At 43.1% G+C, this 144179-nt stretch overlaps 1 protein-coding gene across 1 annotated transcript; it reads left to right on the top strand.

Annotated features, from left to right (window-relative positions):
• The first annotated feature begins 77065 nt into the window (after positions 1-77065).
• LOC126259513 (uncharacterized) lies at positions 77066-139702 on the top strand. The gene is made up of 6 exons (XM_049956367.1): positions 77066-77218; positions 106584-106692; positions 107036-107206; positions 126639-126844; positions 135288-135434; positions 139271-139702. The coding sequence occupies exons 1-6, from the start codon at positions 77066-77068 to the stop codon at positions 139358-139360; spliced, it is 876 nt and encodes a 291-aa protein (XP_049812324.1). The 3' UTR covers positions 139361-139702.
• The last annotated feature ends 4477 nt before the right edge of the window (positions 139703-144179 follow it).

The raw sequence follows: 144179 nt of genomic DNA, 5'->3' as shown, positions 1-144179 counted from the left end.
AGACCCAAGGCTGCTTGTGACAGTAACATGCAGTAGTTGGCCCGATTGGTTTTTCTTCTTTAACATCTAGCCGATTACGTCCACCCATATAGTTCATTTTCGTTCAGTATTATTTTGTATCGTAGGCAATCAGGTATTGACAGAGTATTATACTCAGTAGTAGGGGATGCGTCATATGTTCGCATTTGAGCATCAGGTTTTATAAAGTACGTGTTTGTGAGAAGGAAATGACTATGTACAGTGGTAAGGACGGTATGGATTTGACTTGAGTACTGTGATAGCAGAGGGAAGAGTATGTCCAGTCGTAAGGAATGTAGAAATTTTTCCATTTCCAGAGCCACTGCCAACAGCAGGGTGTATTTCCGATACTTCGCTCATTGTCAAATGCCAATCAATTGAGACCGCGAACTTAAAATTTAATTGTAAGTATAATGATAAAAGATGTATGTGACCGTCTTTCTAGAATGATCACATGTATGCATGGCCTGTGGTGGTAATGATTCAGGTTTCACGTCAATGGCAGCAGCCGTCCGAATGCAGAGGCCTGTTGGAATGTGTCTGAGTTAACTTTGCAGTCCTCTGGACGACTGAATACCGAACTAATACTTAGTGTGTGTGGGGCGGCTTTCATGATCAAGTGGAAATTTCAGAAGATGGCGTGTTTGTGTTGGACCTTTATTAACTCCCATGTAAATTGTTCGGTTGACTGGTTCTGCACACTTAGAGCCTTTATTTACTTGAGAGAAGGTCGATTGTGGTGTATGGAAGACTCGTTTGCCTGTTCTCTAGACACGGGAAGACCTTAGTTGGCTTGTAAATTATAGGGCTGATTTGGGATCTGTTACATCACCTACATCGGTATTCGAGAATCTAAATAACTGTTGCCACTATTTGTTTCTAGTTACTCAGTGGTTTACATCACGCTGCACATCGCTAAAGTCTGGGGTTGTAGACAAATAATTTCAAGTCTATATGATGGGAATTATGTTGCGCTAGCAATCGGTAGGATGCTGTCTAGTGCTTGATACTAAGAAGTACCGAGAAAATGGTCTTGAAAATGTTCTTGTAATCCTCGAGTCTGATGATGTGTGTAGAAAAAAGCCAGCAAGCAAGGATGCAGGAGCAGTAACGCGTTTGTTCCGACGCTACACGAGTGCACATTAGCACACGTTAGTACACTTTTATGCACGCTAATGTGTATGACACTCTCCCCTTGAAATATACCACTTCCAGTTCATTCTATCGTGTAGCCGTTGTGGTTCAATATTCAAACTCCTGTCCCCAGTGGGAGAACAGTTTAGTTGAGTAAGAGTCTTTGCTCATTTGACGATATTTTTGGTCCTTTGTGAGGTCTAGTTGTTCATCTACATCTACATCTACATGACTACTCTGCAATTCACATTTAAGTGCTTGGCAGAGGGTTCATCGAACCACAATCATACTATCTCTCTACCATTCCACTCCCGAACAGCGCGCGGGAAAACGAGCACCTAAACCTTTCTGTTCGATCTCTGATTTCTCTTATTTTATTTTGATGACCATTCCTACCTATGTACGTTGGGCTCAACAAAATATTTTCGCATTCGGAAGAGAAAGTTGGTGACTGAAATTTCGTAAATAGATCTTGCCGCGACGAAAAACGTCTTTGCTGTAAAGACTTCCATCCCAATTCGCGTATCATATCTGCCACACTCTCTCCCCTATTACGTGATAATACAAAACGAGCTGCCCTTTTTTGCACCCTTTCGATGTCCTCCGTCAGTCCCACCTGGTAAAGATCCCACACCGCGCAGCAATATTCTAACAGAGGACGAACGAGTGTAGTGTAAGCTGTCTCTTTAGTGGATTTGTTGCATCTTCTAAGTGTCTGCCAATGAAACGCAACCTTTGGCTCGCCTTCCCCACAATATTATCTATGTGGTCTTTCCAACTGAAGTTGTTCGTAATTTTAACACCCAGGTGCTTAGTTGAATTGACAGCCTCGAGAATTGTACTATTTATCGAGTAATCGAATTCCAACGGATTTCTTTTGGAACTCGTGTGGATCACCTCACACTTTTCGTTATTTAGCGTCAACTGCCACCTGCCACACCATACAGCAATCTTTTCTAAATCGCTTTGCATCTGATACTGGTCTTCGGATGACCTTACTAGACGGTAAATTACAGCATCATCTGCGAACAACCTAAGAGAACTGCCCAGATTGTCACCCAGGTCATTTATATAGATCAGGAACAGCAGAGGTCCCAGGACGCTTCCCTGGGAACACCTGATATCACTTCAGTTTTACTCGATGATTTGCCGTCTATTACTACGAACTGCGACCTTCCTGACAGGAAATCACGAATCCAGTCGCACAACTGAGACGATACCCCATAGGCCCGCAGCTTGACTAGAAGTCGCCTGTGAGGAACGGTGTCAAAAGCTTTCCGGAAATCTAGCAATACGGAATCAACTTGAGATCCCCTGTCGATAGCGGCCATTACTTCGTGCGAATAAAGAGCTAGCTGCGTTGCACAAGAACGATGTTTTCTGAAACCATGCTGATTACGTATCAATAGATCGTTCCCTTCGAGGTGATAGATAATGTTTGAATACAGTATATGCTCCAAAACCCTACTGCAAACCGACGTCAATGATATAGTTCTGTAGTTAGATGGATTACTCCTACTACCCTTCTTAAACACTGGTGCGACCTGCGCAATTTTCCAATCTGTAGGTACAGATCTATCGGTGAGCGAGCGGTTGTATATGATTGCTAAGTAGGGAGCTATTGTATCAGCGTAATCTGAAAGGAACCTAATCGGTATACAATCTGGATGGAGATGTCGCTTTCCTAGGACTGGGGAGCATGGTGAGATGTAGCCAAAGTGAGTGTATGCACACGATAATTTTTCGGGTGCTCTACAGATATAAAAGATAACTGCACCGTTTGTGTAAAATGTGTATATATTGTATTTTGTATATATTGTATTGTGGCTGACGTTGTGTAAAATGTGTATATATTGCACTGTAAAGTGAATATAGTTTATGTTATGGCATGACTAGAGAGGACAAGTGTGTCCAATGATAAGAGTCTGTCTGTATTTGACGACATGTATGATAGTTTGTGTGATTTAATTGTCAGTGCAATATGACGATCTGTGTAAAATAACCCCTGAAAGCCTGGTCTGCAGAAGGAAAAAAAATGGCGGACAGTGTTTCGATATCGGCGGTATCAGTAATTCGGCAGGTAAATTCGATAACAGCCAATCACAATGCTCGATTCATTCAAATCGTTTGTGCTGGGATATAGGAGACTCTACATAGCGGAGGGAACGTTTGCGTACGTTGGAAGCATAAGGGTAACACATGATGGACTGGGTACTACGTTAGGCCCGCGAGGAAGACTGCATTCGGCGCTATTTTCGTAAACAGTTTCTGTTAGGATAAGAATTTTGGTGCATGCAAGTTGATACATTTGGAAAGCAAGAGATACCTATTTCTGGGACAATATACAATTCCGGAGGGGTCGACTTGCGTTTTATATTTTTAAAAGGCAATGTGATGTAAGAATAACATTGGGAACGTTTTAGATGGCGAGTCGCGACGCGAACGTTTCACACTGAGGTGTCAGTGAGACTGGGGCGGGCACGCATCTCGTATGTTCCGTTAGGGGGAGACCAGGCTGTGCTGTTCTAGTGTCAGTGGTAAAGGCAAGTGGTGCCCTGAGGTGTCTCGCATATGGAATCTGTGCCTTGGAGTTCTGTGACGTCGGTATAAAACAGTAAATGCACACTCGAAAGTAGAAGCAGCTTTCACCTGCGTCCGGTAGTGGCTCGCGCCTGTGCTCCCGCCCTATCACATCGGCCACATCGACCACACGTGCGTGTGGCTCAGTTTGTAAATTGCGCGCTCTGTAAATAAGTCTTTGCTTCCGTCCGACCGCGTCATCATCGGCGCCTAGGTGATCACGTATTGCGATAGGAATTTCTCTGGTGCCACGTATAAAAAGGGATGTGGCCGCCTCATGCCTGAGGGCACCTATGTTTGGACTGCCAGCTGACGGCCGCGCCACTTCGTTGGGATTGTCTGTGCACTCTACTGGACAGGGGTTGGCGGACGGTGCTCGCGCGCGTTGATTGCATTATTTTGCGAGCATCTCTGTATGCTGTGCTATGCGTTATTTGGATAGGTTACGAGTACTGAGCGTGTCTGCACATGCCCGTGCTGTATTATTTAGGAGGAGTCTGCAAGTGTGTAATGAAGTCGATTGGGAAAATTAGGAGTTGTTTGCCTGTGTGGAGGGCATTATTTAGAAGTAGTTAACAGGTCTGTGGGCTGTGTGAGGTGGCCTCAAGCATGTCTTTTGTATCAGTGTGATAAATAAAATGTTCTAAAATATTTTCCCCCTACAGACAACCATCTGGGGTTCTATGACATAGGATCACATGCCTAATGCAGTAGCCAATAAGAGTGCAGCATTCTAGGCGTGGGGTTGGTGCTTCGTCATGAATGAATGAACATTGCGCTCCTAGTGGGAAAAAGTGAAAATTCTCATTCCATAATTGAATATCGAAATGGTACATTCATTTATGTACTATAATTAAGATTGAATTGGAATTAAGTACTTAGGTATTTGATACATTAGGTGTGCTATATAGGTGTCACATGTGTTCAGTTACAAGCGTTAGGGTATTTGCAGAAGACTATCTGTGGTGCGAGTATCAAAATGCTGGCTGGAGGCTGTGAGGTGATCAGTCGCGCTCTCGCTGGCCGTACACGTGCCGCGTATCGCGCAATAAACGTCTGAGAGAGAGCAGACGATCTTCGATTATGTAGTGGGATCGTGCAGTGTCTGTGTCCTAGAGCACATGGAGTACAAAATGTATGCACCAATCTTGAGTAACAGTACTTGCGTCATCACCTGACGTCACGGTAGTGCCCTCTGGCGGCGACAAAATATACTAAGTGAGTTGGGGTCTGGACCTCATGGTGAACACACTGGGTGCCGCCATCTTTGATTACGGTACTTGCGTCAACACCTGACGTCATGAGAGCGCCCTCTGCTGGTGGCGATGTGTACAGAGGCAGTTGCGCTCTGGACCCAGTGGCGAACACATCTGCATGAAATTGGTTAAATAAAAAAGACAAGTCTTTTTTTTCCCACGAATCATTAGGAGGAGCTGGCGAGTGTGCTTTCTTTCTCACCATTTTTTTACCTTAGCAGCGAAAGTGCCAAAATTCAAAGTTGACACCAGTTCATAGGAGGAATTTGCGGTCGGTTGACTTAAATTAGTGGAGGAAGTCCAAGTGGCCTATATTCCCGCCATTTCCTTTGCTTATTATAGACAACGGTGCTGTGATGCATTATCCTGTTGGAATTTGAACTTCCCACCATTTTTCTCGCGGAGATGATGGTCGGGTGACTGAGGTTAGTGGAGGTAGTCCAAGTGAGCTATCTTCCCACGATTTACCTTGCTTATTAGAGATAACTGGGGTGTGATGTATTATGCCATTGAATTTTAATTCTAATAACCAACAGTTGGAGTTTGAACTTCTGACCGTTTTTTCTGGGGGCACTTTCCTGCCAAAATTCAAACTTTCCGCCAAAATTCTCCACCTTGAATGACATCATCGCCGCCATCTTGGATGACGTCATGCACTGTTGCCAAGTCTACATGACGCCATCTTGGATGTCGTTATCGCCACCATGTTGGATACATCTGGCCACAATGCAGAGTAGAATCGTACTCGCTTTGTCCCATGGACCTTGCCAATGGTGGGAAAGCTTGCGTGCCTCAGTGATATAGATAGCTGTACGGTAGGTGCAACCTCAATGGAGAGTATCTTTTGAGGGGTCAGACAAACGTGTGGTTCCTGAAGAGGGGCAGCAGCATTTTCAGTGGTTGCAGGGGCAACAGTCTGACTGATCTGGCCTTGTAACACTAACCAAAACGGCCTTCCTGTGCTGGTACTGCGAACGGCTGAAAGCAAGGGGAAACTACAGCTGAGGGCATGCAGCTTTACTGTATGGTTAAATGATGATGGCGTCCTCTTGGGTAAAATATTCCGGAGGTAAAATAGTCCCCCATTCGGATCTCCGGGCGGGGACTACTCCAGAGGACGTCGTTATCAGGAGAAAGAAAACTGGCGTTCTACAGATCGGAGTGTGGAATGTCAGATCCCTTAATTGGGCAGGTAGGTTAGAAAATTTAAAAAGGGAAATGGATAGGCTAAAGTTAGATATAGGGGGAATTAGTGAAGTTCGGTGGCAAGAGGAACAAGATTTTTGGTCAGGTGAATAAAGGTTTATTAATACAAAATCAAATAGGGGTAATGCAGGAGTAGGTTTAATAATGAAGAGGAAAATAGCAAGCTACTACAAACAGCATAGTGAACGCATTATTGTAGGCAAGGTACACACGAAGCCCACGCCTACCACAGTAGTACAAGTTTATATGCCAACTAGCTCCACAGATCATGAAGAGTTTGATGAAATGTATGATGAAATAAAAGAAATTATTCAGATAGTGAAGGGAGGCGAAAATTGAATAGAGAAGGAAATGTAGTAGGTGAATATGGAATGGGAGTGAAAGAGGAAGTGCCTGGCAGAATTTTGAACAGAGCGTAAAAGAAGGCTGTATACATGGAAGAAGCCTGGAGATACTGGAAGGTCTCAGATAGATTGTATAATGGTAAGACAGAGATTCAGGAACCAGGTTATAAATTGTGAGACATTACAGGGGCAGATGTGGACTCTGACCACAATCTATTGGTTATGGATTAAAACTAAAGAAACTATAAAAGGGGGGAATTTAAGGAATGGGACCTGGATAAACTGACTAATCCAGAGGTTGTACAATAGACAGGTACAATTGACAGGAATGGGGGAAAGACATACAGTAGAAGAAGAATTGGAAGCTTTGAGAGATGAAAAAGTGAAGGTAGCAGAGGATGAAGTAGGTAAAAAGACCAGGGCTAACAGAAATCCTTGGGTAACAGAAGAGATATTGAATTTAATTGATGAAAGGATGAAATATAAAAATGCAGTAAATGAAGCAGGCAAAAAGGAATACAAACGTGTAAAAATGAGATCGACAGAAAGTGCAAAATAGCTAAGCAGGAATGGCTAGAGGACAAATGTAAGGATGTAGAGGCGCATATCGTTAGGGGTAAGATAGATACTGCCTACAGGAAAATTAGACTTTTGGAGAAAAGATAACCACTTGTATGAATATCAAGAGCTCAAATGGAAACCCAGTTCTAAGCAAAGAAGGGAAAGCAGAAAGGTGGAAGAAGTATATAGAGGGTCTATACAAGGGCGATGATCTTGAGGACAATGTTATACAAATGGAAGAGAATGTAGATGAAGATGAAATAGGAGATATGATACCGCGTGAAGAGTCAGAGCACTGAAAGACTTAAGTCGAAACAAGGCCCCGGGAGTAGACAACATTCCATTAGAACTATTGACAGCCTTTGGAGAGCCAGGCGTAACAAAACTCTACCATCTAGTGAGCAAGATGTATGAGACAGGCGAAATACCCTCAGACTTCAAGAAGAATATAATAATTCCAATCCCAAAGAAAGCAGGTGTTGAAAGATGTGAAAATTACCAAACTATCAGTTTGATTCGCCACGGCTGCAAAATACTAACACGAGTTCTTTAGAGACGAATGGAAAAACTGGTAGAAGCTGACGTCGGGGAAGATCAGTTTGGATTACGTAGAAATGTTGGAACACGTGAGGCAATACAGACCCTACGACTTATCTTAGAAAATTAAGGAAAGACAAACCTACGCTTCTAGCATTTGTAGACTTACAGAAAGCTTTTGACAGTGTTGACTGGAATACTCTCTTTCAAATTCTGACGGTGGCAGGGGTAAAATACAGGGAGCGAAAGGCTATTTACAACTTGTACAGAAAGCAGATGGCAGTTACAAGAGTCGAGGGGCATGAAAGGGAAGCAGTGGTTGGGAAGGGAGTGAGACAGGGTTGTAGCCTATCCCCGATTTTATTCAAACTGTATACTGAGTGTTGTGACTTAGCAAGACAGCCAAGTCACAACGAGAGGAAGCCGAAAGGCACGCGTTAAGCTCACGCAGGTTGGCGTGAGGTCTGGAACAGTTAAAAGGAAATGAGAACTTAGAAAATGGACGCAGTTGCTGTAATACTTAACTTTAATCCACATTTGTAGAACATCGCTCTTGATGATACATGCTTCACAATATTTATTATCAAAGCTATGGCGCCTTGCTAGGTCGTAGCCAATGATTTAGCTGAAGGCTATGCTAACTATCGTCTCGGCAAATGAGAGCGTATTTGTCAGTGTGGCTTCGCTAGCAAAGTCTGCTGTACAATTGGGGCGAGTGCTAGTACGTCTCTCTGGACCTGCCGTGTGGCGGAGCTCGGTCTGCGATCACTGACAGTGGCGACACGCGGGTCCGACGTTTACTAATGGACCGCGGCCGATTTAAAGGCTACCACCTAGCAAGTGTGGTGTCTGGCGGTGACACCACACTGAGCAAGCAGTAAATGAAACAAAAGAAAATTTCGGAGTAGGAATTAAAATCCATGGAGAAGGAATAAAAACTTTGAGGACCTGGAAGAGCAGAAATGGACAGTGTCTTGAAAGGAGGATATAAGATGAACATCAACAAAAGCAAAACGAGGATAATGGAATGTTGTCGAATTAAATCGGGTGAGGCTGCGAGAATTAGATTAGGAAATGAGACACTTAAAGTAGTCATTGAGTTTTGCTATTTGGGGATTAAAATAACTGATGATGGTCGAAGTAGAGAGGATATAAAATGTAGACTGGCAATGGCAGGGAAAGTGTTTCTGAAGAAGAGAAATTTTTTAACATCGAGTATAGAGTTAAGTGTCAGGAAGTCGTTTTGAAAGTATTTGTATGGAGTGTAGCCATGTATGGAAGTGAAACATGGACGATAAATAGTTTGGACAAGAAGAGAATAGAAGCTTTCGAAATGTGGTGCTACAGAAGAATGCTGAAGATTAGATGGGTCGATCACATAACTAATGAGGAGGTACTGAATAGAATTGGGGAGGAGTTTGTGGCACAACTTGACAAGAAGAAGGGACCGGTTGGTAGGAGATGTTTAGAGGCATCAATGGATCACAAATTTAGCATTGGAGGGCAGTGTGGAGGGTAAAAATCGTAGAGGGAGACCAAGAGATGAATACACTTAACAGATTCAGAAGGATGTAGGTTGCAGTAGGTACTGGGAGATGAAGAAACTCGCACAGGATGGAGTAACACGGAGAGTTGCATCAAACCAGTCTCTGGACTGAAGACCACAACAACAATATTGTCCCAATACTATCGTCACTGCCGTCATTCCGTCATACAGCTGATGGTTCTCCATACCCTGAACTGCGAGTACATTCCATGTATGTCAAGCTTGAGAGGCTCACACGGGCGCAGGATACTTTTTTTTTCTGCGTCCTAGCAACCACTTGTGGCGGCCATATTCCAGTGAGGCAAGAAACGGAGTTGAGGGGGCGGAGGAGACGTGGCCGGCACACCTCGGCAGCAGCAGTTGAGGCAGGGCAGAGGCCGCTGCCACCAAACTGGCCCCCGGTGCGGCACTTACCGACCGCTCTCTCTGGCTCGTGCAGCCGCAGCCTCCATCTTCCTACCAGGCATAACCATCCTGTCTTCGTTACCTGGAACTGGTCGCCACACGCACAAGCAGCACTTCTCATTCGCCGAGAACAGTTTCGTTACCTGCATCACCAGTATTTTATACAGAATATTATCAATTATTGGCACAACCATCTTTAACTGTATTGCCAACAAGCCATTTTATTAATGGAATTAATATCCGTTTCATACTTCGAATGACTCTAGGTTCATAGGGAGAAGTATGTCCTCGTAACACGTGCAATGAATCAAATCAGCAGCAGTGAGGGAGAAATATGAAAACTACCCTAGTGCAACTTCCGATGAATCGAAATACTCTGCTTGTTGCCGTTAGTGGTCGTAACCTGCCGTCTTCCGGAGGATCGACGGGCGAATGAGTCATCGCACAACTCGGCTGCAGACACAAGCTGCGCGCAATGAGCAGGGCCACACTGGCTAGAGACAGCCACACAACGTAAACAGCAAAGAGTCTTAACAAATAAGATACGCTTTCTTACATACGTAATTACGAAAAGTTCTCAGAACCGCCTTCGCTGCACGAAATGAGTTTGTGCACAGGGGGCAGAAACCAAAAGCACTTAAAAATTATACCGTTAAGGATTAGTTAGATGCTAAACTTTATTGGAGCTTTACGCCGGCCTCCGATGTTGTTCATGCGTGTGGGTGTCAGGATGGTTGGGAACCGCTGGTGCGCAAAGCAGCATTATGTTGTCCACTACAGTGAGTCATGAGCACATCATCACCGGTACTAGCGCTTATTTTCTTCTGGTTTACCGTTTCCCTTGCTTCCTCGCCGTGTTCTCATTATCTCCCGAGCTCGATGGGCGAATCGTCACTCTGAAGCCGAAAGTGTCTACGAGGTGCCAGATAACGGAAAATGGAAGTAAACATTTCCCGGAGTTGTGGACCAGACTTTGCCCGTTTATCTCCATCAGTTATCTGCACGGACCTTGCGTGTCTGCGGGCTATCGATTGCGGCTGATAACTCAAATATGGATCGCGGGCTCGCGTCACGTCAGCGTTTCCTGCGCCCGTTGTTTCCTCCGCGCACCGTCACGCCAGAAACGAACCAGCTGCAACGTCGCGCGAATCGTGCCAGACGCGCGCCACTGCACAGCTCTGCTAGTACTCACAACCATTCACGACCCCGTTTCGTTTACTTTCGCGTTTTTACGAAACAAGTCTCCACTGTTAACAGATACGATCCAGTCATAATTGGCAATCGTGCCGACTCAGCCGACGTAGTCCTCTAATCTGAAATAGGCACCACTCATTTGAGCTAACAACAAACGAATAGACGGCGGAAGTGATGAAGAAAACTAGAAATAATATGTCGACGTGCTAAACAGTAGTAGAAGTGGCAGATTTCTCCCTTGTGGGAAGCGTGTGTGCACAACGGAGTGAGACATCTGAAGCAGGAACGAACGCTTCCGTACCACCAGCACGGCAATTACGTTGCGTAGTGTGAGCAACATATTTGCTGTTTTTGCATGAATAAATGATTCCATCGCATCATAGATGTAAGGTTTCCTTTGCGTGGTTCATTTCGCTTCTCTACGTTCTGCAGTGTGCTGCGTTCTTTATTACTAAAACGCTTTGCAACTTCTAAGTATGAATGGGAACTGGATATAATCTAGGATATCTCTGGGAGTTAAGCCAGGACGCAAATTTCAGATACTCGTTGTGACTTGGCTCATTTTGAAGGTATGGAACTCGAAATTATAATGAAAAATATAGAACGTGAAAGAAGCAGAACTCGAAAAGATCTCTACCGATTTCCTTACAATTTTTACACGATGCTGTAATAAGCATTTGACGGACATGGAGTACACATTTTTACTAACAACAAAGTGGAGGTTTTCTCTTAAAACCAACAGCAACAAAGAAAACGCTGTGCTGTAAAAATGTGCGGTTTCGTTTTCTTTCTCGCAGTCGGATTTAACTATGATAGCAGGGCATTCAAACCATTAGACAAATTGTTTCTCCCATATGTATTCTCTCTCTCTACAATTTTAAACAAAATTTCATACAAAAATGGTTCAAATGGCTCTGAGCACTATGGGACTCAACATCTATGGTCATCAGTCCCCTAGAACTTAGAACTACTTAAACCTAAATAACCTAAGGACATCACACAATACCCAGTCATCGCGAGGCAGAGAAAATCCCTGACCCCGCCGGGAATCGAACCCAGAAAATTTCATACACAGTTACATTCTTTTTGTTTTCTTCCTCGCAGTCGGTCTTAACAGAAAGACATGGATAATAAGAAAGTTGCATTCAATTTAAGCTATGGGAACTAGAATCCACAACTGAATAGCGAGGTCGTAAATACTATGACTTTATTACTTCAATTAACACCGAAAATCAAGGGCTGAATACTATGGAGCGAAAACAGAGAGGTATTACAAAAAATGGTTCAAATGGCTCTAAGCACTATGGCACTTAACATCTGAAGTCATCAGTTCCCTGGACTCAGATACTCGTTGTGGCTTGGCTCATTTTGAAGGTATGGAACTCGGAATTATAATGAAAAATATAGAACTCGAAAAGATCTCTACCGATCTCCTTACAATTTTTACACGATGCTGTAATAAGCGGCTCTGGAACCGCGCAACCGCAACGGTTGCAGTTTCGAATCCTGCCTCGGGCATGGATCTGTGTGTTGTCCTAAGGTTAGTTTAAATAGTTCTAAGTTAGTTTAAGTACTAAGTCTACGTGACTGATGACCTCAGACGTTAAGTCCCATAGTGATCAGGGCCATTTTTGAACACTTTTAAGGACGATACACGTAAATACCGATTTCATGACCAATCTTTTACCGATTTATAAGACGACGCGCCGAGGTATGGGTTTCGCTGCTGCTTACAGGAAACCTGGCTTTAAATGTTTAGTAACTAATTCCGCCAACAAATGACAGTTTTTAGGAGATTCGTTAGAATTTTAACTATTTTCTCCCGAGATTGCGCAAAATACTTCCTTTTACAATAACATGCACTTAAATAGGAATTTATAGGTGTAGACACCAACACTACAGTGCATGACTTGCGAGCACACCAACATACGAGACTATTTGAAGTTTTTAGACCATTCGTTAAAATTCTATGGATTTTCTCCGCAAAATGGCACTTTTTTCTGTAAGATGAATCACAACAACAAATGCGCAGCAGGCCAACATTTCGCTTAAAGTGAACTTCTCGCTTGCACTTTTAGTCAGTGACGTAACTATCGACTTCCCTAACACTACATGATTATGCTAGAAAATTCTTTTTTATTCCAGTGTCTGATTACAAATGAATTCTTTAGACGATGACCGGTTTCAGTCTGTAATGGATCTTTTTTACACCATGTCCTAAAGTGATACGGCCATAATGGCATCGCCAGAACATATAAATATAATCAGCATGGCATCGTCACATAGATGTAAAATATTGTGTAGAATATACCACATCGTCCACTATGTCCAATATGCTGATTAAATTTGTGTTTCGGCGGTGCCATTATGGCCGTATCACTTTAGGACAAGGTTTTAAAAAAGATGGTCATTACAGACTGAAACCGGTCATCGTCTAAATAATTTATTTGTGATCAAAGACTGGAATAATAAAGCATTTTACAGTATTGGATCGCTGTTTGTACACGCGATTATGTCGCAGTTGGTGAGATTATGCTAGGCTTGTCGAAAAATGATACCTGGAACACTTCTACAGAGAAAGGTGTATGTTCCACTAGCAAAACCCTCACTACACTTCCAAAGTGAGCACACTGATTCCTTCCTACCCCGAGCCAGACTGTGTCTTCGCTGCACCGGAGTGCATCTGGGCATGAGAGATCTCGGCCAAGGGCTGCCCCTGAATAAAGTACCTGCACCACCCCCCCTCCCCCCTCCTTTCCGAAAGGCGTATGGACCGAGGGGCAGAGCGGCATGCAACCAAAGACCTGTCTCCCCCGGCTGCTGCCACTGCTGCTGGACGGATCATGGACAGAAAGACTCAGCTTAACAGAGCTACTCCGAGTATTTACATCCGTTTGAGCGATGTGCAATCTGATCAGAACCATCCGGACACTAACCAACGAACGTTAATACGAGAGACATTTACCGACAGAATCGCACGCTATATAAAAAAAAGCCAAGTATTGCAGCCTAATACTCTCTAGTAATCAACAGTAACAGTTCTGTACTGCCAGTGGCATTGCAGTAGCGCACATCTTACACCATAAAAGCGTGTTGGTATACCACTGACGTCGAATACAACATCAGCTGTAGATGACACAAAGCCTGTATACGTTTCCAAAGGTATATAATCCCATATGTTTTACGAAATTCACGTTCAATCGCGGTCTGACAGTACCAGTATTAACTTTCCCTCATTCTGACAGAATGTGTTCCAGTTATGATCCAATTACGGCAGATGGCCCTCCCTTCGTGTCAGTTCCATGATCACAGCGATCATGTGTTCACTGTGTCATTCCTAGAACTCGTGACACATATCTGTTCTTCTTATGTAGTTGGAAGCATTCGTGATTTGAGCAGGGAAAAAATGTTTGTCTGTCGGTCATAATTTTTGGGTTGCACAGTAATTCAACAACTTCACCTCTTTGCTGGAAACTGCTTCAGGCTATTTGTCCATTATGTATAATGTATGCATCATTTAGAGACTTTAAATATGAACCTTCTTTCATTGCTCATACATTCATTTGCTCGTTTCTGGCTGGTGGAAACAGTGTATGTCTGTCGATTTTCTTTCTTTCCTTTTTTTTGTGCTGCAGAACAGTGTTATAACTTTACTCAAAGAACTTATCCACGAGTCAGCAGTGTAAATGAGATTCCATATTTCTAGATTTCGAGAAAGCATTTGACATGATGCCCCACTGCAAACTGTTGACGAAGGGTCTGAGATGTGAAATACGTAGGTTCACAGATGTGTGAGTGGCTCGAAGACTTGTTAGGCTTTAGAGCCCAGTATGTTATTCTCTACGGCGAGAGTATCGTCAGGAGTGCCATATGGGAGAGTGGTAGGACCGCTACTACTGTCTCGATTTGGCGGACGGGTTGGCCAGCAATCTGCGGTTGTCGGCTGATGATGCTGTCGACGGTGTCGAAGCTGAGTGGCTGTAGAAGGATACAAGATGACCTAGACAAAATGTCTAGTTGGTATAATGAATGGCAGCAAACCCGTAACGTTCGGATGCAGTGCCATGGTTGACAGTCATGTTTAAATATGCTAAATATGCTAAAAATGCGACGGTAGTTACGCAAATGTTTTTACGCTTTATTAATAGGTACTACAATCAATACGTTGTAGCAGAAGTCCACGAAAATTTCGGTGGTCTCCATTACATGAGAGAGCGCGAGTAACGGATGGTAACAAAAACAAAGTACAATACGAGCAATATACTTTCAGTGCATTTAAATCGAGCAGTTCACACACGGATTCGCAAGCACTAACAAATAAACCTGGGTCCACAGGAAACCAATTTCTGTTTCACATGAAATAAAAGATGTGTAATCATTTACCCCATCCGATATTACGGATGAGAGCAAGCAGAACAGAAGCAACATTTTACGTTGCAATTCAAAGAGTGCAATAGAATATACTTTCCACTTCATAATAACCACACGGTCGAAACTGCAATATTTGATTTTACAGATAAATACACTTTACCACCAGACTACCAGTCCCACCCATTAAGTATAAATCAAAAGTATTATTGTCTAGTACTCGTATCTGGAAAAGCAAAATACTGAGTTCCGCGCCATATTTCTCGTATTCAAAGTCCACTGCTACACCAGTTGGAAAGCTGCTGTAGTTCTGTTTCCTCGGGCTTCTGGTGTTTTGGTGCTCCGTGTACGCTCTGTAAGCAGCGCACGCCGGGAAAAATATCTGGAGGCATGAATGTTGTGTGTTACATACTGAATTTGAATTTGGAGTGACATCTCATAGCAATGACGGGAGCACATCGTGACATGTTTACAGCTGTAGTCCGATTAAAACTACTGGATGGTTGACATCTGTCACTTGTCACTTCAGTGTTACTACATCCACCGTTACGCCTACGCACGGCGGGTCACTTCACAAGTGTATAATGAAGAGCAATGTTGGAAGCGGACGCCGCGAGGTAGGACGAAAATGGGGGATGCGCAGTGGACAACTGGTTTTAAGACGACGCGTTTTGTAGCCTCGAATATAAGTTACTGTCATGACCTACCCACCAGCTCGTGATGTTCAACGTATCCGAGAAAACGTCGACTTTAACAACAGTAAATTTTCATTGCAAGCAGGTGGTTATTAAAATTTCATCAGATGAAGACATTCTGAGAGGTGTCGAAACCTAGATCAATGTATTAACAATTGTTTGCAATCGATTGGCTGATTTGTTTCTCCGTTGAGGCAGCTATAATATTGTGCAGCTGTTATACCGATGGCTCCTAGACCTCAGCGCGTTCGACCTGCACCCTTTGAGACTGAGGTCCGTTGTCTTTCCCTGAGACCCTAAAAAAACGCCCAGTCCACGTCTGACAGACCCCGCTACCCGACAGGGAAATAGTTAGCCTTAGCAAATTTTTAAATATCTCTATTTTGACATGCTTATCAAGTATTTTGATGATTTATTTTGGCTTCATGGAGGAAGATAAGGCATGACGTAGTCGTTTGTTTGCTGAGCTTTTTGAAGATGATGATTCGCAACAGGATCCCATTTGACAAGCAGCTTGAAAGTCTCAACGAAAATTTCACAGTTATCATATCGACAAAGATGTTGAGAGTGGCTACGCAAGAATATAGGTTGTCTGGCCAAGTACAATACACAAGTAAGAAATGTTGTTACCACTGATTTCCTTTTCTCAAATAACTTATGCTGTTCTAATTGGGCAGCATTACCGATTTTGAAATTTTCTGTAGTCGCATGTCAAGCCCTTCCACTTTTTAAAGGCTTCGACATGGAAGAGAAACTTCCATGATCTAATACTCCGGGGCGACGATTTTTCCTTGTTTTAGAATCATCTGGCTGTACAAAAGAACTTCTTCCTGTGTTTTGCATGCAAAGAGAATCGTATATATGGCATTTCACAGGAGAATACAACAACCATGTCTTTAAAACGCTCGAGCCATGATCTAACTTCACGTAAAACGAATCTTTGAAAATGATCTGCCAATATTACGAGGATCACCACGCGGCTGCTGTGGTCGCTGGTTCAAATCCTGCCTCGGGCATGGGTGTGTGTGATGTCCTGAGGTTAGTTAGGTTTAAGTAGTTCTAAGTTCTAGGGGACTGACCTCAGATGTTAAGTCCCATAGTGCTTAGAGACATTTGAACCATTTATTACGAGGGTAATCCCAAAAGCAAGGTCTCCTATTTTTCTATAAGTACATAGACCTGTTTATTTCTACAATGGTTTACATCAGTTTACAGCTTGAACATTTAGCTATTTTTCGACACAATCACCATACCTGTCGATGCATTTTTGTTGACGCTGTGGCAGTTTTTGTATGCCCATGTCATACTAGCTCGCCGCCATGCTGTTCAGAAAGTTATGAACCTCTTCTTTCACCTCGTCGTGGGAGCTGAATCGCTTTCCGGCCAAATGTTCTTTTAACCTAGGGAATATGTTCCACTGAAACTGTTGCAGGAGAGCAACGGTTTGCCGAGCGATGTGTGGGTGAGCGTTGTCATGGAGAATGTGTACGCCCTTGCTCAACATTCCTCTTCTCCGGTTCTGAATTGCCCGTTTGAGTTTTTTCAGAGTCTCACAGTACCTGTCAGCGTTAATTGTGGTCCTAGTGGGCATAAAGTCGACCAAAAATACCCCTTTCCGATCCCAAAAAACGGTTGCAATGAATTTACCGGCAGACTATGTTTGTTTGAATTTCGGCGGCTTTGGTGAAGAATGATGCCGCCACTGGCGTTAGTGTTGCTTGGTCTCAGGTGTGAAGTGGTGTGCCCAGGTTTCGTCACCCGTGACAATTGAGTCTAGAAAGTTGTCCTGTTCGGCTGCAAGGCGGTGAAGAAATGCGCGGGAACCATCAACTCGTTGCCGCATGTGATCCTCAGTCAGCATGCGTGGCACCCATCTCGTGCACACCTTCCGGTAGTTCAATGGTTCCGTTACAATTCTGTGAGCGGTGCTTCGGGAAACCTCAGGAACCAACGTGCAGAGATCATCCAGGGTGACCCGCCGATCTTCACGCATGCTTCGTTCAACATTCAACACTGTCTCCTCAGAAAATGACTGTTTCCCGCTCCTATGTTCGTCGTGAATTTCGGTCCGACCAGCTGCAAACTCTCTACACCACTTACGAACGTTTTTGACATCCATGCACGACTCACCGTACAATTCCGTCAATTGGCGATGGATTTCAATCGGCGCAGTGCCCTTTGCATTCAAAATCCGAATAACTGCGCGCAATTCGCACTTGGCGGTAACATCCAACGGGAGCTCCATTCTCAACGGCTGCCAAGCGGACTGAGAGCCTCAGCGCGGCGTGCGCAGGTTTACACACAGCGCGTGAAGCACTCTTCATAACAGTGTGACCAACTGCCACATAAACAGAGTTCTGTACTTACAAAAAAATAGGAAGCCTTACTTTTGGGATTACCCTCGTATCTGTTGAAGAAGAGTTGCATCTTTATCTGTAGTACACACGATCCTCTCAACAAGTTCATTTTTCAGAGTCTCATATTTTTTAACACCAATGAAAACCTTCAAATGCTTCAACATGATGACAACTTTTTCCATGATCTAATACTCTGGGGTGACGTTTTTTTCTTGTTTTGTACAACAGAACTTCTTCCTGTGTTTTGCATGCACGGTCAACTGTATACATATGACATTTCAGTCTGCTCTGAGCGATTTTCTACGCAGGTCGTGAAGCATTTTTGTCAAATTTCTTTCTGTTTTTACTGTAGACGGTGAACAGCGAACGGACTCTGGATTATGTGAAAATGTACATTCTGTTATACTTAGACACGTGGTGCTGTCCGTCGCGTTTACAATAAATCTGTCGTCACTTGTGCCTAGTGCAGCAAGCAGTTCCTGTTGTCTTTTTCGTCTTTTCCTGAATTCGACACCAGCTTCCTTCCTTACAAATTTTGCAAAATGTGAAATAAGTGTAAAAAATGTGTAATTATAAAGCAGTAATAAACACATCTAATAGTAGTATAGAGCTTTTAGCTGATATAGTCGCTCTATTGGAGACCCTAAGGCAACCGAAGCTACAGTAGGTACAGTGGGTGACAGGTCGGGAATGGAATTGCAGCCAAGACAGGCCCGCGGAATACGTCTTGTGTCTGGTCAAAAGTCTCTGTATTCACACTGACACAGGTTATTCCTTCAGGTTATTTATTTTCCCAGTCTACATTAAATTACAGTTTTTTTGTCTCTTAACAGATGCTTCACAGACAACTACAAAAATGTAGTCCAATATTTCCAAAAACATAAATTATGCTCAGGGTAACTCAGACACCCCTCACAGTTACGCAATGGTTAACACTGTTTCTCAGGGAAGCTCGCTGAAGCTGTTTTGGGAACAGAAGCACTTCTACTGCCAAGCTTCGGTAAAGAAAAAAGCGCTGTTGACACAGTTAAAAAACAAAGTTATCAATTAAACTTTATTATGCACCGTTCTATAATACAGAGATATTATTTATACGTTCGCTGTATCTAAAGGCTACCTTTGTCTGACCTTTTCTTCCGCCCTGATGTAAGCTACCGCGTAGAACAGAAGAACAACAATGGAGTTCTGCAGCACTTGTTGCGAGCTTACATCAGGAGCGAAAGCGGGCCACTTCAACCAGTCGGTGGTTCCTGCCTTTTCATGAGGGAGGACGACCTCCATACCACGGCGGAATAAGTAAAGTAATAGTTGTTAGAAAAGCACTAACACAGGATATCAGTTTTTACGCGGACACTATGCGAGCCCTCTAATATCGTATTTTATTGTATGACGGAAATTTTACCTTACAGTTTTTCAGCCCCACTAAAATTTTGCTCCCGGGCATCCGCCCACTGCCCCCCCCCCCATCCCCCTACCCTCTACGTTAGGTCACTGATTGACACTCACTGTCACAGGTGTTCGGCGTGGGCTCTTTATGGCAGACTTCCGGGCCATGCCACGCGAAGAATCGTTTCCACAATAGGTTTTATTCAAAGAAAGCAGACAACTGAAAGCTGAATCATCTGATTGGCTGCTGAAAGAACGTATTGTATGCAAACGAAGTAAAGTTGCTGATGTACTTTTTCGAAAAACACTTTACTTGAAACATAAGAACTAAAACGCTACATATTTTGGACTCGCACGCTCTTCCTCTAGGCCGTTGTTCTGAAACGATTGCAATCAGTAGGATGTCACTAGGGCGACTTGCATGCCACTAACCCGTTTTTAAACCGGAAAAGGGGCAGGTGAAGTACAACGTGGAATCCGAGCCACATTTCGTTTCTGGCGAATCTCCACATAATTCAGAGGTGACTATTGTGTTAAAAGGCAGAGTGAAAAAATCCCAGGCGGGATTCCAGCCTGCAGACTTAAGATTGCCGACCGAACGCTCTACCACTACACCGCCAAACCAGATGCGAATGCGGCCAACGCACTGCTGCTGTATCGAGTTATTGCCGCTGTTCGGTAGGTGGCAGACGCATCGTCTTCACCACTTAAATTCTAACATTTTGTACGAAATGTTTATAAATTCTGTACAGAAACCTTCATCATGATCAGTGTACGCATTACTGAAAACCGGATCAAATTCTGAGCAGCAGTTCCTGAGATTGTCTTGTGCACAAAGCAGCGTAGAAAGGAAGCGGTTCATCAGTATGATATTTCTGTTGTGTCTTTGTTAAAATGTCCAGCTCTAGGCCAATATACATCTTCGGCGGAACTCGAAAGAGTTGCGTCCTTCAAGAATTGTTGCATAGAATTGTTGAAGAGTTAGGAATTGCAGCAGATGCAGCAGAAGCCACAACCAGCGGCCCAGCAACAATGCCAGTGACAGTTCCAGGTCGAATTCCAGCACCGCCAGCAGGTTCCAGCAGCCCAGCAGTGGCGCCAGCAGCAGCAGCATCAGCAAAAGCTGACACGGTCTGGCCCATCGCCATCCCCAGTGGCAGATCTTCCCCTTGCAGCCACTCTCCCGTCGGCATCAGTAGAGTGGGGCTTCGGCCCTGGCCAGAGTCCTCATCTTCATCTTCGTCTTCTCCATCGTGTGTGATTCGTCGTCATCATCCTCTTTCTGCTCCCATTTTCTGTTTCTCCAATTCTTTCTTCCCCCTCTTCATGACTACCCCCACCACCACTGCAACTACCACAGCCATCGACTATACCTATCCATCGGCCGCTGCCACCACGATTACATGGTGTGCCCAGTCACCCCCCCCCCCCAATTCCATCCCCCCGCTTCTCACTCTTCCATCCCCTCCTCCCTCTTCACACACCCCCTTATCCACTCCCAATCCATTCTCTCCACTTCCCCATGCTGTTCTGTCCACTACTGCGGCCCCCACCAGGGTGGTCACCCGAAGAGCCATGACACACACCACCGGCATGCCAACGCCGGGACCTGCCGCCTCTCACCATCTCCCAGTTGCACCTGTCCCCCAAGCCTCCTCTCACTCTTCCGCTGCTGTTAAACGCCCCAGTGGCACCCCCGCCTCTTCAACTCCTAACAAAACCCAGCCTCTTCCACTTCCCCCCCCCCTCCCAGATGCCGTGGACGTCTCCCCACCTGCCTCTTCTGCTCCCCCTCTCCACTGCCCCCTCCTCTCCCTCCCATAAATACCTCCTGTCGATTCTAAACCCTTCCCTCCGTGAGGCCCAGAACCTCACCCTGATTTTAAACAGACACTTCCTGGGAGCCCCTATCTCTCTCTCCTCACTCCTCGTAGAAACTTCGTCCTTATCACCTCCCCTAGCCCCACCCCAGCCATACCTTCTCCTCCTACATGATTGCCGCCAACCTCAAAATCCATAGTCGTTCTGCCACCCAGCTACGGCGGTGGCATCGGTTCCTCACCACCCTCCAAGGTGACCTTAGTCTTCAGCAAGGTCCTGGAATCCATCCTCACCTAACGCATCCAATAGCGCCTCCACCACCACCTCCTCCTTCCCTCTACCCAATGTGGCTTTGGACCATCCTTCTCTGCCAATGACCATCTCCTTCACCTCACTCACCTCCTCTCCAAACAACTAAATTCCTGAATAAAAATCTCTCGGTGTACATGCTACGTCAGTTCAGGATAAAACTCCAAGCTTTCGACGACTACCTCCTGAATTGACGCGGCATGTACACCGAGAGAGTTTTATTCAAGAAATACGTCGCAAAAGACTTCATAGCCAACTAACTTCCTGTCGCTCCACCACTTTCTTTCGACCTTGAGTGTGTCTATGACCATGTATGGTATTCCAGTCTCCTGTTCAAGCTCCAATTAACCACGTCTGTCTGAGCGCCTCCTTCCTTTCTCACCATCCTTACTATGTCACTATCCATAACAGGGATTCCTACACTTCCCATCCCTTTGCTGGTGTGCCCCAAGGTTCCGTCTTCTCCCCTCTTCTCTACCTTCTATTATGGCGGACATGCTGCCGCCTTCACCTGCCATCCACCTTCTCCAATACGCCAATGACACTGCTTTCCTTGCGCTCACCCCCACCCTGCAACGCTCCCAGCACCTTCTCCAATCCCATCTTGACCAGTTCACCACTTGCTGTAACCAGTGGCTGCTCAAAGTCAATCCTTCCAAAACCCAGGCAAAACCACCTCATTCTTCCACCTCGTCGATTTTTATCTCACCATCTATGGTTGTCCTATTAACCTCATCCCCACCCTCAAGTATCTTGGTGTCACCCTTGATCGTCGCCTTTCCTGGACCCCCCATCTCTGGATGATCCAAGCCTAGCACATTCCTGACTGCCTCCTCAAACTACTCTCTGGCCCCACATGGGGTCTGGACTCCTCCACCATCCTCACAACTTATAAATCCCTCATCTGACCCATTCTCTGTTATGCCCATCCCACTTGGATCTCCACCCCTCCTACCTTCTACAAGTCCCTACAAATCCTGGAATGCCATGCGCTCCACCTCACCAGTCGCATCCGCCTCTCATCCCCCACACCATTCCTTTCCCCCACCTCCTCCTCTTAGATATGGATCCTTTACACCTCCCGTAAACCTAATCCCCCTCACCCACTTGTCTCTCCCATCCTCTCCCAACCCTGTCTGCTGCCACACCTGTACTACTGCATCCCACCCACTTTCTATCTTACCACACTCCATATCCTTGCACAAGGTGGCTTCCACCAACTCCCCTTCCCTGATGATACTCTCTACCCCTCCAACCAGCTTTGATCCTCCCCTTCCTCCTCCCGTGTTTTTCCCCCAGGGCTCCCTCTTTTCCCCTCTCTCCATCCTCACTTCCTCCCCTCCCTCTCTTCCTCTCCTCCCCCCTTCCCAGGCTTCCATACCCCCCCATACCCTCTCCTCTCATCCTCCCTTCTTCTCTCCCACTGGCATCCTCCACCCCTCCCTCCTATCCCTCCCTATGGCAGGCCCTCCACTTTTTCGTGCAAACAGTATGTTTCGTCGCCACTGTGCTAGTGTTTCTCTTCCCATGAGTTCATCAGTGTCTCTCCTTCAGTGCTCTTACGTTCACGTGTGCAGCTCTGCGTCTCCGTTTGTGTATAGTGCTGAACTTTTTTATACAATCAGTGCGTCCGTGAACGCCTTCCTTTATTTTACTATGTATGTCCCCTGTTTTTATCCTCCATGTGTGTTTGGTTTTATGTCTTCCTTTTTAATGTATGTTTTTCTATGGCCGAAGAGCGGCGTAGATAGGCCGCTGCCGGCCTACCTTTATGTGAAGGTTTGAAAATAACAATAAAGGAAAAAGTAGGTCAATATATGCATATGAAGGGTATCAGGCACACTGGTTGCTGTTTTTAAGCTTTCCACGCAAGTACATGTACAGATTCCAACTGTTCTCGGGACATTTGGTAACATGAGTGAATATGTAGGTAAGTAGGGTACTTTAAACGTTTGCGGATGATATGGATATTCATACATCACGTTACTTAATTGCCACCATGAAGGAGAGCACAGCATCTACGTAGGATATAACTGCCTGAAAGCGACCTTTGTTTATCGTTACAACGCTTCCGCGTGTGTATGAACAGACGGCGTGCAGAATCGCCGTTTGAGGGCGTCTTGGTGCTACTTCCTATTTGAGCCGGGAACTTGGGTTAAAAAGTTTTTAATTTAGCCCAGACCAATGGCTATTTGCATAGTCATTCCAATATCTCCCGTACCGTAGCTATGTTACAGCATATTAAGCAAAATTTGAACGATGAGCCCGAAATTTGTTGTTACGTGAACTGAATACACTGAAACGGTTTAAAGTGACTGAAATAAACAAAAATAAGCATTCTTACAATAAAACTGAAAACTCGCACATTTTTGTGAGGTTTGTTTTTCTTTTTTTCTTTTTTTTTTTTACCCTCGCCACTTCTGTGATCCAAACTTGTGCGAATCGGCTCGCATTTTGCAGTGAAAGGCACTGAGGACTTTGCAACCTGTGTGCTTCTGGAGGAATGTGGATGATACATTTTTCGTCTGGGCAAACGGGTGTGATGCTCTCAACAGATTTTTGGACCATTTCAATTGTCTTGACCCCAGCGTTAAATTTACTATGGATGTGAATGTGACGGGATACTTCCATTCTTGGACGTTATGGTTTACAAAAAAACCAGATGGTACTCTGGGACACGGTGTTCGTCGAAAGACGACGCATACAGATCGGCATCTGCATTCTAAGAGCTGTCGTTCAACACACCAACGCAACGGCGTCCCCTACGTGTCTGGTACGCAGAGCTTACACGGAAACTTTAACCCAATAGCTTGCGCATGAATGCCTGTTTTTAAGGAAAATAGGTACTCTGGGAAGCTGATTCGTCAGAGTACGGAGTTTGGACCATCACCGGAGGTGCATGAAGAGCAGTACAGATCGGTGGCCTTTATTGCTTATGCTCGGTTCAGATGGCTCTGAGCACTATGGGACTTAACATCTGAGGTCATCAGTCCCCTAGAACGTAGAACTACTTGAACCTAACTAACCTAAGGACATCACATACATCCATGCCCGAGGCAGGATTCAAACCTGCGACCGTAGCGGTCGCGCGGTTCCACACTGAAGCGCCTAGAACCGCTCTGCCACATAGGCCGGCCCCTTATGCTGGGGGGGGGGGGGAGGGGGGGGAGTATCGTTTAAGCCTGGAAGAATTTTAAGGCGTTTTACCATTAAGAATCTGTTCCGTCCACCTTCCAAGATTAGGGCACTACTCGGCTCCGTGAAAGATGATTTGAGGCCTAGGAAGTCAGGTATACACAAAATTCCGTGTCAATGTGGAAAGGCTTACATCGGTCTTTCGATTCGCACAGTTCTTGACAGTTGTGTGGAACATCGCCGTAATACGAGGCTACAACACTGGAAAAATCGGCGGTAGCAGAACATTGCTTAAACGAGGGACACGGTATGAAATTTGGCGAAACTATGTTAGTTGCCAACACTTCCGGTTTTTGGAACAGTGTCTATGAAGAAGCTATTGAAATTATGTTGGTCCATAGTTTAATTAATAGAGACAACGCGTTTTCCCTCAGCAGAACGTGGAATCCTGCACTATCCCGCATCAAAACAGAATGTTCTCCGGTGCGGCCAGTCCGAGTGTGAAAACCGCCTCTGAGTGCGACGTATGGTTAGCGCCGGTGCTCCAATAAGGGCGGCGCCCGCTGCCCAGTCTCAGAGGGCAGCAACTGTGAGGGGCGGCGCATGCGCCGTGTACTGTACGGAGGCCCATATAAGACGTCGATTTGCAGCCTGGCGTACGTTCTCAGCGGGACTCATCAACAGAAGCAGCGTTCTCCTGAAGACGGCGAACAGATGGATCGCAGAAATATCAAATAGAGTTGATTTTGGGATCCGGGAGCAAACCCGAGAGACTTTCAAGGCTTATTATGCCGGGAAAGCCTACGAAGTCACAAGATGTATGCTTTTCAATAATGTATTATTTGTTGAGCGAATCGTTTAGCTTGTGGTACAATAAGCTTTTAGGTAAGTTTATCTATGTAAAACGGTCGAATCGTTAAGTTATCTACTTACCATAAATTATTTTCATACATTACTATTATTAATTTTGCACAGTTATAAATATTTCGTTAGTTATCGTTTTTATATTTACTGTTATTTTGTGCACTGTGTTAAGTATATACAGTAATTTTTCATATTTTTCTGTATACTCTGTCATGCGTATGTGAATAATATTTATGTATGAAATAAAAAGCAAAAAAACAATAAAAAATCAAACAAAATTTAAATCATTAGAAATGTTAAACCAAATAGCAAATAATGTAAATAACAAAAGGTAAGAAATATGAAAAATTAAGCAAAAAACGTCTTGCGGGAGTATGGGTTTGACGTGTTGGTGAGATTTGTGTGCTTCGAGGAGAGAGTAGATTATACCGGACAGGTCCAATCATGCCACGCAGATGACCGAAGAGAAATCAAACAAACGATGCCCAACTCAAGTGAGTGGTCCGAAGGACAATAAAACCCCTATACCGTAACACTCGTTGCCAAAGACAACAAAAATCTGCATCGGTTGCAAGCTACGGCGATCTAATGTCAAGATTATGACAGAGTGAAAGTTGGGAACCACAATGAATAAGGCTCCTACCGTAGCATAAAGAAGGCGAATATGTCCTGGGCAGAGGTAGGGATTTAAGAGAAGGGAACTAGCTTCGACTTAGCTGGCAACTTCAAAGACATTTAAATCAAAACGTCCAGTAGACGCGCTTTTTACCTAACACTACCTCTCGAGCATAGTGACGTCTCTTAGCTGCAAGGTGTTGGCTCATCCGCATCTTGCAATTTACAGGCAAAAGCCCCTGATCCTGAGCTCGACGTCCAGTAGTTTCGCCAGCCATAGTAAAGAATATATAACATCATATGGCTGAGTAGTATTCATGTAACAGCTATGAAAGTGTTTCTGAGGGGACAAAATATCTGACGTTGGATTTGTTCCTGGGAGGCGCTAAAACAATTCTTTTGATTCATGGGTGGGGGGGGGGAGTTGATTTTTTCCCCCTAGAGGACCCTTTCAGTCCCAAACCCAACCCATGCTACGTGTATGGTGAACGGTGTAAGAACAAACAGACACAAATTTATGTGCTCCTAGAGCGTGGGATGCATTTGCAGTAGTAAGTATCCAGAGTGGGTGTGCGCCTATAATAGGAAGTATCCCAGAGTGTGGATGCTTGTATCCTAAACTTTAATGACATGTTCTGTCATATATCTCGATATGACAAATATCATGATAGATTACATGACGGTATGTGTCATGTTATACGACATTACGTAATGAATCATGTTACTCTAGGTGCATGACACAATGCATTACGTTACATGGCATGGGTAAAAAAAATGCAAGTGTGTCAAGACATTTTCATTTAAATGTCTTTGAAGGTGCCAGATACGATAAGTCGGAAAGCTAGTTCTTTTGTATCCCTAACGCTGCCCAGAACATATTCGCATTTTTGTGCTATGTGAAATGGGACTGTCCTATGCACCATGTCGATAATTATGAAGTTTTGGGCATAAGTGTGATTGGAGTTGCGAATTTTATAAATGTACTCAACTTCTGTGGTATAGATATAACCATATTCTTTGTAAAACTGTGTTTCAGACCAGAGATGTTGGTCAGAGTTAGTCATAGAGTAGCAATGTGTGTCGGACAATCTGCCAATGTACTTGGGTTAAAATGAAGGGAAGCTGGCCTGTCGTGCAGTGGAGGCAGCATTATTTAAAAACGATTTTGTAATAATAAGATGAGATCACTTAAGAGAATCGTTCAAACATGCCGTCGTCTGACCATCTCACATTCCCGTATGGATGACATAGTAACAAGCATCCCTGGCGTAGAGAAGCAACTGAAAGAGTTGAAAACAAATAAGTCGCACGATCTGCATGGAATCCCAATTCGGTTTTACAAAGAGTACTCCACGTGAAACTTCCTGGTAGATTAAAACTGTGTACCGGACCGAGACACGAACTCGGGACCTTTGTCTTTCGCGGGTAAGTGCTCTACCAACTGAGCTACCCAAGCACGACTCACGCCGCGTCCTCACAGCTTTACTTCCGCCAGTATCTCGTCTCCCACCTTCCAAACTTCACAGAAACTCTCCTGTGAACCTTGCAGAACTAGCACTCCTGGAAGAAAGGATATTGCGGAGACATGGCTTAGCCACAGCCTGGGGGTTGCAGAGTGAAAATCTCATTCTGGAATACTCCACGTCATTGGCCCCTTGCTTACGTTGCATTTATTGCGAATCTCTGGACCAGCGCCAAGTGACAAGAGACTAGAAAAAAGCGCAGGTGACTCCTGTATATAAGAAGGGTAAAGGAATGGTTCAGCAAAATAAAAGATTAATATCCTTAACATCGGTTTGCGGCAAAATTCTAGAGCATATCGAATATAATAAATTTGCTAGAGACCGAAAAACTCATGTCCACGAATCTGCTCGTGCGAATCCCAGCTTGCTCTTTTCTCACAATGTATACTGCTACCTATGGATGAAGGGCAACAGGCTGATTCCATATTCCCGGATTTCCCAAAAGCATTGGACACCGTGCGGAATAGGCTCCCAGACATGGGACAGGCTCGGAGATTTCCTCAGTGATAGAACCCAGTATGTTGTCCTCGACGGCGAGTGTTTATTGGAGACAGGGCAACATCAGGAGTGCCCAAGGATGTGCGATACGACAGTTGCTATTTTCTGTATACGTAAACGATCTCGCAGACAGGTTGAGTGGCAATCTGCTGATGATGCTGTGGTGCACAGGAAGGTGTCGAAGTTGAGTGACTTCAGATTGATACAAGGTGACCTAGACAAAATTTCCAGTTGGTGTGATGGGTCACAGCTGCCTCTTAACGTAGAAAAATGTAATTTAATGCGAATGAACAGGAAAAACAAGCCCACGGTGCTGAGATACAGCATTACCCGTGTCCTGGTTGACACAGTAACGTCGTTTAAATACCTGGTCGTAACAATGTGAAGAGATATGAAATGGGACGAGCATGTGAGGATTGTGTTAGGGAAGGCGGATGGTCGACTTCGGTCTATAGGCAGAATTTTAGGAAAGTGTGGTTCATCCGTAAAGGACATCGCATATAGGACACTAGCGCGACCTGTTCTTGAGTACTGCTCTAGTGTTAGGGAGCCGCATTAAGTCAGATTCAAAGAAAACATCGAAGCAATTCAGAGGCGAGCTGCTACATTTGACGCCAGTAAGTAACCCCGTGGTCTAGGGAAGCGGGCACCGAAGCTCAGCGTGTTCGGTCAGAGGGTTAGCTGCCCTCTGTAACAAAAAGAACTGAGTGAATGGATCGACGACGAACTTGAACAAGCGTCATGGGAGGTCCACCCCTAACACGTGCAACGAACAAAATGAGACCAACAAAAAAAGGGGGGGGGGGAGGGGTAGCATCTTTCTTTAGAAATCAAAAAGCCGTCGGTTCCGGGTTCGAAATCTGCCAATGCTTAAATTTTGATTAATAATCGGCATTGGTGGCGGAAGACTTCCGGCATAAGAAGCCACCCTCATTCTGCCAACGGCCTTGTCAAAGAGGGCGGAGGAGCGGATAGAGGTTCAGGGCACTCGCTTGTCCTTGGCGTGGGATACTGTCCCTAAAGGTGGAAGAATCAGCTATGAACAGTGGCGTGAGAATACAGAAGGAAATGGAAAGCACTCCATTAAATAATGTGTATCCACGGGACATGACGCCCGTAAATATAGACGTGTCATGATGGTCTCTCCATTGGCAAAAGATTCTGGAGTAATCCTCCATTCGGATCTCCGGGAGGTGACTGCCAAGGGAAAGACACATGAGAAAAAGAATGAATAACCAACGAAAGGATAACGTTCTACGAGCCGGCGACTCGGCACGTGGAACGCCAGAAGCTTGAACGAGGTAGGGAAGCTGGAAACTCGGATGAGGGAAATGCAAAGGCTCAGTCTAGATATACTAGTGGTCAGTGAAGTGGAATGGAAAGAAGATAACGATACGTGGTCAGATGAATACAGGGTAAAATCAACAGCAGCAGGAAATGGTGTAACGGGAGTAGGATTCGTTACGAATAAGAAGGTAGGGCAGAGAATGTCTTACTGTGAATAGGTCAGTGACAGAGTTGTTCTTATCAGAATCGACAACAAACCAACAACTATAGTTCACGTATAGATGCCGCCGTCGCAAGCTGAATATGAAGAGATAGAGGAATAATACGAGGATACTGAAAGGGTAATACACGTAACCCTTTACGAAAATCAAATAGTCATGGGGGCTGAAATGCAATTTTACGGGAAGAAGTAGGAAAAATGGCTACAGGAGAATAAGGGCGTCACACAAGGAATGAGAGAGGAGAAAGACTAAGTCATTTACATACCCAGGAGCAGACATAGACTTAGATCACAATGTAGTAGTGGTGAAGAGTAGGCTGAAGTCTGAGAGATTAGTCAGAAAGAACCAACACACAAAGAAGTGGGATAAGGAAGTGCTAACGAATAACGAGATACGCTTGAAGTTGTCTAAGGCTATAGATACAGCAAGAAGGAATAGCTGAGCAGGCAGCACAGTTAATAAGAACAGACATCTCTAAAAAGGGCACTCACAGAAGTTGGAAGGGAAAACATAGGTACAAAGAACGTAACTACGAAGAAACCATGGGAACAGAAGAAATACTGCAGTTGCCCCATGAAAGAAGGAAGTACAAATATGTTCTGGGAAATTCAGGAATACAAAAATACAAGTCACTGAGGAATGAATTAAACAGCAAGTTCAGTGAATCTGAGACGAAATGGCTGCATGAAAAATATGACGAAATCGAAAAAGAAACGATCGTCGGAAGGACTGACAGCATCTAGGAAAGACAAAACAACATTCGGTGAAATTAAAAGCAAGGGTGGTAACATGAGTGTAACGGGAATTCTACTGTTAAATGCAGAGGAGAGAGCGGATAAGTGGAAAGAGTACATTGAAGGCCTCTTTGAGTGGGAAGATTTGTCCGGTATGATAGAAGAAGAAACAAGAGTCGATTTAGAAGAGATAGGGGATCCAGTATTAGAATCGGAATTTAAAAGAGCTTTGGAGTACATGAGGTCAAATAACGCAGAAGGGATAGATAATATTCCATCAGAATTTCTAAAATCATTGGTAGAAGTGTTAATAAAACAATTAATCACTTTGGGGTACAGAATGTATGAGTCTGGTGACATATCTTCCACACAATTCCGAAGGCTGCAAAAGCTGACAAGTGCGAGAATTATAGCAAAATCAGTTTAAAAGCTCATGCATCCAAGTTTCTGACAAGAGTAATATACAGAAGAATGGAAAATAAAATTGAGGACGTGTTAGATGACGATTTGTTTGGCTTTCGAAAAGGTAAAAGCAGCATAGAGGAGATTCTGACGTTGTGGTTGATAATGGTAGGAGGACTAAACAAAAATCACAAGACATGTTCATAGGATTTTTTTACCTGGAAAAGCGTTCGATAACGTCTAATGGTGAAAGATTTTCAAAATTATGAAAAAATTGGGTGAGCTGTAGGGAGAGACGGGTAATATACAATATGTAGAAGAGGTAAGAGGCAATGATAAGAGTGGATGACCAAGAAAGAAGTGCTGGGATTAAAAAGGGGGTAAGAGAGGGATGCAGTGTTTCACCGCTAATGTTCAATCTGTACATCGAAAAAGCTGTGACTGAAATAAAAGAAAGGTTCAGAAAGGGGATTAAAATTCAAGATGAAAGAATATCAATGGTAAGATTCGCTGATGACATTGCTGTCCTGAGTGAAGGTGAATGGAATGCACAGTGTAATGAGTACGGAATATGGAACGAGGGTAAATCGAAGAAAGTCTAAAGTAATGAGAAGTAGCAGAAATGAGAATAGCGAGAAACTTAACATCAGAACTGGTGGTCACGAAGTAGCTGGGTTTAAAGAATTCTGCTACCTAGACAGCAAAAAAACCAATGACGGACGTATCAAGGAGGACATCAAAAGCAGACTAGTACCAGCAAAACGGGCATTCCTGGTCAAGATAAGTCTAATAGTACCAAACAGAGGTCTTAATGTGAGGAAGAAATTTCTGAGAATGTACGCATGGAGCACAGCATTACATGGTAGTGAAACATGGACGGTGGGGAAACTGGAACAGACGAGAATCGAGGCATATGAGATGTGGTGCTACAGACGAATGTTGAAGATTAGGTGGACTGATAAGGTAAGGAATGAGGAGGTTCTACGCAGAATCGGAGAGCAAAGGAATATTTGGAGAACACTGACAAGGAAATAGGACAGGATGGCTTGGTTCAAATGGCTCTGAGCACTATGGGACTCAACTTCTGAGGTCATTAGTCCCCTAGAACTTAGAACTACTTAAACCTAAGTAACCTAAGGACATCACACACATCCATGCCAGAGGCAGGATTCGAACCTGCGACCGTAGCAGTCTCGCAGTTCCAGGCTGTAGCGCCTAGAACCGCACTGCCACTCCGGCCGGCTGGGACAGGATGATAGGATACTGTTAAGACCTCAGCGAATTTGTACTAGACGGTGCTGTAGAGAGCAGAAACTGCAGAGGTAGGCAGAGAGTGGGATACATTTAGCAAGTAATTGAGGACGTAGGTTGCAAGTGCTATTCTGAGATGAAGAAGTTGGCACAGGAGAGGAATTGATGGCGGGCAGCATCAAACCAGTCTGAAGGTTTGATCAGTATGCAAGTCGTATATAGAGTCATTTTTCCTTCCCTTTAAATGCAAGCGGAAGAGGCAGGGAAACGACTAGTTGGGGTACAGGATACCCTCCGCCACGCACCGTACGGTGGCTTGCGGAGTATGTATGCAGATGCAGATTATATTAATGGAAGAATGGTATAAGCGAACTTTTAAGGTAATTCAGTTTTTTTTACATTAGTACCTGTGTAGCTTCTGTTTGTTAGAACATTGCGTATGGCTGAAGTTTAGGAATGTACGGTGTTGTCTTATAGTTGGAACAAGTATCGAGGAAGGCATTTGTACAGAGGAGAGTTATTAAGAAATATTCTTCCTAACGTGTCTAGGTGTCAGAACTTTATGTACAGGTGTATTGTTGTCATGGCTTAATAAAGCGTAGTTAAATTTGGAATCTTTATTCTCATCTATCAGGCGTTAAGATTATTTCTCCCTGTTCAGTTTAGTTTCCTGGCTGTTTGCACACTCGAAATGCACACTGAGAAGCATATTACGAAAACTGGTAAGATACTATCTTGCACTGCACATCGAAAGTACGGCGAAGGAAATTTGATTGTTCACAGTCACACAATTATTGTTAATAGCAACAAGTTCGCGTCCACTGTAAAGGCACAGCGACTGTCAGAGTATATTTGTGAAAACAATATCGTATTAGATCAGATGCTTAATACCTGTAGAAGATTTCACTAAAGTGCTATGTTGTGAATTTTCAAGCAGTTTTATCAGAAGGTCGGATGCATTAATGTTTATGTTCATTTGCTGTGTAATTACAATAACAATGGCGGTAAAGTGATTGTTTGCAAGACTAAAAATAAAGGTTAGCAGTATTTAGGACTAGCATTTTAATCTGAGTGAGTTTGTTTTGCAGTCAGATGACATATATAAATTTCACTGAACACGGTTTACTTTCTCGGAGCCGAATTGTTTGATGTACCGGCTGCTCTGAATTTCGCATCGTGTAGCGTTGCCCTGCACTGAGATTTACATGTTTCGATATCAAAATAAGTTTTACCCATTACTCAGATACCAGTTTGACACTTACGAACACGAGTTTAAAAATAGGAAAAAAACTTTGTTATGGTAGGAGCATTTTTCATTGTGATAAAAGTGTTTAGGAACTTGGGTGCGCACAGCAGCCTCCGGTGTGTCGGCTCCGCCCGGCAGTGAGAGAGTGGCAGCGGCCGGGCGAGGCGGCGGCGGCTGGTGCGCCGTGCAGCTGCCTGCAAAGGGGCCGGCGGGGGGGGGGGGGGGGGGGGGGCTCTGCACAGTGCCGCAGTGTGCCACCCGCCGGTATCGCGTGGAAAAATGCTCAAGTTGAATCGGACGGACTTACGCAATTCTGCGTCTCGACATAACGAGTTCCATGCTGTGCGAATCCTGGTTGTCGGCTGATTTCCATTTTTATAAACAAGGACTGCACAAACACTTTAAATTATACCGCTGCTACGATTACAAGGAATGTGCAGACCGGAGCTGCCGGCACAGTCAACACGTGTAGCAAGCACGCTTCGTCTGGAGCTTAGCTGGACCCGGGGTAACGACCACTTCATTACAGCCACTCAGTTAAACTGATTGGGACTAAATGTACTCCACAGTTACAATTGTCATGACATCAGCATGATCGAACCTAATCTTTAAACTTGTCCTACACAGTATTTGTATTTAAATGCCTAAGATTTTCTACGCTAAATTATTATGCATTTCCATTGTGACAGACTTAAGTAAATAGGATCTAATTCAAATTTGGTGTGTGCTACATACAAATCAAGAGCACTACGTAAAGGTGCGGGAAAGTGAACTCTGTTTTTTTTTTTTTTTTTTTTTGTGTAACGCTGTAGTGCATACTAAATATTTACTCGTATTTTCTAATTTTAAAAGCTGTGCATAATGGCACTGCATACTGTTTTCATTAATACGAGTATGTCTGGAGACGGTCTGTTTCGTGTGGCAGGGTCGAGTAGACAGTTGCTGTGGTGAGTCTGGGTTTCTTTCGGCAGGAGTTGGACTTAGTCTCATCGTTTCAGCACCTTGAAATTTTACGATTGATACAATTCTGAGCAGCGTGTGGGGCCTTATGCATTTAGACTCTCTTGTCGGGTTAAAAAAAAAGTGGTTCAAATGGCTCTGACCACTACGGGACTTAACATCTGAGGTCATCAGTCCCCTAGAACTTAGAACTACTTAAACCTAACTAACCTAAGGACATCACACACATCCATGCCCGAGGCAGGATTCGAACCTGTGACTGTATCGATCGCGTGGTTCCAGACTGAAGCGCCTAGAACCGCTCGATCACTCCAGCCGGCTTCTTGTTGCATGTTGTATGTTTCCGCAGCTGGAGGTAACCTTATGAAAGTTCTGTGGGTGTGTGGGTTTTATTCTGTCAAGATGCGCAATGGCCTGGTCCAACAAGTACCCTTGGCTCCTGCAAGAAACAATATCCCCATCACACTACTACAGACGTCAGACAGACGCTCCTAATGTACCAACAAGAACTCCTTGAAAAAAATTCAGCCACAATTATCTTCTGGAGTCGTCCGCTGTAAGGCAAAGACACAAAAATATTCTATATTCTTACATAACTAGTGGAATACTTAGTTACGGCAGTATTGCTAGTTACTGTAAGAAAAACATTAAACGAACGGAAAATATTATTTATTGCAAAAAATTCTGAGAAATCAATTGAATCTTTTTCTTATATAAAAAATTAATAAATGTCGGGTTCTTTTTGGAACAGTAGATTACCTCTTGTGGACAGGAATGCTATTATTTTACAAAGCCTGGAAAGGTCCTTCTCTCCCCTTTCTTTAAGAATGTTATTTACTCGGCAGAATGGCTGAGAGCCGCGCCTACACAACTTGAATAACTTTTCTAGATATGGTCAAGGCTGTCACGTGAGAAATGTAATGTAGTCTACTGTTATGGAGGACAGATGGGGCTCGCATACGCTGTAGTGCACAATACCGCAAGCTGCGACGACTGCTGCCTGCATCGCTCGCTGCCGACAAGTAACACAACTATCTCTTTGTATCTGGATTGACCTTCACCAATCAAACTCCCCCTACACCTTGATGAAGTCAAGGACTCCTATCCACCCCTAGTCTAACTATTGGCGTGGTACGCCGGTCAGATAACCAGTCCACCGCGATGCCACTCAATACTTGCTCGCAAGCATTTAACTAGTTCTCTGTTCGTGTTCACACCGCACAATAAGTGTGGTGGCCAACACAGTGAACAACGCTTAATCATGAACGATTCAATATAGAGTGTCATTCCGATTCGCTAACGACGGAGGTGCTCTCCCAGTGAAGTACTGCGGAGAGACTTTGTTTCTCACTCTTCGCATACACGTACGAGCGCATCCGCGCTCGTTATGTGTTCCCACTCCAAGAGTAACAATGGAATGGCCCCTTTTTCTGGAAAAGTTGCAAGGGTATATCATTCACTGCCTTCCCTCACTCCTCTGACACTTTGCATCAGAAATATTCCACCAATCAGCAACGCTCTTTTAAACGGGAGAATGACGTTTCATTTGAGTCGACCAATGCGGAAATCTGTAGCATCTCCATGAGGTGTATACTGTCCTGCTATGAGAACTCTGTAACTACGCAGTCGGTCCGTGAAAAAATGCATCTTCTGGGCACTCCCACACAATGTAGCGGAATATGCTTTTATGTCGAACACAGGGGTCGTTATCCCTTTGCTCTGGTTCAAAAATGGTTCAAATGGCTCTGAGCACTATGGGACTAAACTTCTGAGGTCATCAGTCCCCTAGAACTTAGAACTACTTAAACCTAACTAACCTAACGACATGACACACATCCATGCCCGAGGCAGGATTCGAACCTGCGACCGCTGCGGTCGCGCGGTTCCAGACTGCAGCACCTAGAACCGCTCGGCCACCCCAGCTGGCCTTTGCTCTGGCAAAAGCTGTCTTCTCTCTGGGCAGTGACATTGGCCGAAGTAGGTATGTTGTTGACGCAGCCCTCTGAAGGGACAGTCTTCCCAGCGGGCCGGTTTCTTCTTTAGAACGAAAATTCCTGTGGCCGTCATGCTGTGTATGCCAGCCTCGCCTTTTGTCGACCTCGGTGCACACTTGTGATTTACTTATTAGATTTGCATATAGCTTACATGAATTCATACCAAACTGACTCTACCTTACCGAGTTTGGGTTCGAATGAAGTGTCTTGATGTGCTGAGTACGATTGTGAGGACGGATATGTAAGAAATGAAGATCAGGAGACCTCGCCACCTTACAAAGTGTCAGTCCATTTTGTGGTAAATTTTAGCTAATAGAACGCAGTACTACTGACGAACTTTGATATCTATGGCAGATTACCCCAATCGGCATAGGGACAAGTACCGAGAACATACTGAGTAGTACCGCAATACAGCACATCCCGATTGCACAAGGTCCTCGACCGACCTGCCTTTGTCGTGTCCCTCGCAGACATTCCATACTGCCGTGGAGATTCTCTACTCGGGGATGTCGGTAACGTTTAAGTCCCCATGCGTTAATCCTTAGTCGGGAGCTGGATTTGGCACTACGTCAGCTGATCTAACTGGGGAATCTTTACTGCAACTACATACGAACTTGACCTTCTTACCGTTGCTGTGGAAAGCTACACGCATTTTTTGACTTTTGATTGGAGTGTGGGGTATTTATTTTCGTGTTGTGAATAAATAGCATACACTTTGCAACATAACTTCGCCACTTTGGCGATTGTAATTGTACTATTTTGTTTCCATTGATAATTATTCATTTTATTTAACTAATTCTATTATTAATTAATTATTGTAAGATAAGTTATACCCCATGTGAGTAATGGAAGCCTGGGTAACAAAACTTATTCTAGATAGCTGGTGCTGTTGTCGTAGCATATGTACAGCCGTAGATGGGCATCCCCATAAAAGAAAAGCCAAACCTTTGTTGTCAAGCCCCAGTTCCCATCGCGTCCCCCCCTCCCTCCAATACATCAGAAAACCATTTGTACTATGTGATGTGAGGAAGAGGGGGATCAGCTTCTAACACCTCTTCCTGGCAGCTGTTGATTTTGCACGTGACCGAGACTTTGACTACTTTTGACGCAGGTGTATGGATGCCGTCTGGAATTATGCCTACAGAATCAGAAGGATGTGTGAGGCTTACCTCACCACTCTCTCTCTCCATCTCGACACCAGATCCCACTTACCTAGAAAAGAGAGGAAAAAATAAATCAGTAAAACATCTCGATACAAACACGGTTAGACATAAATTAGTGTAATTTTTCGCACAGTTGACATTTTAGCAAAAATAACAACCAGCGTTCGCAAACGGGTTGCTGGCTTGTATACAGGAACTAATCGTATGCATGTGCCAGAGGGAGCTAGATAAATCAGTGATGTAGAGGCAGTCTCGCACATAGTCAGATGGGATAAAGAAGTTGTCACGGTCAGATGATTGCGTTACGATTACAGACAGCTGCCTTGTTCTTGAACGAAGGCGGAGAAGTGAGTAGGATAGTAGTGAGAGTGCGGGACGACCTCGGTCTTGAGTGTCAGGTAACAGTGATAAGCATGCCTGGTGCAAGGTAACTCCCTCAGACTGCCTTGTGCTCCCACTCACTCTCCCCTGGGGAGCAACTGGGACCTGATGAAGGTCACCCTGAGCAATCCCCTCTTTCCCCCTCCTCCCCGGCCCCTTCTCTCCTCCTCTCTGGACCAATGACAGTCAAGCATCCTCTCCACATCTTCGTCTTTCATAACTGGGACACTGCAACTGAGCAGCAGGGGGAGAGGTTGCAGGCTATTTTTAATAACAAACTACATTGAGTCACGTCACCCAAGGCCTATTTGTTCATAACAGTTGAATATTACGTTATTCCAGGCACAAGCAGACACCACACTCAAGCAGATATTTTTGAAAGTACGCTCATTTTTTAATATTTTTCGCAGTTTTAACCGTTTTACTCAATTATGAAAGTTGAGTGTTAAAGTCACGTCAGTATCGTCACGTAGTGTCGCAGCGTGACGTCGAGTGATAACGATGCTACGTCGTGTCGCAGCGTGGTGTCGAGTCACGATGTCGTGTTTACATTGCATCTCATCGCCGACGTGATACTCGCGAAGCAATCACGACGTAGCATGGGTACCGATTTATTTACCAGCGCCAAGCAATCATTCCATTACTAGTGTGTGTGTGTGTGTGTGTGTGTGTGTCTGTATGTGCGTATGACGTCATAACGTATATGTTAGAAAGTAACACATTGACAGCTCAAGGTCACACCCACTCCCCCCATAGCTTTGTTCACGGACGTGGTGAGCTCCAGCTGGGTGCCCTCTCCTCCAGAGCCATGTCGTGTGTTCACGTCTGGTTTCGGTCTTCCGTGGAACGAAGCACCGACCGGAGTTTGCAGGATTAAGGGCCTGCGTGCAGTTCTTCTCTGGTCGATGCGCGTCAGGCGCTAAAAAACATTCGAAAACGATCTAAAATCGCTGTATCGAACGTAATGAAGATTTTTTTACTGATCTGGAAAACAGTGAAGAAGCCGGGAATAATATAAAACTTGCAAAAGTTTGTAAAATAAGTACAAAATCTTGTGGTATTTCCGAGTAGATACTATTACGTGTTATCAGTGCACCAATATCGGCAGGATCTCTAGATGTGAGTACGTGTTTTGATTCTCCAGAAAAGGGATATAAATGAAATCGGAAATTACGGACCGTGGCCATTTTGACAAAAAGTGAGTAGAACTGTGTTTCGAAACTATGACAGGGGAAGTATCCGATGACTAAAAATCACAGTGAGTCCTCCGCGAAAAAAATAATTATTCTGACCTCCGTTTCCTGTGTTTGATCCAGATAGTATAAAGATGGATAAAACTTTTTAATGTAATGCTGAGACGCTGAGGTAGCATGAATGAAGTCTTGTGTAAAATGCATTTACTGTGTGTTGAGAACAACAGCCTTGTAGTATGCTTCCATAAAACTTGCGTTTCACAAAAACACACGTAAAAATATATTTTGGTCGACTTCACCGGTAATATTGACCTGAACATACCTGCAGTTACTTTTGTCTGGCGCATATCAGCTCTTTGGGTGATGGGTTTAGTGACGAATGGACAGTAAGAAATAATTTCAGGAGGCAGGAAGTATCCTCGGTTATATTAAGGCGAGCCGTCCAACTAAAATCCTGTGGCGTTATTCAAGCACTCGCTAGCTGTCGCGCATGGAATATCTCATAAATAAAATGCGTTCATACGTCACACGGTACAGTAACGTTCTCTCAGATGTTACCACAATTAATTTCATAGTTTTCCTGCCAACTTTCTCTCTCGAAGTTTCTACAAGATCCAACAGAACGCAAATTCATCAGCTGCGGCATTTATCGTTGCATAGACGGAACAGTTTCACACTTCCTACCACTTTATTTTTTATCTCGGAGTGCTTTCATGTTTTCACGATAAAATATGCATCACATGCATTTATAAACTTTGACAATGTTCATACACTATTTTTAGTCGAAATACAAGAGACATTCTGTGTTTCTCCACTGGTTGGAGTAAAAACAAATATATATATTCCGAGAGAAAATCCTTCCAATGAAAACAGTGGAAATTAACGCGACAAGAAATTTTGAATATATATATATATATATATATATATATATATATATATATATATATATATATATATATATATATATATATTCAAGAATATAAAATTTCTTGTCGCGTTAACAAGAACGCGACAAGAAATTTTGAATATATATATATATATATATATATATATATATATATATATATATATATATATATATATATATATATATATATTCAAGAATATAAAATTTCTTGTCGCGTTAATTTCCACTGTTTTCATTGGAAGGATTTTCTTCTCGAAAGCCTGGACTAAAAGTAGACGTCTAATATTTTGTTCTAAATTTTTACTAACGTAAAAGTCACCTGTAACTGGCATGCTGCAAGAGGCTGAGATGATGTTGATGTGCCTATTTTTGTGACGGCCGTCATAGGAATAATGGCGTCCAGCAGATTCTATAAGCACTACCTATTTCCAGCCAAATATATTGAATCTATAAGAAATACAAGACCGCAGCAGATAAGCCCCTGCCAACCAAACATCAGATTGTAGAGTGTCTGACGTGATGCTTCCAAGCAAAGATGGTGTGTGTGTGTTGCACAGCGCTACAGAAATAATCACCTAGAAATAGTTTCGACCAGTAACGGCATCCACCCTTGCGAAAGGCATGTCGTCTGCGTGATAGCACACCCTTCGAACTCAGATCGTTGGGGTGTAGAAGCGAACACCACCTTAGGAAAGAGCGAGAGAAGACACAGATATAGGTTCAATCATCTCCGGCGTGGTGTCTGACACTGCCTCTGTTGCAGTTCTGGCCGAGGGATCTCCCGCCCGCGGTAATGACGGCAAACAGGTTCAAACATGTCGGTGTAAATGCCAAAAAGTGGGAATCCCTCCCCCCTCCATCCTCCTCTGTATTCGCTGGATAGTGCCGGTACGGTACGGAACTCCTCGAGCGGTCGCGGCCGTCAGAAAATCCTAGGTCGCAAGCGAGTGAGCTCGACATATCTACTCAACAGTACTCCAGATCACCTCCCCAGGCACTGTAGAGTAAGTTGCACAATTGTGAGTGTAATCCTCTCTGGTCTGATAGGTGGCACAAAAGCCGACAGTTGCTCAGGAAGAGGGCGTACACCCAGCCAAACCAGTCGTAACTCGCTCACCATAGGAAATCTGCGGATGCCTTCGCGGGCAAACGCTGCTAACAGTGTAAATGCCAAGCACGTCCCCCGCTTCCACCGTTTCTCTCTGGATCAATCAGAAACACCCTTCACCTCCCGCCCTAGCCATCATGCATTTAAAACTAGCATCCATTTAAAACTAACGTGCTTGATACCACTTTACGTCAGACTATATTCCCAGGTGGAAGGAAGACACGTAATTTTAGTCCCCCTTAAACACCCCAACAACCACCACCACACGTAATTATAATCACGATATATTAACGAAATAAGCCCTCCATTGATATAAGTAAAAGCGACATTAACTACATAAAAATCGCTTTTAACGTAATTTCGACTGATCCATGGAGTTACAAAGACACAGGCAGGACAGGTAGCACATTGCAGTTTGTGGCGAAGCTCTAAGACTCGTAAATAGATATGAAAATAATCCGAAGTATATGAAGGAAGGAAGGAAGGAAGGAAGGAAGGAAGGAAGGCTGGATTTAAAGTCCCGTCGACATCGAGGTCATTAGAGAAGTAGCAAATGCTCGGGTGGTGTCGAGGATGCCGAAGGGAATCGGCGTGCCCTTTCAAGGATACCACCCTCGCATTTGCCTGGAGTGACCCGATGCGGGTTTGAACCGCCGTCCTCCCGAATCACACAAACGAGACTGATCGTCTGCCACAGCACAGCAAAAATAAATTCTTCGTACATACAAAGCCATAGGTTCACAATCCTATCGTGCTATATTATGAAATATACGACCTCAGAGATCGAGCACCGTCTGTCGAAAAGGATATTGTCCAATGACCAGTTAACCTGCAACCAATGTCATTCAAATTGTGAACAACAAAAAAATGCTTCAAATGGCTCTGAGCACTATGGGACTTAACTTCTACGGTCATCAGTCCCCTAGAACTTAGAACTACTTAAACCTAACTAACCTAAGGACGCCACACAACACCCAGTCATCACGAGGCAGAGAAAATCCCTGACCCCGCCGGGAATCGAACCCGGGAACCCGGGAACCCGGGCGCGGGAAGCGAGAACGCTACCGCACGACCACGAGCTGCGGACTGCGAAAGAACATGCTCCGCTTCTAGCAGTAACTTATCGTAGATCGCTTGAGCAAGGAATAGTACCTAACGACTGGGAAAAAGTGCAGGTTATTCCCGTTTTTAATAAAGGCCGTAAAACAGATTCACACAATTATGTATCTATATAGTTGACGTCAATCTGTTGTGGAATTATGTAACATATTTTATGCTCAAGAATTATGACGTTTTTGGGAAATGAACTTCACCTCTGCAAAAATCAACGTGGATCTCGCAAACAGAGATCCTGCGAAACTCAGCTCGCTCTGTTCCTTCATGACGTCCACAGCGCAGTGGACAACGACTCTCAGATTGATGCGGTGTTCCTTGTTTTCAGTGAGGCATTTGACACCGACTTACTTAGCCGTTTAATGAAAAAAAAAATACGAGCTTACGGAATATTGGAGCAGACATGCTACTGGATTCAAGACTTTCTTGCAGATAGAATTCAACACGTCGCTCTTAACGGAACTAAATTGACAAATGTAAAGGTAATATTCGGAGTACCACAGGCAAGTGTGACAGGACCTGTAAGTAGGCTGTTTAGGGGTTTACGTTGGTAGCGCCACATAGTACTCTGTATGAAAATCGCTGACTACGCTGTATGCAGTCTGTGGCTGGTTGGACTCATTGTTGGAATATTCGCTTGTGTAGTGTTGGGAAGTTCGATATGAACAGCGCGTAGCGTTGGGCAGTTGGAGGTGAGCCGGCAGCAGTGGTGTCAGAGTTCTGAGCGGACGATCTGGACGTGTGTCCGTCAGAAAAAGGAAATTTGTTTAATTGGATGTCACAAAATTATATACATATATATTACGACATTTGAACACTATTAAGGTAAATACATTGTTTGTTCTCTATCAGAATCTTCATTTGCTAACTATGCCCATCAGTAGTTAGTGCCTTCAGTAGTTAGAACCTTCAATATAGTTGGCAGTATTGGCGAGCGCTGTGTTGCTGTAGTTCGAGTAACGAAGATTTTTGTGAAGTAAGTGATTCATGACAGGAATAGGTTATTGTTAGTCAGGGCCATTCTTTTGTAGGGTCTATTGAAAGTCAGATTGCGTTGCGCTAAAACATATTGTGTGTCAGTTTAGTGATGATCACAATAAGTAAAGAGAGAACTGTCTGAGTACGTTGAGTTTTGCTCAGCTGTTTTTCAAACGTTGAAGTTTACACGCACAGCTATTCATAATTTTTCTAAAGGGACGTTTCAGACCTTTGCTGTTTACAATATACGTATGTAAATGATCTTGTATAAAGCGTGGGATGCTCTTTAAGGCTGTTTGCAGATGATACAGTTGTCCATACCAGAGTACCATACCAAAGTAGCAACGCCAGAAAAATGGCTCTGAGCACTATGGGACTCAACTGCTGAGGTCATTAGTCCCCTAGAACTTAGAACTACTTAAACCTAACTAACCTAAGGACATCACAAACATCCATGCCCGAGGCAGGATTCGAACCTGCGACCGTAGCGGTCTTGCGGTTCCAGACTGCAGCGCCTTTAACCGCACGGCCACTTCGGCCGGCTCAGCAACGCCAGAAGATAGTAAGGATTTGCACTACAACCTGCAAGGAATTGATGATTGATGCAGGGTCTGGCAGTTGACCCTGAATGTGAATAAATGTAACATATTGCGCATACATAGGAAAAGAAATCCACTACTGTACTGCCGTAAAATACCTAGGCGTAACTACCCAGAGCGACCTTAAGTGGAATGACCATATAATGCAGATAGTGGGAAAATCAGACACCAGACAGATCCATCGGAAGAATCTTAAGGAGATGTAACTCATGCATGAAAGAAGCGGCTTATAAGGCACTTGTTCGCCAGATTCTTGAGTATTGTTCATCCATCTGGGATCCCTATCAGGTACGACTGATAAAGGAGATAGAGGAGATGGAACGAAGAGCGGCGCGTATCGTCACGGGATCGTTTAATTGATGAGAGAGCGTTACGGAGACGCTAAACAAACTCCACAGGCAGACGTTACAAGAGTGGCGTTGTGCATCACGGAGAGATTTACTATTGACATTTCGGGGCAGCGCTTTCCAGGAGGAATCGGACAACATATTACTTCGCCCCAGATACATCCCGCGTATTGCCACTATTTACGAGTGGAACGGGGTTGGAGGGATCAGGTAGTGGTACCGAAAGTACCCTTGCCACACGCCATTAGGTGACTTGCGGAGTATGATGTAGATGTAGATGACTGCTGGGAAAAAGCGCTGCACACACCTGCTGATACAAGAATCAGTACCACGTTTATGACGATACTAAGTACACCTCTTGAGGGGCGCTGGCACGGCAGACGTCGACAAAGGGCAGCAAACAAAAGACACAGTGCTAGAACCGGTACCAACAACTTCAGCCAGAACGCCGATGACGATTGTACGGCACTGATGACCGGGAGCCACAGCTGGCGATGTTTGGCTGCCGAGCTGCAGATCTCTTCAGTTGGCGCCACGCTGGGCGACGATGAGGAAATGATGATAGGGACAACTTAACAGCCAGTCTCCCAGAGGAGAGAATCGCCGACCCGGCAGGGAATCGATACGTGACCCGCTGCATGGCAGTGAGACGCGCTCACTGCTGAGCTGAGGGAGTGGAGACTCAACATGCCAGTACTACGTGATCTTAGGTCGGACTAAGCTCTTTTCGCGAAAAACACCAGTACATTTTGCATCACATAAGAGAAATTAGAGATCGATAGACATATTTATTTCCAGCACTGTTTTTTATAAGTGGCAAAAAGTGCCATACGGTGTTTGTGTGAGACTTGGGCAGAGAGACGTCATCTTCGTATCCTCTTATAACCAATAAGCTGCCTAAAGTTCGGATAAACATCTAAAAAACATAATCTACATCTACATCCATACTCCGCAAGCCACCTGACGGTGTATTTGTTCGGAATTAATGTATGCGAACACTGGACTCACAGTAAAATAGTTAAAAAAAAAGGCTCTGAGCACTATGGGACTTAACATCTGTGGTCATCAGTCCCCTAGAACTTAGAACTACTTAAACCTAACTAACATAAGGACATCACACACATCCATGCCCGAGGCAGGATTCGAACCTGCGACCGTAGCGGTCACGCGGTTCCAGACTGAAGCGCCTTGAACCGCACGGCCACACCGGCTGGCAGTAAACTAGTCTTCCATGTAAATAGTTCATGCGATTATTATAGGTTACATTCATTAAACCAACCTGCTCAAGGTCTCTATCGGCCAAATCTCGTTTTTTGTCGTAACACATCACGAAAATCCTAAACATGATAAGTGTGTTATAAATAATGATTCATAGATTAGTCGTCAATACTTCATTATAACACCACACTGACATTGGCACAGGGTAATGGACCCGTGACATCTCTGGAAAGACAAAGCTACTGCCAGCCATAACTGTGAGTGCATAATAATACAGCTAATACAGCTAGTTTCCTACTCTCGGGTCTACAGGAAGTGACATGGAGGCAGCAACTCCGATTCCACCAACAGACTAGCTACAAAACAGCTGCTAATATCTCTTTTTTGTATAATCTATTTCCACATTAAATCAATAGGCTTGCTGCGCATGGTTTTGCAAACCATTCGTTATATACTACAGAGTTAAAGAAACTGCTACATCGGCCTAATATCGTATAGAGCACCCGCGAGCCCGCACAAGTAAGTGGCGCAACACGACGTGGCATTGACTCGACTAATGTCTGAGTACAGCTGGTGGAAACTCACACCATTAATTCTGCAGGGCTGTCTATTAATCCGTACAGTACGAGGGGTGGAGAACTCTTATGAGCAGCACGTTGCAAGGCATTCCATATACGCTAAATAATGTTCCTGCAGCCGCTCTGTAGCAGTTCTGGACATGAGGGATGTCGCAGTGTCCTGCCGGAATTGTCCAAGTCCGTCGAAATGCACAATGGACGTGAATGGATGCAGGTGATCAGACAGGATGCTGACGTGCGTGTCACTTGTCAGAGTAGTATCTAGACGTGCCAGGAGCTCCATATCACTCCACAACATTATGGAGCCTCCACCACCTTTACCGGTCCCCCGCTGAGATGCAGGCACCGGCCGCTGTGGCCGAGCGCTCCAGTCCGGAAACGCGCTGCTGCTACGGTCGGAGGTTCGAATCCTTCCTCGGGCATGGATGTGTGTGATGTCCTTAGGTTAGTTAGGTTTAAGTAGTTCTAAGTTCTAGTGGACTGATGACCTCAGTTGTTAAGTCCCATAGTGCTTAGAGCCATTTGAACAATTTTTTTTTGAAATGCAGGCAACATGTGTCCAGTCATCAGCAGTTCAGTGCCGGTGTTGACAGTACAGGAGAGGCGTAAGGCTTTGTGTCGTGCAGTCATCAAGGGTACACGAATGGGCCTCGGCTCCGAAAGCCCGTGTCGATGATGTTTCGTTGAATGGTTCACACGCTGACACTCGTTGATGGCCCAGCGTCGAAATCTGCAGCAATTTGCGGAAGGGTTGCACTTCTGTCACGTTGAACGATTCTCTTCAGTAGTCGCTGGTCCTATTCTTGGAACATAATTTTCCGGCCGCAGCACTGTGTGAGATTCAGAGTTTTACCGAATTCCCCATATCCACGGTACACTCGTGTAATGGTCGTACAGGAAAATCCCCACTTCATCGCTACCTCGAAAGATGCCGTGTCCCGTCGCTCGTGCGTCGACTATAACACGACGATCAGACTCACTTAAATGTTGATAACCTGCCATTGTAGCGGCAGTAACCGATCTAACAAATGCCCCAGACACTTGTCGTCTTATATGGGCGTTGCTGGCCTCAGTGCCGTATTCTGCCTGTTTACATGTCTCTCTATTTTAATACGCATGCATATGCCAGTTTCTTTTGCGATTCAGTGTAGGTCAAATGGTTCAAATGGCTCTGAGCACTATAGGACTTAACTGAAAAAAAAATGATTCAAATGGCTCTGAGCACTATGGGACATAACATCTATGGTCATCAGTCCCCTAGAACTTAGACCTAACTGACCTAAGGACATCACACAACACCCAGCCATCACGAGGCAGAGAAAATCCCTGACCCCGCCGGGAATCGAACCCGGGAACCCGGGCGTGGGAAGCGAGAACGCTACCGCACGACCACGAGATGCGGGCAGGACTTAACTTCTGAGGTCATCAGTGTGATTGCAATTCGAACTTACTTGACGTATCATTGTTAGTACAGAGTGGATTTAAGTCTGAGTTGCCACTATTCAGGTACACGCGGTCGATATCTATGCGAAAATCCTTTCTCATAAGGCGAATCCCGCTCACTTAGCGTAGCACAGGCTGTAACGAGTACTGTATCAGGGATTACAATCTCACTGAAACTCCATATTTACTCTTCCATGACGAAGAAGGAAGAATGGACGACAATACAGCTATTTCTGTCATCGGGAATATAATTCGATAAGCGCTTCGTGTGGTAACTTTTTTTCTTCCAAGTATGTGATTAACTGTTACCCGAAAATATACCTCATTTGCGCCCTTGTGAATCTGATGATCACTTTTGTCTGTTACATTATATTGTCCCTTCAGCGACTTTAGATTCGAAAACTTTCAAACATCGATTGTAGGCAAAGGAACAGTTTTAAAGATACATAATCTTATCGCGTGGAATAACAGAAACATCTCCGTACTTCAAAATAATTTTGTTGCGATTTTAGCCATCCGAGTTGTGGTACTTTCCCTGTGAGCAAAAGTTACGGCTGTTGTGTTCTTGCTGGCGAATGAACGTAAAATACTGCCAGTGAGATATTTCGAAGTGGAAACTAGAAGTTGATCATGCTCCACACCTTATAGCTGCATGAGCATTCACCAGCTCTGCCGCAATAGCGCGTTGAAAATATTTGCGGTTGATGAACTGGTAGCGGCAATCGAAGTGATAGGATGGTGAGTTTTGTCCACCCTGCTCCCAAATGAACCGGAGGCTCGCATAAATCGCCGCCAGTGATCAAAGCGTGCCATTCGCATCTGTGTGCTGCTGTGTACGCCAATGTGAAAAAGTGCCCCCCCCCCCTCCCTCCTGCGTTAGCAATCTATCATTTCGTTGCGATTCACAGCGTGTTTGTTGCAAACGCATGGCGGCAACAGCCCTGTAAGCGAATGGGAATCAGGTACAGCACTGCTGCTGAACAGTAACTCACTGCCGACAGCAGATTGTATTTTCGATACTTCGCTCATTGTCCTATGCCGTTCGATTGAGACTGCAATCATAAAATTTAATTTTAAGTATAATGATAAAACATATATGTAACTAGAATGATTCCATGTATGCATGGCCTGTGATGGGAATTGTTAACGTTTACTGTTAACGGCAGCAGCTTTCCGAATGCAGAGGCATTCTGGAGGGTAGGAATGTATCTGAGCTAACTTTGCCGTCCTCTAGATGACCAAATAGGGAACTAATGCTTAGTATGTGTTGGGTGTCTTCCATGATCAAGTGGAAATTTGAGAAGATTGTGTATGGAGGTGCGTTTGGGCTGGATAGCTATTCCCTCCCATGTAAATTGTTCGGTTGGCTGCACGTGTACATTTCACGCCTTTATTTATTTGAGAAAAGATCGTATGTATGTGTGCATATAGCATGTGGACGATACGTTTGCCTGTTCTCTAGACATCGGAAAGTTCTTACTTGGCTTGTAAATTATAGGAATGATTTGGAATCTGGTACATCACAGACATCGGTATTCGAGAGTGGAAATATCAGTCTCCTCTATTTGTTCGTAGTTACTCAGTCATTTACAGCATGCTGCACCTCGCTAAAGTTTGGGGTTTGAAGAGAAATTATTTCCAGTCCAGCCGGCCGCGGTGGTCTAGCGGTTCTAGGCGCTCAGTCCGGAGCCGCGCGATTGCTACGGTCGCAGGTTCGAATCCTGCCTCGGGCATGGATGTGTGTGATGTCCTTAGATTAGTTAGGTTTAAGTAGTTCTAAGTTCTAGGGGACTGATGACCATAGATGTTAAGTCCCATAGTGCTCAGAGCCATTTGAACCATTTCCAGTCCATATCTTGCGATTAATGTTGCGCTAGCGATCGGTACGATGCTGCCTGGTGCTTGATATCGACAAGTACCGCGAAAATGGCATAATATTATGGCAGCCCAATACAAAAATATACATGTGTTCTTGTAATCCTGAGTTTGAAGATGTGCGTAGAAAAATGAGCAAGTAAGGAAGGATGTTCGGAGCAGAAACAGTAATGCGTTTGTGCCAAGGGGAAACGATACCGAATTTGTAGAACAGTTCTGAGAGAGACTTTGGCCCTCTCAGTGGAGTATGGAGTATAGATATGGTACTGTCCATCTTTGCACAAAGGAAGTAAAAGGGATTATTTTGTATAGCGGAGGATATGAATTATATGTGTACTACATTTACACGGTACACAGTGATAAATTTCTGGGATGGAGTTCGGTTTTGTGGACTAATATTCATGCTCCTGCTCTTGGTGGGAGAGGGCCGGCCGCGGAGGTCTCGCGGTTCTAGGCGCGCAGTCCGGATCCGTGCGACTGCTACGGTCGCAGGTTCGAATCCTGCCTCGGGCATGGATGTGTGTGATGTCCTTAGGTTAGTTAGGTTTAAGTAGTTCTAAGTTCTCGGGGACTAATGACCACAGCAGTTGAGTCCCATAGTGCTCAGAACCATTTGAACCACCATCTTGGTGGGAGAGCATGAGTAAGAATCTTTCCGTATTTGACGACGTGTATGGCACTTTGGAAGGTTTAGTTGTCGTTGCAATATGTTGATCAGTATAAAATAGTTTATTGCCGCTGAAATTCTCGTCTGCAAAAGGAAAATAAAAGGCTTATGGTGCTTCGATACCGGTAGCATCAGTAATTTGGCGGTAAATTCGATAAGAGCGAGTCGTAATGCTCGATCCATTCACACCATTTGTGCTGTGATATAGGAGCCTCTACATAGCGGAGGGAACGTTTGTGTGTGTTGAAAGCAGGAAGGGTAACATGTGATAGACTGGGTACCACGTTAGGTCCGCGAGGAAGACTGCATTTGGCGTTATTTTCGTAAACAGGTTCTGTTCGGGCAAGAATTTCGGTGCGTACAAGCTGAGACATCAAGAAAACGACTGCTAACTATTTCTGGGACACTATACAATTCCCATGAGGTTGACTCGGCTGTTATTTTTTACAAAGCCATGTGATGTAAGAATAACATTGAGAAACTTTTAGATGGTGAGTTGCCACTATTTCGCGGCGAGGCGTCAGTCACACTGGAAGAGCGAGGGGGGAGGGTACGCACGGCTGGATGCATCTCGTATGTTCCGTTAGGGGGCGAGCAGCCTGTGCTATTCTGTCATCAACCGTAAAGACAAGTTGAAAGGTGGCTACACTGAGTCACAGCGCCAAAGAGTTTTATTCCGCCGCCTCCACTGGCAGTGCTTGTTCAGAAGTTGTGGTGGTTAGTGCTTTGCTGAGAGGATGTCGATAGCTGTACTAGTTGAGGCCATGTCGTGTGCAGTTGTTTTGATGGGCTAGACAGCAGATGTTGTTCGAATGGAGATGTTGTAATGATCAGAGTGTATTTTTAGTCAATATATATGAAGGTAAAAAACATTTTTTTATTTTTTTTAAAATTTCCTAACTAACAATGCCTCTTGGTCACAGGTTCAGTCAACAAAGCATCTGGCTTGTGTTCATGTATTAGACTGTAATTCGGGTTTCTATGTGCAATCACAGTATTTCAGTTGTTTTTTAATTAATTCAGTGTAAATGGTATTTAAAATATCTTTTCTTATTGAGGAAGAACCGTGCCAAATGTGTACGTTGAATCACACTTCCACACACAGAACAGTTACACTTGTGCTTTGTTGTTCCGTAGTTTTTGTTTCATAGCTTTTATAGTTGCTGGAGACTTAATTAATTAATTGTGGTAACGGAAATTTCCATTCATTCCTTGTTGTTATTCTATGCAGTCAGATTGCGTACTAATACTAATCAGGGCCAACCGTTACGAGACAGCGTAACCGGACAGACAGCGTCTAAAATTAAAAATTATTTGCATTATATTTAATTAAGCCCCCATGCGCGTGGCGACCGCTGCTTCGGATCGTCCCTTGGATTCCTTTTGATAGTAAAAATAGCAGACAGTAGTATTGTTATATTAATTTGTAGTTTAGTAATTGTAGTCTATATTGCATGTGTAGATTGGTAATTGAACATTTGTAGTTGTCTTGTCTTTCCTCTAATGGTATTTTTGCAGAATTTAATTTTTGATGTCTTGTATACGGGTCTTATAATTTTGTGCAATTATGAAGATTTCAATTGTTCGTTAATCGTGCTTGTCGGGAAGCATTTCGTGTGAATGGTATTGTTGGATATAAAGTGTCATTGTGTGTAATTTTCGTATAGTGACGAGTTTTGTATGTTTCGTAAATGATTACGCGATCGATGAAAAAGGCAAAAATGATGGATATTGAGAATGACGAAATTGTTAACATGGCGAACTCGCAAACACAGAACAGTATGATGAATAATGAAGTAGAAAACAATTTAATAAGCAGGGAAAATAGTCCAGAACCAGTTCAAAACTTTTCACAATTAAAGAATTTTCAGAATACGAGATTAACGACAGAATATTCTGGAATAGTATCGAACACAGATAGCTTTACAGCTATGACGAAGGAAGCTGGTTTTGCGGGAAATGTTAGGGGCGAAAAGAATTTCGAACCAGTTAATATGGAGCAGTTGATGGGTGCTATATTAAATTTGGGATCACAGGATCTGAATTAAAAACAGTGGCAACACGGTCGGACTCACAAATAGGAACAATTAAAACAGAGATGGAAACAATGGAAACACGGTTAGACTCACGAATAGGGACATGTTTCAAAAATATGAAAGATGAATTAAAGAAAGAAATTAGAGAAGAAGTACAACCGATTTTGAATTCTCAGAATAATAGATTAATTGCAATAGAAATTAGACAAAAGGAACAGGATAGAGAACAGAAAGAAAGAGATCGCGTGATAGTACAAAAATTTTCAGAGTTAAATTTGCAACGTGCACACGATAAGGAAGAAATATTTGAGAGAATCGAGGAATCCGTACCAAATGACAGAATAAATAACCTAACACAACAATATGAACAGTTAACTACTAAATGTGTCAATACTGAAACCCGAGTCGCGACACTTACGGAAGACGTAAATAAACAGAAAGAAAAAATAGGTGACTTATCGGAAAGAGTTGAGGAGATTTCAGATAAATTGACAAATCCTAGTTTACATGGGGACAGAGATTCAGATGGTACAGCTCCATTGCCATTTGCAGAAATAGAAGAGTACCAGAGCATAAATAAACATGTTGAAAATCAGGGAAAATTTAATGAACGCGTTAAAAGGGAATTTGAGGCATTACGAAAGAAAGTCAAATAAATTGAAGGCGAAATCGTAGGAAAAGACAGCAGAAGAAATTTAGAATCACAGATAGCAGAGGGCTTTGAAGAAAATAATTTATTTCATTTACGAGATGCAACAAGAGAGCGCCAGGCGCGCGAACTTGACAATAATCGACATTTGGACTGGGACAGACGCTGTAGGTCTTTGTCGCCACGAGGCGAAAACTTTGACTATAAAACTTTTTAACTATTCGGAAATTTAAGATCTTTTGCAATTCTAAGAATGACATATATCCACGTTCATGGTTAGATCAATTTATGTACGCACTTCCACCAAATTGGCCCGTAAGTCACAAACTGGAATTTATGTGTGGATATTTAGAAAACGAACCGGCGACGCGGATGCGCGCACTTATTAGAGAATGTAATAATTTAAATGATTTTTATCATGCATTTCTATCTTATTATGCAGCGTAATTTTAAACAGTCTGAGTTCCACACGCCAGCAAAATACTTTGAAGACATGATTCGAAAGAATCTGTTCCTTTCCAGCCCTTATAGCCCGACTGAATTAATTCGCATTTGTTTAATTAAGCTGCCACAATCGATAAGACACATTGCTTTAGCCGGAAGATGTAAAGGTCCTCAGGGGATTCACTATGCTAAGTGAATATGTGCCGTAGCGTGCACAGGGCCCCGAGCTATAGTGGTGCTATTTCCCTTTTAGTTTTCTGCACTGCTGCCTACTCTTTTACCGTTCTTTGTATCTATCAAAACAACTCTTCGACTATCAATCTACGTATCTAGAGAGTCGGTAAAGAATAACCGGATATGACTATTTTACCCAAAAGTGATTTCGGAAATTACCGTTTGGACTTACTGTATCTTCAGCAGCATTCATTCGTAGTTTAAACGAAATTTTACCTGTTTATCTTCGTGACAATATTACTTCATATGTTGACGATATTCTTATTGCTAAACGTTCTTGGAGTGAGCACAACAAAGTTTTGGATTCATTATTACGTATTTTTGCAAGAGTTGGCATTACAGTGAACTTGGAAAAATCTGAATTTGGTCGTTCTCAGGTGAAATTTCTTGGTCATATTATTTCTACAGAAGGTATTATTCCTGATCCTGAGAAACTAGACGCTATTAGTAATTATGCTGTTCCTACTACAAAACGTGATGCTCGTAGTTTCCTTGGTGTCTGTAATTTTCTTAGACGCTTTGTTAGATTGGACAATTTGGCCACACCTCGTTTATGTGAACTATCTGGAAAGAATTCTAATTGGTGTTGGGATGAGGAAGCTCAATCAGAATTTGAACAACTTCGATATGCTTTAGTTGCTGCTCCACTTCTTTCACATCCGGATTTATCTAAAGATTTTTGTTTGGCGACGGACTCATCATACAAAGGCCTAGGTGCACACTTATTTCAAGAGATAGAAGAAAACGGCGTTGTAATACAGAAGACTATTGCATTTGGAAGTCGTGTTCTCTCTAAATCAGAAAATAATTATTCGATTACGGAACTTGAAGTCTTGGCTGTTATATGGCCTTTCACAAAATTTCGCATATTTTTGTATGGCAGACATACTAAGGTCTACACCGATCATCGAGCTCTGGAATTTCTTATGTCAACAAAGTGAACACATGGAAGATTGTCACGATGGGCGCCGTATCTACAGGAATTTGATTTTATTATTGTTTACATACAGGGTTCTTCAAATATTATTGCTGATGCTTTATCACGTGCACCTATGGGTTTGAGACAAAGTGCTGAAGAGGACTGCAAAGAAAACAATTATTGTTTGATGTATATTCAAGGTGTTGCGTTTGAAAATTTTATTTCTTCTTCGCTCCAGGACATCACTAAGGAGCAAAATAAGGATCCAGTCTGGAAGGACATTAAGAAGTGGAGGAGAAAGGAAAGCGTAGCGATTAGACAGTATTATTTAGTTCGCAATGATATCCTTTTTAAACGAAAATCGGTCGACAACTCTGTTTGGTTAGTTTGTATTCCTGATGAGTGGGTTAATAAATTGATTTGGTATACACATTTCAGTTATGCACACTTTGGTCCCAGAAAATGCTTTCATAGATTACGAGAAAGTTGCTACTTCAGTAATATGGAAAAACGTATTCGATCTGTTCTTGCCAAATGCAAATTATGTCAAAAGGCTAAGCCGCCAACTATTTCTGACAGAGCACCGTTGTTTCCTATCATTCCAGCGAAATTAAAGGAGATGGCTGCAGTCGATTTGTTCGGTCCAGTGGTTCGTTCTACTAATGGTTTTGCGTACATTTTGGTAGCAGTGGAATTGACATCAAAATATGTGTGTTTTACACCTTTACGCAAAGCAACAGCTCGTTCAGTATCTAACGCTTTCATCAAACATTTTCTTAAAGAAGTGGGTCATGTTGATAAGGTTATATCAGATAATGGATCACAGTTTCGCTCTAAAATTTGGCTTCGTACTCTACTGCGTCGTAAGATTAAACCAATTTTCATTTCACTTTTTCACCCTCAATCTAACGCTTCAGAGAGATGGATGAAGGAAATCAATACATTGTGTCGACATTATTGTCATCATAATCACAGAACATAGGATCAGTATCTTCATATTTTTCAAAACATTCTGAATGAACTCCCTAATGATTCAACTTCTTTACCGCCTATATTGATATTAAAAAATAAAGCACCGACAAATCGCATTTCTGAAATAGTTCCTTTTCCACCTACACGGAAACTGCGGCATTCTGAAGTTGTCAACCTGGCTCTACAAAATATTGCATCTGTGGCTGCTAGAAGAGAGAAATCAGCTAAACGTCCTGGTCGTTTAAAAACCTTGTCAGTTGGTCAAAAGGTGTTAATTAAGTCTCGCCGTTTGTCTCACAAAGGAAAAGGCTTGTGTCGCAAATTTTTTCTGCTTTATAACGGTCCATATAGAGTTCGCAAAATTATTCACGATAACACTGTTGAAGTAGAAACTCTTAAATCTCGACGCTCCAAGGGAATACATCATATATCGAACGTTAAATTTTTTGTGGAATGACATACTTTGAGAAACTAACAGTTCTACGTAAACATGCAGAGAATACAAGGATACCGCGCCGTGTTGCGGCGGCGGTACATACTCAAAGCAACAGTCAAGTCTGCGCGCCGCACAAGGCAGTCGTTGACCGCAAACAATTACTTCCTACGTCACGCGTACCTACAGCTGATCGAGCGCTCAGTGCGAATGCACTGACAGCCGTAAACAAATACAGTCTAATTTCTCTGATTCAATTCAGTATAAAGCTATAGTGACTTGATAAATTATGTTATTAACGTTCAGTTTTTTTCAGGATACCGTTGTATAAAATATTTAAGAACTTCAGGTAAATTCTGTGTGTGTCCGATGTTAAGAGGACTTGCTATCGAGAAAATTTCAGGAAGAATGTAATTTCGAAGAAGAAAGTAATAAAATAAAAAGGTAACTATTAATTGAGTTTATTTTTCAGGTAACATATTTCCACTTAGGTACGTACTTTAGACGTAATTTGCTGCTCGCGATTACGTGATTCATACTTTGTGCTAAATTTCATGTTCTATGAATTTACTTGTGAAGCGACGTGCTTGCGTACATTAACTGATTTTGACAATGATTGATTAATGAACAGGGTTGTTATTTGTGTATATTAAGCATTGCATGGCTGCTATGCTTTTTCACTGATGTCACATTTTTTTATTATGTGCCTGCTGTGCTTATTTATTTAAATTATAATTGTCACTTGATTAATTGTGCTGACTGTGGTTATGTATGTAAGTTATACTTTGTGATTTATCTGCTTGCGCCTTCATGTTTACTTATTAAGATTACATATGAACATTTATTTGCTTATGCTGATATGATTCTAATGACCTGTTTTTTTATGTAAGATACATATTTGCTGCTTTGCATATGGATTGCATATTTATACATTTCTGTTTGTTGTCATAACTACTCTCTAATTTGGTATATAGAAATGCTGATATAAGGTGTACGAACATGGAGTTTAGGCCACACCATGGTATTAATTATAGATTGTTTGCTTGGCAGAGCCTCGTTATAGGGATTGTGCTACATCCACTTGTTAACATTCTGTTCTCCACTGGTATATTTACTCGCTATTGCATGTTTTGCTTACGCTTAGTGCCTTATATTTTTAAGATAAGAAAATGAACTGCTATAATTCTACGAACGACGTTGGTACAAGAAACTTCATTGAAGTCACATGAGCTGGAGGTTTTATGGAAGCTGTATAAATTTATGCTAATAGGAAGGAAGCTAGCGACATGACATACCAACACTAGGTTTAGACCATTGACAGTTATTACACTGCATTCTTCGTGAGCAACTGAAATAGCAAGTGACACTTGACACAAGAAATACTCCACATGTTTGCTTCTGTTTTGCCATGATTGTTAAAGTGGTGTACACACTGTGAATTATTACTATCATTCACACTCCGTACTCGTACTTACTTACTGAAAGTTATTCGAACTAAAGGCTGTTAGAGGTCATGTATGCATTTCTTTTATTTAATGATGGACAAGGTAACCAAAATGTATTTTATAATTCATAATGAGTAGAAGATTTGGGTCAGATGGATTACACAGAGGTTGTGTGTGGACATTGTGTCTTCGGATTGTATGGGATGATGAATTGAGGTTTGCACTAGGATTTTATCTGTACTTGTTCGAGGAGACTGACTAGAGGAAAGAGTTGTTATGGAAGTGAAATGATATTGGCGATAAGGTTTATATGTGTCGACGTATTGAAGAGGTATTATTGAGGTATTGAGATTGTGTGAAGTTGATGATTATTGTAGTTTTGGTGGACAAGAGGTAAGGTAAATGGTATTGATGATAAGGTTTATATGTATCGACGTAAGAGGTATTATTGAAGTATTAAGATTATGTGATGCTGATGATTATTGAAGTTTTGGTGGATAAGAGGTAAAGTAAGTGAGGAGCATATTTTTTTGTTGGTTTATATGGAACAAAGAGGATGAAGATGGCAGACTAGAACACTCATGTGGAAGGAAGATTGTCTACATACACACTTTGTTAAATCACTAAGCAGTATATACTTTTCTTTTTGGAGAGAGGAAGTAATTGCATATCTTGGCACACTGACAGTTGTTCAGCAACTGTACATTTGATTTGGCTTGGCAAACATTGGTCTTGACATGATGACTATGACGTTGACTAATTATTATTGACTGTTATACATTGCTGCCACTACTACTTGATACACATGTTGAACATCAAATCTTTGACAGAATTGCATTTACACAGTTGACACTATTCAATTACACAGTAGTACTTAATGTGGATGAAAGATGAGTGAGTGTGTTTTGTGTGTTTTCCGTTCCTAATCCCAAATAATTGGTACCGACCTACCTCCTAAATATTATTTTACTTGTTTTTTGTGGCTTGCACTGACACCCATAAATATTATAGGTTTACTGATATTTGTGTATTTGTAATATTTAATATGACAATTACCTGATATCATTTGTGTGTTTATTATAATTTGTATGTTTAGTGTAAGAGCATTGATAATAATTTTGTAAAAGCAATTGTGTGTGCATTCAATCTGTTGTTCATGCATGCACCTGTTCAACATTAATGGGTGCCACTTAGAAATGTTTAATTTCTGCTGATGAACTCTGATGAACTGTCTAATTAGTGATAGTGAATATTATGGACTGTTACCTGCACTTGTTCAAAATGATGGGTGCCACTTGGAAATGTTTAATTTCTGCTGATAAACTCTGATGAACTGTCTGATTAGTGATAGTGAATATTATGGACTGTTACCTGCACCTGTTCAACATTGCTGGGTGCCACTGATGGAACTGCTTCTACTGACATAATGTCACTTGTTGGTGTCTGCACCATCTCAACATTGCTGGGTGCCACTGATGGAACTGCTTATATTGAAATGATGTCACTTGTTGGTGTCTGCACCTGTTCAACATTGCTGGGTGCCACTGTTGGAGCTGTTTAAATACTGCTGATGAAATGTTATGAGACTGCTATTTGCACCTGTTGACCATTGCTGGGTGCTACTGTTGGAACTGTGAACTACTCTGAGGAGTGCTACTTGTTTATTGAACTATTGACAAGATTTTATGTGAATATTTGTATAAACTGATTTTTTGTGTATTTACTGTTTATGAAATGTTATGAGACTGTTACCTGCACCTATTCGTCATTGCTGACACTATTGATTGTTGCTTAACCACATGATACTTGTGTAAACTATTATGTAAAATCACATGTATGCAAGCATTTGTATTCCTTACTGTTTTTTATATATTAGGTTATTGAAGGGTCAGTGCAAAGCCAAAATTTATCTAGTTATGTGATATTTACTTATTAATATTATCTTTTATATTTGTCTGTATTTTTTTTGACGAATTTGGTGGTATTTTCACCACCATTGCTGGCAAAAATACCATCAAATTCTAGCCTGTGGAGGAGGGGCATATGAAAGGTGGCTACACTGAGTCACAGCGCCAGAGATCGCGTCAAAGAGTTTTATTCCGCCGCCTCCACTGGCAGTGCTAGTTCAGAAGTTGTGGTGGCTAGTGCTTTGCTGAGAGGATGTTGATAGCTGTACTATTTGAGGCCATGTCGTGTGCAGTTGTTTTGATGGGCTAGACAGCAGATGTTGTTCGAATGGAGATGTTGTAATGATCAGAGTGTATTTTTAGTCAATATATATGAAGGTAAAAAACATTTTTTTAATTTTTTTTTAAATTTCCTAACTAACAATGCCTCTTGGTCACAGGTTCAGTCAACAAAGCATCTGGCTTGTGTTCGTGTATTAGTTTGTAATTCGGGTTTCTATGTGCAATTATAGTATTTCAGTTTTTTTAAAATTAATTCAGTGTAAATGGTATTTAAAATATCTTGTCTTATTGAGGAAGAACCGTGCCAGATGTGTATGTTGAATCACACTTCCACACACAGAACAGTTACACTTGTGCTTTGTTGTTCTGTAGTTTTTGTTTTGTAGCTTTTATAGTTGCTGGGGACTTAATTAATTAATTGTGGTAACGGAAATTTCCTTTCATTCTTTGTTGTTATTCTATGCAGTCAGATTGCGTACTAATACTAGTCAGGGCCAACCGGTTACGAGACAGTGTAACCAGACAGACAGTGACTAAAATTAAAAATTATTTGCATTTAATTAAGCCCCCATGCAAAGTGCTGCCCAGAGGTGTCTCATGTGAGCCTGGCGTGAGTGAGTTTTGGAGATCTGTAACGTCAGTATAACAGTGACTGTATACTAGAAAATACAGACAACCTCCACCTGCATCCGATGGCGGCTCATTGCTGTTCGTGCCCATGGAGCGTCAGCACAGGTGTCAAAGGTGAACACATATTGTGATAGTAATTTCTTAGGTGTCAAGTATAAAAGAGATGTCGCCACCTCATGCCTGAGGGCACCTGTGTGTGTGTTGACAGAGTTGATTTTATGTCTGCACATCTGTGTATTGCATTTTTTGGAGCAGTTTTCAGGTCTGTACTGAAATTATTTCGGAAAATAGGGGTTGTTAGCATGTCTGCAGACTGTGTATTGCGACCCCAAGCACATCGGGGCTTGCGTTTTGTGTCAATGTGATAAATATACTCCATCCCTAAATAAAATGTTCCAAAATAAATACAGTGCCCTCCTTCCTTACTTTCCCCAACATCCCAGCACAGGCTGAGTTACTTTCGCGCTATTTTCCCCCAACAGACCACTATTTTGGATTACATCACAGGAGTGATGACAGCACCATCTGGTGGCAGTACTGTGTGCTAAGTCAGTTGGACTCTAGATCTTGTGGTGGGTAGACTGCCTGCAAAATAAAGACTCATGTCTAGCACAGGCAGGGAGTTTTCCCGCTATTTTCCTCTACCTCAGACCGCCATCTTGGATTATGTCACAGGCGGGATGACAACACCCTCTGGTGGGAGTATTGTGTACCATTACAGTTGGTGTCTAGATCTTGTGGTGGAGACACTGCCTGCAAAATAAAAACCTAAGTTCAGCACAGGCAGAGTCGTTTTCCCGCCATTTACCCCCACCATCTTGGGTTACGTCACGAAAGGAATGACAGTGCTCTCTGGTGGTGGCGCTGTGTACTAGGTCAGCTGGAGTTCAGACCTCGTGCCTTTAATTGTATACATAAAGACTGGTGCATGATTTCGACAGTTGACGATTAGCAAACATGTTTGCAGAGTCTTTTAGATGGATTATTATTTTGACAATTTACGAGTTGTTTGTCTCTCTGGACCTAAATGTATTGCATTATTTACGAGTGGTTTGCATGTCTGTAGGCTGTGCAATGTGTTATTTTTGTCAGTTTACAATCAGCAAGCGCATGTGTAGAGTATTATACATGAGTTATGTAGGAGTAGTTTGCAGGTCTGTATGCTGTGGGGCATGTCAGAGCGTGTGTTGTGTATCAGTGTGATAAATATACTCCATCCCTAAATAAATTGCTCCAAAATAAATAAAGTACATTCCTTTCTCTCTCCATCAGCCTAGTGCAGACTGAGTCCCTTTGCCAGCAACCCCTAGTTAGCAGTGGCAGCTGGGCGACTTAGTTTAGTGGAGGTGAGCTTTGTTTCACACAATTTTCTTAGGTTGGTATCGAAACCCCAAGTGACCTTTCTTTACTGCCGAAATTCAAACTTGGCGCCAGCTCCTAGGAGGAGTTGGTGGTCGGGTGACTGAGGTTAGTGTGGGTAGCCCAGGTGACCTATCTTCCTGCGATTTTCTTGGGTTAGGACAGATAACTGTGGTGTGATGCATTATCCTGTTGGACTTTGAACTGTCCACCATTTTTCTGGGGGATGGGAGGGGAGGGGTGTTTGGCTATTGGAGGTAGCCCTATTGACATTCTTCCCACCAAAATTCAAACTTGCCACCAAAATCCGCCATCTTGAATGACATCATAGCTGTATATTGGATGATGTCATGTGCTGTTGCAAAGCCTACACGGCGCCATCTTGGATGACGTCTTCGCCGCCATCTTGGATAAATCTGGCAACAATGGAGAGTGGCCCAGAACAAACTTTGTTCCAATACTCATTTGCATCTGTACAGATATAAACGCTAGCTGTCTCTCTGAATGTAGTATGGAGAAGACCTTAAGAAACGTTCTAAAATCACTTTTTTTTGCTCACAGATCATGTATGTTGTCTCCCCCATGAAACATGGATCTTGCTATTGGTGGGGAGGCTTGCGTGCCTCAATGATAAAGATAGCCGTACCATAGGTGCAACCACAATGGAGGGGTATCTGTTGAGAGGCCAGACAAACGTGTGGTTCCTGAAGAGGGCAGCAGCCTTTTCAGTAGTTGCAGGGGCAACAGTCTGGATGATTGACTGACCTGGCCTTGTAACACTAACCAAAACGGCCTTACTGTGCTGGTACTGCGAACAGCTGAAAGCAAGGATAAACTACAGCCGTAATTTTTCCCGAGGGCATGCAGCTTTACTGTATGTGGCAGATCACATAACTAATGAGGAGGTATTGAATAGAATTGGGGAGAAGAGGAGTTTGTGGCACAACTTGACAAGACGAAGGGACCAGTTGGTAGGACATGTTCTGAGGCATCGAGGGACCACAAATTTAGCATTGGATGGCAGTGTGGAGGGTAAAAATCGTAGAGGGAGACCAAGAGATGAATAGACTAAGCAGATTCGGAAGGATGTAGGTTGCAGAAGGTACTGGGAGATGAAGAAGCTTGCACAGTATAGGGTAGCATCGAGAGCTGCATCAAACCAGTCTCAGCACTGAAGACCGCAACAACAACATGTATGTTGTTCACTTGTCTGTGAGCTGCTGTATTTACTTCTACAGTTTTGTCAACATAAAGGCATTAATTAGCAGCAAACACATACTTGTATATGTTACAATAAGGTAATCAGGGAAAGTAATGAGAAGTAGCAGAAATGAGAACAACGTCAAACTTAACATCAGGACTGATGGTTAAGAAGTAGATGAAGTTAAGAAATTCTACTACCTAGGCAGTAAAATAACCAATGACAGACGGACAAGGAGGATACCAAAAGCAAACTAGCAACGGAAAAAAGGTCATTCTTGGTCAACAGAAGCCTACTAGTATCAACCATAGGCCTTAAAGAAGAAATTTCTGATCACCATCTAAGCTACTATTACTTCCCCCAGTAGACAAACAAACGATCTTAGGGTTACATACACGATAATTTAAACAAGTAACAGTCCAAGTCTGCTCGATGCACATTGCCTCTTTTATGTGTCAGAAAGGTGTAATGTGTGCTATAACTCTGCCAGCAAGACAATTACATCTTCTAGTCATGTACAGTTATTCTGTGCATTTTCATATTTACAGTCTCTACAGATTTCCATTTTGTTTATATGTACGACGAGTGGGGTTGAAAACAATAGCATTAGGAACTATTTTACGTCATGTAGACAAATATTGTGTTACCCATTTTGCCCACAAAGCCCTTTTCACCCTCTATCAGCAAACGTCTCATGATTTCAACGTCAATATGCGCTCAATGTGTTTCGCTTCTTTTTGTTCTGAAATCATACCTCGTTACACCACATCCGAGTATTTGCAACTGGCTTGTATTAGATGAAGAATGCCACACCATTCAGAATAAAATAACATTACCGTTTTCTCACACACACAGAACCAGTGGGAGAATAAGTATTTCTTCTTGTCTCTCTAGAATGCACTCTTGTTCCACTATTGAGGCATGTATGGTATCACTGCATCTCCCTTTCCATATTCCACATGTAAATGTACAGTTGTATACATGCTGTAAGTGCTTACGTAACAAGGTATTGCTTGCTACTTTTGATACCACCCAACGATGATACAGAGTCCCAACGAAGCCATGCTATCAGCTTATTCCTCCAAATGTCATCACTAAGTGCCAGAGTAAATGCTGTAACACACACACAGGCATACCTGGATTGCTGTGAGGGTAGAATGTTGGGGCTATTCTGTTGTAAACACACACATAGTACAGTTACGGTATTTTGTGTCTTGGCTTCCTTGCTGGGAACAGCACTCCTACCTTCCACCAACGATGAAGGCATCGTAAGAGGCTGCGGCAATGGTGCATAATCGGAAGTGGCAGTGTTGGTTCTAATGTAAGAGGCCCTACCTTTCACACTGCACCTCAGCTCGTATGTGGGTGTGTTCATACCGAACATTATCCAAGAATATTTTGCTCATTACCCCGAGCTTAGAGCAGTATTCCCATATGTATCATATGCTAGATCCCACCCAATCACTGTTCCTGAATTGAGGGCTGGTGGATCCAAGTTTCGGACAACAACTTGGACGATGCGTGAGTGGATCTACACAGAACATTATAGGAGAAATTTTTTCCACAGATGGATGTTGGCTTTTGTAGAGGGGGCCAACATGAACAATTTTTCCAGTTCTAGTGTTTAGTGGATACACACTTAATACTATTTCTGAAAGGGGGGGAGGGGGGAGGGGGGAGGTGGGGAGGGGGGAAGGGGGGAAGGGGGGAGGGGGGAGGGGGGTCGCAATTGGGATGACAACAGATGGAGCCACGTGGCACTTTTAACTGTGTGCAGCGGCTGTGACACCTGCCGAGTGCTGGTGACTCAGTCCTCCTCCAATTGTAGTGTGAGTGGAACGGGAGCGACTCGCATCACGTTTGGCGCCTACCAGAGGGCAAACACTACACTGTGTATAAGCGCAAAGTGCTAATATTCAACGTATACAGTGGACGAACCTCAGGCAGGTAATACCTACTTGCGACTTTCCGGCTTCTATGAGGCATCTCTCGATGACTGTGGACGTAGAATGATGTGGGTTACGTCTGTTTTGAAAATGTTCCACATAAAATCTTACAGCAGCCCTCCCACTGCCATATGCAAGCACCACGTTGGTCATTTCCGCAGCTCTGTACTGGTACGTGTCGCACTGCCGTCGACTGGCACACCACGTAAGATCTGTAGCAGGACGCGTACAAGGGCTGTGTGGAGCAATGTAGCGCACGCGCAGGAGTGTTATTACGCTCAGGGCGCCCATCCGCAGTACACAGAGCTCTGGAGGTTGCACGCCCTCCACATTCTGAAACACAACTAACTGGGACAAATCGTCACAACCGTTCACACCAGTCTTCGACGCTCTCCAGCGCCCAAGCCGTAAGTTTCCGGATATGGATTCCTAGTTGAAAACGGACCAGTTTGCCTTCCTTCGAAACACACTCAGCTTCTTCGGCCTTTTTGGGACACAGTGTGTACATAATAATAAGAATTTCGTGTGGCTCAATGGCCTGGAGCAAGTCTCCCTAGTGGACGCCACTTCGGGGGCTTGCGTTCCCGTGACCCACCCCAGTTGTCCAAGTGGGGAAAGCGGGCCTACAGTTTAACGTGGAAATCGCCCCTCGTGTTGTTTCTGACGAGTCCTGACATCTGTGACAGGTGAAGGCTTGGTTAACACGAAAACTGAAAAAAATTTCGTCCGATTCGGACTCGATCCCGCAATCCCTCGGTTTCCAAGTTCACGTATTAACGCAAGGCCATCATGTCCGACATGTATGTAGACAATTGATCCATAGGTTTTGATGAGTGAATTTTTGCGAGTGTCAAACTATCTTTTAACTGCACTAATTTAGAAGCTTAAATTTTTCACATCCTAAGTGACCCCCAGATTTTGGTATTTGACATAAACTTCTGCTTGATATTGAAAGGCGTATGTACTCGATGGCAACGATGGTGAGGCATGATATTTGACCAGAGTCAGCGAGGCAGTAGCGCGGCAGTCGCGAGTTAGCTTTTAGAGAGAGTACAGTTGCGAGCTAGTGGTTGCGAGTAGCGCGTCGGAGATGACGCAGTCGCGGTCTAGATGCGAGAGAGTTTAGTTGTGTGTGAGGAGTCGGCGGGCGTCGACATCGCACTCTGGTCAAGATTCAGGATGAGGTATATTATTTTTAAGTAAGCAGCCTTGCGCTCAGCTAACGATGTAAATTAACTGTAACTAATTTGTGCAATAATCGCCCCAATAATAATTTTGATTTCAAAGCAATTTTTTACAAAAAAAAATCATTTGATTCCCTTGCATTTCCTTAAAGAAAAGTTTCAGTTAAATTAAAAAAAAATACTTGCAATGCATTTCCTCCAAGCCGCGGCCAACAATAAGAGCAGAACTTTGACATGCAGTTATACTGAGGTAAGAAATTAATTCTGATTTCGCACAGGGCCAAAGACTGATATTTCCGTCTATTTGCGTTTCCATTGTCACTGAGATTTTCATTATCATTGAATTAACTTTCATTTTGTGAGGAACTTATACTTGGGTCAGATAGGTAATTTTTATTTAATTGTCTTTGTCATTAAATTTCTCTGGGAGCTTACACTTAGCTCTAGGTCCATTTCCATTTGAGTAAGATTAGACTTTCATGTGTGCGGGGAGGTTACACTTGGCGACACCCAGTCCAGGATCGTATTTCGTGAGAATCTTTTGAAAAACAGTCAGATATCTGCTCTTATTTGCTTAAATATAATTACAATTTGGCGCAACGCTTTTACTAATTTGTGACTTTCTTTCCTCAGATCATCGGCAATTCGTTGCTCTGTTGTATTTGTGTGTTATTTTTGCATTGTGCTTATTTGTTTTGTGAATAATTTTGACTATTGTAAAAATGCCGCGAAAGACTGTGAATAGTGTATCGCAAGGTATTTTGAACGAAATAACCGACTTAAACAACTTTACCGATAGTACTTGTGACACGCAGTATAATGATGACAATCCTGCGTTCACTGACAATCAGTGCGTTCCGACCATTAGTAATGATGTAGACCTTAATGATGAACAAACGAACTCGATTGTGTCTTCTGTTGATTTGACGACAATCGATGACGCGGGACGCTCTATTGTAATGAGCGCTGCCCAGCTTAACACAACCGGTTTACTAAATTCACGTAACGAACCGACAAATTTGTCTAATGAAAATGAACAGGATACACAAAGTACGACGGATTTATTTAATTCCGAAATAGTGAGTGACAGTGTATGTCCGATTGATAATCCTTTTTGTAAATTACAGAATGACCAAATGGTCACACAAAACGAGACAATTCCAGATCCACCATTAATTAGCACTGAGAATAGAAATGTTAATTTTGGCTCGGATCAAATTATGGCACTATTGCTGCAACGAATTAACCAAATTATTGAAGACAACCAGAGTGAAGATTTCAAACAACAGATTGAGAAATTAGACAACCTTAATGAAGATAAACAATTTAAAGAGAATTTCAGACAACAGAGTGAAGATTTCAAACAACTTAGTGAACAGGTCAAACAACAGAGCGAAAAACAAGACAAACTAAATGAAAAATTAGATAACAATTCCAGGCAGCTTAGTGAACAAATTAGAGCCGTTGCCGCACAGTGTCACGACACTAAGGTACAGTTACGCGAGGAAATTGAGGCTTGTTCAAAAAAAAAGTAGCGAAGAAATTAGGTCTGTTGCTCAAGAATTAAGGGAAATGCAAACAGCTACAACAGAAACACTCAGAGACGAAATTAGCGGAGTCGCTAAACAATGCTCTGAAAAAGCTACACAATTACGGGACGAATTTAAAGCAATGACAGCAGAACTTTCGCGCACAATGGATGAAAAGATTGACGCGAAATTCGAACAACAGAATACTCAAATTAACGAACGTCTTAGTCTTCACATACAAAACAGTGATACGCGTTTCCGTAAATTTATTCAGGATCAAAATAAAGTCAAACGTCAAGTCATGGAAACAATCACTGCTCAGAGACAGGAAGACAAACGTAAAATGTTTGCGAAGGCAAAAACATATATAGACAACAATATTGCCACAGTGTCCGACGAAATTAATACATTCAAACAGTCGAACACAGAATTACGTGACGAAATTTCGGATCTTAAATCAAAAACAGACACATACACAACAGATTTTCAAACAGTGACCGATAGACTCGAACAATTAGAACTAACACAGGATTCCGATGTCGTCAAAGCTGATGTTAAAAAACTGAACGAAACTACACGTAAGTTGCAAAAACAGATTAATGCCACTGACACTAAAACCGATGATCAGGTTAAAATACTGACTGAAAAATGTGATGAATTGGCCAGTCGTATTGACGTCATCGAAAGTACTAATGACAATAAATCAGATGATACTTCACCGGTTTCGTTTAGTCAAACACCTGAATTTCAAAATTTGCAGCAGACAATTAATGAGATTGATTCGTCTAATAACACGTTGCGCAGAAAGTTGTCAAGTTTACAACAAGAAGTAGCAGAGAAAAAAAATATTTCGGTTAATAACACATCACAGCAGACGCCACTTTTCGAACATTTGTCTGAGTCACGCAGCGCATACAATTTGGCTAATTTACCAAAAGCTGAAAAGCTACGCAAGTTGAAGTACGAAGTGACACAGACAAACAGATTTTCACACAAACCTGAACGTGTTCTCAAATTCAGTGACGAGAACGTAGATTATAAGCAATTTGCATTTGTAAGAAAATCTAAGGAACATAATAATGACAGAGTACAGATACACGATTTGAACTGGTTACGTCGATTTATTTTTGTACTTTCACCAGCTTGGTCTGTAACAGTGAAACAAACTTTGAACCTGATACGACAATTTGCTTTTGTATTTTCATCAGCATTGAGTGTAATACAGAAACGACAATTAGCATGGATACAGAAATTTATTTCGGAATTTATACTGCCATTGCCTGTGACGCAAAAGTTAAATTTTATTTGTAGCGCATATACGACCTCAGGGGATTCATTACGCTTTAATGAATATGTGCCGTAGCGAGCATAGGGCCCCGAGTTGTAGTAGTGCTGTTTCATCTTTAGTTTTTTGCACTGCTGCCTTCTCTTCTACTATCCTTTATATCTATCAAAACAGCTCTTTAACTATTGCTCTGTCTAGTATTAAGAAATAGGTAAAGAAAACCCGATAAGACAAACTTTTACCGAATGTGACAATTTTCAGTAGGCACTCCCGTAATGACAACTAACAACGTAATTTTAATAACAGATAAAATCGTAATCATCAGTATGTATAAAATTAGCAGCAACAGCAACCACATTTTTGTAACAATGGATGTTTTTTCACCGCAATAGCATGAAAGTCAACCGCTTAGCATACGTAACCAACAATGCAGTCTATAAGGTCAACCAAACTTTAATGTTTCGACGCGTGCACGTGTTGTCCCAGCTACAATAAATAGTAACACACAGCAGCAAAGAAATAACTACGTACAGACAACACACTATTTCGACTCGTATCGTAATGCGCCGTATAGAAGTGACTATTATGACAGACGTAAAATTAACGAGCACAATTTTTCAGCGTACATTTCATTACAGTCGATCTTTTCAGCAGCAAGAAGTCAGCAACAACATATAACCATGAATGAAACAGACAATAGGTGTCATCTATAGCGTAACACGTCAGTAAGAAATAACAGAACAGTTCAAATAGTCGAAATGCCACAGCATCCTCTCATAAACAACAACACGTACGACAGAATTTAACCGGATACAGCACAGATTGCATATTCCAGTAACGTAAGCAATACTTATTGACACGCAGAATTTTGTTCACGAGAATGTTATTTGAAATATGCTTTGTTGAATGCACCACTTTTATCGCACGCAGATCTTATTCGAAATTTTTCCATTGCCACCGACAGTTCCAACACCGCTTTAGGCGTACATATTTTCCAGGAAATTGAAGAAGATGGTTCTACAGTAATTAAAAACATCGCATTTGCAAGTCGTATTCTATCACCTGCTGAACGAAATTATTCCGTTACAGAATTGAAACATTATGTGTTGTATGGGCATTTACGAGATTTCGGCACTTTCTTTATGGCAGACATACCACCGTTTACACAGACCACAGAGCTATACAATTTTTACTTTCGGCTAAATTCACTCATGACAGATTAAGTAGATGGAAACTTTATTTACAGGAATTTAATTTTACGATTGTTCACACTCCCGGTACACAAAATGTTATAGCAGACGCACTTTCTCGTTCTCTCAGCAACAATCAGCAAGACGTAGCAACCAACTTCTGCAAAGCAAATTTCAGTGTCATGTACATTCAGCAAGTTGCATTTGAAAATTTTATTTCATCGTCATTACAGGACATAGCACGAGAGCAAAGCAAAGACAATGTGTGGAAAGAAATTAAACACCTTTGGGAAGATAAGAATAATGTTACGATTAGGAACCACTACACTGTACGCAATGACATTCTGTTTCGCCGCTCTCATCCTGACAGCAACAATTGGTTATTATGCATTCCTGACGAACTGGTTAATAAATTAATTTGGTATACTCATTTAAGCTACGCACATTACGGAGCCAGAAAATGTTTTCTTATACTGAGACAGAACTGTTATTTTACAAACATGGAAAAACGTATACGACGAGTTTTAGCGTCATGTAAAATTTGCCAGAAAGCTAAGTCAGACACCACTTCACATATTCCTCCATTATATCCTATTGTACCTGTTAAATTAAGACATATGGCCGCAGTAGACATTTTTGGTCCGATTCCGAGAACTAACAGAGGTTTTTGCTACATCTTTGTCGCTGTTGAACTCACTTCAAAATTTGTTACTTTCACTCCGTTACGCAAAGCTACTGCTAAAACTGTTTCGAAAGCATTTGTAAAACATTTTCTATTTCATGTAGGGCATGTGATGAAAGTAATTTCAGATAATGGATCACAATTTCGTTCTGCTATATGGACACGCATGTTACGAGCTAGAAACATTTCTCCGATCTATATATCCAAGTACCACGCTTCTTCGAATCCTTGTGAACGATTAATGAAAGAAATTGGTAAACTGTGTAGAATATACTGCCACAAAAGACATGTTAATTGGGACACACACATACACTCATTCCAAGATGTAATTAATTCCATTCCAAATGAATCCACTATGCTATCTCCGTCTGTAATACTGAAAAACGTTGAACCACCAAACAAAATTAAAGAATTAGTAACATTTCCTACATCTCGTCGATTACGACACCACGAAATAATTGACATTGCGCTGAACAACATCAAACGTGCCGCAGAGCGCCGGAGAAGACAGCAAAAACAGGTTTGTAGACGCCGAGACTTTCACGATGGACAGAAGATTAGTACGTACACACTATTTATCCAGCAAATTAAAAGGTAAGTGCAGTAAATTTGAACTTCTGTACGCAGGTCCATATCGGATTCGCAGCATTCCTCACCCCAATGTTGTACACGTCGAAACTCTGAGAACCAGGAAATCGAAAGGCAACCACCATTGGTCAAACATAAAACCCTTTATTGAGTGAACATACTTTATGATTTATCACGCCGTAATGCTATTTGCTAATTTTTATGAACATTTCTGCAATTATATTCACATGACTACTTATTGATGATTATCGTATTTTTTCTTGGCAAGTGCCCGGCAAGGTAAGGTTAGCAGGTCGCTCTTCTTGTCGTTACACATCAGACCGTGCATATTTTCCAGATGAACTTAAACATTTTTATGATTATCGTATTTTTTCTTGGCAAGTGCACGGCACGGTAAGGTTAGCAGGTCGCTCTTCTTGTCGTTACACATCAGACCGTGCATATTTTCCAGATGAACTTACACATTTTTATGACCACTTATGCAATTATATTTATGTGACTACTTATTGATGATTATCGTATTTTTTCTTGGCAAGTGCCCGGCAAGGTAAGGTTAGCAGGTCGCTCTTCTTGTCGTTACACACTAGACCGTGCATATTTTCCAGATGAACTTACGCATTTTATGAATAATTATGCAATTCTCTGTAGTGACGCATTAATTTTATCAAATTCTCTCTCCATTAAAGTCTTTAATTATCGCCTCTATTAATTACACTACATACAAGCTGAACACAACGAATGTCACATTTTGTCTTTCTTATGTATGTACGATTGTTTTCATGTTTTGTTTGTATGCACTGTGAACTAGTTAAGGTATAACACACACCAGTTGACTTTGACATTTTTTGCCCTATGATATCTCAACATCGTGACTATTTTACATTTTTCTTCTTTTTTTCTGCTGCATTGTGATATTCTCTGTACATTTTTGCCTTTGAACACTGTCTATGCTTTTGACATATTACGTTTTCTGTCATGTTATGCTGTATGCTTAATTGTGTCACCATTAACCAGTCATTATTTAGTGGGTATATGATTTAAATGCAAGGCATTAATCTTTGTTCATCAATTTCAGAAAGAAATGATGCGTAAAGGAAATAAATTAAACAGAAATGGGAATTTCACCTACGGAATAAACGAAAGAAGATGCAATAACTTTATGAGGAAGAGTAAATGGATTAGGATTAACAAGCATTAACAAGAATATACTATACTCATCGTAAAATAGCAGTCTTAACTAATTTTTTTTCTTTCAGAATACAAGGCAATTGATGCATGCTGTCAGACAGAACTACACATCTTAGTTTTAAGTGATGAAATATGCTAGAGATAAGGAATAGTTGTGTGATGAATAATGAAGTGATTTTTGCAGATGATAATGAATGCTGATGATGAATAATGATGAGGAATATACTAATATGGATAATGAAGTTTTTCTTTACAGGTGATGACGATTATGAAGTTATGATAATATGGATAATGAAGTTTTTTTTTCTTTACAGATGAGGATGATGTTGAAGTTTATGTATTTATGCTATGTAGTTATTTAAGTATTTGTTGCAGTTTGCTTTGACAGCAGGTGTTATATTGCGTAGTAGGATGACTGAAAGTTTTGGAAAGGACAGCTATGGAACACATTTTTTATACACATTTCACTACCTGTTAATTCGAAGTTCACTACTTTTCAGCATAGTCTGCGTTTCTTCTTTCAGCTCAATAATCCATTTTGTATTTTGTCCAGGAGAAGCTTTTCATGATACTTACTAAACTTGTTACTTATTATACCTGTTCTAATACTTGCAATTTTTTTACCCATTTGTGTATATCATTTACACATGTGATCACATATACTACCTTGTGTCACAACCTTGGTACAGCTGACGAATGACGTTACACATTTTTCATTTATAGGAACAACCTAGAAGCAATTTTTTCTCTTATTTCTTCTTGCTTTCCCTTATAATTACCCAAAGCAATGCATTGCTAGCACAAAAACAAAATGTATTAACAGTCCCACATAATGTCACTAGTTTATGATAATTCTGAATAATACTGATCAGCTCTGAATAGTATGTCACTTGGATAATGGCTTCTTAATTATACAAAAAAAATAAATAAATAAATATATATAAAAAATATAATGCTTTGTAACTGGCTAATAATTGCCACTGTTTACTGTAATGAGACTACTTATAATGCCCATGATTATTAATGCTATGATTGTAATTAGCTCATTTTAATAATAACTTGTTAATGATCTGAATAATACTGAATGAAGAACAATGTTTTATACTATTCGATACTTGATGGCCACTGAGTGCCAATAATTAATGTAATTAAGACTTCTGATGAACATTATTCTGTCATACTAAACATGGTTTGTAACTGGACAAAGATTGCCGCTGTTTATTGTAATACGACTACCCATGATGGCAATAATTTAATTTTATGAACATTATTCTGTAATACTAAAATACATGGTACAGAAATATTCAATAACTAGACTATGGATGCCGCAAACTACTTATGTAATCACTAATCAAGACTTGTGTGTTAGTTAATGTCCTTCACCTTCTGACCTAACTATCTGAAATTCTTGTAACATCCATTGTCTTGTCCATCCTCATTATCATGGAGCACTATATTTGGTTTTTGCACTAATTCTACGTTGGTGTGCCTCTTAAGAGCGTGGTGTTGACACGACATGCTGTCCACCACCGTAAGCGATGAAGACGTTATTATGGTCCCACTGTTTGGTGTACCTGGTGTACTGCCAAATGATAGCATGGAATAATACTACGACGTTTCAGTGTCTTGATACGTTGATAAATGCTTCTGAACTGCAGATTGTATCACTTGGTGTTGTGATTCTGTGGAAAGATATGGACTTTCAGTGCAGCTGTGTGCAAATTAAAGTGCTATAACCATGATGCAATCCTTTCCTTTCCTATCCTAATAGTGAAAATCATTTTAGCTAACATCATTTATGTTCATGGCCTATACATTTCTTTTCGATTTGTCGAACTCCAGTGCAAGTACACTTATGTCACCTGTCGACATGATTTTTTTTTGCCATTATGTTTATTTATTGTGAAAATGCTAAAGACATTTTTTTTCGATTTGTTCTCAAGTGCAGTATGTGTGCACTCTTGTCATCTATATTGTGATTTGATGATTTTTTTTTAACACTTGCGTTTATTTGTTATGAAAATGTTCAAAAGATTTCAGTGCATGTGCACTTATGTGTCAATATGTTTTCTACTGAACTTCAGTGCCTGTGCACTTTTCTCATTTTTCAATATGATTTGTGCTTATTCTGTATACCTTTTATGATTTCGTGATATGTTTAATACTTCAGTGCGTATGCACTTATGTCATCTGTTACTCATTGTATATACATTTCGTCATATGCTGATATGTTCTGAACTGCAGTGCATGTGCACTCATGTCACTTGTCAACATGATTTTTTTTTTTTTTGCCATTCTATTTATTTGTTCTGAAAATGCTACAGAATCTTACAGTGCGTGTGCACTTTGTTATCTATCAAATAATTTGTATATACATTTTCTGATTTGCTAATATGTTTTGTACTCACTGTTTGTCATTGTCTAATGTTTTGTACTCAGTGCATGAGCATCACGTTTAATTCCTGTTCTGAATATTCTATGAATTGTAAAAATTAATTAGTAAAAAAAAAAATTTGTTGCTCATGGCAAGTCCAAATGACTCACCATCGCTGCCAAATTTTTGCCCCCCCCCCCCCCCCAGTGGAGGGTTATGAAAGGCGTATGTACTCGATGGCAACGATGGTGAGGCATGATCTTTGACCAGAGTCAGCGAGGCAGTAGCGCGGCAGTCGCGAGTTAGCTTTTAGAGAGAGTACAGTTGCGAGCTAGTGGTTGCGAGTAGCGCGTCGGAGATGACGCAGTCGCGGTCTAGATGCGAGAGAGTTTAGTTGTGTGTGAGGAGTCGGCGGGCGTCGACATCGCACTCTGGTCAAGATTCAGGATGAGGTATATTATTTTTAAGTAAGCAGCCTTGCGCTCAGCTAACGATGTAAATTAACTGTAATTTGTGCAATAATCGCCCCAATAATAATTTTGATTTCAAAGCAATTTTTTACAAAAAAAATCATTTGATTCCCTTGCATTTCCTTAAAGAAAAGTTTCAGTTAAATTAAAAAAAAATACTTGCAATGCATTTCCTCCAAGCCGCGGCCAACAATAAGAGCAGAACTTTGACATGCAGTTATACTGAGGTAAGAAATTAATTCTGATTTCGCACAGGGCCAAAGACTGATATTTCCGTCTATTTGCGTTTCCATTGTCACTGAGATTTTCATTATCATTGAATTAACTTTCATTTTGTGAGGAACTTATACTTGGGTCAGATAGGTAATTTTTATTTAATTGTCTTTGTCATTAAATTTCTCTGGGAGCTTACACTTAGCTCTAGGTCCATTCCCATTTGAGTAAGATTAGACTTTCATGTGTGCGGGGAGGTTACAATATCTCTGCCTGTCCCAGAGAAAACCGGGACTCTACCGACAGCCGTATCTTTTGATAGCACTGACTTAGAAGCTTAAATTTCGTACCTGACACAAATTTCAGCTTGATACCCGTACCCGACACTGAGATAAAGCTGGCTTGTCAGTCGGACGGACTGACAGACGCACTGGTGGACAACAACGTGATCATATGTGGCTTCCGTTTATAGCGTCGCTGTTGTTGACACGAGAGGAAATAATCGTGACGTCATAGTCACGAAGTCTACCGAATTGCACCGAAACGTGTCGAGCAGATCCAGGACGGAAAACGTCACAGCTAAGATGACAAGTTGCACTGACGGACTTGGATGAAACTCGGTCTACTGTTTGTGCTTGAATCCGCGGCAGTGCACCCTTCGGTTTTTCAAAGCGAACGCTGTTGCTCCACGGGCCAGACAGCAGCGCTTTGTGAAGCGAAAGATCTGCGGAATACCTGAGTGGAATCTCCTTTCATACTCTTTGGGTCTGTCATATGGTAGACACGTTTCAAAATATCTACCACTAATCGGGTCTTTGCGCCTGCGCACGGAACAAACCGTTGTATTAGTGGGGCAGGCTACACAAATAGTCAAAAAAAAAGGTTCAGATGGCTCTGAGCACTATGGGACTCAACATCTGAGGTCATCAGTCCCCTAGAACTTAGAACTACTTAAACCTAACTAACCTAAGGACGTCACACACATCCACGCCCGAGGCAGGATTCGAACCTGCGACCGTAGCAGTCGCGCGGATCCGGACTGAGGCGCCTAGAACCACTCGGCTACCGCGGACGGCCACAAATAGTCTCTCGCGTGTTTGACACTCCTGCGCATCGTACGCTTTCCAACTTTCCGCCTTCCCTTACGTGCTCTCTAATTTCTTGATATTCAACAGTTGCTTCCCTTTTCTCCAAGGGTGTCTTTAATTTTCCTACCTACGATATATATCTTTGCCATACATATGCGTGCTTCTAATCCTATTCCCGCTGTTCCTACTTTCCCATTTTTTAAGTTTCCAAAATTTTTAGATATTCATATTCCGTTTAGACTGCTTCATTTACTATAGCTCTTTTATATTTTCTTCTTTTATCATACTAACTCAACAAGTCTTGTTTTATCCAAGGATTTTTACTGGGACTTCTCAATTTACTTGTTTCGTCGTCTTCTGTCAAACTATTTCGTCTCTCAAAGCTAACCGTACTTCTTTCCGTCGTTTTTCTTATCCACGTTTCAGTCGATAGTTGCATAACGCTTCTTGGTAATTCTCAGCAACTTCTGGCTGTTCTCTCTTGGAGAAAACCAAGTTTTATGAAACTGCACGTTTCCATATTAATAATTCAGAATCTAGATTTTACTTGGCGTCGACCTCGTCCCTCCAGCCGATACGCTTCGACTGGTCACGTACCCAACTTATTTCTAGTACTGGATGCACACAATTAAACACATGAGTACTGCATACGTCATATGCCTATTAACTGTGTGAACTGAACTCCGTGTGTGTGTGTGTGTGTGTGTGTGTGTGTGTGTGTGTGTGTGTGAGTGTGTGTGTATATGTCCTGCGTAAACTAACAATTACTAAATTATGTGAACCATTCGTCCAGTGCGTTTATGGGTCAGAGGGAGGACAGCAGGGTGAGTGTGGCCTACACGGGGCGCGACGTGGACCCAAGCGACGGGCTGCCAGCACACCAGGCTGATGGACACAACTGCAGTTCGTACACCCTGGCTCCTTCACTGCACCACAACTTGCAGATCCTTGTCGTATTACACGTGGTATGCCAGAAGCAGTCAACTCGACTACAACGTCGCACTATCCGATTTCTTAACTTTTTCAATGGAGTGATGTTCGAGGAATTTTTGACGATTTATGAAAGAGCAGGTTAGTGCTGCTGCATCCGAGAACAGTTAACTAGAAGGTGGGAGGAGCAGCAGGCAAGGAATAGTGAAGGGTGGAACGAAGACTAGAATATGTGCAAAACGGTTCATATGCCACGTTGGGTGTAGTCGTTGCGTGGGACGAAAAGATCAGTATGTGACAAGAGAAGTCTGAGGACAGCAGGAACTGGCGACTTGAAAAACAAGAAATGTCGAATACTGTAACGGTTGTGACTGATGGAATTTTTTACGTTAAATATCTTTCTGTTCCTTACGCGTGCTAATCGTATAGAGGCTCGATATTTTCAGCACGCAACATCTTCAAAATCTATTTCATATAACTTAATCTGAATCTGCAGTGCTCTTCTTCCTGCAGCTCCTTACAGACCCGAGTTAATTTCTTCTGTGTAAGCTCGGCTACCTCGTCATCCATACGCCGCTAACCCGTCTGTTCATCCGGTAATGGAGTTGGATTAGATCCAACGCACAGCACTTAGTTTTTGGCTGTTGTGGTACGGTGCAGTGCTTTTTAATCCCTGACGTGTTGCCACCGAAACCTGTAATTCTGAATCGAAGTGTGCGTGACGTATAGTCGTTCTATCTCAATGCTGATTACGGGTTACTGTTTCCCCAGCTGCTAAGTCTTCCTGAGTGTTTTACAACGTTGGCCATTTCAGGCATCCAATACGCCAAGACTCGCTCTTATTCACGGACTCGTCCCTTAGTTGCCTGCTGTTCGTGACTTGCTGTACTGTCCGTCTACTCCCTTTAATTTCTAACTTTATCATTCAGAATGTATCCAATTCCACTTCTTTACAGGCTTCATTTCCTCCTACATAGTTTTTACGTGTCCATACCACACTAACACATTTCCTGTCACGTCTCTATAATACCTTCTGTCGTTTTTTGTGGTTCTTTATTTTGTGGCTGTATTTGCTACATACGCAAGCAGCGATTCTCTGCAATTTCTTCTCAGTACATTAGTATCCAGATTTCGTTATTTTTTACTCAACTCCCCTCATTTCTGTGGTACAGAGCGGAGTCCCTTCGCTTACAGTGTGATATATTCATTTCTTACTGCCTTTCGTGTTGATTTTCTCCACCATACTAAGTTCAGTTGTTGTACACTCTTCTGTCCCAAGTTCACTCGATGTTCTATATCCTCTTCGCAAACTGCAGCCTGTCAAAGATTTTTCTAATTTCGATGCCAATAATAGACTCTACTGAAAATCCCCTAAGAAAAGTGTCCTATATTCTGACAATATGTTCCCGATGCACCCTTTAACTGTGTCATCTTGCATAATTTTTCTTCGTAGATGACAAATTTCGTTCACTCCTTCGACTGTGTCTTCTCTACTTGTGCAATTTAACGATGTTATCCCTTTTTGCCACGGGGAGAATGAAACAAAGCATTGCTGTTGCGCTCTTTTATTGTTGATGTAAAATTTTATTTCGGAATTTGCGTACGCCGAGCAGTAATGCTGAGCTAGAAATCTTACTTTGTGGCGAATAGCCTTAATGACGGCTGCGTGACTTGTGACTTCCGCGAGAAACCGGAAGCGCCGGCAGCCATTGTATTCGCTTGACACTGAGGGCGCCGACCAGTCGCCCGTTGGCGCCTCGGCGGAGGGCAGCTCCACCCCCCCCCCCCCCCCAGGCACCCGGCCATTCAGCCACACGTTGCTGCCCACGGCGGGGGTTCACCCGTACGACGCTGGTTGCCCCGAGTCGAGGCACCCACGTGAATGTCCAGTGGCCTACGAGAAATAACAGCCTCCACTTCTCGGGCACCCGACATCCGGCATTGATCAAATATTCATTCCTTTTTACGACAATTTCCGCGCGCGTCAGTTCGTATTCCTCGTCCTTTGCCTCTGTGACAGAATTCCGATGTCATCGGTTGATCTTAAAGTTGTTCTTTCTACTCCTAAAGCTTCAATTCCCTTTTCAAATTTCTCCTTAATTTGCTTCATCACTTCCTCAGTACACGCTCTCTCACTTCCTTCTCAGTTATTGTCTTCCTCCGTGTTCGTCGACTCTTTATAACAAAAAGAATGTACTCGAGTCAACATGTCAAAAGTCGTTTCTATATCTGCAAATATTGTAGATGTGGGTTTGTTATTTCCCCATACCTTTTGCGATAAGTTACTGTAGTTCCTGCCTTTCTCCACAATCCGTAATGATCCTCCACCAGGTCTCAGTCTCCCAAATAATCCACTGTTCTGTAGATCGTGCGTATTAGTACCTACAGCCGTAGTCACTTAACATACGGTTCCATAATACTTGCATTCGTCGGCAGCTACCTTCTGCTTTACTGGAAATATCACTTTCTTATTGAATTCTGAGGGTATTCCGCCTGGAACTGTTTCTCACGACAGTTCTCCAGAGGAACTGAACGAATTGTGAGGGAGTCTTGTCTACTCCAGGTGCCTGAGACTTTGATTATGGTGTGGGATCGTTAAAACTACATTTGTACCGCTATAGTTCCAGAATGATTGGAAAATGTTGTGAGACGACAGTAGAGTAAGTTTTCTGTGTGCTATTGATGTATTCAGATGCACTACAGGACAGCACGACGACACATGCGAGAGCCGAGGGGCGCAGCACGGATCACGAAACCAGCCTCCCTCCTAACCCTCACCACCTACACACTTCTGTCTCTCTTCACACTGCCTGTCGACACACCCACGTTCCTCCTGACAGAGCCTGCCTGCATACTCGCGTCACTCCTCACAGTACTTACCTAAATCCTCCTGTCCCTCCCTACACTGCGTTACTACGCATCTGAGTCCCTCCTAACACTGCCCTTGTACGTACGCTGTCCCACTGCGTAGACATTCGTGTCCCTCCTCACACTGATTACCTACACAGTCATGTCCCTCTTCACAATGGTTGCCTACATACTCACGCCCCTCCGGAGAATGCTTACTTACATACTCGTGTTCTCCTAACACTTGCAACCTAAGTATTTCTCTCCCTCCTCACACTATCTATATACACTCCTGGAAATGGAAAAAAGAACACATTGACACCGGTGTGTCACACCCACCATACTTGCTCCGGACACTGCGAGAGGGCTGTACAAGCTATGATCAAACGTAGGATCCTACGCAGTGCCGTAGGGGACCGCACCGCCACTTCCCAGCAAATTAGGGACACTGTTGGTCCTGGGGTATCGGCGAGGAGCATTCGCAACCGTCTCCATGAAGCTGGGCTACGGTCCCGCACACCGTTAGGCCGTCTTCCGCTCACGCCCCAACATCGTGCAGCCCGCCTCCAGTGGTGTCGCGACAGGCGTGAATGGAGGGACGAATGGAGACGTGTCGTCTTCAGCGATGAGAGTCGCTTCTGCCTTGGTGCCAATGATGGTCGTATGCGTGTTTGGCGCCGTGCAGGTGAGCGCCACAATCAGGACTGCATACGACCGAGGCACACAGGGCCAACACCCGGCATCATGGTGTGGGGAGCGATCTCCTACACTGGCCGTACACCACTGGTGATCGTCGAGGGGACACTGAATAGTGCACGGTACATCCAAACCGTCATCGAACCCATCGTTCTACCATTCCTAGACCGGCAAGGGAACTTGCTGTTCCAACAGGACAATGCACGTCCGCATGTACCCCGTGCCACCCAACGTGCTCTAGAAGGTGTAAGTCAACTACCCTGGCCAGCAAGATCTCCGGATCTGTCCCCCATTGAGCATGTTTGGGACTGGATGAAGCGTCGTCTCACGCGGTCTGCACGTCCAGCACGAACGCTGGTCCAACTGAGGCGCCAGGTGGAAATGGCATGGCAAGCCGTTCCACAGGACTACATCCAGCATCTCTACGATCGTCTCCATGGGAGAATAGCAGCCTGCATTGCTGCGAAAGGTGGATATACACTGTACTAGTGCCGACATTGTTCATGCTATGTTGCCTGTGTCTATGTGCCTGTGGTTCTGTCAGTGTGATCATGTGATGTATCTGACCCCAGGAATGTGTCAATAAAGTTTCCCCTTCCTGGGACAATGAATTCACGGTGTTCTTATTTCAATTTCCAGGAGTGTATATTCGGGTCCCGCAAACACTGCGTACCTACACAATTGTGTCCTTCCTGACACACCCTATGCGTGTCCCTAATGACTCTCACTGTCCATATGCAAGAGACGATCTTTGGCGTACAAGCACGATAACATTCAGTAAACTGTGGGATTATTGCAATGTTTCCTCTAGAAACACCATTTCAAAATTACTTTCTCCTCGCAGTGTTGACGTGACCGAGAGCGAGACGTGCATGAACTTGAAATTCTTTTAAAAAGTAATTGCAAGTTGCCCCTTTTAATATTTGTAATACATCCTGTTTAATTTTTATCAAGGTACATAAAGAATGTGGTGTCACCGGCAGACACCACACTTGCTAGGTGGTAGCTTAAATCGGCCGCGGTCCATTAGTACATGTCGGACCCGCGTGTCGCCACTGTCAGGATCGCAGACCGAGCGCCACCACAAGGCAGGTCTCGAGAGACGTACTAGCACTCGCCCCAGTTGTACGGACGACATTGCTAGCGACTACACGTACGAAGCATTTCTCTCATTTGCCGAGAGACAGTTAGAATAGCCTTCAGCTAAGTCCATGGCTACGACCTAGCAAGGCGCCATTAACCATATCTGGAGAGAGTCTCACTTGTATTATCAAGAGAAATGTACCATAATTAATTAAAGTTAAGTATACGAGAAGCTCCGTTCTTTTCTTTGTAGCATTCATAAAGTATCCTGTTTCAGACTCAACGCAAGACGGCGTGAGTTGTCGCGTGCCCTTTCGGCTACTTCTCAGTGTGGCGTAGCTAGCTTGTTACGCCACAACAAAGAACAAGTCCAATTATAACGAATTACAGTAACACTCATAAAGAGTATACACTTAATTATACTCACCAAGATAAACTTCTGTATGATCCACCTAGTGTTTGCAGGTAGAACCACATTTGTTATTTAATTTCTAGTGACGTAATTACTGGTATGCTGAGAAGCTGTAATTCAAAAGTTGTAGTACCTCTGTGTGATCAGTATGAATGTAACAATTGTTATAGCCATTCATGTTTATTGTACTTCATGCTAACCATTTTTGAGGATTATACCCACACAATCATGTGGCTTTGTTACAAAAGAATGGCAGTGTTCGTGCGTATGGAACTGTCTTTCAGTGGTCACTCGCTGCTTCTCCGGTCCTACTGACGTCAAATACGCGTCCTATAAACGTCCGTAGGACGATAAATAGTTAGGAAAAGAAGACAATAGATGCTTTCGAAATGTGGTGCTACAGAAGAATGCTGAAGATTAGATGGGTAGATCACATAACTAATGAGGAGGTATTGAATAGGATTGGGGAGAAGAGGAGTTTGTGGCACAACTTGACAAGAAGAAGGGACCGGTTGGTAGGACATCAAGGGATCACCAATTTAGTACTGGAGGGCAGTGTGGAGGGTAAAAATCGTAGAGGGAGACCAAGAGATGAATAGACTAAGCAGATTCGGAAGGATGTAGGTTGCAGAAGGTACTGGGAGATGAAGAAGCTTGCACAGGATAGAGTAGCATGGAGAGCTGCATCAAACCAGTCTCAGGACTGAAGACAACAACAACAACACAACAAACGACCGAAAGCAAATACGGTGTATTGGGAGCCACCAAATGCAAAGGATGTACAAGTACATACAAGGTTTGCATCCTTTTTGATTGTAATAAATTCCCTTGACGATGATCTTTCGAAGCGCGTGGTGGGGAGAACAGTGAGTGTGACGGCATACAACAGTCTGTACTTTCAAGTAGATGTGAGGCGCTCACTCAGGGCAGACGGACGGACGATGCGCCGCTCCCAGTGTGTGTGTGTCCGGCCGCCAAACACACACTGCGACTGTGTGTTATTCGATAACAAATGTTTCTTCTTGTAAGAGCTTCATTTTTACTTTAAGATTATGGTTGTGAGTTTAGGTCCATCGGTAAGTTTGTTTAGCCTGTACGTCTAAGAGACTGCATTGCAAGTGAAAAGAAATTACGAAATGGGGGAACACGTGCTAATTGTGATGTTCAAAAGAGGGATTTTCTCTGCCTCGTGATGACTGCGTGTTGTGTGCTGTCCTTAGGTTAGTTAGGTTTAAGTAGTTCTAAGTTATAGGGGACTGATCACCATAGATGTTGACTCCTATAGTGCTCAGAGCCATTTGAACCATTTTTTATAACTGTACAAGTCTTAGTGATGCATGAAATATAACATAAAATATTTAGAGCCATGTATGGCAGCCATACATACCGTTAAAATATTCTGATGTAAATCATCGTCAAGTTAACCATGTGCGTGCTAATACTCAGATTCCGCCAGTATTTATACAAAAACCTAATGCCAGCAGAGGGCACTTTAGCCAGAATACATAGTAAACCAGTGTGGCAAATATAAAGATTAAAATGCGGTATCCATGGTCTTTAATTAAATGTTTCCCCTTAGCTAAACGAGCGTCTGTCATTAAAAACTTATATACTACATGTGAAATTAGACTAATACTTGAAATCCATAAAAAGTACAAGTAATATACAATACAGCCATTAGCCTGGTTAGGTAACATCCAACATTTATGAACGCCATTATAAAAAGTATAAAATAAAAAATAAAAATAAAAAAATCACAAAATCCTCTCTCCTAAGAGAACGGTTAACAGTCAACGAAATCATAATACAATTAATAAATTAGTGACCCTTAATTAAAAATAGAAAATTGGTAATCGATATTATATTAGAGTGCAGTAGTGATGGCGAATATGTCGTGGCTTCTGTGCGTGACTTCCTGTTTTCCTGTGGCTGAGCTCACGGAGGGCGGCCCAGTCTCCTCGTCGCCGGCGGCCGGCACACGCCAATCCGCTGGGGTGTACTCCAACTAGTAGGTCTCTGAATACATCAGCGTAAGCATTCAGGTTAAACTCGTTCTGTTCATTCACCAGTAATTCCGGTTGTTGTTTCTTGTACACATAAATCTCCATTTCTTCGAGCAGTGTCATTAACTGTCCCTTTGGCGCCCTATGCAACACTTTCGTATTACTATCTATACGTCCTACCGAATATCTTTCTCGGTCCAGATGTGTACCGAAAGCACTCTTATTTTGATTGTATATGTGCTCTCTAAAAAGAGTCTGGATATTTCTTCCTGTCTGACCGATGTAAAATTTATCACGGTCCTGGCAACTAATCTTATGAACACCAGATCCCATGTATTTATTGCTGTCGTTGCCAACTTTGTGCCGCAGCTTACAACCAACTGTACCTTTCGTTTGAAACCCAATTTTTATTTTCGTTTTTCCGAAGGCCTGAAAACGCATTGTATGACATAAACACAAACTTCTTGCCCTCTGGTTCTATTGGCTTCTTCCTGTCACATATTTTTTATTTTAGTTTATAATAAAGTTTCATTATGTCACGATCTTTATATTCATTTGCCTTGGCTACTTGTTTAATCACACATAATTCCACTATTTCGTCATCAGGGGTAAGCGGCAGTTTTAGCATCCTGTTCAACATAGCTCTGAAGTATGGCCATTTATGCTTACTGGGGTGACAGGACCTTGCATTTATAATAGTGTCAGTGGCCGCTGTCTTCCTAAATATGCTAATTTTATGTCTTCCATCTCTTTTAGTTAACCTAAGATCCAAAATACTTATGCTTCCTTCTTCTTCCAATTCTAATGAGTATTTGATTTTTTCGTGCATTTCACCCATCCTTTCTGCCATCTCGCGTATTTCACTTCCCTCTCCTTTGTACAGTATATAATATCGTCTAAATATCGTCTGTAACAGACAATTTTCTCGCAGACTTCAGGATTTTGTTCAAAAAACTTATTCTCTAGCTCATTTATAAATATCTCAGCTAAAGTACCAGACAAACTGCTGCCCATTGCGAGCCCGTCCTTCTGATAAAAAATCTTGTTGTTAAACTTAAAATAATTAAATGACAGTGCAAGTTCCAAAATTTCCAACAGTTTTATTATTTCACCCTGACTAATCTTCCTATGTTTTAGCAAGTTCCTCCTTATAATTTCCAACGTATCGTTTATTGGGCCAGTCTAGCTCCACCTGGGATGGGTACATCTTCAATCTCATTCGCAAATTCATAACTATTCCTGACACAATGTATTTTTCTAAGTATGGTTGAAATGGCTCTGAGCACTATGGGACTTAACTTCTGAGGTCATCAGTCTCCCCCCCCCCCCCCCCCCCCTAGAACTTATAAAGGCGCTGCAGTCTGGAACCGCAAGACCGCTACGGTCGCAGGTTCGAATCCTGCCTAGGGCATGGATGTTTGTGATGTCCTTAGGTTAGTTAGGTTTAACTAGTTCTAAGTTCTAGGGGACTAATGACCACAGCAGTTGAGTCCCATAGTGCTCAGAGCCATTTGAACCTAGAACTTAGAACTACTTAAACATATCTAACCTAAGGACATCACACACATTCACGCCCGAGGCAGGATTCGAACCTGCGACCGTAGCGCTCGCGCGGTTCCAGACTGTAGCGCCTAGAACCGCTCGACCACTCAGGCCGGCTTTTCTAAGTATATGCTGCTCTTAGTCTGTTGTTGCGTTCTATTTGTAAATGGGACACCACATATTATTAATAATCGGTCGAATCGGTTCCCCTTTCTTGTGCAACTTAATTTGTGAACGAAGCATAGGAATGGACGGGTTCATCTTTTTAATCTACGTTTCTCTTTTACATCCAGAAACAAAAATATATTGCTGTCAGTTACTTTCCTTATATCTGACTGGAATTTGTTCACAGGATTTCTCTTAATCTCAAACATGTTATTATCTGCAAGAAATTTTTCGGTTTTTTGAATGTAATCGACCTACTAGTTGGAGTACACCCCAGCGGATTAGCGTGTGCCGGCCGCCGGCGACGAGGAGACTGGGCCGTCCTCCGTGAGCTCAGCCACAGGAAAACAAGGAAGTGACGCACAGAAGCCACGACATATTCGCCATCACTACTGCACTCTAATATAATATCGATTACCAATTTTCTATTTTTAATTAAGGGTCACTAATTTATTAATTGTATTATGATTTCGTTGACTGTTAACCGTTCTCTTAGGAGAGAGGATTTTGTGATTTTTTTATTTTTATTTTTTATTTGTTGGATGTTACCTAACCAGGCTAATGGCTGTATTGTATATCACTTGTACTTTTTATGGATTTCAAGTATTAGTCTAATTTCACATGTAGTATATAAGTTTTTAATGACAGACGCTCGTTTAGCTAAGGGGAAAAATTTAACTAAAGACCATGGATACCGCATTTTAATCTTTATATTTGCCAGACTGGTTTACTATGTACTCTGGCTAAAGTGCCCTCTTCTGGCATTAGGTTTTTGTATAAATACTGGCGGAATCTGAGTATTAGCACGCACATGGTTAACTTGTGGCTGCCATACATGGCTATAAATACACTCCTGGAAATTGAAATAAGAACACCGTGAATTCATTGTCCCAGGAAGGGGAAACTTTATTGACACATTCCTGGGGTCAGATAGATCACATGATCACACTGACAGAACCACAGGCACATAGACACAGGCAACAGAGCATGCACAATGTCGGCACTAGTACAGTGTATATCCACCTTTCGCAGCAATGCAGGCTGCTATTCTCCCATGGAGACGATCGTAGAGATGCTGGATGTAGTCCTGTGGAACGGCTTGCCATGCCATTTCCACCTGGCGCCTCAGTTGGACCAGCGTTCGTGCTGGACGTGCAGACCGCGTGAGACGACGCTTCATCCAGTCCCAAACATGCTCAATGGGGGACAGATCCGGAGATCTTGCTGGCCAGGGTAGTTGACTTACACCTAGAGCACGTTGGGTGGCACGGGGTACATGCGGACGTGCATTGTCCTGTTGGAACAGCAAGTTCCCTTGCCGGTCTAGGAATGGTAGAACGATGGGTTCGATGACGGTTTGGATGTACCGTGCACTATTCAGTGTCCCCTCGACGATCACCAGTGGTGTACGGCCAGTGTAGGAGATCGCTCCCCACACCATGATGCCGGGTGTTGGCCCTGTGTGCCTCGGTCGTATGCAGTCCTGATTGTGGCGCTCACCTGCACGGCGCCAAACACGCATACGACCATCATTGGCACCAAGGCAGAAGCGACTCTCATCGCTGAAGACGACACGTCTCCATTCGTCCCTCCATTCACGCCTGTCGCGACACCACTGGAGGCGGGCTGCACGATGTTGGGGCGTGAGCGGAAGACGGCCTAACGGTGTGCGGGACCGTAGCCCAGCTTCATGGAGACGGTTGCGAATGCTCCTCGCCGATACCCCAGGACCAACAGTGTCCCTAATTTGCTGGGAAGTGGCGGTGCGGTCCCCTACGGCACTGCGTAGGATCCTACGGTCTTGGCGTGCATCCGTGCGTCGCTGCGGTCCGGTCCCAGGTCGACGGGCACGTGCACCTTCCGCCGACCACTGGCGACAACATCGATGTACTGTGGAGACCTCGCGCCCCACGTGTTGAGCAATTCGGCGGTACGTCCACCCGGCCTCCCGCATGCCCACTATACTCCCTCGCTCAAAGTCCGTCAACTGCACATACGGTTCACGTCCACGCTGTCGCGGCATGCTACCAGTGTTAAAGACTGCGATGGAGCTCCGTATGCCACGGCAAACTGGCTGACACTGACGGCGACGGTGCACAAATGTTGCGCAGCTAGCGCCATTCGACGGCCAACACCGCGGTTCCTGGTGTGTCCGCTGTGCCGTGCGTGTGATCATTGTTTGTACAGCCCTCTCGCAGTGTCCGGAGCAAGTGTGGTGGGTCTGACACACCGGTGTCAATGTGTTCTTTTTTCCATTTCCAGGAGTGTATTTTATGTTATATTTCATGCATCACTAAGACTTGTACAGTTATAAAAAATGGTTCAAATGGCTCTGAGCACTATGGGACTCAACGTCTCTGGTGATGAGTCCCCTATAACTTAGAACTACTTAAACCTAACTAACCTAGGGACATCACACAACACCCAGTCATCACGAGGCAGAGAAAATCCCTGGCCCCGCCGAGAATCGAACCCGGGAACCCGTGCGTGGGAAGCGAGAACGCTACCGCACGACCACGAGCTGCGGACTGTACAGTTATAATCTTAACTAACTGAACCTGGTCGGTTACAGAATATTTATATTTACAACATATCTGAAGATGGCGGTAAGCCGAAACCGGTCATAAAGTTTAAAGAAATCTATGTGATCAAGACGGACTTGTGAAAATAACAGCGCTAAAAAAAATGGTTCAAATGCCCCTGAGCACTATGGGACTTAACATCTGAGGTCATAAGTCCCCTAGAACTTAGAACTACTTAAACCTAACTAACCTAAGGACATCACACACATTCATTCCCGCGGCTGGATTCGAACTTGCGACCGTAGCGGTCGCGCGGTTCCGGACTGTAGCGCCTAGAACCGCTCTACCACTCCGGCCGACGTGCTAAAAAACTCAGCAGTGCTCGCACAGAGTGACGCCGACTTGTGAAACAGAGGCGTAAACCAGGTGACGGCCGCGTCAATACATAGAGTCGAGGGCGACGTTCTGCACACTAGTAGCAAAGGAATCGAGTTGGGACGATGCGCCACACTTCTTTAAACACGTCCCCGCTGCGTCCTCCACTTGGGAAACAAGACGACACTCGGAACACACTTTACAAGATTCTCAGGCAGATGAATGTGACAATTTTCCTGTTATCAATGTGACAGTAAAAATCAGGCGACGCTGAGGGAACTAGAAAAGAATATGAGGGTGTGACAGAAACAGATGAGTTTCAATATTCAGGCTGTAAACAGGACAAGACTCTCTAGCCTCCCTTCTTCCGATCGCCGATTTCCCAGCGACACGTAACGATCACCACTGCCTGCTGTCAGCGTCCAGCCCACATTAATTCCCAGGCACCCAACACAGCGCCGAACACTGTGGCCGAGCGGTTCTAGGCGCTTCAGTCAGGAACCACGCTGCTGCTACGGTCGCAGGTTCGAATGCTGTCTCCGGCATGGATGTGTGTGATGTCCTTAGGTTAGTTAGGTTTCAGTAGTTCTAAGTCTAGGGGACTTATGACCTCAGATTTTAAGTCCCATAGTGCATAGAGCCATTTGAACCATTTGAACCCAACACAACGGGAAAACGTTAGTACGGGTCGCTAACCAGTAACAGTCAAAGAAGTGATGAATTATCAGAATAACCCATCGTAAATCTCGATCTTATATCGAATGAAATTTATGCAAACGAAATGGTATGAATGTGTGAAAACAAAATATTGCCGCCTTACAAGATAAGGAAGGAAAAGGCGATGTCCCAAGTAAAGACAATGTAGAACGCATACTAGCAGTAGGAAGAAAAACTTTGCTGAAAAGAAAGTTAATATCTAAGTATTCCTAATTAATTCCGAAGTATTAGCAAATGTCTTTTGAAAGTGCTCACACTGATCAGCCAGAACATTGACAACCTACCTAATAGCCGGTATGTCCAGTTAGGCACGGATAACAGCGGCGGCGCCTCGTGGCATGTAAGCAGTGAGGACTTGGTAGGCTGCTGGAGGGAGTTGGCACATCTGCTCTCACAAGTCACCGAATTCCCGTCAGTTCCGCGGAGAGGGGATGAGCTCTCTGACGCCACGTTTAATCACATCCCAGACGTGCTCAGGTCTGGCAAGTTGAGGGGCCAGCACGTCATCTGAAACTAGCCACTGTGCTCGTCCAGCCACTTCTCGAACTACGTCCACGTGAATGTTGTCCAGAGGGTAATGGAGCCGCCGCCAGCACGTCTCCGGCCTGCAGTATAGGTCTGAAGGAACTGCTTCCCTGGAAGAGTACAGATTCGCACCATCCCTTCGGCATCATGAAGGCGGTATTGAGGTTCATTAGACCATGTAACGTGCTACCACTATGGTCACGCGCCCATTTCAGTCGTATTTACCGATGTCGTAATATTGATATTTTCACATGCATGCGTCGCTGACTGTGGAGGCCCATCGTTAAGAACGTTCGGTGGACTGTGTGATCAGACGCTTTTGTACTCTCCCCAGTATTACAGTCTGAGATTAGTTTAGCCACAGTTCGCCTCATGTCCTGTTTGTACCACTCTGCCCAGCCTACAACTGCCGACATCTCTAATAAGGGGTGCTGGCCAAACGCACGACGTCTGGACGTGGTATCATCTCTGTTACGCCACGTCTTGAAGATACTCACCCCACAAGTGAAGCGTCGAGCCTCCGGGCCATCACAATCTGCTCTCTGTGAAACTCACATAGATGGAGTCCCTTCCCCATTGTGCACACGGACAGCACGCTCACTGGTACTGGGTGGACGCCGCGTGTGTCTGACCAGCAGTCGTTCACCGCCAGCTGACGCTGCTGTCTCCTGGATGAGTTTTTATCTGTAGCGGGTCGGTGGTCCCAATGTTCTGGCAGATGAGTGTACTTGAAGTGTAGCCTCATGTGGAGACTAAACGTGGAAGAGACACGTACAGCTTTCGAAATGTGGCGCTATAGAAGAACTTAATGTCATCCATAGAAAATGATGTAATTCGGATGTCTGCAACTCTGTCAATAATCATTTAAATAGTAAGATAGCGAACTACTTTAGTATTTAAATCGTTACAGCTGGCGAGATTGCTCCAATAAGTAATGAAGAGATGCTGAACCGAATTGGGTAAAAAAGGAATTTATTGCACTACCTGACCAAAAGAAATGATTGTCTGATACGAAACGTTCTGTGGCATCAACTAATCATCAGTTTATACTTGTTTTGCAAATCAAACTGCCTTTTCCTGCTGCTATTTATTTTATTTAGTCCATACGCGTTCCGCCTTCTACTGTTTTAAGGCATCATCAGTGGGATATATAACGATACAGTTTTGTTAGTTACAGATTATCAAACAGTTCACTTCGCGATTTTTTGTAAAAAATGTAATTGTGTTGTCACAGCCAGACACCACACTTGCTAGGTGGTAGCCTTTAAATCGGCCGCGGTCCGTTAGTATACGTCGGACCCGCGTGTCGCCACTATCAGTGATTGCAGACCGAGCGCCGCCACACGGCAGGTCTAGAGAGACTTCCTAGCACTCGCCCCAGTTGTACAGCCGACTTTGCTAGCGATGGTTCACTGACTACAGACGCTCTCATTTGCAGAGACGACAGTTTACCATAGCCTTCAGCTACGTCATTTGGTACGACCTAGCAAGGTGCCATATTCAGTTACTATTCTGAACAGAGAATATTGTGAATCATGTACCGTCAAGAGCGACGTTCATCATTAATGGATTGCAGTTAAGTATCAAAGTAATTACGTCCGCTTTCTGAATTCTAATTCCTTGTCATGTTCCAGAACTCACGTCAGTATAGTCCTTCCCTCCTCACGCGAGCCTGCGTGAGCTAAAACGCGTGCATTTCGGCCTCCACTAGTAACACGGTGTTGGCTCTTCTGCCAACACTACAGTAATTACTTGCGAGGTGCCGGGGCTAGCAGTGTATTTAACACTAAATTCTTCTAGCATCTACATATGTAAATGATGCTCTTAGCCCCCCCCCCCCCTATTCTAACTCCGACTTTTGCTGTTGCACAAGGATAAAAAAAAAAAAAAAACACACGAACTGACGCTAATCAACCCTGCCAGTGGAGTAGAAGAGAGTTTGGCACCTGCAATAATTTAATTTGATAAATAAGTTAAATAAACGAAGGTTTCATTAACATAGTGAGAAAAGATGGGTTGCTCTACCGATTAACAGAATGAAAGTTCTGTCCAAAATAACAATATGATTTATTAAGACTAAACACAAAATAATAAAAGAAACACATGAAATGTTTATAATACATCAAATTGGCTCAAATTGGAGACTCATACAAACACTGTAAAGGTGAAGTTGTCCCTAAACTAGATCGTGAGGTTTAAGACGAAGTGGTATGTGGAGCCAATTCCTTGCCACTCAAATCTCAAGAGAGACACACAACTAACCCAACAGTAATTGCTGCTACTCAAGACAGAACAAAGTTAGAAAAAGACAAACAGGCGCGCTCTGCTGAGCTCTGATTATCACCTAGGAAAATCCCTATCTGCCGGTGCTGCGGACATACATTACCAAGCTGTCTTCTTGACTGGCAGAACACGGTCTGGCGTATCGGCGGCGATGGCTGGTTGCTTCGACGTCCTCGACCGAAAGGCGAGAGCCGACTACCTAGAGCACCCGTACAGGCCGAACACACAACATTCCCGCCCCCACGACAGTGGCCGTGGTTAAACTTTCCAATCAGAAACTCGAAAACCGACGGAAAACTCCACTCCATTGCCGGAGCACTACCATTCCACCAATGGAGATTCTTGGCGCCAATTTCTGCGCTGATTTTGCTACGTCACGGAGCTATGCCCTGAGCAAGCCAATCACAGTTACTATTTTGCAGAAAGCGCGGGAATTTTCCCGCCACAACTGCCTGGGTACACAAGTCATTCCCACGCCTCGCTGGTAGCCCGGCAGAAAGTGTTTTCGCTAAGATTCTGCGAAGTAACGGAACCTCTAGCCCAGCCGCTACTTCAAACCCCTCCGGGCGTGTCTTTTGACAATGTACGCGTCTGCAAAGCATTCACTCGACTTCCTCACACTCGTCGGCTTAACCCTCTCCACTTCAACAGAGCCCGCCTGTCACCGGACCACCCGGGTGACGAGAGACGCTGCGTGGGAAGTCCGCGTGTGAAGGAATAGCAACTTTGCACCGCATGCAATTAGAGAGGAGAATCGTAAGATAGAAATATGAGAGGGGGCTCATGCCACCTCTCATACTTACGATGTGCTGATCCGCGTTTTCTCACATCTCGTCTGGAGGTCGCACTACCACTTTTATCACCGTGCTATATTAACATCTAGATGTGAATATATACTACCACTTTTATGACTGTTCTATATTCACATCCAGATGTGAATACCTGTATATATTCACATCCCGATGTGAATATAGAACAGTGATAAAAGTATGTTCACATCTACATCTACATCTACATCTACATGCACATCCATACTCCGCAAGCCACCTGACGGTGTGTGGCGGAGGGTACCTTGAGTACCTCTATCGGTTCTCCCTTCTATTCCAGTCTGGTATTGTTCGTGGAAAGAAGGATTGTCGGTATGCTTCTGTGTGGGCTCTAATCTCTGATTTTATCCCCATGGTCTCTTCGCGAGAGGGAGCAACATACTGCTTGACTCTTCGGTGAAGGTATGTTCTCGAAACTTTAACAAAAGCCCGTACCGAGCTACTGAGCGTCTCTCCTGCAGAGTCTTCCACTGGAGTTTATCTATCGTCTCCGTAATGCTTTCGCGATTACTAAATGATCCTGTAACGAAGCGCGCTGCTCTCCGTTGGATCTTCTGTATCTCTTCTATCAACCCTATCTGGTACGGATCCCACACATCTACGTGTGAATATAGAACAGTGATAAAAGTGGTAGTGCGACCTCCAGACCAGATGTGAGGAAACGCGGATCAGCAAATCGTAAGTGATTACATTTTTACAAAAAATCGCGAAGTGAACTGTTTGATAATCTATAACTAACAAAACTGTAACGTTATATATCCCACTGAAGATGCCTTAGGAAAGGAGAAGGCGAAACGCGTATGGGATTAATAAAGTAACTAGCAGCAGGAGAAGGCAGTTTGATTTGCAAAACAAGTATTTATGTGCTTGCTGCGGAGGATGGCCACACAAGCAAACGTGTTAATCATCAGTTTGGTGATAGGGGCGACTGCGGGATGCCACAGTAAGCAGATTCATCTGGATGGGAGTGCCAACAGTTGTTCAGAGCTCAAGAGGCTTGCACAAGAAGGACTGCCGTAGAGAGCTGCTTCAGACCAGTCTTCGGCCTGAAGAACACAGCAACAGCACCACGCCCTCCAGATTCCTGCTGGGAACGAATAGTGTGAGCATCAGAGGACGACCAATGTTGGGGTGCTCGTCTAGGTGGCAGGTGCCCCCCGTCATTACGTCGTGTGGTGAGCTGGTGGGAGGCGGCTGTTGCGCCACGGCAGGAAAGCGCGCCGGGCTGCCCGCCGTGCCTCGGCTCAGCCACTCTTCCCCTCCCACGCCCCCCCCCCCCCCCTCTGGCCTTTGTCCACTCTTACAACGTTGCGCAAGCGCCGACGCCTCGCCGAGTACGCCTTCACGATATGCGGTAGGATGCCATCTCGGCCGGTTACGTCTGTCGGTACCGGAGCGTGGCGAAGCGAGAGCTTACTGTCAGTGAAACTGAATTTCTGTGCCGAGCATCTCGTCTCAGTTCCGGTTTTCCATGTGCTGGAGCCCCACAAGTAATCTCAATCCAGACACGATGTCAAACTGCTCCTGCGCCAGTGCGCCGACAAAACGTCGCCCAACCTCGTTTGTTTGCCTCACTACAACATGGCGGCGACTTGCAATCACTAGTATGCAAAAGAATACACTGCCTGTTCCTGCGTCCACGCTACCCTATCTCATTAGATATTCCTGTAGAAGAACAAAACAAACTGTTTGGCCGGCCGCCGTGACCGAACGGTTCTAGGCGCTTCAGTTCGGAACCGCGTGACTGCTACGGTCGCAGGATCGAATCCTGCCGTGGGCGTGGATGTGTGTGATGTCCTTAAGTTAGTTAGGTTTAAGTTGTTCTAAGTTCTAGGGGACTGATGACTTCAGATGTTAAGTCCCATAGCGCTCAGAGCCATTTGAACCAAACTGTTTGAAACCTAGTGCAAAAAACTCATCTGGACACCCACACACTTTTACGAAAATCAGTAAAATATAATGACATAATCCCAAAACCATACATATTATCGTGGAAATTTTTACCTGTTGTTCGATACAAAATAAAACGTTCGCACCGATGATACTCAACCTTCGTAGAAAAATCTGTCGGTGAAAATGAATAAAATTGTGTCTGATCCAGACAGATTATTTGTTCAAAACTTATTTATTCGAAAACAAATACGGATGGACAGAGAGCTTTAACCGCAATATAAGTATTCTACTTCATTACAGTTGCCTGTACATTCTGTTGTCGAGTATATCAATGCTATGATATGCAGCAGAAAGCAATAAATCACGTACTACATTACAGTTCATAAAACCACGTGTGGTAAACAATACAGACACCTTTTCTGTGAAGGTAACATTGTTTGCTCTGACATGTCACTGCCGGTCATGTAAATTACGAATTACACTGAGGTGAGGAAAGTCGTAGGGTGCGTCATAATGTCGCGTCGGATCTCCTTTAGTACGGGTACGGTGCGGCAACTCAACATGCCGTGGACTCAGAAAGTCGTTGGGAGTCCGCTGCAGAAATATTGAGCCACGGTGCCTCCATCGTCCTCCATAATTGCGGAAGTGTTGCCACAGCAGAACTATTGTGGACGAACCGATCTATCAGTTGTGTCCCATAAATGTTCGACAGGATTAGTGTCTCGCGATCTGGGTGGCCAAATCATTTGGTGGACTTGTCCAGAATGTTCTTCACAAGCAATCGCGAACAATTGTGGCCCGGTGACATGGTATATGGTCATCCACAGAAATTATATCGCTGTTTGAGAACATGAAGTCCACGAATGGCTGCAAATAGTCTCCAAGTAGCCGGACACAATCTTCCCAGTCGACGATCGGTTCAGGTGGTTCAGACGACGCAGTCCATTCCACGTAAAGGCAGCTCACACCATTACGCAGCCATCGTCAGCTTGCTCAGTGCGTTGTTGACTTCTCGGGTCGATGACTTCGTGGGATCGGTGCCACACTCGAAGCCTACCTTCAGCTCTTACCAACTGAAATTGGGACTCGCGTGAGCAGGCCACGGTTTTCCAGTAGTCCAGAGTCCAACCGATAAGGTCAGGCGCTGCAGGCGACGTCGCTCTGCCAGCAGAGGCAGCTGTGTCGGTCGCCTTGTGCCGCAGCCCGTTGACGCCACGCTTGCTGCGCTGTCCTGACGGATGGATGCGCTCGTCTCAGGTCCCACACTGATTTATGCAGTTACTTCACGCAGTACTGCTTGTCTCTTAGCACTGACAACTCTCCGCAAACGTGGGTCGCTAAGTGAAGGCCGTAGGCCACAAAGTTGTCTGTGGTGAGAAGTAATGCCTGCAATTTGGTATTCTCGGCGTACTCATGACGCTCGGAATGCCGAATTCCCAAACGATTTCCGAAGTGGATTGTCTCGTGCGTCTAGCTCCAACAACCATTCCACGTTCAAACCCTATTAATTCCGGACGTACGGTCGTAGTCACGTCGGACAGCTTTTCACGTGTATCAGCTGAGTATAAATGACTACTGCACAAATGCACTGCCCACCCCTTTATATCTTGTGTACGACTGCCGCCATCTGTATGTGTGCATAGTGCTATCCCATGACTTTTGTTACCTCAGTGTACCTCAGCACTACTCACTAAGTATGAACTGATGTGAGACTCGCAACTGTGCCTCCTTTTCAGTCTAAAGCAATTTACACTTTCATATATTTCGTATGTGAAGTGATGCACTGCCCAACAACATTTATGTTGCTAATTGTAGGGATATGTACCGCAAACGGAACAGTGTGTTTCTCTCAACAGAATATTAAATCCCTATTTTTCACGAAGATTCTCTCAAATTGTGGGTACTACATGCGATCCACTTGGATGACAGAGGTACATGTACAAGGTGGCAGCTGAATTTCTTCAGGAACAGTGCCTCAAATGCTTGTCTGTTCAGTGTAGGATGGACTGATAAACATTTCTGGGCACTAATTCTTTATTTACAATCATCAAGAACAAATCCAGAATAGAGATTTTAGAATTCGTAGCTCGTGTGAAGAAAGCAATGGTTCTAGTTTTATGGGCGTCTCCTAACGAAGTACTGATCTGACACTTACTTGCTTCAGACACGTTTACCGTTGATGGGATAAGATTCATAACCAGAAGTAAAAATAAAGAAGTTGTTAATCGCACACAGAGCGATGAAAAAATTTTCCCGATCCACAACATGGAGAACGAAGTGGGCGACAGGAGTTACGCAGCCATGCTCAAGTTCTGGGGTCAGAGGACGGTGCTGCTCAGCAACCGTCGGTCCACACCGACGACTGATGCGATGCAAAATCATTATAAGCCTGAAGGTCTCGGGTTCGACGGCCGTAAATCCTAGGACTTTTATGTGTCACTGATCACACCTTGTCAACTCTGTCAGTGCTTGTTGATGTGGAAAACGCCGAGTTGCAGCACGCTGAACTGCAGTGAGTCAGCTCAGGGGTCGGAGGGATTCCGCGCCACGGCTCCTCCAACAGGACGGTCTCCACAACTGTTTTTGGACTGATGGTTGCTTAGAGAGTTGTCAGACAACTCGCGTAAAATTTGTGACAAGAAACTGATCTTTGCGACATTCGGAATCAATTAGAATATGACTAAGAGTGTAAATTTTCCTATGTTGCATATCAGCACTCATTAATACACAAAAGAAGAAGACGCTGGAATGGTTGTTAACTTTTACCACACCTGTCTATAAACGCGGTTTCAGAGAAACAGATACGCGTGCACACAGCTTGCAGCTCAGATCAGTAGTTATTTCCTGTTGCCCGTCGTAGCCAGGATTGCAACACGTACTGTCAATGAAGTATTGCACCACTTGGACGGAGTGACTGGCCGTCACCTTCAGGGACTGCTGCTTGTTATTGGTGCGCATAAATGCTGTTGCTTGAAGATAACGACTATCTGATGTGCTGAAATATTTTGGTGCATTAGCGACATCCTACTGACACAGTAAGCAGCATTAAACAGGCCAAAGATATTGACAGATAAGAGTCAGTTGATAAGGAATTATTGCTTAATATTTCAAGAGAATTTGGACCTTAAAACCAGACAACATGAATCACACAAGCATTAACCTTAGAACGCTAAAGTGGGATAAATGTTACACGGTTACTGAACTATCGTAAATTTACTACTCCATATTTTATTCAAAGGCAATCATAATTTATAGTTTATGTACTAAGTATTTACAAGGCCTCCACTGGTGTGTCAATAAAATAAAATAAGTGAAAAACTTCCTGTTTTACAACCTATACCACCAATACCATATTGGCGGGAACCACGAATTGATGCAGGTGCAGTCGTAAATTTTACGAGTGTTTAGCAATCTACGGTTAACGAATGATTTGTTAAAGGAAAATTTCAGACTCGAGTGTCCAAGATGATGAGATAGGCTTTCAAAATTCCCTCTTTCTTCTTTTTTTCAAAATCGTCGTATGAGAATGCTGAAAGTAATAGACGACAACCGAGTGAATGAAAGCGTTGCATAGCGTCTTGCATTATTCAGTGGACATGTCAGAGCTGATGTAACGGCACTCAGCAAAATGCGAGTTATTAAACACTCATTGGATAAAGATCATTATCTATCACGTACTAGTTCAGAGGATGAATGGATTAATGCAGCAGCTGCTTGCCGCTGACGCAGTGTCTATCGTTGACTGGTGCACTTGGGCGATACACAGCGTCGGTTGACGTTGATCACGTCACACGGGCTGATAGGCTTGACGCCTAAGGAAATATTAACAACTGGAAAAACTATATTTCTTCCCAGAAACGGCTGCCATTTAGTACTTTAATGCTTAGCGATAACGAGGGACAAATTTTAAGCACTGCATTTCTTCTGGTTTTGCTCAGAATGCCTTTTGCGGTGGTATCGCATCCCTCCTATCGCTGTAACACTTGGCATGCCACGTCTGTCATTTTCACAGACCGTGGTTTCACCATTTGGTCGTTCTCGTCGTCAATACATTTACGAAGGGAGACAACACAAAGTGGCATCTCATCATGCCAACTCCTCTTTCCTTGGCTCTACTATGAGGTAACATTACGTAACATTTTCAGTTCAAACGCAGCTGTCAGAACGACGTGACAAACTTAATAGACCACTGACTCCGGCATTTACCACGACCTATCACAAAAAATTCTTATAATGCTCCTCTTGCGAACGTACTTTATAAAAGTCATAAACAAGGGGGTCTACGTTTTTGTGCTCTATAAGGTGCTAGTAGTTTCAGGCTTAATGTAAACTTAAAACTTTGAACATTGCTGCTAAGGTTCAGTGACCGTGTCAGAATTGTATTGTAACAAATAAGCCCTCGGTCACAAATATTAAGTCAAAATTGACATGGTTTCGACGCTACTATGAGCGTCGTCTTCAGAATTAGACTAACTGTACTAAAACATTAGGTATATAGTACATTAATAAAATTAAAGTTTGTACTGACTCGAAAAGACTGAGGTCTTGTCGCAACCCTTGACCGCAGTACGAGCAGCCCTTAGCGGCTCGCCATCTGACAAGTGTTCATGACGTCGCCTTTCCGGCTGAGATCTTTTTTTAATATGTGACTTGTAAGTACTGCATCTTTTCGAGTCATTACAAACTTTAATTTTATTAATGTACTATATACCTAATGTTTTAGTACAGTTAGTCTAATTCTGAAGACGACGCTCATAGTAGCGTCGAAACCAGGTCAATTTTGACTTAATATCTGTGACCGAGGGCTTATTGGTTACAATATAATTAATGTAAACTTCATATTAATCTTGAAAGAAAATGGTGACATATCGAATCTGTTACATGAAAGGAAAAAAAAAGGAACGTGGCGCTTTGTCGTAATACAGGGTGAAGCGAAATTCGCGTACTCGGGACGGCCGGTGTTGCCGAGCGGTTCTAGGCGCGTCAGTCTGGAACGGCGCGACCGCTACCGTCGCAGGTTCGAATCTTGCCTCAGGCATGGATGTGTGTGATGTCCATAGTTTGGTTAGGTTTAAGTAGTTCTAAGTTCTAGGGGACTGATAACCTCAGATGTTAAGTCCCATAGTGCTCAGAGCCATTTGAACCTTTTTTTTTTTTTTTTTTCGCGTACTCGGGCTTCGCAGCGAAACTCCTCACATGCCAGTGATAAGAGAATGTCTCTCACAAAAATTCGTCCGGCGAATACATCCAGCAGGAGTGGCAATCTGGCAACATTTTAACCACATTTATGGTAAGTACCTCTGTCAGCACTCAAACCTTCTGCTGTACGCTTGATGCAATGGATAGAGTTTTGGGTTAGCATGCAGCAGGTCGACGGTTCGATCCTGGTTTGAGGCCTATGTTTCTTATTTGGTAAATGTAGTACAGGTAACGCAGTATCTGGCATCTTAATCATCACCACCGATTGGAGCGAGTCCTCTAGAAAACACTTGCACTTACATTATACAATCGTAGTAATGGAAGATTGGTCAGCGTTGAAAGAAGCCCTTTTCATGTCATGGAATTTCACAATTACCTCATCCACTAGACGCGATTTTTTTTTTTTTTTTTTTTTTTTTTTTGCGTCCACCTCCAATGGTCCCAGAGATTAGTAGCAACTATTATTCTTGCCTCGTTCAGGTCCATACATGTCGTTAGGGCCTTACGTTACCAATAGGACTACACCAATGTGCTCTGCGAATTATGTCGAAACTTGGTTACTTTTTGCATGTGTTATCACCATGGTCCCATGTGTCTCAACACTGAGTCTGGTAACAGTATGCTGTTTAGTATGTATTTCAATGCATTATTATTATTATCATTGTGGTGTCACCGCCAGACACCACACTTGCTAGGTGGTAGCTTAAATCGGCCGCGGTCCATTAGTACATGTCGGACCCGCGTGTCGCCACTGAGTGATCGCAGACCGAGCGCCACCACACGGCAGGTCTCGAGAGACGTACGAGCACTCGCCCCAGTTGTACGACGACGTTGCTAGCGACTACACTGACGAAGCCTTTCTCTCATTTGCCGAGAGACAGTTAGAATAGCCTTCAGCTAAGTTAATGGCTACGACCTAGCAAGGCGCCATTAACCATTTGTAACGTTGCATGTACCTCAAGATAGAGTCTCACTTGTATCATCCAGAATGCTGTATACCAAAGGACAATATAAAAGTTAAGTGTTCTAGTAGCTACGTTCTTTTCTTTATCACATTCATTACGAATCCTGTTCCAGACTTCGCGCCAGTCGGCGTGTGTGTACGTGTGCCCTTTCGGCTACTTCACTGTGGACTGGCTGCCTTAACAGTCCACTACAATCATTCTATCGATGGGATTGTGGAAACATAACGTCTATTACCGTTACGGACACAGTGTAATTCGAAGCAGAACATTTCACAATTAGCGATGTCGGTATGAATGATACACAACAATATGTGTCTGAGGGGTAATGTGCATTACATGGAACAGGCGCATCTTTAGCATCTCGATACAGATATTGTTTTTGTAGGTATTCTGTCCTGTGACATGTCATTTGTTTCAACTTTCTATTTCTTGTTTGTGAAACCACATATTTGTTACGTTCAGTGTTACAAAATGTTGCAAATTTAGGATACATGTGACCTAAGAAACGGCGTATATTACAGTATGAACTATCAGAATGAAATTAGCAAATTAAAAAAAAAATCAAAAGATCGAATCCACGTCCTCCTGCATGCTAACCCAAAACTCTATCCACTGCACCAATTGTGCACCACAACTATTAGGTGCTGACAAAGGTAATTAGTTGATTACAGTGTTGACAGATTGCCACTCTTTAACGTCCATTTTCTGCCGGATGCACTCGCTGGACGAAATTTTGCGACAAACATTTTTTTATCGCTGACGTATGAGGAGTCACGCTGCGAATCTCGAGTGCGCGAATTTCGTTTCACTCTGTACAGTGTCGTGAATTGTGGAGGGTGCCACACGCTTGAGAGGGAACTGTTACTTCCTGTCGTTACTCAAAATAGTAGCTCTGAAACGTAGCTACATTAACACTTCATTAATTGAATTTTTTAGTTGTTTGACATGGTCAAAGTGCAGGTACGCGATCTGTGGAACTAAAACGATGGATTTAGCCCTTGATAGTTAAGTGCGAAAATTTTATATTATTTGATTACTAGTTCCGGTTTATATACAAGCCATCTTCAGATAGGTTATGCAAAAAATTGCATCGAAGAGGGAGAGATGTTCAAATGGTTAATATAAAAATACCATCCCACGAGACGCATCAAATATGTTAATTGCCTGATTCTGTCTGTGTGCAATACATATGACAAGCTATTACTCTGGGTAGGAGCTGCAGCCTCAGTGGTTATACAGTTTTGCACTGTAATATTATTGTTACGATTTAAATATTTTTAGGATAATTTACGTTGTCAGTACATTGCACAACAAACGATCCTACTGCGCGACTGCTACGGTCGCAGGTTCGAATCCTGCCTCGGGCATGGGTGTGTGTGATGTCCTTAGGTTAGTTAGGTTTAAGTAGTTCTAAGTTCTAGGGGACTTATGACCTAAGATGTTGAGTCCCATAGTGCTCAGAGCCATTTGAACCATTTTTTTGAAACGATCCTACTCACACAAATTATGACGAGGTGTCCTGCCGTTTGGCAGTTGTACACTAATCGATGTATTTCGTTTTGGTATGTATCTTTTGGTGGTATTAACCATTTGAACTTCTGCACATCTTAGATGCAACAATACAACAGAAGACAAATTATTGCGGAATTACGCGACGGGCTCGGAGGAAACGTGACGAGGAGGAAACCTGAAATTATTTTTCGATTTAAAAAGTTCTTTTACTTGCCAGCTTTGTTTTTCTGCATAGCGAGAATGGTGACGATTCAATATCGTGTTCAGGTTTACGTTCCGTCCACTTGTTTACTTTACGATCATAATGTTTGTCTTTTTTTGCATACAACAGAGTATACTTTGTTGGAATGTTTCTCCGCCACTACTATCAAGTCTTCATTAAATTCCCACATGAGCAGTCACACCGCTCCCACCGCAACCTGTCAGAGACTAACTTGGCTGCGTGACACAGCGGGCCCACATGTTATCCGAGTTTGACCGCTCGCTGATTGTTGAGGTTTCTGGTGTCGATGTCGCTTCATTTAAAGTCCGCGTTGCTTCGTTCCAAGTCGACAGCATACTGCGTTTTACGTTCTTAATGCTTTCTCATTAAATCCAGTCTGGCGTCAACTTCGAACGAGTCGTGCCACAAAAAGTAAAGCTTCGAGGTTTTCCGAATGACACTGCGATTCAGACAGACTGCAAAAGACTTGCACTGTCAGTTGAATGGAACGGATAGTGTCTTGGAAGGAAGTTACGAGATGAATGTCAACAAGAGCGAAACAAGGGTGATGAGAAGTTGGCTCTGAGCACTATGGGACTCAACTGCTGTGGTTATCAGTCCCCTAGAACTTAGAACTACTTAAACCTAACTAACCTAAGGACATCACACACATCCATGCCCGAGGCAGGATTCGAACCTGCGACCGTAGCAGTCCCACGGTTCCGGACTGCGCGCCTAGAACCGCGAGACCACCGCGGCCGGCGATGAGAAGTTGTCGAATTAAATCAGGCGACGTGAGATAATTAGATTAGGAAATGAGACGCTACAAGTAGTGGATGAGTTGTGCTATTTGGGCAGCAAAATAACTGATGGTGACGGGTGTGACGTGAAGTCACGTAAGAAGTGTGCGCTCATTTTTACGTAATTTGAAGGTTGTATTAGTGCTATTATGGACGCTATGTCAAATACGTGGATGTCTCTGTATTTCGTATGGCGTGCACAATTACCTTCAAACAACGGATGATTCCCGAGTTAAAGTCAGTATAAAATGCAGGCTCGCAGTACCAAGAAAAGCGTTTCATAAGAAGGTGTAAGATTAATTTAAGTGTTATGAAGTTGTAAAGTTGTTGCTTTATTTTGCTCTGCAAGCGGTGCTGCTATTCAAGACCATAAAAATGGGTTAAAAGCTGTGAGCTGTCTGGGGAAGTTAACCTTGCATTACCGTGCAACTGTTTCACCAGGTATCCAGTCTAGCTTACCAAATTCCCAACCAGACTAACATTAATTATAATCTTTTAATAGTCATATGACAACCGGTGATATATATATATATATATATATATATATATATATATATATATATATATATATATATATATATATATACGAGAATTTAAATAAAAAGAAATAAATCAGTTTATATTTGGAAATTTATTTTAACATTGATCATTGAAATTTCAGCATATTAAATTTGATTCATAACTAAACTGGTGCCTTATTTAGGATTGTGAAAATGTGAGATTGTAATCTTACGGAACACATCAAATATGGAGCCAAGATTGGGAGACTGCATACAACACTGCATTCATAAAATAACACACGAAGAACGTTGAAACATATGCAAGAGGAAATTAACCACAACCAACCGATTCAATTTTCACCCAAAGAAGTTACGTTCGTAGCACAATCCTGTCCGTCATGTAATTACCACACACTGGTATACTGAATTCATACTAACTCTCTGTGAAATCTTCCCGAAAAGAATAGCTGAGGACTACTTTGATGATTACACCACATGGTTCACGTGGTCAACTTTTTTTACACAAAGAGTGTAACTCCACAATAATCTTGATAATTAAAATACATTAGATCGAAAAGCAATTTACAAAAGAAAAACCTCGAACTGGTTACTATCGTCTTACTATTAACCTAATGGGTCAAACAGTTGTATAAGCACGTGTTACTGGTCTCACAAAGTACACCACACGTGGGTTGAACATAAAGAAAAGTTGCTATATTGGAAAATATTGTCAAGACGAGACGTTATAATCTCACTGACATTCGCATTTAAGATTGATGATCTTAGTAGAGTTACTGATCAACACGTGGTTGCACTTTACTCACAAAGTAGTGACAAAGCAACTACTGGAACATTCTGAACTGTAGACTCGAATCACACTGCGTTGCAATTTAAGATAATATTAGATATTTTATAGCTAAACCTGAAATAAAGGTGATTAAATTTTCAGTTAGGCTGAACTTAAGAAATCCATTGTCCTACGGACTTAGCAGACACGCGTTTAGCCGGAGATCTTACCACTTCAGACGCTCGCCGCGGACAGACTGCCGTGGTCCCTTCCTGAGGGCGGCTCACAAATACAAACAGAAGTGGCCAGAGGGGCAGCTTCCTATACCAACATGACAAGGGACGGACAGGACCATACTAGGGATAGAAACCTCTTTGCTTTCAGAAAGTGTAGCTACCTGTTCCGACGTTGGTCCTACTGTTCTCTAGCAGACAGGCTTGTCTGCTACCATCCAGCATGCAACTAGAAATACATTTGCTGATTCACCCTCTCACACAGAAGGGAAGGGGGATGACAGTATCTTATCATATACAGTATATAAAAGAAAGCGGATGTAGGTTCCGTATGTGACTGTGTGACATGAATTACATATAAACTGTGTTTTATAGTGTAGTAGTGTGACAGATCGTTCTTGTTTATGTGTAAAAGTAACACGTTCCACTACTCAGTCTCCTCCCAGATAGTCAGAAACGCCGCAGTAAATTTAGAAGAGGAATTTATGCCGTAAATGACAACAGATTTCAGAAATTAACATGAAAGGAATCCAACAGAGACCTTTCAATGTGTTTTCTAAAGGTATTTATCTGTAATGTAGGCTTGTAAAAGCGAGAACTGTGCTCGATGAGCTGTTCAAACAAGAGGACTACAGAAGCTTTCGAGATGTGGCACAACAGGGGGGCGCCGAGGAACAGATGAGAAGGAGAGAAATTTGTAGCGCAACCTGACTGAAAGAAGGGATCGGTTAAGAGGATATTCTGAGGCATGACCGGATAGTTAGTTTGGTAATGGAGAGAGTGTAAGTGTGTTGTGCGTGTGTGTGTGTGTGTGCATCTGTGTATGTGTGTGTGTGTGTGTGTGTGTGTGTGTGTGTGTGTGTGTATGTGTGGAGACTTGGCTGGGGGCAAAATTGTAGAAGGATACCTAGGCATGAGCAGACCAGGTAGGATCGAGTGAACGTAGCTTGCAATAGTTACGCAGTTTGCATGGCTTACGTGGCTTGCACAGGAGGGAGTAGTACCAAACCAGTCTTCCAAGTGAAGAGCGCAACAACAATAGTTTTACAATGACGTTTCTGTCATCCCGCGCCTCGTCTTCAGTAAACTCTTAGGGATTTTGGATAAATAACTTGATCATCATTACCATGCTTTTCTGTTCAGTACTCATCTTATTGTATTATGTATCAATACGAAAGCTATCAATTTTAAAATAAGTGCATACGAAATTGACATTAATTGACTAACGTGCTTAGTTGTTTTTGTGAACCAAGCAAGCATTCCTTTATTTGATGGTGTAATTTTGCATCTCTTCTCGTAGACGTTCATGCTGAAAATTCGTAAAACATATGAAGAGGGAGGAGGAAGTCATTTACCTGGGACACAAAATGATGGAACAATATGCTATGAAGTGGCCGAGACGCTGTCACGTCAGAGGAAGTGACTTCTTACGGAGCCGCACCGGGACTTGTGACAGCGAGGGCAGGTGTAGCGCCGAGGGCAAGCGATCGGTATCGATCGGTCGATAGCGCCTGCCTGCCGGGCGCCCGCTTCTAGGAAGCGGCCTAGCTCGTCTTCTGGCTAGCGGTTGCTGCGTCGTTTCGCCACTGCGTGACGTCAGAGCGCCGGCCCCCTCCCCCTTCCCCTCTCACTTGCCAACCATCGCGACCCGCCAGCTGACTGCAGCTGTTGCTCGGCTCGCACGCAACGCCCGCCGCGGCTCCCCGCCGCCCCGCCGCCCCGGCCTTGCAACTGACAGCCGCTCTCTATAAGAGGGCGACCTCGCACGTGGCAGCAGCCAAACACGCAGCGGCCGCTCCGCGCTGCGGCCGGCGCAACACGCATCCGCCACCGCACCACAGCACAGCACCACAGCACAACACACCGCAGCAGCCGGCAGGGTCGAGGTCATCAGGCGGGTCCGTGGCGGCCGCGCCATGGTTGGTGAGTACTCGGCCGACAGCTCAGAGCCGTTATACTGTACGCGTGCTTATACGTGCTGTTCATGTCCGTGCGCTACTCGCTAAACCTTAATTCTTGAGACACGGCGCGCTCGAAGACTTCAATACATCCGCTCGAAGGCTGCAGTGCATCACCGGGCGATTACTTGGCACTCAGTTCAGTAACTCAACACTGGAGCTGCACAGTGCATTCACAGCTCTCGGTGAGAACACGTTAGGTCGATACGCGAGGCTGCAGAAATTTCGAGATCGCAGCTTTTTCTGCGAGTACAGGAGCTTAAATAACAGCCCAAAACTGACCGTGGAGCCCCTTTGTATCCGAGCGGTTCTAGGCGCTTCAGTCCGGAACAGCGCTGTGTGTGATGTCAAATGGCTCTGAGCACTATGCGACTTAACTGCTGAGGTCATCAGTCCCCTAGAACTTAGAACTACTTAAACCTAACTAGCCTAAGGACATCACACACATCCAAGCCCGAGGCAGGAGTGGAACCTGCGACCGTAGCGGTCGCGCGCTTCCAGACTGTAGCGCCTAGAACCGCTCGGCCACTCCGGCCGGCTGTGTGGTGTCCTTAGGTTAGTTAGGTTTAAGTAGTTCTAAGTTCTAGGGCACTGATGACCTCAGGTGTGAAGTCCTATAAGTTCTAGGGCACTGATGACCTATAGTGCTCAGAGCCATTTGAACCATTTGACGGTGGAGCATAGCTACCGGTGTTGAAGAACCGAAGTTTGGCGACTGGTTACGTTGCCTTTGTTCACGTTCGAAGCAAATGACGGAAGCAGTGAATGAGGCATGTTTCCGTGTACTGCTGTGTAGCACGTCAGGTTGTGCCAACGTTGTCTTTTTCCTCTGGCAGAGGTTGTCTAAGTGTTTTGGAAACAGATCTCGTCATCGGTAATCGGACGGTGTGGCCTTCAGAAGTCTCCGTCTGATCTGTGAGACATTTAGCGTTCAACAGTGAGGCGCGATTTTGTTTTTCGAGTTCGCTGAGGAAGTGCAGACCTCGAGGACTTTCCGTTTCAGGTCGCCGTCGATAATGCCTCAAACGAGGACCGTAAACGCCGACAACGTGAGCGTCTTACGTATCTGTGAGCAGTTGTCGTCACATGACACTTTGCTCAGCCTTCAGTCCAGCGATAAAACAATAATTCTGCGATAAGCCGCAGCGGTGAGGCATACGGACACTGTTTGCAAGTCTCTTCCAGACATCACACTCCGCGCTTTAGGCCCCACAGTGGTCATCGCAACAAACATATCATACGGGCCTTCCTTCTGGGTTACGTTGCTATGTAACATTTCGTATCTTGTTGCCATGGAGTGGCCAATGTTCACGTTAAAAGTTGCGTGCCTCGAACCTGGTGCAAAACTTCCGTTCTGATCACTTTTTTTCCGGCTTACTTGTTCTCTTTTTTTTCGCTGTTCGTTAACTCGCCTACCCCACAAGAGGTTGAATGGACACTGCACCACGCCGCTCCGCTGCAGAAAAGAATGCACGCGAGCCTAAAGACCACCACGAGACCTCTAAGGCAGTGAAGGCGACCCACCTGACTTACCACGTGCTGCCACCCCGTCCAGAATGGCACTAGTGATCGAGAGTCCTCATTCCTTCTTTGTTTGTCAGCCACAGTCGATTAAAGATCTGAGATTGCTCGCTCTATTCGTTCTTACCATCAGTGACGATGTTTAATCAATCGATTGTGCCTTTGTATAAAATATTTTTGTCTTGCACTAAATTTCCTGTACAGTCTAGGCATAACGACAGTTGCTCTGATTCGAATTACTTTCTAACTCTCCAGTTGTACGGTTGTAGTGTGGTCACTTTAGCCTCATTAACACTCACGAGGCACTAATATGCGGTACCGTAATAACAATAGTTTTGGTGTCACATTCGTATCTAGATACTGTGTGTGACACACTTACTGCACACTTGCTGTCTGGTCTCTGAGCTATACACCACGCCATCGCGCTTTTTTAAATTGGTCATGAACTTCTTCGGTCTCTGTTGTTGTCTACAACGTCCTCACCATCTAATCACAGTGAAGTTGTGGAGTGTTTTGACCTTTCCGTCTATCCTTTTTTTTTTTTTAATTTCTCCTCTCGATATTTTCCTTGCGCCTATTTGACACGAATAATTTTGTCTTAGACGCTCATTACGAACACTGATTGGGCATTTCTCGTACGACAAGTATTTATCTGAACAACTCAGATCACACTGAGTAACTTACCTGTACGGAAAACTAACATTTTGTTTTAACGACCTTTCGCGGACAACTGTTAAACCCCACGTCACCTTTATGAGGACTGTTTCATTACGGCTCCTACTTTCTGAGCACTGCTTTCACTAACCATTCAAACACTGAAGAATTGTAAAAGCCCTTTCAGGCATCTGATACTCGGCATATCGAAGCAGCAAACAATTACTGAATCTCTTATAATTCTACGTTATTACCTTATTTTGTACTTCATTCTTTTTTACCCACTCCATAATTCTTCGTGTACGTCTGAAAAGAGCTGTTAAATGTACTGGACTTCAATTCTTGGAATACATCGGAAGTTGCCCAAAAACATTTTCTTATCGTAAGCAGCCTTCTGTAACGCCTTTCAGTCGTTGCGTTTCCATAACTGACAACTTCATTCGAGTTCTTAATTTCCAGAAAAAGTTTCTTTAGTCTCCTATACAACGCATGTTGCCAATCATTTTTTTCTTCTTGTTTCGGCGGCCTGTGTGACCGAGCGGTCCTAGGCGCTTCAGTGTGGAACCGCGAGACCGCTACGGTCGCAGGTTCGAATCCTGCCTCGGGCATGGATGTGAGTGATGTCCTTAGGTTAGTCAGGTTTAAGTAGTTCTAAGTTCTAGGGAATTGATGACCTCAGATGTTAAGTCCCATAGTGCTCAGAGCCATTTTTGAACCTCTTGTTTCCATCGACACACGTGAAGTCAATGGAGTAGGATCTCGAATAGGTTTTATCTGGAAACCGAACCCGTACTAAAATACAAGTATTGTTTAATAGATGTAACGCGGAAGTATTTTGTTACTGTTATAATTATAAACAGATGACTATCGTACTAACTACCTCTCTTTTCCGTACTCTACGCTACGCATGATTAAAATAAAGAAAAAGACTGACAGACGAGGTTTGGAAAAAGGGACTGAGAATAGAGAAATTAAAATATTTTGGTGAATGAAGTTCATGAAAGAGTATAGGAAGACCCAATAACGTGGAATTAGGGAAAGGGTAACAACAAATAGGTACCGCACGCAACTGAGAATAACTGAATGGAAATTTGGAATAAAAAGACAACTTGGCGAAAAGCAGTTATCTAAATGTTTTGATCTGAAGCTGGTGTGAAATTAATCGTTTAAAGCGCAATGTTCACTGTATTCCGCGCTAAAATGTCACCACAGTCCCAGAGATTAGTTGCACATATTGCGTAATATAAAGGAAATCTGATAGTGAGGCCACAGCTGCGCAAAAGTGTCAGATGAGGCTATAGAAAGACAAGAGAGACCATAAATCAACTGGCAGCGGGGTTTGACACGTAGCACCCACCAATTTTAGCTTTTTACGAGACAATATCGATTTCAATTAAGTTTGTACGATGACCTTTTTGAGTAGGAGACAATTGTTAATGACTGACTGACATATTGATAGTGCCAGTCACTAAATAATCCTGTGTTGCTTAACAGGCTAGGTAAAAAATAAAAGACGGAATAGGCCCGTTTATTTTACCCGCAATGGTTACCTCAAAATAAATATCAAATATTCTGCTCCCTCTTTTCTAGGCAACATACGTGGTAAGGCTTGTTTCACCAGAATACGAAAACAAGTTTCTGAATTGACAACAAACTTCAAAGCACTCTTAACAACTTCGTTCTAAATCAGGAGTACACTAATTGTTCTTAAGTCATTCCACATCACATTATTTAGAATTAATGGAATGACGATTCCAAACGAGATTAACAATACTACTGTATTTGGGTACAATAATTCGTCCCCCAACTTGACTAAAGAAGTTGCAATCGAAAATAACTTTCGTATTATGCGTTACGTTGAAATAACATAAAACGGGATCTCAATCAAGAAACATTAATCGTTACGCGTAAGAACCAGGAGTCGCAGGATATTCATAAAATGTCATACTGAATCGACAAATACATGTTTCGTGTAAAATTTAATCGGTACAATACCCTCCAGTGAACGACTTTTAACGTAATATTAGGTGCTTAAAACAGTATGATTGTCGCTTGATATAAAATTACTATATGACTTTTTATACGTGAATAATTATTCTGAATGAACAGCCTTTGATGTTTAAGGGGATATCTCTACATAATTTTGCCAGCTGACACTAATGTTGGATGATGACTTGTAACAACGAACATTCTTTTGACTCCAAATACGAAAATCAGCTGATTAAATGCAGTACTGCAAGTGTCGAACAGTGTTTCAAGACGATGTGAATCGGTATTTCGTAATATTTCCATAATTCGCAACATTTAGTTCCTCGAGCGTTAACATTATTTTAAACCTCTTCATTTCTAAATTCGTATCTCGCAATACCCCAAGGAATTACACAGTAGTTTGTAACATTTCTCTATTGGCTACTGAGGAATAGCTATAAAAGCTGAAAAATGCTGTGGTGTTATTGACTATATAAGTAGATGGTAAAATAACGATTGTTACTACTAGACACGGATAACCGGTTTGTTTCTTTGATGACGAGCAAGAGCAGACTGGAAAGCAAATGACTTTTGATCTCAGAAAAGCTGAACCTGCATTGAGATCCTACACTATTTGGAAGGACTTTACTAACGTCCACAAGCAAGCGTAGGAAACAGGCAGCAGATGATGGCAGGGGCTGGCTGCGAATTTCGTAACTCATTTCATTCGACACGGTAATAAGTTTTAACAAGGAACCTACGATAGTTATTTATCGGCCACCACAGGAAATGGTGGACGCCACAGAATGTTACCAGGAACCAGAACTGGGAAGCAGTCCAACAGGAGCCGGCGGTATGGTTCCGCGCGCATTCGCCACGAACGAAGCGAAGCGAAGCGAAGCGGCGGACTGTGCCGTCCGTGCAGACGCGCAGCACCAGCCGTGTGAGCGGGCGGCCTTGCAGCGCGTGACGTCACGGTGCGCAGTTCCCGCCTGCGCGGGCCCGGCATCCGCCCCGTCGCGGCTGCTCGAGGAAGCGCTGCGCTCGCCGGCGATTGCACGACGCGGCCGCCACTTCTTTCCTCCTCTCCACGGGAGCGTGCTAACAACTAATGCCTCCGAATTCCTTACTTTGTTCTCAATATCGGTTGCGGTATTACGTGTTGTAATATTTCTACATGAATTTTGCTATGCAGAAATCGGTGCTAATGGACAATAATAGTGGGTTGAAAGCCGTGAGCTGTCTGGGGAGGTTAACCGTGCGTATACTGGGCAACTGTTTCAGCAGGTAACTAGTCTAGGTTTACCACATTACCAATCAGACTAACATTGATTATAATCTTTTACAGTCATACAACAACCGGTAATATATCTATATAAAAGGAGAATTTAAATAAAAAGAAAGAAATCAGTTTATATTTGCAAATTTATTTTAAGATTGTTCATTGAAATTTCAGCATATTATACGTGAGTTATAACTGAGCTGGTGCCTTATTTACGATTGTGAAAATGTGAGATTGGAATCTTACGGAACACAAAATATGGAGCCAAGATTGGGAGACTGGATACAACACTGGATTCATAAAACAACACACAAAGAACATTGAAACACATGCAAGAGAAAGTTAACCACAACCAACAGATTCAAATTTTCAGTCAAAGAAATTACGTTCGTAGCACAATCCTGTCCGTCATGTAATTACCACACACTGGTATACTAAATTCATATTAACTCTTTGTGAAATCTTCCCAAGAAGAATAGCTGAGGGCTACTTTGATGATTACACCACATGCTTCACGTGGTCAACTTGGTTTACAGAAAGCGTATAACTCCACAGTAATTTTGATAATTAAAATAAATTCGATCGAAAAGCAAATTACAAAAGAAAAACCTCGAACTGGTTATTAACGTCTTACTGTTAACCTGACGGGTCAAACAGTTATATAAGCACGTGGTACTGGTCTCGCAAAGTACATCCCACGTGGGTTGAAGATAAAGAAAAGTTGCTATATTAAAAATATTGTTAAGACGAGACGTTATAATCACACAAGCATTCGCATTTAAGATTGATCATAGTTAGAGTTACTGATCAACACGTGGTTCCACTTTACTCACAAAGTAGTAACAAAGCAACAACCGGAAAATAATATGAACTTCACACGAGAATTACACTACGCTGCAATTTAAGGTAACCTTAGATATTTTAGATTGAATTCTCAGTTAGGCTGAACTTAACAAATCCATTGTCCTACGGACTTAGCAGACACGCGCTTAGCCGGAGATCTTACCATTTCAGACGTTCGCCACCGCCAGACTGCCACTGCCTACTACTGGACTGCAACTGCCTCTACTGCCCAGCGTGCTCCCTCAGAGTGGCTCACAAAGACAAACGGAAGGGGCCAGAGGGGCAGCTTCCTATACCAACCTGACAAGGGACGGACCGGACCATACTAAGAATAGAAACCTCTTTGCTTTTAGGAACCGTAGCTACCTGTTCCAACGTTGGTCCTACTGTTCTCTAGCAGACAGCCTTGTCTGCTACCCTCAAGCATGCAACTACAAACACATTTGATCATTCATCCTCTCACACAGAAGGGAAGGGGGATGACAGTATCTTATCTTACACAGTATATAACAGAAAGCGGATGTAGGTTCCGTATGAGACTGTGTGACATGAATTACATATACGAATTACATATAAACTTTGTTTTAAAGTGTAGTAGTGTGACAGATCGTTCTTGTTTACGTGTAAAAGTAACACGTTCCACTACTCAGTCTCCTCCCAGATAGTCAGAAACGCCACAGTAAATTTAGGAGAGGAATTTACTCCATAAATGACATCAGATTTAAGAAATTAAACATGAAAGGAATCCAACAGAGACCTTTCAGTGTCACACAGAGTACTGGTCGACTGGTAATGCTTCGCTGACACAAGTTGCAACCCTCTGCCGCTATGGGGCTCCGAATTGTTGACTGTGCCACGGCGGTGAGCAAAGTAACGAAGTTGGTGTACTGCGAGAACCCCAGAAAACTGAAAGCACGAATTCGAAAAGTTGTTCTGCTCACTGAGCACCGCCTCCTCCAGCATTACAATGCCACACGAACGCTGCGACATCCGCAACAGTCCCACGCTTTGGTTCACCGCCTTTCATCATCCTCCATACAGTCTCGACTTGGCCCCATCCGATTTTCATCTGTTCCCAAAACTTACGAACGCCTTCCAGTGGTTCACTTGGCTAGAAATGACGCGTTGCAAGTAGACTTATGGTGTGGCTCCGTCAACAAAGTCAAATATTCTACAGTGACGATAACAACAAACCACTCTGTCGCTGACAGACACTTGTTTCTCCCAGGGTTAGTCATGAGAACAACCGAGTGAAAACAATCGATTCTGTTACTCGTTGGAAAACAATCGACTCATTCGATTGTAGCTTTATGTATCGGCATTCTTTTGAGTCAAACCAGTCTGTGAGAGCAAAAGAATGAAAATAATTGAGTGAGTCAGTTGCAGTATTACATATCGGTGGTATATTTATTCATCCATTTCTTTGCCTTGAAACCAGTCGCCGGCCGCGGTGGTCTCGCGGTTCTAGGCGCGCAGTCAGGAACCGTGCGACTGCTACGGTCGCAGGTTCGAATCCTGCCTCGGGCATGGATGTGTGTGATGTCCTTAAGTTAGTTAGGTTTAAGTAGTTCTAAGTTCTAGGGGACTGATGACCACAGCAGTTGAGTCCCATAGTGCTCAGAGCCATTTGAACCATTTTGAAACCAGTCCCCGGGAGCAGCCGAATGAAACGAGTTGACAGACTGTCCAGTCGTGAGTTTTTCATTGTTTCCTTTTCAAGTGAAAGCAGTCCTTAGTGTTTCTGTCAGTTGAAGCTTGTATTCACTCATTCATTCAATTAATAATGATACTGTCGTGTGACGAGGGCCTCCCGTCGGGTAGACCGCTCGCCTGGTGCAACTGTTTCGATTTGACGCCACTTCGGCGACTTGCGCGTCGATGGGGATGAAATGATGATGATTATCACAACACAACACCCAGTCCCTGAGCGGAGAAAATCTCCCACCCAGTCGGGAATCGAACCCGGATCCTTAGAATTAACAGTCTGTCGCGCTGACCACTCAGCTACCGGGGGCGGACGTTCGTTTACTTCAAAGCACTTTTTAGTGGTTTTGCTGACCGAGTTATCCACTTATTCTTCTGAGTGAAATCAGTCTGTAGTACTTTTACTAGGCGAAGCAAAACAGCGGTATCTGTTCGAAAAATTCCGGAATTTTGTCCACAAAATTTTTCTACGCTTGTGTTTTACTTATGGCGCATGGTCAACTTCGAAAAACTCTCCTCCACAATTGATACACCGCTCCCAATGCCGTTTAGACTTTCGGAAGCAGTCTTGGTACGCCTCTTGCTGAATATCGTCTAACGTTGCAAATCTTCTGCATGGGCCACGTATGGAGAGTACGGAGGAGGAGGCAGCACAATGATTTCGTTTCTTGTACAATAGTCAGCCACCAACAGGGACATATGTGTGTGTGCGCGTTATCGTGATGGAAGAGCCATGAATTGTCTCGGCAAATTTCAGAACGTTTCCTTCCCACATATTCTCGCAGGCGTTCCAACATTCGTCCCTGTGGCACGAATGCTGGGTGAGCTAATCATTCAAAGTGACAGAAAACTATCAGCTTGGCTTTGACATTTCGCCTCATCTGACGAGCTTCTTTTGGTCTTGGAGAACCCTTCCCGACCCATTGTGGAGACTGAAACATGGTCTCAACATCATAACACAAGACTCACACCTCATCATAAGTTACGATTTTCATCACTAGAGAACGAGATATGTAAACACGAAGAATGAAAATGAAGAATGTTAATGAAGTTGGTTTTCTTAAAAAGTTTTAAGAGCTTTGATATAAAATATCCAGAGACATTAATTCTCAGCACGCCCCGTACATCTGCATCTACGAGCATCGAGATCCACACGTGCTACTTTGCAGACGACTGTGAAGCACACGGCGCTGCAGGCATGCACTGAGGTGACAAAAGTCGTGGCACAGCGACCTGCACATCTAAGGATGGCGCCAGTATAGCAAGATGTAACATGGTTCAAATGGCTCTGTGCACTATGGGACTTAAGAGCTGAGGTCATCAGTCCCCGAGAACTGAAAACTACTTAAACGTAACTAATCTAAGGATATCACACACATCCATGCCCAAGGAAGGAGTCGAACCTGCGACCGTATCAGTCGCGCGGTTCCAGACAGAAGCGCCTAGAACCGCTCGGCCACACTGGCCAGCAGATACAAAAGGGTTGTCATTTGTGTTCAGGTAATACATCTGAAAAGATATCCGACGTCATTATGGATGCGCGACGTGAATTAATAGATTTTGAATGTGAAATGGTAGTTGCAGTTAGATGCTTGGGTCATTCCGTTTCGGAAATCTTTAGGGAATTCAGTATTCCGAGTGTGCCGAGAATACCAAATTTCAGGCATTACCTCTCATGTATGGAAGTGAAACATGGACGATAAATAGTTTGGACGAGAAGAGAATAGAAGCTTTCGAAATGTGGTGCTGCAGAAGAATGCTGAAGATTAGGTGGGTAGATCACATAACTAATGAGGAGGTATTGAATAGAATTGGGGAGGAGTTTGTGGCACAACTTGACAAGAAGAAGGGATCAGGCATCAAGGGATCACCAATTTAGTATTGGAGGGCAGCGTGGAGGGTAAAAATCGTAGAGGGAGAACAAGAGATGAATACGCGAAGCAGATTCAGAAGGATGTAGGTTGCAGATGTTACTCAGAGATGAAGAAGCTTGCACAGGATGGAGTAGCATGGAGATCTGCATCAAACCAGTCTAAGGACTGAAGACCACAACAACGACAACAACCTTTCACCACCGGCAACTCCGTGGCCGACCGCCTTCACTTAGTAATCGAGAACAGAGGCGTTTGCGTAATCAGTGCTAACAGCAAGCAACGCTGTGTAAAATAACCGCAGAAATTAATGTGGGACGTATGACGATGTATCCGTTAGGACGTTGCAACGACATTTGGCATTAATGGGCCATGGCAGCGGACGACCGAGGCGAGCGCCTTGGCTGACAGCACGGCATCCTCTGCAGCGCCTCTCCTGGGCTCCTGACCGTATTTGTTGTACCCTACACGACTGTCAAACCGTGGCCTGGTCAGATGAGTTCAAAAATGGTTCAAATGGTTCTGAGCACTATGGGACTTAACATCTGTGGTCATCAGTCCCCTAGAACTTAGAACTACTTAAACCTAACTAACCTAAGGACGCCACACAACACCCAGTCATCACGAGGCAGAGACCACTGCAGTTGAGTCCCATAGTGCTCAGAGCCTTTTGAACCATTTTTTTCAACACATCCATGCCCGAGGCAGGATTCGAACCTGCGACCGTAGCAGTCGCGCGGTTCCGGACTGCGCGCCGAGAACCGCTAGACCACCGCGGCCGGCCGCGGATGAGTTCCCATTTCAGTTGGTAAGGGTTCGAGAGTGACACAGAGCCCACGAAGGCATAGAGCCAGGTATCAACAAGGCACGGGGCAAGCTGATGGTGGCTCCATAACGGTGTGGCCTGTGTTTACATGGAATAGACTGGGTCCTCTGGTTCATTGACTGGAAATGATTATGTCTCGCTACTTGGAGACCGTTTGCAGCCATTCATGGACTTCTTGTCCCCAAACAGTGATGGAATTCTTATGGAAAACACAGTTGTTCGCGATTGTCTTGAAGAACATTCTTGACAGTTCGAGCGAATGATGTGGCTACCCGATCGCCTGACATGAATTCCAGTGAGCATTTATGGGACATGATCGACTGATCAGTTCGTGCACATAATCCTGCACCGCACCTTCGGGCAGCTATAGAGGCAGCATGGCTCAGTATTTCTGCAGTGGACTTCCAGCGACTTTAGTCCGTGCCACGTCGGACTGCTGCACTACACTGGAGCGATATTGGGAGGTGCCCCATGACTTTCACCGCCTCAGTGTATTACTTACTGGATGTTCCCGCCCTACTCGCGAATGGAGCGCTGCAAAAGTAGCTGCGCCGGCCAGAGTGGCCGAGCGGTTCTAGGCGCTACAGTGTGGAACCGCGCGACTGCTACGGTCGCAGGTTCGAATCCTGCCTCGGGCATGGATGTGTGTGATGACCTTACGTTAGTTAGGTTCTAGTAGTTCTAAGTTCTAGGGGACTGATGACCTCAGATGTTGAGTCTCATAGTGCTCAGAGCCATTTGAACCAGTTGAAAAGTAGCTGCTGGAGGACCTGTGTGCGGTGCTGTGCAGTGCTCAGTATGGTCTCGTCTGCGGGAGATTCGTATAGCAGGTTTTAGGGAATTTCTTTCATATCCTTCGATTTGCTGTTTATTTGAATTTATTCGAATTGTCTGATTCCAATTGTGGCTCAGGGCGTAAGGTAACTACTTGTCTGACAAACAGACCACTCGACAGTCGGGCTTTTGTAATTTATTATATTTATGGTACGCGATGTTCACTATTCAAATATCAGCCTCCGAAAACAACTTTGATTCGCTAAAGCTAGATCAATTTTCCAATGGGCCACGCGCCTAAGTTATACTAGCGTAACATGTAGATACTATGGGTTCGACTTCCAACAAATGCAAATTTTAGACGGAGCTGCATGGTAGAATGCTCCCCTAGTATGTGGTCTGTATGGATCCGATTCGCAGCTGACGCAAATTTTTAAACAAAGTTGAATGTTCTATTTTTCCGAGAAGCGTAAAACACCTAAAGAAATAAAACGTTTACTTGCAATAAGTTTTTTAAATTCAAACAATCTTTTTTAAAATCTTAAATAAAGCATCACTAATTAAGGGCGTATATTTGCAATGAAAACTAGAATTTTGTGTGTGATACGTAATTAGAAGTAAGAAGACGTGCGTTTTTCATTGCAAAATAACAGATATGTGTTAATTAGCACATATTTGATGGTTTTATATCTGAATGACGTAGGTATTTGAAGTGAACGAAAAAACTGAAAAGAAAGACTGGAATGAGACTCGATCAAGCGAGTAACGGTGTCTTGCGCTGCCGGTTTTTCTAATTTTTTATGGAAATGTTGCAGAGCTTACATCTTTGTTTACAAAATTGTAGCGGCCAGGAATCAAGCTCAGTCCATCAAAGTGTCAGATGAGCGTTCCACCACTGAGCCACATGGCCTGAGGAAAGTTATTCCTTGTTTCAGTGATTTAAAGGTAATTAAAGTGCGCGTCATATATCTTGACGGCCGAGTTTAGGTTCGATCTGCGCATCTGACGTCAAAACATACAGTCAGCCAATGAACAGAGAACGACGTTGCCAGATCTCGACTGTAGTACAGAGCACGGACGAGTGTCTTCAGTTTTAGAAACATTCAGTCATAAATAAAGTAATAGAACAAAAGCAATGTCTTGATAGCAGACTTTGTTTTTTGAAAGTTTGGAAAAACCATTCTTTATGCCAGTTGCTTCATTTTCTATATATTAATTAAACCAAACAAGCAATAAGACTCTTAATTCAGGCGATGGCAAGGAAAGGTATTTGTATCAATTTCACGAACCGCTTTTTCGCAATAAAGAACAGCGGTAATTGTTTATTTCCTATTGTACTTCGACGAAGTGCGAGTAATTCATAGGCATACCAACAGTGTTTGTCAGAATTTTGCGTGACGTGTTAGAGTCCTTATGGAGAGATATTGTAAGACGAGCTTCGTTAGCGTAATGATTAAGGCGTTGGATAAGAAAGCGATAGGTAAGAAGTTCAAACCTTGTGCGATGCTAAATATTTTTTTTATTTTAAAACAATATCGAAGTGTCTTACTTCACGAATTTTATTCGTTTGAATGCAGTTTTTTTGAAATTTCTAGTGCTTTGTCTCTTCATTGACACTTTCGCTGCTGCAGTCACGTGCTCCCCGCATTCCGCGCTGTGCGCGATTTTGTCATCACTTCACTGCTCGCCTGTGCAGACACATGGTGTTCCCACTGCTTTGACACACTTATCATTCGATTTCACAAAAACTATTTGGCCCAAAAATTAGATTTTTACACATCTTCTTGACTGACGCCTTCCCCCCATAAATGACTTAATTTTGTTTCGATGTTCAACCCAGTTATTGTGCAGCATTAAATGTAGTAAACCATTGCACGAAATTTTGAAGAGTTTGCAGAGGTAAAAGTCCATAGCGTATACTTTCCGTATGGTCGATTTTAGTTGCCACAATGTTGAGAACGAAATGTGGACAAGGTACCTAAATTTCATATACAATTTATTGTATAACAATATCTCATTTAATTTGAGTACCACATAGGTGTCGTATGTAATATTGAGAAATATTCCGTCTTTCGCGACTGTAATAAAAGTTTTATGTACACCGGGCGCGTTTGGCTTTATTTTAAAGCACTTCAGTCAGTCAAAGGAAGTGGGGGGAAGGTATCAGTCAAGAAGATGTGTAAAAATCTAATTTTTGGACCAAATAGTTGTTGTGGAATCGAATGATAAGTGTGTCAAAGCAGTCGGAAACACAATGTGTCAGTATAGGCGATCAGTGCAGTGACAAAATCGCGCACAGCGCGGAATGCGGGGAGCACGTCTCTGTAGCAGCGAAAGGGTTAATGCGGCCGTGGTGGCTTTACTTCATAAACTGCGCGTTCCCCCCTAAACGTAAGCTTGCGAACTATACTGTACTATGGCGCTGCTTCTCTTGGCGCGTGCGTCGTGTGCAACTGGCAACGCAGCAATCTCCCGCGTCTGGGCGGACATGCGCGAGCCGCCAAGATAAAAGAATTCAACTATAGTTACCGCAGGTGTTAGGCGATTATTTTACTACACAGCCATGTGCACCGCTGAACAATCACTCCAGCTATAGCGAACTACAGCTGCTCGAAAAACTTTAAAGTCACTTTTCTCGTTAATTTTTAAGAGTTTCATCGAAATACTTTGATTTCTGAACTTCGCTTATCATAAACATAAATAATTACAAGAATCCAGTGGTCGTGTTGCCTCTTGTGAGTTACTGCACATATTTACTTCTCTGAACATTTCAAGCAAGCTGCCGTTCTGCATATGACGTTGTAGACTTATCAGGATAAGTCTGCATATTTCTTCAGACAGTACTTCATTACTGTTAAATGCATCATCTGTCTGAAGTTGCCGTTAATATTCTCTGTCTGGTGATAAATATACAAAGTTAACCTAAAGGGCCCCAAACCGTACACCTGGGAGATGCATGATATATCCTTCCTGTCAAGAAATCCTGAGTGTACTCACAGATTTTGTTTTATGCACATAGGGTGGTACTTTTATTGCCTTGGTGTGGCATTGAGTCAGATGCTATATACGAGCGGCTTTCAGTAAGTAATGCAACACATATTTTTCGCGGCCAGTTCCATTTGAAAAAATTAGGAGTTTGTTGTGAGACATCGTGGAATATTCCCGCTTCAGACCCTACAGTTTCATGAAGTTCCGATAGATGGCGGCACTGTACCTAGTCTTCAAAATGGCGTCTGCAACGGAGCTGCGTTCCAAGCTGAGGGATGTCACTGAGTTTCTTTTGGCGAAAAACCGGAGTGTCACAGATATACGTAGGTTCCTGCAGAATGTCTACGGAGACCTGGCAGTGAACAGAAGCATGACCAGTCGTTGGGCGAGGCTTCTGTCATTTCCGGCAAAGGGTCGCGCAGACCTGTCGGAGCTCCCGCGCGGCGCCTGGCCGTGCTTCTGCAGTGTTGGAACGTGCAGACACTCTCATTCGAGGTGATCGACAGGTCACAATCAAACATCCGCTGCACAAGTCGACGTCTCTATTGGCAGTGCTGCCGTCCACAAGCTAGAGCACTGAAATGTGTGTGCCCACTAGGTTCTTCGACGCCTAGCGGACCATAAAGAACAATGAAGGAACATGTGTGCGGCATTTATTACGTGTTATGAGGCTGATCGTGGCAATTTTTTGTCGAATATCGTCACAGGCGATGAAACGCGGGTTCATCATTTCGAACCGGAAACAAAACGGCGATCCGTGGAGTCTCGCCACGCTACCTCTCCTCCGATAAAAGTTCAGAGCTTCTGGGGCCCTGAAGGCGTTATTCTGTTTGATGTCCTTCCTGGTGGTGCACCGATCAACTCTGGAGCATACTGTGGTACCCTCAGGAAACTGAAGAAACGACTTCAGCGTGTTCTTCGCCACGAAAATAGGAACGAACTTCTCCATGACAACTAGAGGCCTCGCGCAGGTCTGCTCAGGACATCTGCCTGCACTCCGCAGGACGCAATACGTGGATGATGGGTGGTGGGTGGTTATTTATGCAGGCAGACGTTGGCTCCGATGTCGACCAGAAGAGTGGAATTATGCGGACATACAGATGTCACTAAGGTCCCCTAAGGCCGTCGCACTGAACACAGATCGCCTTGGAAAGTAGGATCTTCTGCCAGAAGCGCGGGAAATAATATAGTTTATTGAAATCCTGAATAAAACCGACCTGCTTTCAGAAAATAAATGCGTTGCAGTATTTATAGAACGCACCTCGTAAATCCGCCGTTACCTAAATAGCATAAGGCAAACGAGTATGACACTTCCGATTTCTCTCTGAGCCTTCCGTAATCGGAGCCTGTTCTCCGTTTCTGTCGATAGAGGGAGATTAAAGGTTTCTCTTCTCTCCTTTCTGAACAGCTTAACCTGTGACTAAAGTTCCTGCTGGACCTGCATTTCCGCATAATCAACTCGGTCCTGCATCGTCCAGTTATATCCCGCACGTTTACCTATGTGACGAAGCGTATGCGATCCACAGTTCACTGTATACCGGTGGTAGCCTAGCTCTCGATGGCATTAAGATAATTTTCAACCATCGGGAATTTTCCACGGTGCTGAGAATTGGGTTTCTAGCTGTGGGGCGTCATGCGCGCATTCATACTTTTGTACACCTGGTAGCGCAGCTTTTCCTGCTTCTCGCCATGCGACGGCGGTCGTAATCAGTCGCCCAAGGCTAAGCGGCGTAAGTCCATTCTTTTAAAGCAACGAGGGATCACATAAAATAATTATGCACTAAATTAATCATAAATTAGGTGATAACTCATTCGTTCAGCAAGCACTCTCGTCGAAGGGTCACACAAAATTGTTTTCACAGTTGTTCGTAGCGCCTGGCTGATACATAATAACTCGTACGTTAATGTATTGTTGACAGCACAATTAGTAGAGTAGAGTGTGGTAGGCGCCAGCGTGAACGTGTTAAAACTTGTTCCTACAAGGAGGATGTGAAGCCCTTTCAGTCTAAAAGACTATTTTATTAAACGCTTTGACAAGATGCTTGTAATTAACGTGCAACACATTACGTGGTAGTTGGTTCATTTCGTACTAAGGGAAATACATTTTATTTGATGTTAGCTTTTTTTACTACCACGAGCTTCGTTATGGTATTGTTGTAAAAGGGGAAACTAATTGTTTACGTAAAACGGATGGCGCGTTCTTGACAATCCAGTGACTTTTTACGTTGCTTGTTTCGGTAGTACCTACCCGCTAAGCCACGCCAGTGTATACCAGGTGATCAAAAAGTCAGTATACATTTGAAAATTGAATAAATCACGGAATAATGTAGGTAGAGAGGTACAAATTGACCACATACTTGGAATGGCATGCGGTTTTATTAAAAAAAAAATACAAAAGTTCAAAAAATGTCCGACAGATGGCGCTTCATCTGATCAGAATAGCAATAATTAGCATAACAAAGTAAGACAAAGCAAAGATGATGTTCTTTACAGGAAATGCTCAATATGTCCACCATCATTCCTCAACAACAGCTGTAGTCGAGGAATAATGTTGTGAACAGCACTATAAAGCATGTCCGGAGTTATGGTGAAGCATTGGCGTCGGATGTTGTCTTTCAGCATCCCCACAGATGTCGTTCGATGACGATACACTTGCGACTGCAGGTAACCCCAAAGCCAATAGTCGCACGGACTGAGGTCTGGGGACCTGGGAGGGCAAGCATGACGAAAGTGACGGCTGAACACACGATCATCACCAAACGACACGCGCAAGAGATCTTTCACGCGTCTAGCAATATGAGGTGGAGCGCCATCCTCCATAAACATCGTACGTTCCAGCAGGTGTTTATCAGGCAGGCTGGGGATGATGCGATTCTGTAACATATCGGCGTACCTCTGACCCGTCACGGTAGCAGTTACAAAACCAGAATCACGCATTTCCTCGAAGAAAAAAGGCCCGATAACGGTAGATGTGGTAAATCCGACCCATACCGTGACTTTCTCGTCGTGCAATGGAGTTTTCACTACCGTTCTAGGATTTTCGGTAGCGCAAATTCTACATTTGTGGACGTAGACAGACCCTCGGAGCGTGAAATGAGCTTCGTCGGTCCACAACACGTTGCTCAACCAATCGTCATCTTCCGCTATCTTTCGAAACGCCCACACCGCAAATGCCTTCCGCTTCACTAAATCGCCAGGTAACAGTTCACGATGCCGATGGTTTTTGTACGGATAGCATCGGAGGGTACGCCTCAGTGCCAACTAAACAGTAGTGTATGGAATGCCGGTGCGACGTGCGACTGCACGAGCGCTGACTTCCCCGTGCATAGACGAACCCGCTACAGTCTCCATTTCTTCCTGAACTGTCTCAGCAGCGTTACGCCTTGTGCTCGGTCGGCCACTACGGGGTCTATCGTCTAAACAATCCGTGGCTTCGAACTTCGAAATCATTCTCGCCACAGCTGCATTTGTCGACGGACGTTTACCCGTTCGAATCCCCTTCCTATGGCGATAGGATCGTAACGCTGAAGTAGCACATTCCCCATTCTGATAGTACAGCTTCACTAAAAGCGCCTTTTCAGGTAACGTCCACATGCTGCGACTGCTGGCGTATCTGATTCTCTCTCTCATTACAGCTCCTTTTATACACGATTGTCATGCGTAGTCACTGACGTTTTGCTGTCCAGCGCCATCTGTCGTATATTTTGTGAATTTTTTTTGTTTTTTTTGTTCCAGTAAGACCCCATGTCATTCCAAGCATGTGTGTCAATTTTTACCTCTCTATCTACATTATTCGGGTGGTTTATTAAGTTTTCAAATTTGTACTGACTTTTTGGTCACCCGGTACTTTCAATGTTTACATTGGTCTGGTTCGTCCCTTACCTTTCTCCGAATGCCGCGTCGATGTCGGTGATGTACAAGCAAGCTCGTATGCCGTCAGCTGACAATGTAAACAGAAATGCTTCTGCTACCGGTCCTACAAATATCGTTCTTTTAGAAATTCAAAAATAAAGAAGTGTGTGGTGTGCGTACTGTAAGACCTTCAGCACACACAGCATCAGATTATTTGACTTGTCGCTCTAACGAAGTAGGCGAGTGTTAGCAATATGTCTCGTGGTCTTATCGTGGCGTGTTTATCTTCTGCCGTTAGGTCAGACGATAGAAATGCCACTTGCACGCTTAGAGTAGCAGATTGACGGTGACCAACTTTAAACAGAACTTGATTAATTTTCTCACACATTTATTAAAATAGCAACAAGCATAAACCTTACGTAACTTTATTCTGGATGCTATTTACAATTGACAATCTGAAGTTGCTTTGGTCTTGGTACGTTAATCTTATTCTGAGATATCTCTGATACTTGACAAAGTGTCTATACATTTCTCTTCATGGCTATGTACAGGAATATGATAATCTTATTAGGCGCAGACTGAAACTTGACTATAGACTGGTACAGACAAATGTAGACTGGTACAGACAGGTGCAGATAAATGCAGACTGGTACAGACTGGTGGACACAAATGCGGACTGACTCATTGGAGGTCTGTACAGTCGTTATAATACCTCTCGCGTTCAGGTATCACTGCGCGAGTGTGATCCGTGGGGAGAAAAGGTTCTATGTTAGGAGAAATCTCATTGGCTGCATTACATATTAATACGCGGATCGGCGGAAGCAGAATTTGGTCCATCTCTAAGGCAGCGCCATCTCGTAGTGCAGAGCCGGACGAGCGCTGCGCCTGCGCTGTTGTGCTTAGTGTGGCGCACTCTAGTGGGAAAGTTGCGTACGTGCTGACTACGCTGAACTATGTACACAACAAAGTGATACAACGGCATTTCATTATACTTTTATGTAAAGCACACCGAGATGTACCGCCTGTATAATTTTGGCAGCTTATACCGTTTACACGCCGTATTACTACGCTGAATCTGCAGCACTGACGCAGGACCTGTGTGCTCGTGTCGCAGAGGGCAAGCACTACTTCTGGGTGGAACGGACGCTGGGCTACGCGGACGAGGGCGCCGTCGCGGCCGGCGTCGACGCGGCCGGCTGGGAGCTGTACGTGTGCCGCAGCCGCCACGAGGGCGACCTGGTGCCGGGCCGGCTGGCGCCCCGCGACGGCTGCGCCTACGTGCCCTGGGGCGGCGGCGAGCACGTCAAGCTGGAGTACGAGGTGAGCCCTGGGCCAGCTGCCTGCCTTCACTTCTCTTGAGCTACAGATGCTGTCTCCCTGCATACGATCTCTACATAGCAGAGACACCCGGGAGATTAGATTCGCCTCTAACCGTCCCGTCACCGTGCGCAACCTCCCCGTCGGCGTGACAGAGTTCCAGCTCGTGGTCAAACTGGCACGGACCCTTAAAGTAGGCAACCAGACTTGCATCATCAGTACCTGGGCCAGCTGGCCTGTCATAAGGCGCACGAAGTGTCTCCTGGGATGGTTTTTTCTCTCACAGTGTTGATCAGGACGAACGCCAATCTTATGTCGAAACCAAAAGGTTGAGACTAGATGGCGAACTTACGGACTGATATTAGCCAGACTGGATGTGTGAAGTGTGACTCTGTGACGGACTGACCTTTTGAGAGACTACGACGCCGAGGGCGCTCCCACAGCGGCTGTAATGGCCAGTTCCCATCACAAAGAAAGAGAGCCACACAAAATGAATTTGATAGTTGTTACCACAGATGAGAGCTGCCTACAAAATTTCGAACTCTTTGTTAATTATCTGAGACTGGACAGATCTCTAATTAACAAGGCATAAAAAGAAACAATAATTTTCACATGTCTGACACTGCTCCTACGATTTCATCTGCTTCCTTGTAAGAGGTATCTGCCATTACCTTCCGAACCTTTGGAAGGTAGGACACGAGGTACCGGTGGAATTAAACGTGTGAGGACAGGGCGTGAGTAGTGCTCAGGTAGCTCAGTCGGTAGAGCACTTGCCTGCAAAAGGCAAAGGTCCCGAGTTCGGGTCTCGGTCTGGCACAGAGTTTTAATTAGCCAGGAAATTTCAATAGTTTCCAGACCGTATCTTCGGAATTATGTTGCGGGAGCAATACTGTTATGCAGGCTCTATTGCTATGTTCTTGATATCGAGAAGTTCAACGAAAATGGTACAATATTATGGAAACCCATTAGAAACTACATGTGTTCTTGTAATCCCAGTCTGGAGATGGGTGCAGAAATGCGAGCAAGCATGCAGGTCTGGAACAGAAACAGTAACGCATTTGTACCAATAGAGGGGAGGGGGGGGGGGGCGAGGAACCAGCCAGTCTTTTCACAACAGTTCTGATAGTGACTTCGATCCACTGACAGCTTTTCTGATGTAAAAGGGATGATTTTGTATGGTGGGGGATATGAATTGTATGTTTACTACATCGACACGGTATGCAGTGATATATTGCTGGGTTGGAGATCGGTTTCACACTCTAATATTCAAGCTCCTGTCCTCAGTGGGATAGCCATGTTACTGAGTAAGAGTCTTTCCATATTGACAATATTTATGGCACTTTGCGAGGTTTAGTTGTTGGTGCAATATGGCGATCACTGTAAAATAGTTTTTTGTCACTGAAAGTCACGTCTATAGAAAGAAAGAAAAGGCAGACAGTGCTGCCCTAGGACTAAGGATGTTCGTGACATATAGCCAGTGTGAGTGTAGGCATGCCATAATTTTTTCAGATGCTGTGCAGATATAAAAGATAACTGCACTGTATGTGTAAAATGTGTATATATTGCATTGTAAAGTTACTGTGACTTATGTTGTGTAAAATGTGTATTTACTGCATTGTAAAGTTACTGTGGTTTATGTTGTGGCATGACTAGAGAAGATTAGGGACATATTGATTCAACACATCGATAATCACGAGGATATGAGAGAGATTTTTTACACGGAAAATTATGTGTGCTATAGATACTGAGATTCATTCCAGAAGCACAGCCGTCAAGAGGAGACATTACATGTACATCGATCGGTGTCAGACTGTAGCAGCAACTGTAATATTTAATTGTAGTTATACTGGTAAACATCTTCCTGCCTTCCAATATTCTTGTGAATCTCGTATGTATTTGATGATCTGTAGACAACTTTGCGGGTTTAACTGTCAATGCAATTTAGCGATCTGTCCAAAATAATTTTACCGCTGAAAGTCTCGTCAGCAGAAGAAAGAAAAGGTGAATGGTGCTTCAATACAGGTGGCATCAGTAATTTGGCGGGTAAATTCGATAAGAGGCAATCATAATGCTCCATTCATTCCCAAGACATCCTATGTGCTGGGATATATGAGTATCTACATAGCGGTGGGAACGTTTGTGTGTGTTGAAATCAGGAAGGGTAGCATGTGATGGACAGGGTATCACGTTAGGACCGCAGGGGAGAGTGCATTAGATGTTATTTGCGCTATTTTCGTGAAAAGGTTCTGTTAGGGCAAGAATTTCTGTGCATACAAGCTGAGACATCACAAAAACTCCTACGAAAGCACACCTAAAGTATTTCTGGGACACTGTCCAATTTACTAATGTTCGACTTGGTTATTATTTTAGATAGCCATGTGGCTTAAGTATAACACTGAGAACTTTGCTAGAGGCACTTGTGATGGTATGTAGCTATGTGTGGTGATCCGTCAGCCACACGTCACAGATGGTTCATTAGAATCGCTAGGGAGAAAGCAGCTAGTGCTATTCTGGAACGGATTTCTGCAGAGTCGCTTGCCAAGTAGTTGGTAGTGGGAAAATACTGACAAACACATGCACGTGCAGCCCACCATGGAGCTTCTGCGCTCTGTAAATAAGTCTTCCCTCCTGTCTGGTCGCGTCATCAACGGCGCCTCGGTGATCACATATTACGAGAGGAATTTCTCAAGTACCAACTATGAAAGGGATGTTGTGCTGCCTCATGCATGCAGATCCCGAACGGGCATCTGTGCGTCACTTCGAGGGGTTTATCGGCGCATCCTGACTTCTGGGAGCGTATTCAGTAGCTTCCTGTGCGGTCCAATGGACAGGGGGGCGGCGGGCGGTCGTCCTACGTTGGTTGTGTGTCTGTTGCATTATTTTGTGAGCAGGTTTGTAGGCTGCGCAATAAATTATTTGGACAGTTTACGAGTACTGAACGTGTCTACACATTACTGTGCTCCATTATTTAGGAGGAGTTTGCAGGTCTCTACTGAAATTATTTCGGTAAGATAGGAGTGGTTTGCGTGTCTGCAGAGTGTTATTTAGGAGTAGTTTACTGGTCTGTGGGCTGTGTGGAATGACCCCAAGTATGTGTTTTGTATCAGTGTGATAAATATACTCCAACCCTAAATAAATTCGTCCAAAATAAATAAAATACACCCCCTCTCTACAGCATGACCGAGACCATTTCCTGTGAATCCCTAGGAGGTGTGGCATTCGGGTGACTTAGGTTAGTGGAGGTGAGCTTTCTCTCCCGCCATTTTCTTAGGTTGGCAGAGAAACCCCTAATTGACCTATTCACAGCCAAAATTCAAACCAGGCCCCAGTTCATAGGATGAGGTGGCAGTTGGATGTCTTAGGGTAGTGGGGGTAGCCCTACTGAACTATTTTCCTGCCATTTTCTTAGGTTAGTAGAGATGAATGTGGTGTGCTGCATTATCCTGTTGGAATATGAACTTCTTTTATAGGGGAGGGGAGGGGAGGTGGGTTAGGTTAGTGGAGGTTGCCCAATTGACCTATCTTCCCACCAAAATCAGCCATCCTCTAAGACCTCATGGCCATCATCTTGGATGATGCCATGCACTGTTGCTAAGTCTGCACGCCGCCATCTTGGATGACGTCATCGCCGCCATCTTGGATACATTTGGCAACAATTCAGAGTTGCTCAGAAATAGCTTGTCCCAATATTCACATTCCATACTATTTGTGGATACTGTCTGCAAAATGGGTTGCAAATAGAGTTGTTAGCGAAGAAGTGGTATATTAAAACGTCATGTCTGGTGCCATAGTTTTATTGCATGAGAAAATATAGTAAGCTATCAGCTTTTTCCTTTTTCATTATTTTATGGAAGGAGGAGGCGGGGATGGGTGGTAGTATGACAGAACAAAAGTCTCATAAATGTTTGAAATTACGTGTAAAGTTCGTTTCAGGCACTAAGTATTCTCATTGTCAAATACTGGACGAATATAATCTGACTGTTTGCACGTTGTGAGCTATGATACTTTTGAAACCCCCATCCCATTGAGAGATAAGTGGTTCTTACTGACCCATCGGTTTTTCTGACATTAAGTGTTATAATGACCTTGAAGTATTACTCGGTTCTTTCAATTTCACACCCATTATTGATTTTCCTACTCGGGTGGTAAAGGATAGCAGCTCACTGATAGATAACTTCTTTATAGACCAAGATAAGAATAACCAGATAAATGCTCAGCCTGTTGAGAATGGTCTTTCTGATCATGGTGCACAGCTAGTTACAATATATGACATGGCTCCATTCAGCAATACTAAACAGTCCTCCAAATTAGTACGTTCAGTCAATGATTTAACAATTGCAAATTTCAGGGAAAGCCTACAGCAGTTAGACTGGGATGAGGTGTACTGTGAACCTGATGCCAATTTAAAATATCATTTATTTCATGACATTTTTGTAAATGCATTTGAAAACTGCTTCCCCAAGAAATCTTGTAACAAACCATGGCTTACTAAGGGTATAAAAATATCTTGTAACCGGAAAAGGGAAATGTATCTGACAGCAAGAAAGAGTAGTGACCCAGAAACTATCAAACATTATAAAAACTACTGTGTTGTATTAAGAAAAGTTACTAAAAACTCCAGAAGTATGTGTATCATGTCTGAAATGAGCAACTCTGATAATAAAATTAAAACAATTTGGAATATTATTAAAAGAGAAACAGGTCAGCCAAGAGCACATGAAGACAATATTACCATCAAATTGAATGAAAACTTTACGAACAGAAAGTCAGAAGTTGAAAATATTTTTAATAATCATTTTCTAAATGTTGTGGATATAGTAAGATCCAGGTGATCATTAGAAGATGCTAGGCTGTTAATGGAAGAGGCCATACCTATGCAATTTGATACAATTGAAATCTCACCCACTTCTCCCTCTGAAATTAGGAAAATAATAAACTTGCTTAAAAGCAACAACTCACATGGAATTGATGGCATTTCCAGCAAAATACTAAAAGCTTGTTCTCAACAGATAAGTAAGATTCTCAGCCACATGTGTAATAGCTCTCTGGAACAGGGCATTTTCCCTGATAGACTGAAATATGCTATTGTTATACCTTTGCATAAAAAGGGGGATAGATCTGATGTCAACAATTACTGTCCAATCTCCCTTCTAACTGCTTTATCCAAAATTTTTGAGAAAGTAATGTATTCAAGAGTAGCTTCACATATCTGTAAAAATGAAGTACTAACAAAATGTCAGTTTCGTTTCCAGAAAGGTTTTTCAACAGAAAATGCCATATATGCTTTCACCAATCAAATTTTGAATGATCTGAATAACCGAACACCACCCATTGGGATTTTTTGTGGTCTCTCAAAGGCTTTTGATTGTGTAAATCATGAAATTCTGCTAGACAAGCTCAAGTATTGTGGCATGAGTGGGACAGTGCACAAATGGTTTAATTCGTACCTAACTGGAAGAGTGCAGAAAGTTGAAATAAGCAGTTCTCATAATATGCAAAGATCAGCACATTCCTCAAACTGGGGAACTATCAAGAATGGGGTTCCACAAGGGTCAGTCTTGGGTCCTTTGTTGTTCTTAATATATATTAATGAGTTGCCATTCTATATTCATGAAGAGGCAAAGTTAGTTCTCTTTGCTGATGATACAGGTATAGTAATCACACCTGACAAACAAGAATTAACTGATGAAATCGTCAATACAGTCTTTCAGAAAATTACTGAGTGGTTCCTTGTAAACGGACTCTCACTGAATTTTGATAAGACACAGTACATACAGTTCCGTACAATGAATGGTATGACGCCATTAATAAATATAGACCTTAATCAGAAGCATATAGCTAAGGTAGAATATTCCAAATTTTTAGGTGTGTCCATTGATGAGAGATTAAATTGGAAGAAACACATTGATGATCTGCTGAAACGTTTGAGTTCAGCTACTTATGCAATAAGGATCATTGCAAATTTTGGTGATAAACATCTTAGTAAATTAGCTTACTACGCCTATTTTCACTCATTGCTTTCATATGGCATCATATTTTGGGGTAATTCATGACTGAGGAATAAAGTATTTATTGCACAAAAGCGTGTAATCAGAATAATAGCTGGAGTCCACCCAAGATCATCCTGCAGACATTTATTTAAGGATCTAGGGATATTCACAGTAGCTTCTCAGTATATATACTCTCTTATGAAATTTGTTATTAACAACCAAAACCAATTCAAAAGTAATAGCAGTGTGCATAACAACAATACTAGGAGAAACGATGATCTTCGCTATTCAAGATTAAATCTAACTTTGGCACAGAAAGGGGTGAATTATACTGCCACTACAGTCTTTGGTCACTTACCAAATAGTATCAAAAGTCTGACAGATAACCAACAAGTATTCAAGAAGAAATGAAAAGAATTTCTGAATGACAACTCCTTCTACTCCATGGAGGAATTTTTAGATATAAATTAAGAAAAAAAGAAAGAAAAAAAAAACAAAAAAATAAAAAAAATAAAAATAAAAAATAAAAAGCACAAAAAAATAAAAAAGTTGTTACATTAACTTAAGTATGTTGTTAAATTAACTTAATTATGTCATGTATTGGAAAATTTGACTCGTTCCACATCATTACGAAATATCGTATTCATGATCCATGGAACTAGTATTAATCTAATCTAATCTAAACAGACCAAAAAAAGTTTTTCATCATCTCGGTTCCGAGAGTTCCAGAACCTGTAAGGAAAATTGGAATAGAGATGAACATAAATATCATTTCCCCCCTTTTTATTGCTCATGAAAGCCACACATTGCATGTTGTACCACAATACAGCGAGACCTTCAGAGGTGGTGGTCCAGATTGCTGTACACACTGGTACCTCTAATAACCAGTGGAAATACTCTTGCATTGATGCATGCTTGTATTCATTGTGGCATACAATCCACAAGTTCATCAAGGCACTGTTGGTTAAGATTGTCCCACTCCTCAACGGCGTTTCGGTGTAGATCCCTCAGAGTGGTTGGTGGGTCTTGTCGTCCATAAACAGCACTTTTGAATCCATTCCAGGCATGTTTGATAGGATTCATGTCTGGCCACTCTATTCGTGCGATGTTGTTATCCTGAAGGAAGTCATTCAAAAGATGTGCACGATGGGGGCGCGAAGTGTCGTCCATGAATACGAATGCCTCGCCAAGATGGTTGTCTCCGACGATTGGCTGTTTGAAGGCAGATACGACACTCATCGGTGAAGAGAATGTGATACCAATCCTGAGCGGTGCATTCAGCATGATATTGGGCTCATCTGTACCACACTTCATGGTGTCGTGGTTGCAAAGGTGGATCTCGCCATGGACGTCGGGAGTGAAGCTGCTCATCACGTGCATAGTTTGAGTAATAACACGACGCCCTGCGTTTGCACAAAAAGCATTATTCAATATGGTGCCGTTGCTGTCGGGGTTCCTCCGAGCCATAATCCCTAGGTAGCGGTCATCCACTGCAGTAGTAGCCCTTGGGCAGCCTGAGAGGCATGTCATCGACAACTCCTGTCTCTTTGTATCTCCTCCATGTCCGAACAACATCTCTTTGAAACTTCCTGGCAGATTAAAACTGTGTGCCGGACCGAGACTCGAACTCAGGACCTTTGCCTTTCGCGGGCAAGTGCTCTACCAACTGAGCTACCCAAGCACGATTAACACCCCATCCTCACAGCCTTACTTCTGCCAGTATCTCGTCACCTACCTTCCAAGCTTTACAGAAGCTCTCCTGGTTCGCAGACTATTGCCAAGATCCAAACTTGGAGGCTACTCCATTTATTTGTTAGCAGTTGTAGCAAAGAGATGTGTATTGGCTGTGGACAGACTAGAAGCCCATCTAATGCAAACCCAGCTGACACTTGCACAACTCGTCTCTGTACGCAGAATAATATTATACTGCTAATGTCTACAGCATCATTCTTAAATTTACATAAAATTCCTACAGTGGTTTGTCACACTGTGAATCCTTTTTGTTGAAGTGACTGGTTGTTTATTATCATTAACATGAATGTTATATGGCAACGCAAACTGTGGACCCAGCCAGTATGCTAGAACTGTTGTGTTTATGTATGAGAACAAGGAGGGAGAGATGGAGGAGACAATAAAAAACACTGTACACCTCAGTATTCTTATTAGTGGACCATTGTGACACATTATACGACTATGTGACAAATATCCTGCATTGCATACCACTGGCCAGCACTCCTGTTTGACAACACCGCATGTGCTATGTGTGTGAATATACGTTTTGTCTGAATATACGCCTAAATGTTTCGAAAAATATTCAAGTACAATGCACTTTTCGAAACCGTGTCATTTTGTTTGCAGACACATTAGATAGAATATTTGGTCAGAGTTTCTGTGCTGTCTCTGTAGTCGAGTTAATTGTGTGTGGGACACACATTATATTATCTGTCTACCGGCAGGTGCTGGTGGTGGTGGGGGGTGAGGGTCGGTGGGTTGCGACGCGCGGCGGCTGTGTGCCCATCGAGGCACTGGAGGCTGGTGCTGCCGGCAGCGAGCCGCTCTTTGTGGGCAGGGCCTGTTTCGATGGTTTGCTGGTGCCTGGCAAGGTGAGTCAATAAGCTTCTGAGCTCTAACATGCCTCTCTCTTGAAGGCCTGACCACCTCGTTCCTAGTATGGAAAACTTTCAGTCTCATAAAATTATGTAATGTGTACATCCAAGAAAGCCCTCTATCAGTGGTCTCATGCAGTACAGCTGAATGAAGTCGTCTCCAGCAAGTGGTTATACATCCTTGCTCTTTCATCTGGATGCTTGTCAGCTGTTGTCAAGTGCTGACTGACTGCCATGTGGTTTCTGACCTTGTGTAGCCCAAGTACTGGGTGTGACATTAACAATGCTTAGTGCATCACCGTATTGGCAACGTTCAACACTCCTGTGATGGAGAGGACAGCAACTGTCGGCACATGACAGCGCCTGAGGAGCACTCGGCTCAAAGCTCGTGGACTCGTAATCACTTGAGTGGACTCAAAGCCAGAGTGTTTTGTCTGCTTTCTGTCGTTATTGGTAACTCCTCTTCCTGTTTAGCTCATGAACCTGTATTTTTGCACACTGAACAAATGGGTGGATGACTGAGTAGGTTGTGCCTTGCGTGAAAGCAGACATACTCTTACAGGCATGACAGTTGTTGTCTAGTTGATCATGCATTAGTGTGTTCATCATGTAACTCAGTCTTATTGAAGACATGGCTTCACCAATTTCCCAGAGTGTCAACCTGATTGGAAGAGGAATGGGTGAAATTATTGTCAGGTGTCTTTGAGTTTGTGGATAGGTCCTTGTGAGTTCCTGTTCAGGTACTGCTCACTTTCTTGCTTTATTCTACTGAGGATCTAATGAGGCTATTGTAGGATTTTAGTCATGTTGACCCCTTTTATCCCATATGTCCAAGTGTTTCTTTGCAACAAACCAGATATTTAATGTTTCCATGTTGAGCCCTACATTATTTTTAAGCTTTTCTGTTCTTCAAATGTTATAATAAATATTATTATGTTAAGCTGGAAATTGTAAATTTCTAATAATGGTAACATGGAGAACTGTGAATCGGATGTTACATAAGATTTGTTTTATGAGCTGTTTTAGCTAACTATGAATTGAGTCACCTAAGTAGATAGCCATAATAATCTCTACAAATAAGCCAACACAGTTAAATGATACTACATGTCCTTGGCGTTTAGTAACTGGTGACAAGCTATGGATTTAAAATTGAATATTGCCCTGAGAAAGATTAGTCCTTGCCAAACCCACCTTATTATTAAACGACAAAACTGTTACTGGTTCATCTTTTCCAATTTTGTTCAAATGTGTGTGAAATCTCATGGGACTTAACTGCTAAGGTCATCAGTCCTCTAAGCTTACACACTACTGAACCTAAATTATCCTAAGGACAAACACACACACCCGAGGGACGACTCGAACCTCCGCCGGGACCAGCCACACTCCTAATTTTGTAAAAATTTTGAGTTTTTCATAATATAAGCTGTTTGCAAAAGGAATAAATCTTTTTTATCATATTACTTGTAGAGTGGGTGAATTAATGCCACTCTCCATTCAACTGGGATAGTTTTATTTTACAGACTTCTTCGTAAATTAATATTAGATCTTTTATGATTTTTTGTTGGGATAATTTCAAATATTAAGCAGTTATAATGTGTTATCAACAACTTGATTTCACTGGTAGTAATGATGTGAAGTTGATAGTTTCACTCCACTTTCCAAGCAGCTACTCAACGGAAAAGTGAATGGTGTAAGACTGTCAAGGTCAGTATGACAAGCAGTGGCACTGGTTCATAGGTTTTTGGATTTTCTCACAGTCATCCTTCTGATTGGTTTCATGCAGCCCACCAGGAATTTCTCTCTTGTGCCAACCTACTCATCTCATAGTAGCACTTGCATCCTATGTCCCCCAATCATTTGTTGCATGTGTTCCAAGCTCAGTCTTCCTCTTCAGTTTTTATGCTCTACATCATATTCCTTCCATGTAGTCTTTCCACCTATCCTCTATCTCCCTGGCTTTAGCAGTGGAATTTACATTCATTCTTAATGTTGCCATCCATGATTTTAATTCCACTGAAGGTTGTTTTGACTTTTCAGTATGATTGTAGTCATTCTAATGATATTTTCTTTTTTTGATGGTTCAAATGGCACTGAGCACTATGGGACTTAACATCCGAGGTCATCAGTCCCCTAGAATTAGAACTACTTAAACCTATCTAACCTAAGGACATCACACACATCCATGCCCGAGGCAGGATTCGAACCTGTGACCATAGCGGATGCGCGGTTCCAGACTGAAGTGCCTAGAACCACTCAACCACAATGGCCGGCTCTTTTTTTTTCATTTCCTCACATTTTTGCTATGGCCATTTCACCTTGGCTTATCAGCACTTCCTATTTATTTAATTCCTAAGTAATTTATAATCCAATATACCTGTATCTGTGAACTTTTTTGCTTCCATCTTTCATCTAACATTTGAAGTGTTTTTTTGTTATCCAAGGATTCTTCACAGTTACCTTTGTAAACCCGTGTTTGTCTTTCCAAGATCTGTGATTGCTCATTTTAGCGATGTCCACTACTCTTTAACTGAAGTGTCTACTGTGATATTCCTTATCACAGTGTCCATGTATCTCATTCTTCCTTGATACTTCAGTATCCTTATTGCTTACACACAGATTCTTCCATATGATTCTCTTAAAAATTAGTCTACTTTTCATCATTACTAAATTATGATTAGAGTATACTTACAGTCAAATATCTGATTTCAGGATCTCTGTCTGACCTTGATGTAATTCAACTGCAAGTTTCCCATGTGTCTGTAACTTTTCCATGTATAGGCCCACCTCTTAACTTTGCGATTCTTGAACAGAGTACTCATTACTACTAACTGAAATTTATTGCAGAACTCAATTACTCTTGTTCCTCTCTCATTCTTTCAACCAATCCTATTCTCCCATAAGCCTTTATTGTACATCTTCCCCTAAAATCACATTTTAATCCCTACAACTATGGAGTATCCATTCAATGTATTCACATATTTTCACTACTGCTCTATCATCTATTAGCATGTACACCTGAACTGTTGTTGTTGGTGATGATTTTCAATTCTGATGAGAACAACCCTGTCACTACATTGTTCGCAGTAACTCATTCTCTGCCTGCCTTCGCATTTCGCTTCAGTTTTTCTAGCTTCCCTACCACATTCAAACTTCTGATATTCCATGCTCCAACATATAGACTGTTATCCTTTCATCAAGTATTCCATCTGCAGTCTGCTCCCAGATATCCAATTCGGGAACTAATCCAGAATCTTCTGCTGGTGGAGAGATCATCATGACACATTATCAGTTACAGGCCACATCTCCTGTGGATACACATTATGGTGCCTTTAATGTAGTGGTTTCCTTCCATTGCCTTCTGCATCATCATGCTGTTAAGCATACACTTTTTAGCATCAGTTTCCCACCCTTAGGGCAAGAGTGCCCTGAACCTCTGTTTACTGCTGCACACTTTTTGACAAGACCATTGGCAGAACAAGGATAACTTCTAATGCTTTTATTGAAATTTTTAGCAGCGGCTAGGTCTGAACCCAGGATGTTTTGGTTAATATTCAAAGACGCTACTCTAAGACCACAAGTTATGCTGTTTGTTTGTGAAATATATGTGGTCTCCCTCACAACTTCAGATGACTACTAAACATTAAGTCAGCCAGTGCAAAATAATGTCTACTGAGGTTTTGACGTAACTACAACAAAAAGTCATGAAGGATGTATGATTAATTTATGAAGAAATCTGGAAAGCAGAAAGATAAACCTAAAATCTGTAAGCCACATATTTCGTCAAGAATGCATGATGGTGTTGCAAGAAGTGCATTGTTCACGTTGTTTTGCAGGTACACCCGAGCCACGGTGTCTGCTACATCTCATACGGTGGGGCAGAGATTGCTTGCCCGGAGTACGAGGTTCTCGTCATACACATATAGACAATGCCTCCTTGTATCAGACTGCTACATCTGAGGAGCATCTCAACCTCTCCTCACTCATTACTTCCTTCCATTATAAGGAAACCAGTGTCACTGTCGATCTCTGAAAATGTCCTGTGATATATAATTTTATGTCTTATTTAATACCAGATGGAGTTTGTATCCATCTGCAATGCCAAACAATGCAAGTCATAATTTTAGTACATGTTTTTCAATTTTTATATTTTTTTACTGATTCCAAGTAACTCAATGAATCCTATTGATTACTGAGACAAGTGTTTTGAGTGAAATGTATATTAAAGTGTTGCACATTACTGCTTGTTATAGGTAATAAAGTTTTTTACAACTTCAGTTGATACATTGCTTTACTCACGTTCTTCCAATAATGACATTATCTCTCTTATAAATAATGACACATGAATATTTGAATAACGTAAGAGAAAAGTCTTTGTGCAGGACAAAATGTTCCACTTGGAGGTGTGCAGTAATATGAGTAGCAGTTATATACATTCAATGTTCATCCTTGTTAGCAAGTTTGTTTAAGCTTTTTATAATTTCTATTTGTTTTGGCAACCATGGTCACTCAATTCTATGGTACCAAGAAAAAAGAAAATTGTGATTGTAATGAAGGATCTGATCACATTATAATGTCCATATTTACAAAAGTATGAATCTAGTATATGGAAACCAATACAGTGCTAACACATCAAAATCAAATGAACCCTATTTTATTATATATATTTCATTGTAAGTGTTTACAATTGTGCCTTAATTCAGTACTGAACGGTTCTCTTGTTTGGAAAACTACCGCATATAGCAATATTTTTCTATAACGGATTGTTTAAATTGGACACAAATTTATTTTCACATCTGAAGTTAAATCCCTAGTTCTGTATTTAAAGAATATGGCATGTGAGATCCGCACTAATGTGATAAATTTCCATTTCTCTATCTTTGTTATCTAGTTCTCTCTTCATTTGGCCTCAGTAATTTTCCCTGTCGTTACTAAGACATTTATTGCATTTGTAACTAGAAGACTATATATAATGAACTAAAAGAAAAAGAAATAACATTCCATTCTGCAAATGTCCTGCTTAATCTTTGTCCCCTACATTTAATTATATTTTTGGTCTTCCTAAAATATCTCTGTACATGTTCATTTTGATTTTAACACTGTTAGACACTGTTCTGTCTTTCTCAAAGTGAAACTTTTGCATCGTTATTGGTGTGATGCCACAGAAAAATAATATTCCTGACATCATACATAACACATAATACATCCATTGTGGTATATATATCCTTTCATAAATGTAAATATTATACTACTAATTGTTGCAGGATCATCATTGTATTTCTATTTTTGTTTACACAGATTAAGATGAAATTGGTGAAACAATATAAGCTGAAATAAATTTGTTATCTAGATTAAACATTTGTATGAAACACTGATCTGATAACATCCATAATTAATTGGTACATTGAGTGAAATTATTCTGAAACATGATATGCTTGTTCTTGCAATTATCGACCTTCATGATGATGCCATAATACATGCACACATTCAAACATGTACAGGTTTTAAGTGGTGGCACACTGTTAAATTGTGGTTAGCTTATTGGCTGACCAAGGTCATGTGTATGGTACATTGGAAGCATTGCTTCAGTAGAGGGCAATGGTGGCAAGAGTGACATGTGAGAGATCTCCAGCAATGGAGGTGGATGACAACCCTGTCATAGGGGCTGTGATCAATGCCCTCTGTACACAGTTGTGAGAGAGCAGGAGGCTGAAGCTGGATGTGGGACTCTAGAAAGCAGGTGCACTAGAGGAACCTTAATCCTGCAGAGTACCTGCAACCTGGAGACACACACCAGTCTGCCTGCCTCAACATGGTACAAGCTGGAATAAATAAATGATTCTCTTCTCAATGTATCTTTTATTTATTAAGAAAATTATAATACTTTTAGTCACCACTGCTTAGCAAGTAGGCTGGATTATGGAAATGCAAAACTATTTAGGAATCAAGAACCATACTCAGTAAACATTACTTCAGATTTGTTCCAGGTCCACAGTAGTTTTGTCCAGGGATATGCAGTTAAACTGGTCACTTATTGAGAATTTCACTGCCACCGGTGATGCATTTTTCTAGTTCTAGTGATATGATTTCGTTTCTGTAATTTTAAGGAAACGTTTGCTACATCAATGGAAAACATAGTGACGACAATTGCAGATGTCACAGGCATGAACAGTGCCTACTGTGTACAAATAACCTACTGTCCTTTTCTAAGCACTTGTACACCATCTGTAACATAAACCTGGAAATATTTGAAATGACACAGAACCTAAAGTTAATCGTCACATGGGTAGTTTGATTTGCAGATGTCTTGAATAAATAATACTGTAATTCATTATGAAAGTTTCTGTTCTGTAGAAACTTCTGGTTTCCAATACTGTTGCTTTTAATGTGCAACCGGCTTTCTTCTATATGTGTGCCAGACAACTGACAGAGAAGAAAAAGTGTTTTACTTTTTGTTCATATAGCATTCTGAACTTATCAATAGCACATTTAGCTTTTGTCCTATTTGCTGGATCCCTACACAATGGCTAATTCAGTGCTGTTTATCTTCGTGCTTAGCTGACTATTCAAGCTGACACACGAATGTAATTGCAGAATAAATGTTCGCAGCAGATGAAGTTAAGCTTGGTGTAATGACACCACCTACATTATGTTACATGCAATTTTACACAGTCGGCAGTCCATAATGGAAACAATGACTTCTTGAACCGCACTACCTTACATACAGAACTAAGAACAGAACAATGTCAGCTTGTGGCTTATTGTAGTGTAATATTTGTTGGTACCTGTACTGCTATAGTATGTCAATGTGTGGGAGGCAGGGTGTCACCTTCCATGTCGTGTGTGCCACTTTGATTTGCAGAAAAAAAGTGTATTCAGCACTCAGATCCACAGAGAAGTGGTGCTGGCCTCGAAATGAAGGAAAAGAAGCGTCTGCCTGCACTCAGCACATATACTTAATGGGATTCTTTTCCAAATAATCAATAACAGTGCTTGATTTGGTTTAGTTTGGAGTTTTGCAATAGCAAAATGATATTAATTACTAGAGAGACTGTTAATGACAGTAGATTGCGCAGAGGCTTCCCTCCTTTATACTGCTGTTACGTCGGCTCTCCAGCAGGAGTTTTTGGCAGCTTTTCACAGTGATGAGGTAGCATTGCAGTTCACTATCCTTTCCACAAATCACCAGGTTTGGATGGTTTTCCCAAAGAATTTTGTGTTCGGTTTTTTCCTCTAACAAGAGATACTACAACACCTATGGTGAATGAAGTGGTGCAAGGAGTACACATACCAGCCTCTTTTAAGGCCAGAAAAATTATTTTCATTCTGTGGATCAGTTCCAACCGGTAACGTTACTCAGTTTTGATTATACATAAAATCGTAGTGCAGGTGTTAAAGTTATTTGTCAGTTTTGCTTGTTGGCATCGTCACACATTATCAGAGCTCTCTCCTGAGCTGACTCCCATAGCTGAATGTCGTGATTTCATCTCAATTGTTTCCACCGTACCCGTGTCAGGAGCTTTACCTTTTAATCATGCATTTGACCAAGTTAATCTTGATTTCTGTTGTGTGTTGATGGCTGTTGGTTTTAAGGATGCTGCATGGTGGATGTTCACCTGTGTAGTTAGTGGTATTAGGCATCTATTGATGTGAATGGTCGCCTTACTGCCTCCATACACATGTATCAAGGTGTCCTGCAGGGGAGTCCCCTATCTATGAAGTTATACATGCTATTATGGGAATCCTTAATGTAGACCCTAGTTGCTCGACTGGGTGGCTGGTCAGCACTTGGAGGAAGTCTTATCGTCCACACATTTGCCGATGATGCTATGGTACTTCTTTGTACTTCATACTCATTCCCCTAGGGGGCTTATGGTTCTTTGGTGAGTTCATCTGTGGTGCACATGGGGCCCTGAGCTTTGCAGCACATTCTTTCTTCCTGGGCTGCTTTTCCTTCACCATGACCCTACCTCGCCATCCTTGTTCCTTCCCCACTGCCCGCACCTTCCCCTCTCTTGGTGTTTTTATTTATGTCGACCTGTCTATCCACCTGGTTTCCTGTATTCCCTGTGGTTTTGTTCTTCTTGCCCATCTCGTTCATTCTTTTTGCCATTTGGTCCCCCCTTGTGGTTTTAACCTCCCAAATTTTCTGTCTTTAGTGTGAGCCATTTGGGCAAGAACTCCCTCCCTAGCATCTATGGCGGGAATTCCTTTCCCTTCCCTGCCATAGCCCCCCCTCCATCCCACTAGCTCACCAGCACATGTAGCCAGCCCATGTCGTGTGGCTGTTATGTACCATCTAGCTGTGGCTGCCTTGCCAGAGGGCCTTTGCTGTGGCTGGGTGGCGCCCATGGGGAGAGCCCCTGAATGGAGTGGGTTGTATCAGAGTGGATGCTTGGTGCAGGAAATCTATCAAGCTGCAAAAATGTGGCTGTTATCAAACATCCGTCTCTTTGAGAGTGGTAATGGATCATTGAATGCTGCTTTGTATGACCCACCAGCCTTCCCTTTCTTGGCTACACCCTGGAAGAAGGGCCACGCTCACCATCTTGGTATGAAACACTTTCTCTGATGCCTGGTCTCTACTAGGACAGACAGAGAGACATTCACCGCCGCAAAGCCTTTGTTTCTTACGCATAATGTCAAGGACAAGTTTGGTGGAGTGTCTCAATAAGATGTAGTCAGGCTTTCCATTGATCAAAGCTTCCCCCCCCCCCCCCCCCACACACACACACAATTCTGCAG

The sequence above is a fragment of the Schistocerca nitens genome, chromosome 5 (assembly GCF_023898315.1).
Source record: "Schistocerca nitens isolate TAMUIC-IGC-003100 chromosome 5, iqSchNite1.1, whole genome shotgun sequence".
NCBI classification, from domain to species: Eukaryota; Metazoa; Arthropoda; class Insecta; order Orthoptera; family Acrididae; genus Schistocerca; species Schistocerca nitens.
This window is presented reverse-complemented; position numbering and strand designations above follow the sequence as displayed.

Bases quoted from the DNA above. Each gene is read 5' to 3' on its own strand.
- LOC126259513 (XM_049956367.1), top strand. From the start codon at position 77,066: ATGGGTCAGAGGGAGGACAGCAGGGTGAGTGTGGCCTACACGGGGCGC. The intron at 77,219-106,583 runs GTATTACACGTG...CTCTTCTCGTAG, and splicing joins ACAACTTGCAGATCCTTGTC to ACGTTCATGCTGAAAATTCG. The intron at 106,693-107,035 runs GTCAGAGGAAGT...GCTCTCTATAAG, and splicing joins AGTGGCCGAGACGCTGTCAC to AGGGCGACCTCGCACGTGGC.